The sequence below is a fragment of the Microcebus murinus genome, chromosome 20 (genome assembly GCF_040939455.1).
Source record: "Microcebus murinus isolate Inina chromosome 20, M.murinus_Inina_mat1.0, whole genome shotgun sequence".
Classification (NCBI taxonomy): Eukaryota; Metazoa; Chordata; class Mammalia; order Primates; family Cheirogaleidae; genus Microcebus; species Microcebus murinus.
Genome location: NC_134123.1, coordinates 9,917,592 through 10,021,475, shown reverse-complemented (window position 1 = coordinate 10,021,475; position 103,884 = coordinate 9,917,592). Strand labels below are relative to the sequence as shown.

Genomic DNA, 103,884 nt, shown 5'->3' with positions numbered 1-103,884 from the left:
TTCATAAACTCTTTGCCCAGGCCGATGTCTAGGAGAGTGTTTCCAACTTTTTCCTCTAGAGTTCTAATAGTTTCATATCTTAGGTTTAAGTCTGTTATCCAGTGTGAGTTGGTTTTTGTGAGAGGTGAAAGGTGTGGGTCCTGTTTTAGCCTTCTACAGGTGGCTATCCAGTTTTCCCAGCACCATTTATTGAAGAGAGATTCTTTTCCCCAGCGTATGTTTTTGTCTGCTTTATCAAAGATGAGATGGCTATATGAGGATGGTTTTATATCAGGATTCTCACATCTGTTCCACTGGTCAATATTCCTGTTTTTGTGCCAATACCATATTGTTTTAATTACTACAGCTTTGTAGTGTAGTTTGATATCTGGCATATTAATGCCTCCCATTTTGTTTTTGTTGCCTAGAATTGCTCTTGATATTCGGGGTCTTCTTTGGTTCCATACGAAGCGTAAAATTATTTTTTCTATATCTGTGAAGAATGCTGATGGGATTTTAATAGGTATTGCATTGAATCTGTAGATCAGTTTGGGTAGTATAGACATTTTGATGATATTGAGTCTGCCGATCCACGAGCATGGTATGGATTTCCATCTGTTTACATCCTCTGCTATTTCCTTCCTCAGTGTTTCATAGTTCTCCCTGTAGAGGTCTTTTACCTCTTTGGTTAAATATATTCCTAGGTACTTTAATTTCTTTGTTGCTATTGTGAAGGGAATTGAGTCTTTGATTTGGTTCTCAATCAGATTGTTGTTGGCGTATATGAATGCCTCTGATTTCTGTGTATTGATTTTGTATCCTGAGACTTTACTAAATTCATTGATCAGTTCCGGGAGTTTCTTGGTTGAATCCTTGGGGTTTTCTAGATACAATATCATATCATCAGCAAACAGTGAAAGTTTGATCTCTTCTGCCCCTATTTGGATACCTTTGATTCCATTTTCCTGCCTGATTGCTGTAGCCAAGACTTCCAGCACTATGTTGAACAGAAGTGGAGATAGTGGACAGCCTTGTCTGGTTCCAGTTCTAAGTGGGAATGATTTCAATCTTTCCCCATTCAGTATGATGTTGGCTATGGGTCTGTCATATATGGCTTGTATCATTTTTAGGTATGTCCCTTGTATGCCTATTTTCTTAAGTGTTCGTATCATGAAAGGGTGTTGAATTTTGTCAAAAGCTTTTTCTGCATCTATTGAAAGAATCATGTGGTCTTTGTTTTTGCTTCTGTTTATGTGGTGAATTGCATTTATAGATTTACGTATGTTGAACCATCCCTGCATCCCTGGGATGAAGCCCACTTGGTCGTGGTGGATTATTTTTTTGATAAGTGTCTGGATTCGGTTAGCTAAGATTTTGTTGAAAATTTTTGCATCTATATTCATTAGGGATATTGGTCTGTAGTTTTCTTTTTTTGTTGCATCCTTTCCTGGTTTTGGTATCAGAGTAATATTCGCTTCATAAAAGGTGTCGGGGAGGTTTCCGTTCTTCTCGATGTTGTGGAATAGTTTCTGCAAGATAGGTACTAGTTCTTCTTTGTAAGTATGGTAAAATTCAGGTGTGAAGCCATCTGGACCGGGACTTTTCTTTTTAGGGAGATTTTTAATTGCTGTTTCTATTTCAGCTGCTGAGATTGGTCTGTTCAGGGAATCTATTTCTTCCTGGTTGAGCCTAGGGAGGCTGTGTGTTTCTAGAAATTTGTCCATTTCCTCCACATTTTCCAGTTTGTGTGCATAAAGATTTTTGTAGTATTCATAAATTGTATCTTGTATCTCTTTGGGATCAGTTGTGATATCTCCTTTTTTATTCCTGATGGAGCTTATTAGAGATTTCTCTTTTCTGCTTTTCGTTAGCTTAGCCAATGGTGTGTCAATTTTGTTTATTTTTTCAAAGAACCAACTTTTTGTTTTATTAATCTCCTGAATAGCTTTCCTGTTTTCAATTTCGTTTAGTTCTGATTTGATCTTGTTGATTTCACTTCTTCTGCTGGGTTTGGGGTTGGTCTGTTCTTCTTTTTCCAGCTCTTTGAGTCGTTTCATTAGATTGTCTATTTGTGATCTTCTTGTCTTTTGGTTATAGGCATTTATGGAGATAAACTTTCCTCTCAGAACTGCTTTAGCTGTGTCCCAGAGGAGTTGATAACTTGTCTCTCCATTGTCATTTTCTTCATAGAACTTTTTTATTTCCGTCTTGATTTCTTCATTTACGAAGTAATCATTTAGTAGGAGGTTGTTTAATTTCCACGTTTTTGTGTAGAAATGTGAGTTTCTGTTAGGGTTGATTTCTAGTTTTATTCCACTGTGATCTGAGAAGGTACATGGTATGATTTCTATTTTTTTAAATTTCTTGAGATTTTCTTTGTGTCCTAGGATATGGTCAATCTTAGAGAATGTCCCGTGAGCTGATGAGAAGAACGTATATTCAGTGGATTTTGGGTAGAATGTTCTGTAGATGTCTGTCAGACCCAATTGTTCTAGAGTTTTGTTTAAGTCCATTATTTCTTTATTAATTTTCTGTTTGGAGGATCTGTCTCGTGCCGTCAGTGGGGTGTTGAAATCTCCCGCGATTATGGAGTTGCTATTAATCCATTTGCTTAGCTCCAGTAAGGTTTGCTTTATGAATCTGGGTGCACCTAAGTTGGGTGCATATATATTTAAAATTGTTATCTCTTCTTGTTGGACTGTGCCCTTCACCATTATATAATGACCCTCTTTGCCTTTTACTACTTTTGTTGGTTTAAAAACTAAATCGTCTGAAATTAGAACTGCCACACCAGCCTTCTTTTGGCTTCTATTTGCTTGGAATATTGATCTCCACCCTTTTATTTTTAGTCTATATGCATCCTTGCAGGTTAGATGTGTTTCCTGAAGACAGCATATACTTGGCCTATATTTTCTTATCCATTCAGCCAGCCTATATCTCTTGAGTGGAGAGTTTAAGCCATTCACATTTATTGAGAGAACTGATAGGTAAGGTAGATTACTGATCATTCTGTTGGGTTGGATGTTGTTGCTATGACTTCTGTCTTGAGCCATTGTAATATCTGGCCTTTAATATCTTTGGGTTTTGGTTGTTTTTATATTCGTGGGTTATTATTATGATGTTCCGTGCATAACGCTGTTTTAAGTACTTCTTGTAGGGCTGGTCTTGTCTTGGTGAATTCTCTGAGCCTTTGCTTGTCTGAGAATGTTTTTATTTCTCCTTCATATACAAAGCTTAGTTTTGCAGGGAATAATATTCTAGGCTGGGCATTGTTTTGTTTCAAAAGAGTGAGAATGGGGCCCCAGTCTCTCCTTGCTTGTAAAGTCTCATTAGAGAAGTCTGATGTTATTCGAATTGGCTTTCCCTTGTATGTTACTTGCTTCTTTTGTCTTACAGCTCTTAGAAGGGCCTCTTTAGTTGATACTTTGGTTAGTCTGATGACTGCATGTCGTGATGTCTTCCTGTTTGCGTTGAATCTCCCAGGGGTCCTCTGAGCTTCTTGAACTTGTATATCAAGATTTTGAGCAAGGCCTGGGAAATTTTCCTCTATTATATCTTCAAACAGCTTGTCCAACCCTTGAGTGTTGTCTTCTTCCCCTTCTTGTAACCCTATGACCCTCACATTAGGTTTCTTCACATAATCCCACAGCTCTTGTAGGCTTTGCTCTTTTCTCTTGTTTCTCTGCTCTATTTCTGTGACTGATTTATTTAATTGGAGGGTGTTATCTTCAAGCTCTTAGATTCTTTCTTCTGTTTCATCTACCCTGTTCTTGAGACTTTCCACTGTATTTTGTAGTTCCTTGATTTGATTCTTCATTTCCAGGAGTTCGGTTACACTTTTCTTCAATGTGTCTATTTCTTTTCTCATATCCTGGAGACTTTTTGTGGTTTCTTGGTGTTGGTTATTGAGTTGTTGTTGCAGCTGGGTGAGTGTTCTTATGTTCCACATACGAAATTCCTCTTCTGTCATATTGGTTGCCTGATTTTGGTCACTGTCCGTTTCTAGGGGGCTGATGCTCCTCTTTGGGGGTGTGTTTTCCGTTTGGTTCTTCATATTTCCTGAGTTCTTTCGCTGATTTCTTCCCATGTCGATCAGTTGTTGTTTCTTTCCTTAGGTTATTGTTTGGGTATTCACACACCTTGTTTAGTTTCTGAGGCGTTAGGTGGTGCCTGTGGGTGAAATTGGACCACTCCCTGTATATTGAGTCAGTGGGTGCCGTGGAAAGGCTGTGCAAGATGCCGTCCCTTGTCAGTAGGTGGCGTTTGCTTGGAGGAACAGGCTATGGTGTTGATTTTGAGTCCCGTTATCAGCTCTCGTTCTGGGCGGAGCTGGGTTGGGTAAGCCTGCCCTCAGGCCATTAGCAGGGGTCAAAGTTCTGTTCTCTGCTTCCAGGGAGAGCTGTCAGGGCGGGGCTGGAGTGGTCCCGCTCAGCCAGAAAGTCTGGGTGTGGGGGTGGGGCTGTCTGAGACCCGCAGTCTGCAGCAGGCCTCGCTTCTTTCCACCCTCCCCAACTCCGCAGCTACTCCTGGGCCTCTGCCAGCAGGCCAGACCACAAGCCACCAGGCCTCCCCGGACTGTGATGCCGGCGGGGAGGTTCCCTGCACAGGAACGCCACCTGGGTTGGGCGCACGGCCTCCTCCTGGGAGGAGGGTTGCCCTCTAGGACGCCGATCCGCCCCTGGAGGCACACAGACCTCAGTAGGCTGTTCACGTATAACCCTTCTGTGCCCCGGGCAATGCTAGCCCTCGGTGCAGGGGATCTGGTCTGCAGGTCCGACCTCTGGGTCCCAGAGTTCAAACTGTATTCCCACCAGGGAGAGGATTTCCGGTCCTAATTCACCCACAGGGAGCCCAAGCTGGGTCTATGTCTCTCAGCCTCTGAGTCGGCACCGTTTTCCTGGGAACACGGTGCCAGCAGCACCTGGGAGGGCGGGCGGGGTCCCAAACGGGAAGGTCCCGTTCCCTGGAGGTGCCTCCGGCTGGTGACTGTATTGTCTCTCTGGGCAGCTGCGGGTAGGGTCGGCGGAGGGGAGGAGGAGGCAATATGGCGCCTGCCGCGCGGCTCGGGTCCGTGCACACGGAGGTGCCCGGAGGAAGTTGGGAGCCTGGTGCCACGTCTGCTACAAGCTCACCGTTGGCAGGCGGCGGCAGTCTCTGGGCTGGTGTCCGCAGGTCTCTCCACCCGCTGGGGAGCCCACCAGCAGTCCCGAATGCAGGGGAGGGGAAATGGCAAATCTACCTACCCTTGCCGCTGGTCTCCGGGCTGCTCCGGTGGTCTCAGCCTCCAGTTCTCCTCCGCAGCCTCCTCCCGTGGAGTCTCCCGGGGTCTCAGGTACCCCTCCTTCCGGCCCTTGTCCACTGTATGCTCGTCTTCTTGCTTCTTTCCTCTAGTTTCTGCTAGAATCTGTCTTTTCTGCAGAGACCCTCTGTCTGGCAGTGTTATTCGTCCGCCATCTTGCTCCTCATTGTGGTTTTGATTTGCATTTCCCTGATGATTAGAGATGTTGAGCATTTTTTCATATGTTTCTTGGCCATTCTTCTGTCTTCTTTAGAAAAGTTTCTCTTGAAGTCCTTTGCTCACTTTTTAATAGGGTTATTTGATTTTTTCTTGCTGATTTTCGTGAGTTCTAAATATATTCTAGTTATCAGCCCTTTATCAGATGTGTAGGATGCAAAAATTTTCTCCCATAGAATAGACATTTTAATAATGTAGATTTTGACAACTCATGAGCATCGGTAGGGTTTTCCATCTGTTTACATCCTCTGCAATTTCTTTTCTCAGTGTTTTGTAGTTCTCACTATGTAGATCTCTCTTAATTAAATATATTTCTAAATATTTGATTTTCTTTGATGCTGTTGTGAAAGGTAGTGCATCTTAGATTTGATTCTCACCTTCAGTGTTATTGGCATATATGAAAGCTACTGATTTGTGTGCTTTGATTTTGTATCCTGAGACTTTGATGAATTCATTTATTAATTCCAGAAGTCTGTTGGTTGAATCTTTGGGTTTTCTAGATTGTAATATCATATCATCAACAAAGACTAAAAGTTTGTCCTTGTCTTCTCCCCTTTGAATAACTCTTGTCCGATTGATCTGCCGAGGACCGCCAGCACTGTGTTGAATAAAAGTGATGAAAGTGGGCATCCTTGTTTTGTTCCAATTTTTAGGGGGAATCTTTCAACTTTTATCCATTATAGTAGGCATTTGGCTGTGGGTTTGCCATATATGGCCTTTATTATTTTGAGGAATGATCCTGCTAGAACTACTTTGTTAAAGGTTTTTGCATGAAGGGACGCTTAATTTTATTGAATGCTTTTTCTGTGTTCATGGGGATAATCAAATGATTTTTTTGGTCCTTAACTCTGTTTGTGTGTTGTATTACATTTATTTATTGTGTATGTTGAACCAGTCTGGTATCTAGGTATAAACCCCACTGGAACATGGTATATTTTCATTTTGATGTGCTGTTAGATTCAATTTGCTCGTATTTTGTTGAGGATTTTTGCATCTATATACACCAGGGATATTGGTTTGTGGTTTTGTTTTTTTCTTGTGTCCTTGTCTGGTTTTGGTATCGCGGTAATACCGGCCTTGCAGAAGGAGTTGGGAAGAATTCTCTCCCCCTCAATTTTTTGAAACAGTTTCAGGAGAATTAGTATCAGTTGTTTATATGTTTGATAGAATTTTTCTGTGAATGCATCTGGTCATGGAATTCCTTTGTTGTTTTGGGGAGATTTTTTTATTACTGATTCAATCTTGGTACTGGTATTTTGGTTCGTTCAGAAGTTCTAATTCTTCCTATTTCAATATCAGGAGGTAGAATGTTTCCAGGAATGTATCCATTTCATCTAGGTTTTCAAATTTGTGAGAATATAGTTGTTTATAATAGTCTGTGATGATCTTTTGTATTCTCTGGTATCATATGATTAGCCCGAACTAATAATTTATGGCATAAATTGTGTTTAAGATAATCCACAAATAAAGTTAAATTCTATCTAAGCTGTAAAATGCTCCAGCTAAAATAAAAATAACCCACGAAAGTGACTTTAATATTTCTGAAACCACAGAAGCCATGTCCCCTTTTTTATTTCTGATTGTGTTTATTTGGAACTTTAGTATTTTTCTTAATTTCACTAATTGTTGATGAATTTTGTTTATCCTTTTAAAGACCAGAATTTTCACTTTGTTAATTTTTGTTTTTTGTGTATTCTATTTTATTTAGTTCTGCTCTGATTTTTATTATTTCTTTTCTTCGGGTAAATTTGGGTTGAGTTTGTTCTTTTTTCCCAGTTTCTTGAGGTGCAACATTAAATGATTAGGTTACGTTCTTGCTATTCTTTTGATGTAGCCATTTAATGCTATAAACTTACCTATTAGCATTGCTTTTGCTGTACCCCACAGGTTTTGGTGTGTTTTGTTTAATCTTCATTCATTTCAAGAAAGTTTTTAATTTCTGTCTTAATTTCTTCAGTGAGCCTGTTTTCATTAAGGAGAATAATGTTTACTTTTCATGTATTTACATAGTTTCATATCATTTTCTAGTCTTATTCCACTGTGGTCTGAGATGATACCTGCTATCATTTGAATTTTTACAAAATTGTTAAGACTTGTTTTCTGGCCTAGCATGTAGTCTATGTTGGATAATGTTCCATGTGCTAGTGATTAGAATGTATATTTTGTATCTGTTGGGTACTATGTTTTATAAATTTTTGCCAATCCCATTAGCTCTAAAGTGTAATGTAACTTTAATGTTTCTTTTTGATTTTCTGTCTCAATTATCTTTATGTAATAGTTCTGTAAGTGGAGTGTTGAAATCTCCCACTGTTGCTGTCTCTATCTTTAGGCCGAGTAATATTTGAATTGTGAGCCTTGGTGTTTTGATGTTGGGTGCCATATATCTTTACCATTGTAATATGCTCTTGCTGGACTATCCCTTTATATTTATATGATAGCCTTCTTTGATTTTTTTCACTATTTTTAATTGAAACTGTTTTATCTGATATATGTATAACTCCTTCTTGCTTTGTTTTCCACTTGTATAGAATACCTTTTTTATACCACTTTACTTTCGGTGTATGTGTGTCTTTATGGGTTAGGTGTGTTTCTTGCAAGCAGCATATATTTGGATCATTTATTTTTATCTATGAGCCAATGTACATATTTTAATAACCAATTTATGTTCCAAGTTAGTATCTATATGTGAGGCTTTATTCCTATCATATTGTTAATCATTTTTGAGTTCATAAATTGTTTGTTTCTTTCTTTTTCCCTGTCTGTCTTTATCATTTGAAGAATTTTTGTCTGTTGCCATTTGATTTTTTCTCTTCCTCCTTTATGTGATTGTTTTATAAGACCTCTGAGTTTTATAGTTTTGTTTGTTGTTGTGATGGTGAATAATGACCTTTTATTTTCATGTCTAAAACCACTTTGAGCACTTTCTTTTGGGCCATTCCAGTGGTCATGATTTCCCTCAGCATTTCCTTGTCTGGTAAAGATTTTATTTCTCCTTCATTTATGAAGCTTTTTCTGGCAAAATATAAAATTTTGTCGGGTAGCTTTTTTCTTTCAGCATTTTGAAAATGCCATTCCATTCTCTTCAGACTTGTTATGTTTCTACTGAGAAGTCTGCTGTTAATCTCCTGGGGTTTTCCTTCTAGGTGAGTAGAAAATTTTTTCTTGGTAATTTTAAAATTCTTTTTTTCTCCCAGGAGGTTCTCCTGGCTCTCAGGCAGTCCCTGGCCATCAAAGCTGCTTTAAATCCTCTCCTTACTTACTTTTGGTGCTTCCCATCACTTCTCTGGTGAATCCTCACATTTTCTCCTAGACAATCTGTTCAAAATTTGAGTATCTACTTACTATTCTGGTTCCTCTCTGTGGAGGAATCACATCATACCCGTATATAGTAAGCCCTCTGATCCCTCCCCCGATATAAGTTCCTAAAGCCTGGTACAAACATTTAAGTTTTTAAACCGAATATAACATATATACAACAAAGTATATACATATACACACACATAAAATATTATATCTTGATGAATTGTTACTAATTGATCACACTTGTATAATCATCATCTAGATCTAGAAACAATATTATCAGCACCCTATAGCCATCTTGAGCTAAATTCTAGGCCCTGCCCACTGCCCCCTCATCGCACATCTACCCACAATGGTAACTAGCTTTACTTCTAGCATATATCAGTTGTTCCAGGTTTTATGCTTTTTCTAAATAGAATTATGTACTCTTGCATCTGGCTATTTTCTCAATATTGTGTTTATGAGATTCATCTGTATTGTTGCATATAGTTGTAGTGTTCATTGTCATTGCTGTGTGGTCATTCATTGTGTGAATATTCCATAATTTCAACATTCTACTATTGATGGGAATTTGGATAGTGTATTACTCTGCTTAGGCTGCCATAACAAAATACCCTAGACTGAGTGGCTTAAAACAACCAGAAATTTATTTTTGCATGGTTTGGAGGCTATAAGTTCTAGATCCATGTGCCATTCAATTAAGTTCCTAGTAAGGGCTCTCTTCTTGGCTTATAGTAAATAGCCTTCTCATTGTGTTCTTCATGGCCTTTCTTCAGTGCACAGAGAGAGAAAAGTCTGATATTTCTTCTTATGAGGACACCAGTTGTACTGGACTAACATCTTACCTTTATGATCTATTTCAACTTAAATACCTCCATAAAGACCCTATCTCCAAGTACAGTACCATTTATGGTTGGGGCTTCAACATAGGAATTTTTGGGGAACATATAATTCAGTCCATAGTAGACAGTCTTTGGTTTTAGATTATTATAGTATAAAGTTGATTATTATAGAATATATATTTTAATGGCCACATGCATGTGTGAATTTTTCTAGGATTTATACCTAAGGGTGGTTTGATGGGCTGTAGGTTTTGTAGGTGTGCATTTTGGTAGACACTCCCCAAAGTTTTCCAAAATAATTACCAGTTTGGCCTCCTACCACCAGAGTAAGAGTTGCTCCAGATCATTGTGAATGAGTGGTGTGATGGTTGATGTTAGGTGTCAACTTGACTGGGTAGATGGTGTCTGGTGAATTGTCGTTTCTGGGTGTGTCTATGAAGGTGTTTCCAGAGGGGAGTGGCATGTGAGTCAGTGCACTGGTCCAGGAAGACCTGCCTCAGTGTGGTTGACACCATTCAATTGGTTGGGGGCCCAGTGGGGACAAAGACGTTGAGGGTCAGCGGTTATTCTCTCCACTCTCTCTCTCTCTCCCTTTTCCAATGGGATGCCTTTTTGTCTGCCTCCTTTTGGACATCAGACTCCAGATTCTTTGGCTTATGGATGCTGAGGGTTGCACCAGAATATTCCCAGGGGATCTCAGGCCTTCAGCCTCACACTGGGTGCTATACCATCAGCTCCCTTAGTTCTGAGATTCCTGGACATGGACTGAGCCACGTCATTGCTTTCTATGGTCTTCCAGCTTGCAGACGTCCTGTCATGGGACTTCTCTGTCTCTATGATTGTGTGAGTCAATTCCCTAAGAAATCTCCTGTCAGACATACATTCCATTATTTCTGTTTCTCCAGAGAAACCTGAATAATATACTTTGTATTTTTAGAAGGATTGATCCACTTACTCTTCTTTTTTTACTATATAATTTCTTGATTAATTTTACTGTATGCCACAATAGATTTACAGAGGTATATTTATGAAAACAAGTTCCTCAATGAGAAAAATGGACCACTGATGTTCAGTTAGTAATATGAGGGCAGGGACAACCCTGTCCATCATCATGACCCCTAGTTGGTGGCCAGGCCTTGGCTTCATCAAGAGGCATTTTTACTGCAGCCATTTCCTGAGCTTCAGGGACCTTCTCCATTTTTACACTCAGATATTTGGACAGAAATCACATTATGTTGACTTCTGATGCAGTCCTTCTGATCTTCTCTTGTAATTAATTAGGGAGCCAGAGTCCTTGGGGTCAGTCGATTACTAGTTCCGGGAAAGGCAGACAGCCTGTGAGACACTTGACCTTGGAGTGGATCTCAAAGTGGAGAGCTGCCCCCTCCATGGGCATAAGTGGGGGATATCTGCACCCTCACCTTCCCAGGTACCTAAATCAGAGAGTCTTCTGTCTCCATTCTGCATTCATATTTGCTTGGGGGTGTCTCCTCTTTGTTTGTTAACTTCCACATTCCCTGCTCTAAAAGCAGTTCTCTTTGCTCTGTCAAATTTCTAGCTTCCAAAATGTTGTTTTCTCCTCTCCCACTGTACATCCATGTGGGTTTGTATCTTTCACAACTTTATTTTACTGTCCTTTGCAAGAATTTGAGAAGGAACTGAAAATGGCCTGATTCCTTGTCTTTCACAGGAAGTGGCGAACTGCTTCTTTATAAAAAACATTTAACAAAAATATATCTCTATATTTTTGACAGTTACATTGCATCCTATGTTATGAATACTTAACAAATCATATAACCATTTACTATTTTTGTTTATTCAAATTTATAATTATTATTGTCAAGTTCACTGAGGTGAGCATCTAATACATTTATCTTTGTGCTCATTCAGAACTATTTCTAGAGAATGTGTTTTCAAATATAGCTTGTATCATTATTTAGCTATGGCATGGACGACAGATCAGGAGATGACTGCCAATGGCCAAGCTTTGTGAGCTCCAGCTTTCTGGGGAAGCTTATGCGCTTTATTCTTGCTGAGTCTTGTGTGAACCCAAAAGGCCTTGTTTTCACACACAGAGAACTTACCCATCTTTGGAAAGGGGAGGTCACCTTCCATCCTCCCAAAGAGTGTTTAGGAGGTTTCCCTTCAGACTAACTCTGATGGTCCTCCAAATGGCTTGTCTGCTGCTGCCAGATTCGACTTTCTGAAACGTCCTTGTCATCTGTCATTTCCAGGGTTAAAGCCTTTCAATGCTCCCCATTGTCCAGAGATGAAGTCTCTTCCTTTAGTTTGCAATCACGATCTCTGTCCTCTATTCACACCCAGTACCATTGGCCTCCCCAAGCAGCCCCTAAACCTACCTTGCTCCACTGCCAATGTCTCCTCTGCTTCTCCAAATCCTGCCCATCTCTTAATGCCCAGTCCCATCAGGAGATGCCACAGACAGTTCTGGGCGTTCATGCATATGAACACCGATAATTCTCAGGGCAGGAAAACACAAAACACCTCGCTATACTGAGGCCACTGTATTCACTGAGGAGTTTATAATATAATCTATAATTTGAATTTTTTGAGCCTTGTATAGGTTATAATTGAAATTTAGCTTTCCTGGTTCTACATTTTTATGTTTTTCAAAATCACCCTTTTTCCTTTTTTATTCTTAAACTCGTAACAGAAGACATTGTAGAGTAATCCTAGCAAACAGGGAATGAATTTACAAGTAGGCTCCTGAGATGTGAATCAAAGAAATAACAAAGCTCAATGTTTATCAAAGTGTAGTGCACTTTATTCCTGGAGTTAAGCAAGATCATTTTAGATGGCACACAAACTTTAAAGCATTTATATAAAGATTATGTATTTACTTTGCTGCTTATTAGAAAAAAAATTCCCAATACATATTGATTATTTAATGGATAATGGTTATTTATGGCAGAGATTTCTGGAAGTCTGATAAAAATCTGTCCCATCCTCATTGTTTCTAAACCGGACTACATTTCCTAGCTTTCATTGCAATCACAGTGATCATGTGACTAAGTTTTCTGGAATGGACCCTGGGTGGGAATGAGGAGAGCAACCTCCAGGCCTGGCCCATGGCCCATGGAAACTGCCATGGCCCCTCCTCCACACTCCTCCCCCATCCTGCTGATTGCAATCAACACCCATGGCGACTTTAGAAACCATGACTTAAGGAGGGCAAAGCCATCGTCGTCTAGATCAGGGATCAGCAAACCACAGCTCAAGGGCCAAATCTGACCCATAGTTCTTGTACAAATAAAGTTTTACTTAAACACAGCCATGCCCATTTGCTTATGTATTATCTGTGGCTGCCACCACTACAACAGGGTAGAGTAGTTGCCACTAAGACCGTATGGTCTGCAAAGTCTAAATATTTACCACATGGCCCTTTATAGAACAAATTTGCCAACACCCTAGCCTAGACCCCTGAATGATCATATGGAAGACAGCCACGTTGTTGACGTGAACAACACTCTTTTTCTTTACATAAACAAAAAATAAGCCATTGACATTATGGCCCCATTGGCTACTATAATTTTCTCTTACTCATGTATTTTTACTCAGCAATCCCAGAGTGATTGGCTAATGTAGATAGCCTGAATAACAGTTGTTTGTGCATTGAAGATGACCATTCTGCCCTCTGAGACCCACCTCCAGGCCAAAATTTCACCCAGATACTCTGACCCTTTCATGCTGGGACTGAATTGACCCTAAGGCGTCTGATCACCTAATTACTACACAACATCAAGGACCTTAGGAAGTGTCAACATGAGGCAACTTCTGCCCAGAGATCTGAATTCTGAAATCAAGAAGTCCCTGAAACCCAAGGAAAGGGCCACAGTGACAGTGACCTTTGGGTCACAACCTGTGCCTTGGGTGATAGCCGGTGCCTTATCACCCAACTGGTGGTCATGATGGTGGTGAAGATTCTAACTGTCTTTATATCACCAGGTGACCATCAATATTTCACTTTTCTGTTTAAGTGACTTTTTTTTGATTATCACTTTTGTAAACCGGATGTTATATTACTTAAATTTCCTTATATACTTTATTTTTACTATCATTTTAATTTAAAAAAATACAATGGCACATTTTTTATGATTACCTTTATTTATGGCAAGTTCTACAGGTCTTCCACTTATGGAAATGATAAAAAATCTTCTTTTTTGATGAGTATGTAAAAGTAAAAAGAGTAAATTCATTTATAGAACATTGCTAATAGTAGTACAGTTGGGAAGCTGATATGGCAAAACATGTGAAGTCAATATGAGAATAACTGAAGTTCCAGAAACAGTGCTTATGTCTGGGGTACATTGGAAAGTGTCGTAGAATTCCAGATTCATAGAGTGGGGTCCATGGTGAATGGGGCAGGAGAGAGCACCTCACCCAGAGCCACCCCTCCCTCCTAACCCGTCTCTTTCCAGAAATGATCCCCAAATGTCTCCCAATGGGTTCCCAAACTGCTGGTCTCCCAGTGCAGCTTCTCTACCACAAAGTGTACACCTGACTAACGCCATGATGACTAGCCAAAGCTGAGTGACGGGCCCAGGTGGACATGGGCTTGCTCTGCCCCGTGCCTGCTCTAGTATGTGATCCGCACGTATCTGCTTAGTAAATTGATGGAGGTGGAGATGTTTTTGAGGGTCAATTTGGAGCCCCAGATGTGCCACTATCCCAAGTCCTACCCAACTGCTTAGGATTTAAGGCCAGTTCCCAGGGTTTTACTCTCCACATCATTCACTTCCACATGGGACACTTTAGTGAAACGCAATAGCCCCAGGCGACAGCCACTTAAACAAGAGATGCACTGCTGACAGCTAAAGTGACACAGGGAAATAATACACTTTTCAAATTGAGATCTCACATAAGGCTTGATATACACAAGCTTCAACCATCACATCTGCAGAGTCATCCTGAGCCAGCAATGGACTTTGGAGGGTTCCGCCAGGGTCAAGGTCTAGGAGTGGCTGCTTGTGTTTGCAGAAGTTATTGCTTTCACAGGTGGGGGTGTGATTAAACAGTGGATTATGTGAATAATTCCTCGTTATCTTTGATATTTTGCTAACACAGCCCTGTCTGATCTTCATAGCCAAGAGCAGAGCGTGTTTTGCAGGTCGCAAAGGCCAGTGGCGAGGGCACAAGGCAGATGGTTAACAGATGTCTGTGTGCATTGTGCTAAGTGACTAGAAACAGCCTTGGTGTCTAATGAGGAGGACCATCCAGAGTGTCCCGTGTGGATAAAGATAGCGGTGCTACTTATTAGCATGCTCCTTATGACCTGTGTTTTTTTTTCAATAAAACTAATGAAGGAAGGAACTCTAGCCCAGGTCAGTTACCTCTGGAGACTGATTCTAATGCTGTCACCAAGTCCCCACCTCCACTACAGAGCTCCCTCACCAGCCTGCCACATGGCTAGATTGAGTGCTATTGAGTATCCTTTTTTGGATGTGGGTTTCCAGAAACTTCATTTCAGCTACAACCTACGGCCTTGGGCAAGAACCCATGGACATCTCTGGGATTGGCATGTGCTTTATGGCTGCTGGTTGCCCAATCCTTCCTGATATCAGTATTGGTCTGCCCAAGCTTGCCAAATGACAGTGGAAACAGAACACAGCTCTCCAGGCACCCGCCTCCTCCTCTGGCCTTTTCTAACCCCTCCACCCTACCACCCTCATCCTGGACCAATGAACTAACTGGCTATGCCACTGTGGACAAGATCAAGGTGTTTTGCCCTATGATAAAGTTGGCAGTTAGAACACTGCCCCAGTGTGTCGAAGCAAGAGAAATGGCTGCCGTCCATTTCATCCACGACATGGCAGAAGTCAAAGCCTCCTTTCTGGTCCTGACTTTGCCATCGAGTTGCTATGTGAGCTGAGGCAGCCCTTCCCAGCTCTGGGCCTTGGTTTCCTCTGGACATGAAGGAAGGAAATGGGTTAGGACTACAGATTAGTTGGCTCAGGCTGCCAGAGTGAAATGTCACAGAATGGGTGATTTAAACAACAGATACTAGTTTTCTCATAGTCTGGAGGCTGGGAGTACAAGTTCAAGGTGATGGCAGGGTTGGGCTCCTCTGAGCCCTTCCTCCCTGGCTTGCAGGAGGCCACCTTCTTGCTGAAGGCCACCTTCTTCACATGGTCACCCCTCTGTGCACACGTGTCCCTGGCATCTCTCTGGGTACAAATTTCCTCTTCATGTTAGGACACCAGTCAGACTGGTTTAGGGTCCACTCTAGTGATCTTATTTTAGTGTGATCACCTCTTTAAAGTCCGTCTCCAAATGTAGTCACATTCTGAGTTACTGAGGGTTAGGGCTTCCCCATATGAATATTGGCTGGACCCAGTTCAACCCATAACAGACCACATGGGTCATTTGGCTACAGGGCTCAGGACCCTTTGTCTTTCCCTAGAAGCAAACCTGAGACAGGGATATAAGCACAGTAGGAGACAGTGGCAGGAGAGGGAAGGTGAGGACAGGAAGGGAAAATAGCCAGTCAAGGGTCCGTTATGAAGTCCGATCCCACTGTGGGTTCCTGGAGCTTAATCCTAAGAGGAGACTGTGGGAACAGAATACACGGAGGTATTTATCTCCCAAGAACCCTAGTGCTCCCATTTCCAACCGTCTACCGCCCTCTGGCCCTCTGAGTACCTCCAGGCTGCAGGCAGCTCCCCACCCTTCCTGGCAGCCTGGAGGACCCAGAGGGATCAACAGGAAGGCAGGGGCACTATGCAGGGGGGAGGTGGAGGGAGGAGAAGCCATAAGGGAGAGGCTGCAGGAGATCCCCGCAGCCCATCAAGCCTGTGCTTGGGCAACAACAAAAGGTGGTTTGTCATGAGCGGACACCAAAGCAGAGGGCTTAAGCGTGTGGGCTATGCAGCCACGCAGCCTGTGTGCAGTGCTCAGCGCCTCCTACTGGATGTGCGACCTCACACCAGGTCCTTAACCACAATGAGCTTCAGGAGATCTTAGGATCAATTTCACAGGGGTGTTTTGAGAACGGAGATCCTGTAGACAAAACTCCCAGTATTTGCCCGCCAGGGAGCACTCAATAAATATTTGTTAAGTGAATGTATGGATAATAAAAATGGAAAGTACAGATAAGTAAAAATACAATATTACCACCAGAGTTCTTATAATACTAATTAGATGTCTAATCTTACAGAATTTTCCTATGTAAGTAAAGATGTATATTGCTAGTAGATATATATTGCTTTAGTATATTCATAAGGTTGTGCAAACATCCCCATCATCTAATCCCAGAATATTTTTACTGCCCCAAAAAGAAACCCGATGCCCATTAGCAGTCACTCTGCGTCCCCCTCATTTCCCTCTTCCCAGCACCCGGCAACCACTGATCTACTTTCCGTCCCCACGGACTTGTCCATTCTGGAAATTTCATATAAAAATAATCATACAGTATGCTGTCTTTTGTGCCTAGCTTCTTTCACTGAGCATAGTGTTTTCAAGTTTTGTCTATCTTGTAGCATGTTGTTTTCATAGGTGAGTGATATTTCCCTATGCGGTTAGACCTCAATGTATTTATGCATTCATCAGTTAATGGGCATTTGGGTTGTTTTCACTTTTTGGCTATTATTTAACTACAAGTTTTGTATGAACACATTTTCAATTTTCTTGAATCTACCTTAGAGTGGAACTGCTGGGTCACATGGTAACTCTGAGCTTAACTTTTCCTGGACCTGCCAAACCATTTCCCAAAGCAGGCACAATAGTTTTATCACCTGTTTTTGCTCCTTTCACGCCAGATTGTGACTGTCTTTCCCTGTCTATATATAAATACGTGCATCACTACTTTGAGTGCGAACATAATATTAATATTTCCTTAACCAGCTGTACCAGGGTGTATGTAAAAAATTCCATATTGTTGAATATTTCATGATCCTATGAAAGAGGCCTTTGAGCATCTTCCTTGTGTCCCCAGCAGCTTGTAAATGACGCTTTCCCAGGTGTACCCAGAGCATTTAGTACCCCCCAATTTGGTGCTTTCACAAGCATTGCAAGCCCCCCCCACACATCTGTCTTACTACTAATGGTGAGCTCCTTGATAGGATGAACCCTGTCCTGAGTTTGCCTTTGTATCCATAACACCCACCCAAGTGTCGGGCATTTCGGGAAATGTTCAAAGAATGAATGGATACACGGATGGGTGGTTATAGCAAGGGACTATGGAGAAATAAAGTTCATTTTCACCATCTGTCCAAAATACCAGCTTTGAAAGCTGTGAGTTTCCTGACCCTGGAGTTGTGTGACAGGAAGCTGGGCCAGGTGGGAAGAACATTGTAAAGTAACTTTAGGTATCAGAAGGGGACTAGATGGGATTTAAGATCATTTCCAAATATAAGAGCCCTGAACTCTATGAAATACAAGCCCAGGGAAGCTAAGAGATGTGCCCTCAGTTGCCCAGCTGAGCCCTTGTATGGCTGTCTGTTGCTGTAAAAATTGTTAAGCTCCTTGTGCAGACTGAAGCTCTCCCTTGCCTGAAAGCACCTGCCTCCTTGTGGCTGCCTTTGAAAAGCTCCCAGTGCCCTAAGGTCAGAGTCCCACAACTGGCAAACCCTTATGTAACAAGCTGTTTGGCAAGTCTGTGGCTGTCTGTAAAGGACTTAAGTAAAAGAGAGTAAAGTGTAGATGGGAGTGGCTTTGCAGTCCCAACAGACCTCCAGGGCGGTCATTGACAGTGGAGAGAGCTTTTCTGTTGTCCCCGACTGGATCACTGGGCTGTGGGGGTGAGAGCCCAGTGGCAGGCACTTGGGCTGTGGTATATAGGAAGGCACAGCCATCAGCACAGCACTTAGACCCGGACAGCTCACAGACCCTGGGAGCTGCTGTCCTTCGCGATGTGGCTCTGTGCTCTGTTCCTGGCCACTGTAACCACTTCCTGCGTTTGGGGTGAGTTCCTCTGAAATACAAATATCAGGGGAGCATAGATATTCCTTGTGCTGGGCTGAGGTGGGCACAGAAACGTACAGGCAAAAGGCACTACAGGTCCGGTTCCGCAGAGGTGCCCTTCTCTGGACTTGGATCGGCTGAGCAGCCAGCCCTGGCCAGCCCTGAGGCGCAGGGAGGAGAAACAACACTCCTAGACCACAGCTGCAGGTGCCACAGGCAGGAGGGTGCCGGGCAAACCTCATGCCTCACACAGGAGGAATGTGGGGAGCTCAGCTTAATTTCCCCGTGACTATTGGTCCAGATATAGCCAATTACTATAGGATAGCACAGGAGAATATGAAAGCAAGGACTCTGGTGCCTGGGTTTGAATCCTGCCTGGGAACTTCCTAGCTGTGTGACTCTAGACAAGATAGTTAACATGTCTGTGCTTCAGTTACCCCGTCTATAACATGGGGACACTGACAGTACCTACCTCATTGGGCTGCTGTGGGGATGACATGGATGTTTCACTTAGGACAGTGCCTAGTACAGAGAAAGTGCAGGAAAAGGATGGGTAAATGAAGGAGTGTTGTTATATGTGTACTGATAGAAAATTCAAGCATGATCAGAGCAATGTATGAGGAGCCAATTGCCATTGAAAAGATAGTTTGTTACTCACAGTCTCAGGAGCAGGGCACAAACTGGAGTGGAGTTGGCCACAAGGGGAAACTGCAGATCAGTGGGGGTGGAGTGGGCAAAGACTTTTTTGGAACTCTATTAGAACAGGCAAGGCAGGTGGATCAGGATTAGTACTGGGTACTGTGAGTAATTTCGGGGGGCCTTTGAGGCACAGGGGCTGTCCCTAGATCTCTGTTGAGAATGGAGATCTCAATGGAGAGATCACCTGAGTCACTCCAGTACTTGCTCTGGGGTGACTAGGGCAGGTGGATGGTGGCCCAGGGCGTGGGAACCTATCAAGGAGGTGGTTGGCGTGTGGGCTCTGGATGGTTGGACCTGGGGAGGGACAGTGCCTCTAGAACCAGCAAGGCCTCGGTGGCAACGCTGAGAGTACAGACAGTGACAGACGTGGGAAATGCAGGGGGCAGTGAGGGACCTCGAGCTACATCTGTGCCATTTTATAGCCGGAGACACTGAGACTCCAAAAGCAGAATGCACTTGCCCAAGGTCACCTGGGCAACCACGCCCTGGTCTATGTCTGGCTCCTGTGTCCAGAGCCAGGGGTTCCCCATCAGCCCTGACAGCCCAGGCCCTGTCTGGGTTCTGTCTTTATAACAGGGAGACTCTGTGAGAGACAGGCCTGGAACTGCATGTAAAGGCAGAGTAAGAAAGGAACCAAACGTGGACTGGAATATTCCTTTACCTCTGGTTACCCCTGGCAACGCCATCCATTTCCATCTTAGCAAGTCCTTGCAGGCTGCTGCTTCTTCCTCAGTTTCCTCATCTGTAAAATGGGCATGTTGATGCCTACCTAGCAAGGCTTTTCTAGGATTAATTTATGAGACTGCCACACTGCCAGCTATGCTAATAGGGTGATGAGGATTAATTTAAATGAATTGGAATGTATGTCTGGCATGTAGCAAATGCCCACTGTGTACACACTACATAAAACATAGTGGTAGCTGCGGTTGTTCCCTTTCTTGATTGAGCCTCCTGCCCCTCCAGCTGCTTTTCTACCGTTGGCATTCTGACTTCTGACCTCCTCTTCCCTTTGAAGGTTATCACCGAGCTGACAAAGGCCAGGCCTAGTACATTCTTCTCTGACTTTACCCTCCTCCTCTCTCCTGGGCTTCTGTGATGCCCTGATGTTTTCCTGCCAGGACTCTGATGAATGGTCTCAATGTCGGCTGTAGCTGTCCCTGTTTTATTGTTAGTTCTTTCTCTTCTTTCTTATACTGGCCTATTCGATGAAGTCCCCAGAGCTATGGTGTACACCTCACCCTCTGGTGGATAGTCCTACCCTGCCCCTCACCCGACCTCCTTCCAGTCTTAAAGTGCCCACGTCCTGTGGGATCCTCTTGCCAGGATGTCTCCCTGGCACCTACACTGACCCTGTCTGAATTGGGACCAGCCTCACAAGCAGCTCTTGCATTTCCCCCATCTTACACATCTGCTCAGGGACCGAGTTGTTCAAAATTCCTTATAGACGTCACCATATTTCTCCATAAAATTTGTCTTATAATTATGAAACAGCATCTATGTTCATTGCATTAAACTTGGAAGTCCCAAAGAAAACAAGTCATTTCCAATGCCACCCCCATTGCCACGTCAATGAACAACTTTCCAAGGAAGTTCATCTCAGTGTCATTTGTCTTAATTGGCAATGACAAAAATAGAAAACAACCTAAATATCCATAGTATAGGATTGGCCATTGTAACATGAGACCAGGGTACCATTTTGTAACTGGGTTTTGCATAAGGAGTTTCTAATGTCATTGGATAATGTCCTATGAGACCAAATATGGATTATTATTTTCTGTTCTGGCCACACACACTGAAAGACATGTTGGATGTTTGTCTGTATCCAAAGCAGCTCAACGGGGAGGACAAGAGGTTGGAAACAATTTCCGGGAAGAATGCTCAGAGAAATCAGGGTCACTGAGGTCAGGCAGGACTCAGGGTGGGGTGGCACGATCAAGTGTCTGAAAGGCCACCTGCCACAGAAGATCACATTAGGTCAGCTTGGTCCTCTGGCAGGTGGAACCAGGACTGACATGGAAGCTGCAGGGACCAGGACATCAGTTCGGCATCTGGGGTGGGGGAGGAAGAATTGTCTTCTCTGTTGAGTGGAGCAGCCGGGACTCTGCCCCCGTCTCTCCCATCCACGTGCCAGTCAGATGGCCTTGCCCTTCTTCTACCTCCTGAAGTACCTGACAGGTACCTCTCCCAGGCCACCACCACTTTCTTCCCAGATTTAGGCTCAAGTGTGTCTGTGGCTTATTCTCCCTGCGAGGTTCGGTGGTCCTGGGAACAGGGGCCACCTCCTGTTCACCTGTCACCCTGCATGCGGCTCAGTGCAAGATGTAATAGATGAATGTTCCAGAGGCTTCTCCGAGGGAGATCTTCTTTTTGCATTTATTTTTCACTGGGTGCCTTTCCACCTCCTGTTCCAGTTTGCTCCTTAAAACAGCTCTATGAGTTAAGAAGGACAGTGACCCTCACCCCTTTTCACATAAAGAGAAACCGAGGCCCAGAAGGCTTAGGTGACTTATTCAATGTTACACGCCTAGAAAGTGGCAAAACTCAGGTCAAGCCTTGCAGCTGCGACGTGTCCTCATTTCCTCTCACTGTCCAGCAGGTCGCCCGTCCTCACCGCCTGTGGTGGCCACCGTGCATGGCAAAGTCCGGGGGAAGCACGTCCACCTGGAAGGATTCGCACAGCCTGTGGCCGTGTTCCTGGGAGTGCCCTTTGCCAAGCCCCCGCTCGGATCCCTGAGGTTTGCTCCGCCGCAGCCTGCAGAGCCGTGGCACTTTGTGAAGAACACCACCTCCTACCCGCCCATGTAAGCCCGTGGGGTTGGCGTTGGCACCTTTCAGTGGGGAGGTTTGCCCCAAAGTGATGCAGGGCGGAGTCCCGCAACCCCCTGATCGGCTTGTACTTTGTTCTGGAATCCCTAAGAACACTGTAGAACCTAGAGAATATTCCAGAACTCTCACAACATTCTTGAGCCTTTTATTCAACACATATTAATTAAGCACCTACTGGGTGCCAGGCATGTTTCAGGTCTTCGGATCCATTGTTGAACAAAGCAAAGATCCCATACTTCCCCTGGCTTCCTGGAGCTTGAGTTGTAGCAAAGGGAGGCAGACAATGAATAATATGCAAATTAGTAAATGAATAATGTGATATGTTGAAGGTGATAAGTGCTCTGGAAAAAAAAGCAGTTGAGCAGATGATCAAAAGTAATAATGCTATTAATTCTTCTGATTTGCACTTTGACACAGATGGGGGATGCATGGATGGGGAATGAACCGGGGTGTGGACTTGGCAACCTCTCAGCTCCAAGTGTGTCTAGTTACTTATTCCCGAGCAGAGCAATGGTTGGTTGCCCTGCTTGCCTGGCTAGGCTGGGAAAACAGCCCCAAGGTTGCAGTTGGCCTCACAGCCCCCCTGCCCAGGACACCTTGAACACCTGCATTCCTCTACCCAGGCACCATTCACCTCCTCACCAAGACATTTCTCAGGATCTCCTGGACCCACCTCTGGCTGCCTCCTTTCCTTCCCTTTCTTTTCCTTTTATTAAAAATAATATTCCCTGTTTTCATATTCTGTTCCCAAATGTAATACATACTTATTACAGAAAATGTAGGAAATAGAGGGAAGGAAAACCAAGAAAATTAAAATCAAGGTCAATTCCACCACTCAGAATTTCTGTTAATGTTTTTGATCATTTTCTCAGCCTTGTGTCTGTTGCATATTTTCTTTCTTGAAAAATGACATCATATGTATGGATAGTTTGGATGCCTGCTTTCTCATTGCATAACCTGGCATTTAATAGCTCCATTACTTTAGGTATTGAACCATAATTAATTTACCCAATTTCTTATTTAGGATCATTAAGTTACCTTTGACATTATAAATAGCACTGTGATGAACAGTCTGTATTAAATCTCTATGCACATTCAAGACTATTTTAGAAGTTTCAAGAAATGACATTGCAGAGTCAAACGTCTGCAATTCTTGTTAAATTTCCGTCCACAAATGTTCTGACTAGAATCCTTCTATTAATGTATGAAAATCTCTATTTAGCCAACTCTTGCCAATGTTTAGAGTTATTAAAATAATCTTTTGGCTATTGAATTGCAAAATGATAGTGATAAACGTTATTTTGCTTTTTATTTACATTTATCTGAGTACTAGTGAAGTTGAACTATTTTTCCCATTTTTGACATTTGAATTTCATTTTTGCTGAATATTCTGCCCTGGCTCTTGGTGATCTCGGGACAAATCTCCCTGAATGGAAATCAGGAAGTCACTTTGCTGACTCTGATTCTGCTACTTGACAGCTGTGTCGTCCTGGCCCCTGAGTCCCTCCGTCCTCACGTGCACAGTGGGGCTGCGATGCCGCCTCCTGTGTACATTGAGATCTGCGAACAAGGCTTATAATGTGCTCGCAAATGTACTCACATAGCGTGGATCTTCCTGGCCATGTGGCTTTGGGCAGGTTCTCTGACCTCTCTGTTCCTCAGATTTTTCATCTGTAAAATAGGAATAATAATAGGACTTATGTGATGGGGTGGATCTGAGACTTAAAGATGTTAGTCAATAAAAAGTACTTCAAACAGTGCCTGGCACACTTGGAAGAGTCAATGAATGTTACCATTTTCATCTATGTTGGATATTTGAGATCTTTCATCAGGGCAACCAACAGAGCTTTCTGAGGATGAGTTGATGATAGAACCCTGGCGTGTCAGAGCTGCAAGACCCTTCTAGAAATCACTCCCCTCACTAACACAGGGCTGATTGGGACGCAGAGCAAGAAAGGAATTCACCCAACGTTACTCAGGAAATGAGTGGGTGAGGCAGGACTAGAATGCAGATGTTGTCCCATAAAGATTTCACCACTGATCTGTTGGAGACCCTGAATCTTTGTCTGCCATGAATGACTTTTCATGGTGTATGGAAGTCTCCATGGACTGGAACATGTTTACCTGGTGGAGGAACAAGGTCACCCTGCAGCCACCATCTAGAGCCCCACAGACAGTGGGAAATGTTACCTCCCAGGGAAGGTCAGCATCTGTACAGGCTCCTCTCCTTGAGCCAGGGCATCCCAAAGCCCCAGGAAAGGGAGAGGTGCCAAGGCCATCTCACTCTGGTTGGCCTTGAGAGGACTTGGTGAGTCCCAGGGCCTCACCTGGAACCCTCAGATTCCTCCTGTCCCTTCCAGCCCCTTGAGTCTGGCAGCAGCAAGTCCAATTACAGGCTGAAACCTCCCAGATCCAGGCCCGGCCCAGACCCAGGAGATACCTTGTTCAGGTTTGGTTTAACCTCAGAGGTTCTTCTTTCTCCCCTCCCCAGGTGTCCCCAAGACGCAGTAGGAGGACAGCTGCTCTCCGACCTCTTTACCAACAGAAAGGAGAACATTACTATCAAGTTGTCCGAAGACTGTCTTTATCTGAATATTTACACTCCTGCTGACTTGAGGAAGAACAGCAGGCTGCCGGTAAGCCGTGGGAACCCCTGGCCCAGACGTGCTGGTTCCACTACCACGGGGTCGTCGGGGTCTTCTGGTGCAGATGGGTGAAGCACAGGCCAGGACTGCTCAGGGGACACAGGGCTCACACAGGAAACACAAGTTTCCACATGTCAGTTCCCCTAGTGACATGGAACCACTGAAGGAGTTTGCTGGACATCTGTAACGCACGTCTTCTTTCCCAAGATCTCTCATGCTACCTGAAGGGTGGCAGTGGTTGCTCTTAGTTTGTAGTTTAAGAATCTGATACTCAGAGCAGTTTGGACATGATTTTCAATAGTGTTAGAGCTGAAAGGGGTCTTAAAGAAAAGCCAATAACCTAGCTCTTCCATTACACATAGAGAAACTGAGGCCCCGATTTGAGAATGTGGAGGTTGTGCAGTAGGGCTGGCTGGACCAGAGCTGAGGTCTTTTGATCTTCAAACCAGTGTTCCTCGGCATGGAATAGGACACTGAGCATGTGTGTGGCCTTTCCCCAGCACACCAAGGTCCACCTGTGACAACTTTCACTGTCTTATTACCAAGGTGTTGGGTGGAGGGTATCTTTGTCCAATTCTCTTGGATTATATTGTAGCTGATTTTCCTCCCTAATAATCTTTGGCACAGGCTGGTGACTCAGTGAGTCAGCATTTCCCAAATAAGTGAAGGGCCAGAGATGGGCAGGCTGCCAGCTGCAGGCTAGATGGTGGGGGAGGGGAGGTTTTGCTGGAAAAGGAGGCTGCCTAGGGTGGACAGGGGAGGGTGTCAGCACCCTGCCAGAGTCCCAGGAGCACCCTGGCACGGTGCCGGGAGTGGGGGAGGAGGTCTGTGAACTTGGGACTAGATGTTGGCCCCACATGTGCTTTGTAAGGCTCAAGGAAGTGGAAACAAAGGTTCACTTACTCCCTCATTCATTCATTTTTCTAGTTTGTACTCAGTGCCCCCTACCCAAGGTTAGACTTGGGGGATGGGGAAGGAGGAACATGAAACCACTTCCACACAGCCCCACCCTCAGAGATCCTGCGCTCGGGCTGCACAGACACAGGCTGACTTGAGCATGACTTGAAGCCCAGCCCGTGGGCTCAGCCATCACTCAAAGATGACAGTAACCTCAGCCCCCCCCTCCGCCCCCCGCCAGGAGGGAGGCAGGGAACATACAAACAGGGGCTCTGGGAGTTGCAGACAGAAGAACCTCTAGTACGAACACGGGTTCCAGAACTGCAGGGTCTGGGTTTGAATCCTGCTTCTGCTTTGACTAGCTGAGAGATGTGAACGATTTCTTAACTTCTCTAATCCTCTGTTTCCTGGAAATGGGAGGCATCAGGTGTGAGTGCTCCGTGCTCACTGCCCAGCTTTTTCTCCGCCCCTGGCTAACCATGAAAAGCAAGGGCTTGTTAAACCTCAGAGTGGAAGGTTGATCTTACCCCACCTGACAGCAGACGTGCCTCGCTGTGACCACTGGCTGCAGTGTGCTGGGCAGCTCAGCACCTGGACATGGAACCAACTGCGGGGGTCCCAGTCCTGCTTCTACCACTGGGCTGTGTGACCTTGGGCAGGTTAGGTGCCTCAGTTTTCCAATCTGTCAAACAGTACAATGTTGGTATCTACCTCATGGATGGTTTATTTTAAAGTGCTTAGAACTTGGTGCACAGTACATATTATAAGTTCTTTCTCTTTTTTATTACCAATGTTATTACAGTGTAATCATTTTAGCCCCTCCCGCTGCCTCCCTGTTACATGAGCTCTTTAAATGTGAAACCATGAATTGTGAATCATGTCCACTCTTGTCCTGAGTTCCTATCACAGTCCCCAGCACATAGTAGGTGCCCAGGTAATGTTGGTCAAGTGATCGAAGGCTTCCTGGAGTGGGTGAATTAAAGGCTGGGCTTTGCAGGCTGGGTGGATTTGGGGAGGCAGAGGAGGCAGGAAGGAGGCATATAAGGAAGAGATACCATCATGGCATGTGTGCTTTTTGAGACAGTCACTTGTGCACAGGGAAGTGTAATTCACAACCAAACACATAACTGGGAGGCAGCTGCAATGCGAGCGCTGCTATGTGTCCACGCAGAGCTGGCACAAGGTCCAGCATGAGGGTGACTGGAGTGTCGGGGAGAACAGGGCACCCTTAGCCTTTGCTATTATTCCCATGGTGACGTGCTCCATTTCAATAGCCTCAGGGGGTGGGAGGTGGCACTGGGGCTGGGGAGAAAGGCAGGGGCAGCCAGGGTACATCAGGTGGGGTAGTGGCCTGGGGCGTAGCTCAGAGGGTCAGGGAGCAGAGACACTGCCTTTGGAAGCTTGCTGGGCACTGGCAGACTTAGAATAATGGCCTGCTTGACTCATGGTCATTTCCAAGAGGCAGGTGATGAAACCAGGCAACCACTGAGTCCTTCCCAGCTCTGCTTCCTATAACCAGTGTGGCTGTCCCTCCCTGTCCAGGTGATGGTGTGGATCCATGGAGGTGGTCTCATGGTGGGCGGGGCCTCAACCTATGATGGCCTGGCCCTCTCTGCCCATGAGAACGTGGTGGTGGTGACCATTCAGTACCGTCTGGGCATCTGGGGATTCTTCAGGTGAGTTTCTGGGCTCTCCTCCCTGTGCTCAGGTCCCGAAGCGAGGGTACTAGGACCCAGGTCCGGTCGTGTCAGCCCTCAGGAGACCTTTGCTAAGTCCCTTATAAAAGGCATCCCAGTCTCTTCATAACTGGACCCCCTTACCTTCTCATAACCCAGCCACACTTGTTCACTTGCTCCTGAGCTTTTGCATGTGCTCTTCCCTCTGCCTGGAATGCCTACTCTACCTGGCAAACTCCTATTCATCCTGCAGGACCCAGCCCACATGTGGCCTCCTCTGAAGTACTCATCTCCTTTTCCCTGTGCTGCCCCCGCACGTTCCACATTCCTCTATGAAGCCATTAGATGCAGCGCAGCGGTGAAAGGTTCACACATCTTCTTCCTTCTCCTGACAGTGAAGAGAGAGACAGACTGGCAGAGGGTGCTCAGCAAATGCTTGTGGGGGAAGGCATGGGTGGCTGGAGACGGGAGGTCGTCAGGGCATCTGAGCCCAGGGAGCCACCCTCCCTGGAGGAGTGTCGGGGTGCACTCACCCCATATCTTGCTAGAAATCTGGCACATGCAGCAGTCAAGACTAGAGACTTCTTGTGGGGATAGGAAGCAGGTTTCCTTCCGGGCACATAACCGTGAGCCTTTTCTCAGTGCACCTGACCCAGAACATCTGACGGGTGGGTGGGGAGGACCCGCTCACTCCTGGGAAGAACCAGGGAGCAGGAGGACAGGCTCTGTCGGGCCTGCCAGAGGGTGTCCCGGGCCAGTCACTGAGGTTTCGCCTTCCTCGAGACTCCACATCCCTGTCACCCACGGCCCTCGTCCCTGCTGCCCGTTACTGGAAAACTGCTCCGTGTCCTGTCTGTGTTCCCCTCCCCCTGTCTGTCCTCTACTCACGCCAGCCAGTTTCCCCTGACCACGCCGCCAGGCTGTTCCCGTCATGGTCACCCATGACCTCACCTGTCCTCGGCCCAGCCTTCCCTGAGCTCTCAGCCCCAGCTACACAGGGCCACTGACACCTCCGTGACAGGCTCCCTGCCCTTAGTGCCTCATCCCACCCCACAAGCTGCTCCTTCTCAGCCCGCAGGTGGGTCCCTCCACGCACCTGTCCTTGGGACTCTGTGTGTCTCCCTCCCTCCCTCTCCAGTAGTTCCCAGTGATCCCCAGGGCACTGAGAGCCCGTGGTTTGGCCTCCTGTCCTTTAATCCCAGACGCCATCACTCGCTGCCTCCTCTGTCCCCCGGGCTGCCTGAGGCCCCTCGCTCTTCTCATGGACACACTGAGCCACGACTCCCACGCCCTCCCCAAGCAGAGACACCCTCTTGTCCCAGCGCCCCCGCTCAGCTGCCAGAGGCTCCGTCCTCCCAGTTGCCCGGGACACAGGCCTCGAGGGCAGCCTGGACCCTTCTCTCTCCCCACACCCTGCGCGCAGGCGGCTGCCGATGCTCCCGCCTCCACCTATGAGATGTGCTCAGAGTCCCGCTGCTTCTCACCCTCCCCTGCTTCACCCTGGTCAGCCTGCCTGGCTCTGGCCTGGATTGTCATCATGGCCACTCACTGTGTCACTCTGCGACTTCTGTGCTGCAGCTGATCCACATGCAGCCAGAGAGATCAGATAAGGCAGAGAGTGAGTCACGTCATTCCTCTGCACAGACCTGCACTGGCTACCACGTCACCTGGGATGACATGCAACACGCTTCCCCAGGCCACAGAGCCCTCCACTGCTGCCCCTGCTACGTGCACACTGTGCTCGCTGGGCCCCAGGGCCTTTGCACTTGCTGTTTCTTCTCCTGGAATCATCTTCTTTGGATATTGGCAAGGCTCACGTGATCATTTAATTCAGGCTCCTCCTCAAATGTCACAGCATCCGAGAGGCCTTCCCTGCTTATGTGATCTGAAGTAGCACCCATTGCCCACCCCTGCCTTTCCCCTCAACCCATTTTATGTTTCCTCAAAGCGCTTTCACTGCCTGGTATTTTATTCTCTGTTTATCTGTTTGTTTGTGGTCTGTACTATGAGTTCAGTGTGAAAAAATTTCCCTGATTTGTTCTCAGATGTGCTCTAGATCCTAGGACAGAATTGGGCACATAGTAGATGCTCAGTAAATTGTGTCGAGATGAGTGAATGTGGAGCCCTACAACGGCACATGCTGGCAATGGCAGGCAGGGGAAGACCCTGTGTCAGGGGTGTGGAAGCCCAGCCTATTCTGGAAGGATCATTGAGAGCCCCAGCCCTGTCTCTAGTCACAAGACCCCTGCCATGGCATCTGTACTGACCACCTCAACTTGTTGTCTTACAGCACAGGGGACGAACACAGCCGGGGGAACTGGGGTCACTTGGACCAGGTGGCCGCTCTGCGCTGGGTCCAGGACAACATCGCCAACTTTGGAGGGAACCCAGGCTCTGTGACCATCTTTGGAGAGTCAGCAGGAAGCGAAAGTGTCTCTGTCCTTGTAAGTGTTCTTGGCATCAGGCCCCACCCCCAGGCTGATGTGGCCACTGATGGGAACTCTTGGAGACCAGCCCACCCAGCCCCAGGCGCCTTTGCTTACATGGCTGGATTGGGGACAGACCCTCCTCCTTGCCCAGCATCAGGCAGTGGAGAGCTAATGTACAAACTCTCCTTGGCTCCCAGGAAGCTCAGAGCTCAGCTTTATGTCCTGGGCCACTAGAATCTCTGGCCCCAGCCTGCACTGGCCACAGTCCTCCTCTGGCAGCTATGCTGAGCTCGCTCTCTCCTTCCTCCTTATTTTAACACCAGGATTCAGCTCACCTCCCCTCTGCAGTAGGGGTGGGTATAAATTACACACATGTGGAGACAAGCACACGAGTTGAACAGAAGTCATTGTTTGGCTTGAAGCCAGATCTGCGTGTCCAGGGGACATGAGCACTGAGATCAGGCAAGAACCTCCTCTGAGGTGGTCTGATGGCCCCCCACACCCAAGAGGGAGGCAGCCATGTCTAGATGAGGGACCAGGTGGCCCGGGGGAGGACACGAGGACACTAGGAGGATGGAGCACAGGACAGGGAGGGAGGGGACAGGGGATGTGGGGCACAGACACAGCCTGGGGGTGTGAGATGTCCTGCCTACATGAGGAATGGGGCTGGAGTGGTACTGAGGGCAGCTGGGATGGGAAACCCGGTTGGAAGGTGCTGGGAGCTGTGAGGAACCTCCAGTTGCCTCGGAGTTGAGCGGAGGGTCATCCCATTACTGTGTTTTTCAATCATGTGTTGATTTCCTACTTGAACAGAGAGAAGATATTGCTTGTATTTTTTTTTTTTTTAATTAGAGATAAAGGAAAAGTACAGATCAGCCCTGTAGACAAAAAATGTATCTGCAGTCTGCCTCCCCAGGGTCCTCACTGTGGACTTTTGTATTTTTCTAGTCTTTTTTTCATGACTCACTCTGTCTCTCTCATATCATGTTTTTCTTCTACCAATAAACTTTTCTTAATTAACATAAGGGATGGTAATTAACATAAATGGAAGTATAATACAGTATAACATTATAATATCTTTTATAATTGGATAGTATTCCATGGTAGGAATTAAAAATTGTTTATTTACCCAATCTCATGATATTGGAACCTTGGGTTCTGCCTAATTTTTGCTATTATAACCAGCATGGGCACCCTAAGAAGTCTTTGTGTGCCTCCCTGGTCACTTTTCTTCTGAGTAGTAGAAAAGCTGAACCAGGCTGGGCAGCAGGGCATTGCCAAGCTGTCTTTCTGGTGCTTTGACTGCTGTGATCTGTGCAGGCCACACTCTCCTGTTCCATCCCTGGCTCTGTGCTCTGGCTCCATCCATCCCGCTGAGATTCTCTGGGGGAGGCAGGGCCCAGGGTGAGGCTGGGAAATAGGCCAAACCAGGTCAGGAGCCCTCCTGCCCTTTGAGGCCCACGGTCTGGGAACCTGGCCAGGATAGAGCTGTGGGTGGACCCTAGCCTGAGCATGAACTCTCCTCCTGTCCTTTCCCCTCCCAGGTTTTATCTCCTCTGGCCAAGAACCTCTTCCACCGGGCCATTTCTCAGAGTTGTGTGGCCATCAGTCATGCTCTGGTCCTCAAGGGTGACGCCAAGCCCCTGGCAGAGGTAAGTGTCTCACAGGACGCTCCCACACCCTTGGCTCTGCACTCTTGGCGTCCTCAAGGGTCGTTCCTGCTATGGGATTCAGTGGACAATCTCCAAGAATCCCTGAAGTGAGACTGGCTGAGCAGGAAAGTCAGGGAGACACCTTGCAAAACCTCCCAAGTATACAGCCAAGCACACTGGGACAGAATGTGGAGGCGACATGCTAAGGTCCACATGGATTCAGTGCAAAGCTCCGACTTGAAGCTTGTGACTTGGACTGCCAGTGTAGGCACCGCCCATGGCCACACACCTCAGAGGTTATCAGGAAAGGCTTCTTTAAGAAGAGATCAATAAGCAGTGTCAGAAAGCTGAGCAATAGTTTACTTGCCGAGCAATGAGTATTCCAGGGAGAGGACGCAGCATGTGCGAATGTCCTGTGGCTGGAGAAGCATCTTGAGAGTGAGAGAAGGCTGGTGTGGCCAGAGCAGAGAGCAGGGGGAGCTTGGGGTGCGCTGAGGGTGGGGACCTTGGCAGGGGCCTTGCTACTCAGGACCCTGGGGAGGATTTGTATTTATCTGAAGAGCTGGGAAGAGGAGAAGGCATGACCACACAGTGGCGGTACTGAGCAGGGCCTACTGAAGCCAGAGGGATGCAGGGTCTGGGTGGGGCTGTGGCAGCTGGTTTGGGGCAGCTCAGACTTCAGGGGCTGATTAGGAGGTGGGGAGGAAATGGAGAGCCAAGCATTTGTTTTAGAATTTTTGAGAATTTTTTCAGAATCCATTGGTTATAAGTAACAGGTGGCACAGGATTGAGTTAAGAAGGGGAATATATTTTCAAGGAAGCAGAGGCGGCAGGGGTGAGGCTGGGCTTTGTGAACAAACAGGAGCTAGAAATTGCAAAGTGAAAGGAGTCCAGGTCTCTCCGACTCTTGGTTTTCTCTCCCCGTCTCCCTCCCTCTTCACCCCTTGTCCCTCCTCCTGTTGGTTTATTCATCAAGTGAGTTCTGAGCAGGGACTCTGCAGCAGACACTGTCCAGGCTCTGGGACCCTGCGCACTCCCCGCGGCCCTGCCACCATGGCGCCTGTCTTGGGTCCATCTGTGCCTTCCTCTCTGGCCGAGCTTTGCTGTCAGTTCCTGTGACCAGCCCCCCTGGCCCTGGGCTTGGGGACTTCCCTGAAGTTCTAGAAAGGTTTTTCCCTGTTTTGGAAAATGCTCATGTCTATACTCACAGCTCTCCACCCATCCCAGGACATTTAGGAGAGAAGCTCAGGGCCCTGGCTTTGCTAAGATGCCCCCTTTGGTGCATCAAACGCAGCCTCTCAGAAAAGCCCAGGTGCAGGTGTGCGAGGCAGACCTTCCCCGGTGCCCAAGACAGGCTCAGGGGTCCTCTCCTCCAGGAGGGTTTTCTTCATATTTTTATTAAGATGAGAAGGGGTTCTAGGTTGGGGTCAGCCTTCTCCATGCATTAATCGGTACTTATCAATGGCTTGCCTTAGTACAAGGGAGGACAAATATGGGCCTATGTTTGTATGGCCCTTTTGCTAAGAATGATTTTGTTTTCATTTTTAAGCAATTGAAAAAAAAGAAAAGTATAATATTTCATGACCTGTAAAAAATGGTATGAAATTCACATTCAAGTGTCCATAGATAAAATTCTGTTGCAACACAGCAATGCCCATTTATTTCACTACAGCAGAGTTTAGAAATTGCAACACAGAACACATGGCCCACAAAAGCGCAAATATGTACTGTTTGTCCCTTTGCTGACAATGTCTGCCCCCTGGACTGGACATTCACGTGTGGTTGTTGCTTAGGACTCTAGCACGTGACTGCACAGGTGGAAACTCTTAGCTGTGCCGTAGACGCCTCACTCGCTGAGAAGCTCCATCCACGCCTCAGGACAGACACGCGCTGTTTTCCTTTAGGGCTCCTGTTTCACTCACATTCCATACTTCCTGAAGTTCTTTGATGTGAATCACCTTATCTGGGCCTCCTGCAATTCTGCATGTGTTTTGTGTGTGGGAGATATGGTAGCCTCCTATGTTCTTCCCATACATTAGCTCATGAGCTCAGTGCGATCATTATGCCCACCTAAGGGTGGAGAAACCGAGACACAAGAACTCAAGTGGTTTTCTGAGGCCAGATGGCCACTATGTGCAGGAACTGGGCTTGGAAACCAGACAGTGGAATTGAGGCTGCATGCTCTTACACCCCCCTCCACACTACCAGCTCTCTTGAGACATCCAGCTTTGAGGTCATTATGCCCATTTTAACAGAGGGAGTATGTGCTTACCACTCACGTCACAGTTCAGATTAGGCACAGAGGCAGCACTCTGTGGGCCCCAGAACCCACACGTCTGGTCTAGAGTACTTTCTGCTCCCCCTGCTGCCTCAGAAACAGGGCTGGGGACAGAACACCTCTTTCTACCTTGATGGAGGGAAGGGACATTGCTCTTGAGCTCTTGCTACCTGTGATCTTTGCAGAAAGTTGCTGTCGCTGCTGGGTGTAAAACCACCACCTCAGCTGTCATGGTTCACTGCCTGCGCCAGAAGACAGAGGAGGAGCTCTTCGATTTGACACTGAAAATGGTACGTGCTCGTGGGTCCATTCTAATGCCCCCAGCCTGTAGTTATGGACCCAGGCTTCATCATTTTAGCTGTCCTCTTGCGCTAGAAAAACTCCCTGGGACAATTTCTAACCTCTCTGGAAACCTCTGGGTCTCAATGGAGAATTTCATTTTTCCTTTTTTATTGTAATCAATGTCAAAAGAAACCAAAAATAATATGATAAAAAATGGTGTAATAATCCTCCAGCATTATCAGAACTTAATGTTTGGCCATTCTTGTTTTCAGCCATATTTATAAGACACTAAACATTACCTATTCCCAGGGGTAGCCACCAGCCTGAATTTGGGGGATGGGGACATTAAGCACAAAGATTTCAGAAAGATGTCACAACTTATCTTAGTTGATTTAGAAACTCTCTAAACTATAGCCCAGTGATGTACCAATTTTCTAGATTATCTGAAACTCTGCCCCAATTGTGAATCTAGGATAGCCATCCATCCACCCATTCATTCATCTACCATCTTATTATCCATCTATTCACCCACTAATCCATCCATTTTACTGATATCCTTTTATCAGTGTAATATCAACCCATCCATGACTATTCACTCATCTATTTCCAACTCATCCGTCACCTATGCATCATCCAGCCACATTATATCCTCAGTCCATCATCCATTCCTCCAAAATCAATGGTCAATCCATCACTTACCTCGCATTACCATCCATCCACCCACCCATCCATCCATGTATCTATGCAATTCATCCATACTCCATGTATTGACCAACCCGTTCATCCATCCATCCATTCGTCCATCTGTCCATCCACCCATCTGTCCATCTGACCGTCGATCCACCCATCTGTGTGAACATCTATACATCCATCCATCCATCCATTCATGCTAAGTGTATGGAGTGGGGTGTCAGGGGAGGTGATGGAGACAAGAATTGGACATTGTCTTTCCTCACAAGGAACTACCCAAGGAGAAACACACACCTGTTTGTAGGGGGTTGAATATGGTGAGAGTACAGAGACAGGAAATATTCCTTATAGTCCTCAGGGATGCTTTACAGAGAAGGTGACATATGAGGATTGAAGAATGGCTGTGGCAGTCTGTCATCACAGGCAAGCCCAGTAGACAAACACCCGGGGAATACAGCATCTAGAGCCAATGGGAAATATTTCCTTTGTGGGAGAAGGATGTGAATTGTGAGCTTAGAGAGTCTGAGGCCTGGACTCCCTACCTGGACCCTGGCACCTGAGGATACTCCTGGACCCCCAGGGCATGTCTCTAGCACAGGGCTCTGCCTGCATTGCCATGGGTTGAGTCCACTGTGGCCTTGGGACTTGTGTCCTGGTTCATCTGGCTGTGCTGAGGTGATCCAAGTGTTCAAAGAATTAAAACACAGCCGTTTCATAATGCCTGAAAAGAGGCCAATATTTCAGCAATTCTCCAGTTGCACAAGAGGATCCAGCTTATAAGGGAAGAGTTGATATGTAGGAAAACCCAGACCAAAGAAACTAGGACATGCTTCTGATATTTTCTGAGACCTTATGGAAGTGTTTCTGTGATTATCCACAGCCTCTAATACACAGTCTGACAAACACACACACACACACACACACACACACACATTCTTGGATGTTAATAATGGAGGAACCCTTACTGGCCACTTCCTGCTCTATTGGTTAGCTATAGGGCAGCATTACAATCACTGCAAAGAGAAGCATCGACTAGGATGAGTTTTGGGGAGCTTGTTTGAGTCAGGACTTTCCAGTGCAAGATGAGAAAACTCATCTCAAGTTGCCTTGAGCAGAAAAAGAAATCTGTGCTGTGTCAGAATCTTCAGGTAATGCAAAAGTCCAGCATTAGATGGCTTCAGGTATGGCTGGATCCAGATATTCATAGGATATTACTGGGAATCTACCTGTCTCTATCCCTCCGTTGTGTGCTCCACTATGTTGGCTTCACTCTCAGGCAGATTGTCCCCTGGGAAGGCCAGAGACAACAGCACTCTGACCTTTTATCTTATCTGCGTAGAAACCCTCTTTCCCAATAATTCTAGCAAAAGTTTTGAGGTACACTCTGTTGGAATGATATGGAGTGCCCATCCCTGAAATAATATCAGTGTTTAGGATGATGAAACTCCCTGGGTTGCATATAGATACCTGAATTTATGGAGTGAGTGAGGGGAAGAGGGAGGTGCCCCAAAGGGAAATTGGGAGCAAGAAGGGGAAATGGGTGGTGGACAGGGCAGGCACCAACAGCAGATGGCCTCTCCAGAGCTCCAGCCACCCTGGCCAGGGTCCCAGGGGCCTGTCCTTCCCTTGCTGGTGCCCAACCCTCCCCCACTGACACTTAAACCCTGTGCTCATGCCTGTGGAGCCGGTGTCCTGCCCACTTCCTCTCCCGCCTGCCAGGGTGGCACCAGGAGGGAGAACCTGACACCTCTGCTGCGCAGCCACAGAGATCAGCTTTCTCCCGGGAAGCTTCTCACCACATCTCTGCCTTTGTCTTCACAGAACTTTTTTGTGATTGATTTAGTTGGAGACCCCAGAGAGGTAAGGACCTTTGGTTTCTTGATTATACGTTTTGAGTCTTAACATCTTTAAGCTCCATTTAACTCTGAATGAACAAATTCTCCCTTGTGGAAACCCCGTAACTCCTCATTTGTATGGTACTGAGGCCCAGAGAGGGGCAGTGACTTGCCTGGGGTAACACAGCTAGAGGACCAGAGGGGGGACTGGAACCCACTACCCAGACTCATAGTCCAGTGCCCCCAGGAATCAAGTCAGAGTCCCTGGGCTCACCGCCCCCCCATTTGTATTCACATTTCCTCTGCCCAACATGGCCCTGAGAGGAGGCTTAACCGGAGTCTCCCACTGTGAGGGTCAGAGGTCACAAGAGCCTTCCCTGAGGGGTGCAGATCCCCTGGGAGGCCACAGGTTCATCTATACAGGGGGAGCCTGGAATCTCTGGCCAGAGGATCCCTCTCCTCCAGCACCTGGGACACCCCCATAATATCCTCCAAATCTTCTCCTGCTGTCCCCCCAACAAGTTACCAGAGTCTGGTGACATCACCTGTGCAGCATCTTACAATCCTGCCTTCTCTGTACCCGCTCCACCCCCGGAGACCACAGCATTTTCCCCTTCACAAGTCTTGTGAGGACTGAATGAGAGTCACGCAGCCAGTCAGCTCAGGCTTTACAAGCACTGTCCATGTGCCAGGACCTGACTGGAGAGCTGGAGACATAGCAGTGAAACACACAAGGTTCCTGCCCATTAGAGTTGTCCATTCTAGTGGGAGGGTGTACAAAATAGGTAGTGAGTTGAAGATGGGCGGTGTTCACCAGTGGTTGGAACTCACGTGGCAGGGTCAGGGAAGGGCTGAATGAGAAGGTGGCATCTGACCAGGCTCAGAGGAGGGGAAGGCAGCTGTCAGGGAAAGTGGAGGAGCCGTCCAGGCAAAGGGACGGCTGCTGTGCTGGTCCTCGCTGAGGCAGGAGGTGGGTCTGCAGGGCTGGAGAGGAAGGAGTCAGGGCACAGACGGGCTGGGGGCTAAAGAGATCATGGGAGGTGGGGGGTAGGGGCGGGGGTGGGCACTTGAAGGACTTGGATTTGGAGTGAGATGGGAAGGCTTTGGAGGGTTTTGAACACAGGAGAGACATGATCTTGGGTTTTACAAAGGTCCCTGTCTGCTGTGTTGAAAATAGACTGTCTGGAAGGTCCTGGAAGGTGCAGAGAGACCAGCTGTGAGGCCGTTGTGCTGGACTATCCAGACCAGGGGTCCTGGTGGCTGAGACGAGGCCACAGCAGTGGGGTGGGGGGCTACTGAGGTCTGGACAACAGGAAGGACTGGCTGACAGGAGGTGCTAACGGACAGCACGTGGGGGGCGAGAAAGATGGGAGTGAAGGATGCCCCGAGCTCCCTACCCAAGCAAGGTCATACACGTGGCCCACACAGGTCACCACGTGCAGCCACTGACAGGACAGTGGCAATTACTGTCACGGTGACTGCTGCTGATGTCTGTCTTCCCCCTGTGGGTGCTGCACCTCTCGGGACTTCGTTGTCTCTCTCCTGGACTTCATTGTCTTCTACCCCAACTTTCCTTCCAGTAGGAAGTCCCATGGTGTTGCCAGACTTACCCTCCTAAAAACACTAGCACGTGTCTCCCGTACTTCTTAAAAGCCTGACCTTCCTGATGAGAGCTGCCCTCCTACCCCATGGAGTTAGTCCTTCGACCGAGGAAGGACTAAGGAACAGGAAACCGAGCTGAGAGCCTGCTGTGTGCTGCACATAGTGCAGAAAGTGAGCTCCGCCATCTGACCCTCTCTCTGGTCCCTGCTCTGCAGCCATCCCTGCAAGCCCAGGACTCACTGCAGTTCCTGGTATTTGCCCTGCACAGTGACACCTCTGTCCCTTTTCTTTCTTTCCCTTAACTCATGGACTTGCCACTGTTTGGAGATTCTCACCCTTGCCCTCACCTCTCATTCTCATTCATTGCCCAAAGCCCACCGCAGGTGGTGAGTGCCTCCTCCAGTGTGGCCTGCTTTGTTCCGTCCTTCCAGACACGGTGCTCCCTTGCCAGCTTCCCACTGCAGGGAACTGCACAGTCTTTCCAGGCAGCCATAGTCACACCCGATCCTGTTCTCTATAATCAAACATACTGGATTAGGATTTTGCCTTGTCCTGCTTGGTTGAGTTCTCCATACAGACCCCACTTGTCACCAGCCACAACTGGCTGCCACTCTTTGCTTTGTGCAGAACAGACACAGGCCCTGGAAACCACAGTGTCTCAAATGGATCTAATGAGCCAACACTCTGTCTTCTTGTATTTCCTCTAATACGACCAAGTGTCCTTTTCACAGTCCATTTAGTGCCGTCTTGTTTGCATTTTGTGCTCTGTGTTGGTTAGAGATCTCACTGTTTCAGTGTCCCCAAGGGAACGGCCGCAGCGCTGTCCGTGTTCCTAAGCTCAGGGACGCTGTGATGTGCATGACGGGGAAATGCACGTGTCAGCCGAGCTTTGCTGAGCAGCGAGTCGTAGTGCTGTGGCCGTGAGTTCAGATCGATGAATGAACAGCACAGCACGCCAGGAAAGAGGGGAGGAAAGCTGCCCGTCCACACCTGACGCCAGTGTGGAAAGCGGTAGCGTCTGTGGGGCCCGAGGAGCTGCGGCAAGGATGGAAACGCAGCTAAGTTTGCGGACTGAGGAGTCGATGAGCGGTTTTGTAGAAAGCCCCGCGGACGGCACCGCTGCGGGGCTGAAACCAAAAACATCTACAGCCGCGTCATGCGGGGTCAGGAAAACGTGAAGGCCTCCCTGGACGGTGTTTATTCCAGATAAACACTGCATTTTACAGTTATTTAAAGAAATGGCTACTCCATGAAATGTCTTTAAACAGAAACTCACGCATAAAATAAGGTTGGTGAATATACTGTGACCAGAGGCTCCCAGGACCTAGCCCTGTATTTCCGCTTCCGGTGGCGACGCAGAGTTTGCGCATGTGCATCCTGTGTTCAGGGACCTGTGTAACAACGTGGCTGCCGGGAATGAGGAGGATTCCCTGCAGATAAACTTATGGAGACACAGATGCTTCAATGAAACATATAACATTGATACACAGTCTACAATACGTGTATTTCGATTTGAGTCAAGATTTGCCACCCTCCCACTGCCAGCCCCTGGCAGAGTCCTACCCTCTGGGTACACACAGACTTTGCCCCCTTGGTCGGGACCCCAAGCTTCTATGGCCACTGCCCGGGGCCACTCAGGTCCATGTGCTGCCCTCGCCCTCAGACAGGCAGAGGGAGATGGGGGTGTTCTATGGGGAGGGAGGGCTCACACGCTGTCCTGCTCTCTTCCCCAGCGTCGCCCCTTCCTGCCCACCGTGGTGGATGGAGTCGTGCTGCCCAAATCCCCTGAAGAAATTCTGGCTGAGAAGAGTTTCAACACTATCCCCTACATTGTCGGCTTCAACAAGCAAGAGTTTAGCTGGATCCTTCCATTGGTGAGCATGTGCCGCCTCTTAGGCAGATTCTGCGCTCTCCTGAGTCAGCCTTCCCAGCTCTGGCCGCAGACGCCCTTCCTTCTCCAAGCCTGCATCTGATATCCTTCTGAAGGGAGAAGTGCAGAACTCTCAGCACATAATGACTCTGTCCAAACCTCTGTATCCAGAGACTCCCTCGAGACCTAGCAGGTCTCCTAGCAGCTTAAGGTCAATGGCCCCTACAGTGGCCCCAGCCCCCTTACAATGCCTGCCTGAGAAAGCTCAACCTGCCAGGAGAACTTACTCTTTGCTGCAGCCAAAACCTTATGGCAGGCAGAGGCCCCTGAGCCCTTCCCAGAGCAGTTCCTTCAGAAAGCTTGAAATTATGAGGCCTTTCTCTGCCTTTCGGGATACAAATCTACCGCCCAAAGACCAAAGCTGTGATGGCAGTGTTTGGAACTTCCTATGTCATCTGCAACAGGTGTGGTATTTGAGAGGTCTGTGTCACCTACCCCAGACCTCTTGACTTCAACACTAGCCTGGTTACAGCTTCCCTCTGTGCCTCCCTGACCGTTGTGGGGATACTAGCCTGATGCACACACGCACACCACATCCCTGGACCCCCCAACACACATACACGCCCACATATGCTGCAAAAAATGACATCCTCTTTGCAATCCTTAAATTTCTGGATGTAAATCCATTTGATTCATTGATTTTCCCAATTCCTTAATGACCCATGCTTTTCAAGGTCCAAGAAAATTAGAGGACCTTCAGTCTGTGTTTGGTTTGTTGGTGAGTTTGGCTCTTATCAATTCCTGATGATTCACAAATTCTTAACCATTTTTTTAATAGCTGATGGGCTATCCACTTCCTGAAGACAAACTGGACCAGGAGACGGCCACATCACTATTTTGGAAGTCCTATCCTTTTACTGTAAGAGTCTAGGAATCCTGGGAATTGGCTGAGACCAAAGAGGGTCGGGGACTTGTCCCATATTGCAGATAAACTAAATTATAGAAGGGAGACTGGAGTTTGGGGGTCATGTCCCCATTTTTCTACCTTCTTCACTTGATCATCCTGCGGGTGGGTGGGGGGAGCTGCCCAGGGCGGGAGAGGTTCTCCATCAGTGCCAGCCTCGCCCACGGGCCACAGAAGCTGCACTGCTCACCAGGGGCACATGGGCACTGTCTTGGTCTATTTCAGGGCATCCCTGAGGAGCTGACTTCAGTAGCCATTGAGGAATATTTAGGAGGAACAGACGACCCTGTCAAAAAGAGAGACAGGTTCCTGGACTTGATGGGAGATGTCCTACTTGGTGTCCCATCTGTGATTGTGGCCCGACACCACAGAGGTGAGTCCCAGAGGCTAGACAGGAGAGGAACACTGACTCCAACTGTCCAGTGTCTGACCTGCCCACCTCCCAGTGTAGACAGATGTGGACACTGCTGAGGGTCAGGCCTCACAGGCAGGTTCCATATGGCTTGGGGTGTAATGTCCTATTTGGGTATTTGCCTGTAGCTGACTCTCAGAAAATGGTCCAAATGTGTGTAGTTTGTCAGGTGATCCCAGGAAGCAGCAGCAGGGAGGTGGGGGAGTGTCAGATGGAAGAGGTGGAAGACAACCGTGATGGATTGCCAAGCACGTGCCCGCTGTGCACAGCAGGAGCTAAGAGCTCTGGGAAACAAGCAGAGGACACAACTCAGTGTTGTCCTTCTCAGCAGTGGGAGCTGGGGTATTCATCCACTGGCTCTCAGTTGTCATTGGTTCAAGGCTGTTCTGTTGAGTTGTTAATTCCCTGGTACTGTGACCTGCTGCACACATGGGCAGAGTCGTCTCTGGTGCCCCAACAAAGGCCTCAGGCAAAGAGCTGGATGCTGGTGGTGGACGTCAGGCTGGCAGGCCCAGAACTAGGGCATGTGGGTGCTATGGGTGAGGCACCAACAGCATCTGCTACCAGGGCTTCCTTCTTGCAATGATGCTGGGATGTGGGGACAAATACTGGAAGACGAGTCTCAGACGGTTTCCAGGTCAGAGCTGGCTTCACTGGTTTCTGAACTAGTGGAGCTGGGGGATGAGTGGGAGAGAAGAACAGGATCAAGACGATTGTCCAGGACCAAAAAGGCCAAATTGAGGGACAGTAGCAGGTGTGGGTGGTCTGGAGAATGTCAGTGTCTGTGTCCTTGGGCTTTCTATCCTGGTGTGTGCTGGAATGGGTAAGCAGAGGGCCAGGGTGGGGTCCCCTCTGCACTTTCTGACACGGACCTGAGGCAGTGTGTGTTTGCTGTGAAGTTAGGGAGGCCCGAGCTCACCTGGAGAGGAGGGTTATCCCTGTGGAGCAGGGATTGGTGGCACCAGTGAGCCAATCAGTAGGAAGACTGACATCTCCTTGGGGCTTGGACAAGTGGGTTTGGTGGTGAGAGGAAAACAGAGCAGAGGAGAGGTCAGGAGAGAGGAAGGTCACCCTTCCACGGCCCCTTCTCATCTCCACCACCTTAGCAGGCTTAAAGCCTTAACACTCCCCAGGCAGAGCAGGAAGCAAGATATATGAGGAGACAGTGAAATATGAAGTGCTGAGTTTTGTGGTTTCCTGAGAAACAAGAGACACATTGTTCTGTCTGTGCCTATGTTTGTATTCAAATATCCTTATTTTCAGACAAGCAATTTGGATTTGCATCACTCTTCTCATAAATGGTGAAAAAAACACTGAAAATGATTAAAACTAGGATGAATAGAGGACACCTGTCAGGGTGTATATCTTCCCCAAGTGAATGAACAGTAGTCTGTGTGTTCTTAGTGAAATAGAATAAACTGCATGTATATAGATTTTCAAGTGTGTTTTTGAATCAGGGTGAAAACGGACCTAGTCCCCTACATTGAGTAATTTTAAATTGGTCAAACCAGGGTTTTAACATTAATTTATTCAGTATTCATTCATTCATTCGTTCACTCATTCAACAACTACTCTGCTCAAATCTCTATTGCATTGTAATTAGTTATACAGCCCTAAGCGAGTACACTGAGCTTTCCTGAAACTGTTTCTCTACTGTGCTGATCACCAGGCATTTCCTGCAGGGCCGGGGACCTTGACACCATGCAGGGGTGTGTCTGGTAACATGAACTGTGCATGAATCCATGTCTTCTCAGATTCCGGAGCCCCCACCTACATGTATGAGTTTCAGTATCGCCCGAGCTTCTCATCAGTCATGAAACCCAAGACGGTGAGAGGGGACCACGGGGATGAGCTCTTCTCTGTCTTCGGAGCTCCATTTTTAAAAGGTAAGGGATCTTTGCTGGCTGTGAGCCTGGAGTTAGGAGATGTGTGCTCCATCTTGGTTTGGAGGCCTTGAGCAAGTTTCTCTTTCTCTCCTGGTCTTAGTTTCCCGATTCACTCTAACAGGGATGAATGACATTGTGCAGTCCCCACCCTTCCTTCTGCTCTAACACGCATGAAGGAGGATGCGCACTCATGTGCCCTCAGCCAGGGTCACTCTCAGAACCCAGGCCTGTGCCATCAATAAGGCAGGTGGTGGGTCACCTGCAGGGCCCTGCTCCAGGGCCAGAATGTCACTACTCCATTTCCCTCTCACAAGAGCATATCAGAATGTGAGTGAAGTTCAGGTTAGAATTGGTGTTAACACTGAATTGGGTCTAATGTGTGATTGTCTGTTTTTATATCTGTCTCTTTATGAAGAACATACATCATTAACTTTAAAATATTTAATAACATGATATTTTAAAGAAAACCTTTCACCAATACCTTAACTCTCAGCAGAAACTATTGGCTGTGACCCACATGTTGGCTGTTCATGACATGCCTCTGGGCATATCTCGGTGGGGTGATACCTTAGGACCTTTGCAGCTCTGCTATTTTATGTAATATGAAAATGTGCTGTCGTAGGAGATTGAGAAAAGTCCCAAGAGCAGCAACCCTGGGAGGTGGGGTTGCTGGAGAGCAAAGCCTGGTGTGAGGCATTGTGACCCTGAGTGGCGAGGAGGCAGGTGGGGGCCACAGAGGACAAAGGCAGCCAGCCCATGGGTTGGCTGCAAGCCCATTACTGAGTTCTAGATCAGTCATTCCCCATCTTACAGTGCACAGGGATTAGCCAGGATCTTGTTGAAATGCAGACTGTGACTCTGGGTGTGTGGAGTATTCACCAAGACTCTGTTTGTAACAAGCTCCCAAGTGACGCTAACGCTGCTGAACCATGAATCAAGTTTGAGTAGCAAAAATTTTTTTCTTGTTCCCACAGAGGGTGCTTCAGACGAGGAGATCCAACTTAGCAAGACGGTGATGAAATTCTGGGCCAACTTTGCTCGGAATGGGTGAGGCTGGTGGCAAAGGTGGGGCAGGGCCGGTGGGGGCAGGTGGCTCTATGCGGAAGGACAGCTTCTACAGTTTGAGTGATCAAACTCCCCACCCTGTGAGCACAGTGCTCTGACAATGAGAGTTCTCTGAAAACAGACAGGCTGCCCCAGGATGGTGAGCTCCCCGTGCCTGGAGGAGTACAAGCCTCTTGTAAGACATGAGTCAGTAGATTCCTGCAAATCTCAGAGGGTTGCTGGGACCACACGGCAGCTTTAAGCAGTTTCTATTTGATTCTGTTCACAGGAACCCCAATGGGGAGGGACTGCCCCATTGGCCAGCATACGACCAGAAGGAAGGGTACCTGCAGATTGATGTCCCCATCCAGGCAGCCCAGAAGCCGAAGGAGAAGGAAGTGGCTTTCTGGACTAAGGTCCTGGCCAAGGAGAAGCCACCACAGACAGAACACACTGAGCTTTGAATGGGAGGCCCCGGCAGCCTCTGGAGCCTGGAGGAGCCAAGACAGGGCTATTCTACGGAAGGTGATCATGGGTCAGAGAGCATCTCATTGTGAGGGTTGGAGAATTGTCTTCTCTGGGTGGACACAGGGCAAGGAAGAGCAGTTTTTGCACTTGTAACTTCAACTGTTGTAATAAATGTTTTTGGAGCCTAAACCACTGTTTGTGTCTCTAGCTAGAGATTCGTGCTTCCTCCTCAGAGAGAGAGGATGGAGAGGGAGGCATCAACAGTAGGAAGGTGCCCCTGCTGGGGATGGCTTGGCCTCTAGACAAGCGGCACCCAGCAGGCTGGGCCCTGGGAGGTGCTAAGCAGACTCTGGACACGCCCCATGTCCCAGAGCCCCCACCAACTTCCAGTGGTAGGATTTGGGATGGCCAGAGTGCAGCATCCCTCCCTCGATTTGAAGGAACCTGGATGAGGGAAAGAGGGAGAGGTCTGTGGTGACCTGTGGCAGTGTTGTGTGGCCTATACTGACCCCTCCCCAGGTCTGTAGTACCTTCCTCCACGCACACAGCAGCCTCCCAAGTCCTGTGTGTGGCTGTCTCTCCCAGTGACTGGTCTGAAGCCCGTCTGCAGTCTGGACCCCTTCAAGTCCAGGCAGTGACCACCTTGAAATAAGACCCCGAAGTGCCATTCTAACGCTGTCTCTTTATGAATCTCTTGGGCGATTTCTGGATCCTTCTGGGATATAGAAAGCTCTAAGGAGTGTCACTCCTACCCTAATGGAAAGAAAAGCTGGATTTCCCATAAAATAGTAAGTATTCCTGCACCAAAACACTGAAATTGCAAGGCTAATGATTACCCTGGAATCTAAGGGAAGACAAGCACTTTGGAGGAGAGGTGAAATGCAGACACTGGCTCCCCTTCTGCCTAAAGACCAAAGATAGGGTCACTGTAATGCATAGAATTTCTCTAAAAATGTTAATCAAGTGCTAAAGGCAAGTGTGAACTAGTAGGAGAGTATGAAATCCCTGGGACCATCATAGACCCAACAGGGAGTTTACCCCATCACAGACTCTTCTCCAGGGTAGTGTGTCAGGTGCTCATGAGAAAGGTCGGGGGCAGGTAGTAAAACTGGGGAAAGCCTGCCTCCAGGGGTGCAGGCAGGAGCCCTGCTCAGATCCTTTTCCCTCAAGGAACAAAATCCTTCCACCCTTGGAAAAAGACCCCAAAACCTTGGCTCCCTCATGGCACTGGTGAAAACCTATTGTGACTCGGAAATAGGCAAAATTTAATACCCCCTGGTAGAGGGACAGGAAACCAACCTGGGTCCAGATCATTGGTCTTTTACTGCTAGGCAGGGACAAGGTTACTGAGAACGCCCCATCTCCACGACTGAGGAACTCAGGGCCTCCCTAAGCTTGAGAAGCCCAGACCAAAATAAGAGAAACAACCCCTGGTTGTCACCAGAATTAGAATGTCCCAAGCAGCTCCCTCTCTACCGCTGGGGGAGGGAGAAAGTATGGAGATGCTCTCTGAAGAACAGGTGCTCAGGGCAGGCCTAAAGTTGAAGGTGAAACAAGACATTAAGAAAACCCTTCAGAAAACCGACCCTTACCCAGTAACACTAGAGCAAGCACAAACTCAAGGTAACCCTAGAAGAATTCGAAGTGGATGGCACACTGAAGATATACCATAGCAACATCAAAACCCAAGCCCTCCTCGCTTCCTCACTATATTGACTCAACTACACCTGCACACACACACACACACGCACACACACACAAGTGCACTATTAGTCTAGTGGAAGAAAAGGCATGTCCACTCCCAGTCATAAATACTATTACTTCAGTTTCTAGTCTCCTACCCATGATGTTAAGGATTGAGTGCAAAATGTCAAACATACAAAAAGCAAGAAAAAACCCATTAACATGAGACAAAGCAATTAACAGGACCAGATTCTGAGATAACCTAGGTGTTACAACTAACAGACTGGGAATTTAAAATAAACATGAACATATGGGTAATTTCAGCAGAGAGTTAGAAACTATAAAAAAGAAGCAAACGGAAAGGTTGGAAACGAAAAAAAAAGTAACAGAAATGAAGAATGCCTCTAATGGATTCAGCAGTGCACCTGACACAGCTGAAGAAGGAATGAGTGAACATGAAAATAAGTCAGTGTCAATTATCCAACTTAAATAAAAAGAGGAAAAGAAGTGAGGAAAAACACCAAACAGGACATAGCATTCAAGAGCTGGGATAGTATCTAATGGTTCAACATAGGTAGAATATGCTGAATAGCAGAAGGGAAAGAGAAAAATAACAGGCAGAAAAAAATATTTGATACGATAATGGCTGAGAATTTTCCAAAAATAACGAAAGACGTCACAGTATAGATCTGAGAATCTCACAGAACCCCATATAAGATTAAACAACAGCAATCAACATACATGTTTAGACAGATAAGGAGAAAAAATTGAAGGCAACCAGAGGGAAAAGACATTACATACAGAGAAAAAAAAGAAAAGAATTACAGCAAATTTCTTATTGTAAACTCTGCAAGCCAATAAATAAATATGTAAATCAATCAATCAATCAATAAGTAAATAAATATTTAAAGGGGAGGCATCTTTAAAGTGCCAAAAGAAAAAATTTCCAATTCAGACTGCTTTATCTAGAAAAAATATTTGTCAAAAATAGAGAAAAAGAACAACTTATTTATTATTAGCATCCCTGTGCTACAAGAAATATGAGAGGAAGTTCTTCATGCAAAAGGTATCTGATACAAGAAAAAATCTGTATCTATGCCAAAGATGTGAACTCTACAGAAATCTTTGAAATAAAGGTAAGATATTTCTTTTGTGTATTAAATCATTGTCTGTGACAAAAATGTACCAAAGAACTGTGAGTTCAGAGCAGGTATCCTCAAACTACGGCCTGTGGGCCACATGTCGGCCTCCTAGGACATTTATCTGGCCAGCCAGGTGTTTTTTCCACAGCTGCCTGTCCTGCTTAGCAGCCGACTCGTCCCAGGCCCATGGTGCACATTCTCCAACGGTCTGAAGGACAGTGAACTGGCCCCCTGTTTAAAAATTTGAGGAGCCCTGGTTTAGAGTGTATGTAAGAGCAAAATAATGACAGAAATAGCACAAAAGATGGAAAGTAGGAATTTAAAGTACACTGTTGTAAGGTCGTTATACTTTGTGTGGATGGCATTATATTACTTGAAGGCATAGTGTGATTCATCACAGATGTGTATTGTATATCCAGGACAACCTCTAAAGACTTTGAAAAACTTGCTGTTGCTCTAATACAGAAGCTCACTCTTGAATTCTTTCTCATGTGAAGCCAAGATCCCACTTGGCCTTCAGGCCTGCCCCCAGGTTTGGGTCAACTTTCTTGGATCAATAATGGTAACTAAAAGGTACTGAACACTTACTAGGTGTTTTCAGTATAAACTACTCTCCATATTAACTCAAATAACCTTCAGAGAAACCCTAGGAAGTGAATACTTATTATCAACTCCAGGAAAGTCCACACAAGACCCAAGAAAACTCAGCTAATAAGTGACACACAGGACCAGCTACACAATTTCCTATGCAAAATAACATTTGGGACGCCTAGTTTAAAAATTATAAAGAGTTTCAAGACAGCAATGGCACAGCATTAAAACAACATGTGACTACACAGGTCTCACACCCATGAAGACAGCCCTGGTGATAGAGCCGGGATATGAATCCGAGCAGTCTAGATCAAGAGCCTGAGTCCTTACATGCAAAGTGATCCTGCTTTGCTACCCAGGACATTCTTTAAAAGTCCTTATCTGGGTCTGCCCTGATCTCTAATTCAGTGACCTGAGTCTGGCCAAGGGCACCCACTTGGCTGATGGTTCTCTGCTGCCCCCTTGTGGGTGGTGCCCATACAGCCACCCCTGCTTCAGGAGCAGAGCCTGGACCACAACCCAGGACAAGGCTCCCAGCCAAGGTCCCCAGTAGTGGTGACTGTACGGTGCTGACACATCTAGGGACAGCGTGAAGGCTGGTGTGTTGGCTCTCTCAACCTCTAGAGTCCTAATCAGATGGGAGCCATATGGGAGGAGCCTTCTCAAATCTTATTCCTCCTTCCAACTGAGGTTAAATGCCTTCTAGCCCAGGCGGCCTCCCCAGCCTCCAAGACAAAACTAACCCAGTTCCTGGTCCCTCAGAAGTGCTCAGGAAATGCAAGGTACATGGCATTTCTCTGCAACGGGTCTAGCTTTTGCCTCTAGCCTGGGCTAATCTAAGATTCCCGAATAAAAAACAAACACAAAACTGTTTTCCCCCCTCTATGCTCACACTCACCTCAATACCTCACTTCTGCCACCAGACGTGGGAGTTTGTCCCCACACATCATGTCTCCACTGGACACCAAGTGAGTGTCCTGCACGCCCATTCCCTTCTGACACTATCTCCCTGCAGGTAGCATCAGATCCTACACGTTAAGGGTTCAGTCCCACAAGACTGCCCCCATGGCAGATGCCAGTGACAAGTCCCAGGTTGCAACTGTGAAGCCGGCTCACTGTGCACTGGTCAGTGAGTCTGGTGGGACAGAACAGCCCCCCACACAAGCTACATGAAGTGGGTTTGTGACTTACATAATAAATAGCAAGGGACAAATGAAGCCTACAATTCTCTGGAAGCTGGACCCCAACGCTCGGGAAAGCTGCCAGGGGTGGGGAAGTCTTATCTGCACATTTTCCGCTTTCACCACAGCTGAGGGACCCTGGAAAGCAGCCTGCCTGGGGTTTTATACCTTGGGGACTAAAGTGTTGAAGGGCATCCTGTTTCTAGTGGTGGGGGACAGAGATAGAGCCTGGACTGCAACAACCAGTCCCCCAATCTCAACATGTTGCATTCCCAGAGTATTCTATGTATGTTTTGGAGAACTGCAAGTGAGAACACAGGGAGAGCTGGCCTGCAGGAACCTGCACTTCTGACCAACAGGGTGTAAACTGAGGGTTCCTGTGATCACATTAAGTGTGTGATTTTTTGTTAGAATAGCTCACAAAACTCAGGGAAATACTTATGCTTTTAGGTTTATTTTAAAGACTATCCCAAAGGGCAGAGATGAACAGTCAGATAGAAACTATGCACAGGGCAAGGTATGGGGGATGGGGCCTTCTCTGGGGTGGACTGTGCTCCCAGCACCCTCATGTGTTCGGTAACCTGGTAACCCCAAACGCTGTCTTTAGGCGTTGCTATGAAAGTATCCTTACATAGGCATGATTGATTGAGTCATTGGTGGTAGGTAATCATGCAAGTACAGATATCTTTTTTATATATTGATTTATTTTCCTTTGGGTAGAAACCCAGTGGTGGGATCACGGAGCATATGGTACTTCTCTTTTCAGTTCTTTGAGAAATCTCCATACTTTTTTCCAGAGAGGCTGCACTAATTTATGGTCCCACCAGCAGTAAGAGAGTTCCCATTTTTCTGGCATCCTTGCCAACATTTTTTATTTTTTTGTCTTTTTAATAATAGCAATTCTGATTGGTATAAGATGCTATCTCATTGTGGTTTTACTTTGCGTTTATCTGATGATTAGTGATGTTAACCTTCGAGGAAGAAGCCATTGTCTTTGGAGCCAGCTCAGCTCCCTCTTGCTGTCCAGAGGCCGGCTGCGGGTCTTTCTTGCCAGCCAAGCCAAAAAGCTTCTTGAGGGAAGAAGCCATTGTCTTCGAGCCACCTCAGCTCCCACTCGATGGTCACCGCCTCCCCTCCACACTTTTCAGCAACTCCAGAGCGCAGCAGCAGAAAGCCAACCCGGTCTGCCTGCTGCTCCAACTAGTAAACTCTTCCTCCTGGGATCTCAGACCACCTAAGGCCAAGGAAGCCGTCGAGCATGATGTGCGCATGCGCCCTTGAGCCTGGCATCCCCAGGCATGCGCAAACACACTGAGGGTAGCAGGTCTCAGAAATTCTTGTGGGCGCTCCCAGCGTGCAGGTGAGGGCACTAGCTTGGGTTCCCGCGCTGCTGGTGGGGTTCTCCCTGGAGTTCCTCAGGCTTTCTGACAGGGCCGCCCGCCCGGCCTGAGGACTTGGCTGACAGCACTGGCCGACACCGACCTCTGTGTCGCGCACAGAGCGCAGTGGCTGCCAGTGCAGAGGCTCAGTGGCCAGCGGGGATGGGGCTGAGTCCCTGACTGGATCCTGTCCTGCCGCTGCCAGGGCGTCTCTGCGGCCGGCGGGCTGGGGGCGAGGTGAGGGCCGCGTGCGGGCGGCCGGCGGGGCGGGGCGTGGGGCTGGCGGGCTGACCCTGGCCGCCTGCAGGTTCCCCCGCGCCGCCGCACGTCCCAGCGCGCCCCGGACAGCACCGGCGCGGGGCGGGAAGGGGCCGCCCGCGCGGGTCCCTCAGCGGCCACGGAGACGGGCTGAGGGGCCGTTCCCGCCCTGCGCCGCCGCCGCTGCGGGCGCGCTCAGGGGCTGCGGGGGCCGCGCTGCCCGCCTGTCGCCTGCCGGGTCCTCGCCCGCAGCCGGAGCAGGAAAAGCACCTGCCAGAGCCGACAGCAGAGGCCGCCCTGGACCCCTGCTTCACGCACTTCTGCGGGTGGTGACCCAAGAAAGAGAGTTTCCCAAGGGAGAGGGCGGGGAGGAAAGGAAGTACAGGGAGTGGTGGTTAGTGAGAACATGAAGCTGGGACAGAAAGTGGCAATTCCCATAAAGCTGCTTCCCCAGTTCTCCTTTGTGCGGACACTTTGAGGTCTGCCTGGCCTCACCTTTCATTTCAAAGGTTTCCGTAGAGTTAATTGTATCTTTCAGGCATTCGCTAATTTTTTTCCCTTCTCGATGAACATATGAAGAGAAGCCAATTACAAGTGCAAATAATATGGTAGTCTTTTGAAACTCTAGGGTTTCATTGTTCTGTAGTGTTAAAGCATGGTGTCCTGTTGCTTGATACTGAGTACACATTTGAGAGAAAAAAGAAAAAGGAAACTCTCCAAATATCCTTCTCCCTCAGTTTACTTCCTTTCCCCATTCTCTGGTCCCAGACATTCTCCATGGGAATGTATCGGATGCAAGAACCAAAGGCCGTTTTCATGATTTCAGAGATTGTGCCATCAAGTGCAAACTTATGAGAAACCAGTGCCTCGTCTCCAGGATAAATGAAACCGCATTTCTGTACGCCTGCTTCCCTCCCCTTTGACCAGCGATAGGTATATCTTTTCCTTACTTTTATTTTTTACTATTTTTCTCCTGGATTAAAACTTTAATCAATGGATGATTAATTTTAAAGCATGAGAAACATTTAAAAAATTTTTTTAAATGGCTAATCACTTTCCCAAACAATCCATCTTTCCTCAGTAAGTTAAAATGTTATTTTATCTTACCATAAATGCTTAGGTAAGTATTTTTTGGTTTCTTTCTGGTTTTTCATTCTGTTTCCTTGAATGGTTTGCTTCTCGACTCCTTATACCACTATGTTGAGTTCTTTAATTATGAAACCTATTTTTAATATAGATTAAAATTCCAAAGTTCCCCTCCTTATTCTTTCCTTTCATATTCCTTTGCAATGTTCACCTCTATATTAGGTGAATTTTTAATCAATATGCTAAGTTAAAAGGAATTCTTAGTGAGATTTTCATAGTAATTAGGTTAAGAGAATTTATTTTAACTGAGACTCAATCTCTTGAATCAGTCTATCCAGATAAATATTATGCGTCTCAATTTAAGTCTTTTTTAAATGTCCCTCAACAGCTTTTCATAGGTTTTTTTACATTGCGTAAATCCTAAAGACTTCTTGATTTATTTCTCTCTTCACTTTTGTAATTTTTTGTTGTGATAATGTTTTTCCAATATAATTTGTACTACATTATTTTAATATCTATGTATTCCTTTAACAATCAGTGAATAATTTTTTAAGCTATAATTTTGTAAGAGGAGGAAGAGTTGACAATCACTAGCAAGTACATACATATAGCACAAATTGGACAGTGGAGATTTCACCAGAAATGTTTAATATTGAAGAATGGTATGATGCAGATTAAAAACAAAATGAAGTAAAAATCCTGACAAGATGTGCTGCTTTTTATTCAAGCATAAGATAAGTGCTATAAATGTATGAATATGTAAACATGGTTATTTTCTCCTACAATCTTATTAGACAAATTTTTCAATAATTACCAAGTGTTGCCTATGTACTTAAACCTGATATGAAAGCTCTGAAACATGGGGCTCAGTAAGCTTCCTGGTTGGTGAAAACATTAATGTACTGAGAGTAATATGCCTGGAGCAGACCTGGAAGCTTCACCACTAACTGGCCAGACGTTTGATTTCCTATGTGTCTTTTCACCTAGTTGCTCATTTGCATCTTTATAACAAACCAGTAATGATAAGGGTAGCACTTTCCAGCATTTTGAGTCATTCTAACAAGTTTCTTGAGATCCTTAACTACCTCATATAGTGACCTTGTTTCCACATAAGGTCCCATTCACAGGTTCAAGGAGTGAGGACAAAGATATGTCATTTGGGGGGACACCTTTCAATCTACTACATAATGCTGTAGCACATATAAATGGTTCATTCCTTGTTATGGCTGAATAATATTCCATTTTATGGCTATGCCATGTATTGTTTATCCATTTCTCAGTTGCTAGATATTTAAGCTGTTTCCACCTTTTGGCTATTATGAATAATGCTGCAGTGAACATTTGTGTGGACATGTTTTCATTTCTCTTCAGTATATAACTAGAAATGGATCCACCATCTTTTTGGCACATTCCCTCCCTATCTTTCAAATTCCCCCCACCAGATATTTTTCCAAGGTCATGAACAGTGAAGTTTTTAGCAATTGGGCCACCACTTTGCCAGGGTGGTGCCCCATCTGACCCTCATAACAATGTTGTTTGCTTGTCAGCTGTGAGTAATGCAGTCCCAAAATCTGTTTTCTCAAACCACTTCTGGCTCCACTTGCCTTAGTTGAGTCCCCAGATAAGGAGAAGGCTGGATAGGACAAGATGTGCAAGAGATTTATTGGGGGAAATACCTATGGAGGCAGAAGGGGAGTGTGATAGGCAGAATAATGGTCCCCTGGAATATGGACACCCTGATTCCTGGAACCTGTGAATATGTTGTGTTCTCAGGGTACGAAGGTATTTTAGCTATTAAGGTAGCTAAAATGAGGACATTGTCCTGGATAATGCAGGTGGGTCCAGTGTACTGACAAGGGACCTTTAAATGTGGAAGGGGCAGGCGGAAGTGAGAAAAACTCGGCAGGCCATTTCTGGGTTTGAACATGGAAGGCGACAACAGACGGCGCTCAGGGGGTCTCTAGAAGACAAGGAAATTGATTGTTCCATAGAGGCCCTGGAAAGGAACTTGTCTTTCACAGGAAGTAGTAAACTGCTTCTTTACAAAAAAACATTTAACAAAAATATTTCTCTATATTTCTGATGGTTACATTGCATCCTATGTTATGACTACTCAACAAATCATATAACCAGTTACTAGTTTTGGTTTTTCAAATTATTATAATTTTTATTATTGTCAAGTTCACTGAGGTTAGCATCTAATACATTTATCTTTGTGCTCGTTCAGAATTATTTCTAGAGAATGTGTTTTCAAATATAGCTTGTATTATTATTTAGCTATGGCAAGGACGACAGATCAGGAGATGACTGCCAATGGCCAAGCTTTGTGCCCTCCAGATTTTTAGAGAACTTATGTGCTTTATTCTTGTTGAGTCCTCTGTGAACCCAAAAGGCCAAGCTTTCACACGCAGACAACTTAACCATCTTTGGAAAGGGGAGCTCACCCTCCATCCTCCTACACAGTGTTTAGGAGGTTTCCCTTCAGACTAACCCTGCTGATCCTCCAAATGGCTTGTCTGCTTCTGCCAGATTCTACTTTCTGAAATGTCCTTGTCATTTGTCATTTCCAGGGTTAAAGCCTTTCAATGCTCCCCATTGTCCAGGGATGAAGTCTCTTCCTTTAGTTTGCAATCACGATCTCTGTCCACTATTCACACGCCCAGTACCATTGGCCTCCCCAAGCAGCCCCTAAACCTACCTTGTTCCACTGCCAATGTCTCCTCTGCTTCTCCAAATCCTGCCCATCTCTTAATGCCCAGTCCCATCAGGAGATACCACAGACAGTTCTGGGCATTCATGCATATGAACACCGATAATTCTCAGGGCAGGAAAACACAAAACACCTCGCTATACTGGGGTCACTTTATTCACCAAGGCATTTATAATATAACCTATAGTTTGAATTGTTTAAGCCTTTTATACATTGTAATTGAAATTTAGCTTTCCTGGTTCTAAATTTTTATATATTTTTCGGAATCACCCTTGTTCTTTTTTTTATTCTTCAGTGCACAGCAGAAGACATTGTAGAGTAATGCATTTATAGGGAATGCATTTGCAAGTAGGCTCTTGAGATTTGAATCAAAGAAATAGCAAAGCTCAATGTTAATCAAAGTATAGTGCACTTATTGCTGGAGTTAATAAGTAACATCATTTTAGATGGTGTACAACTTTAAAGCATGCTCCTTATTAGCTGTGTTTTTTTTTTTCATTAAACTAATGGAGGGAAGGAACTCTAGACCAGGCCAGTTACCTCTGGAGACTGATTCTAATGCTGTCACCAAGTCCCCACCTCCACCACAGAGCTCCCTCACCAGCCTGCCACATGGCTAGATTGAGTGCTAATGAGTATCCCTTTTTGAATGTGAGTTTCCAGAAACTTCTTTTCAGCTACAACCTACGGCCTTGGGCAAGAACCCATGGACATCTCTGGGATTGGCATGTGCATTATGGCTGCTGGTTGCCCAATCCTTCCTGATATCAGTATTGGTCTGCCCAAGCTTGCCAAATGACAGTGGAAACAGAACACAGCTCTCCAGGCACCCGCCTCCTCCTCTGGCCTTTTCTAACCCCTCCACCCTACCACCCTCACCCTGGACCAGTGAACTGGCTATGCCACTGTGGACAAGATCAAGGTGTTTTGCCCCGTGATAAGGTTGGCAGTTAGAACACTGCCCCAGTGTGTCGAAGCAAGAGAAATGGCTGCCGTCCATTTCATCCATGACATGGCAGAAGTCAAAGCCTCCTTTCTGGTCCTGACTTTGCCATCAAGTTGCTGTGTGAGCTGAGGCAGCCCTTCCCAGCTCTGGGCCTTAGTCTCCTCTGGACATGAAGAAAGGAATGGAGTTGGGACTACGGATTAGTTGGCTCAGGCTGCCAGAGTGAAATGTCACAGAATGGGTGATTTAAACAACAGATATTAGTTTTCTCATAGTCTGGAGGCTGGGAGTACAAGTTCAAGGTGATGGCAGGGTTGGGCTCCTCTGAGCCCTTCCTCCCTGGCTTTCAGGAGGCCACCTTCTTGCTGAGTGTTCACATGGTCACCCCTCTGTGCACACGTGTCCCTGGCATCTCTCTGGGTACAAATTTCCTCTTCATGTTAGGACACCAGTCAGACTGGTTTAGGGTTCACTCTAGTGATCTTATTTTAGTGTGATCACCTCTTTAAAGTCCCTGTATCCAAATGTAGTCACATTCTGAGTTACTGAGGTTTAGGGCTTCCCCATATGAATATTGGCTGGACCCAGTTCAACCCATAACAGACCACGTGGGTCATTTGGCTACAGGGCTAAGGACCCTTTGTCTTTCCCCAGAAGCAAACTGAGTCAGGGATTGAAGCACAAGCAGGAGACAGGAATGGGAGAGGGAAGGTGAGGTGGGGAAGGGAAAACAGCCAGTCAAGGGTCCGATATGAAGTCCGATCCCACTGTGGGTGCCTGGAGCTTAATCCTAAGAATAGACTGTGGGAACAGAATACACGGAGGTATTTATCTCCCAAGAACCCTAGTGCTCCCATCTCCAACCGTCTACCGCCCTCTGGCCCTCTGCGTAGCTCCAGGCTGCAGGCAGCTCGCTACCCTTCCTGGCAACCTGGAGGACCCAGAGGGATCAGCAGGGAGGCAGGGTTACTGTGCAGGGGGGAGGTGGAGGGAGGAGAAGCCAGAAGGGAGAGGCTGCAGGAGATTCCCGCAGGCCATCAAGCTTGTGCTTGGGCAACAACAAAGGTGGTTTGTCATGAATGGACACCAAAGCAGAGGGCTTAAGCATGTGGGCTGTGCAGCCACGCAGCCTGTGTGCAGTGCTTAGCGCCTCCTACTGGATGTGTGACCTCCCAGCAGGTCCTTAACCACACTGAGCTTCAGGAGATCCTAGGACCAATTTCACAGGGGTGTTTTGAGAACGGAGATCCTGTACACAAAACTCCCAGTATTTGCCCGCCAGGGAGCACTCAATAAATATTTGTTAAGTGAATGTATGAATAATAAAAATGGAAAGTACAGATAAGTAAAAATACAATATTACCACTACAGTTCTTATAATACTAATTAGATGTCTAATCTTACAGAATTTTCCTATGCAAGTAAAGATGTATATTGCTAGTAGATATACATTGCTTTAGTATATTCATAAGGTTGTGCAAACATCCCCATCATCTATCCCAGAATATTTTTACTGCCCCAAAAAGAAACCCGATGCCCATTAGCAGTCACTCTGCGTCCCCCTCATTTCCCTCTTCCCAGCACCCGGCAACCACTGATCTACTTTCCGTCCCCACGGAAATATCCATTCTGGAAATTTCATGTAAAAATAACCGTACAATATGCTGTCTTTTGTGCCTAGCTTCTTTCACTGAGCATAGTGTTTTCAAGTTTCATCTGTCTTATAGCATGTTGTTTTCATAGGTGAGTGATATTTCACTATACAGATAGACCTCATGTTATTCATGCATTCATCAGTTGATGGGCATTTGGGGTGTTTTCACTGTTTTGCTATTATGAATATACTATTATTTGACTACAAGTTTTTTATGAACACATTTTCAATTTTCTTGATAATCTACCTTAGGAGTGGAATTGCTGGGTCACATGGTAACTCTGTGCTTAACTTTTCCAGGACCTGTAAAACCGTTTCCCAAAGCAGGCACAATAGTTTTATCACCTTTTTTGATCCTTTCCCACTAGATTGTAACTGTTTTTCCTTGTCAATATATACGCATGTGTATCACTACTTTGAGTGAGAACATAATATTAATATTTCCTTAACCAGCTGTACCAGGGTGTATTTAAAGATTCCATATTGTTGGACATTTGATGATCCTAGGAAAGAGGCCTTCGAGTGTCTTCCTTGTGTCCCCAGCAGCTTGTAAATGGCACTTTCCCAGGTGTACCCAGAGCACTTTGTACCCCCCAATTTGGTGCTTTCAGAAGCATTGCAAGCCCCCCCTCCCCACACACACATCTGTCTTACTACTAATCATGAGCTCCTTGATAGGATGAACTCTGTCTTGAGTTTGCCTTCGTGTCCATAACACCCGCCCAAGTGTCGGGCATTTTGGGAAATGTTCAAAGAATGAATGGATACACGGATGGGTGGTTATAGCGAGGGACTGTGGAGAAATAACGTTCATTTTTACCTTCTGTCCAAAAATCCTTGCTTTGAGAGTTGTGAGTTCCCTGACCCTGGAGTTGTGTGACAGGAAGCCAGGTCAGGTGGGAAGAACACTGTACAGTAACTTTAGGTATCAGAAGGGGACTAGATGGGATTTAAGATCATTTTGAAACTTAAGAGCCTTGAACTCTGTGAAATATAAGCCCAGGGAAGCTAAGAGATGTGCCCTCAGTTGCCCAGCTGAGCCCTTGTATGGCTGTCAGTTGCTATAAATATTGTTAAGTTCATTGTGTGGACCTAAGCTCCTTCTTGCCTGAAGGCACCTGCCTGCTTGTGCCTGGCCTTCGGGAACCTCCCAGTGCCCTAAGGTCAGAGTCCCACAAAGGGCAAACCCTTATGTAACAAGCTGTTTGGCAAGTCTGTGGCTCTCTGTAAAGGATTTAAATAGAAGAGAGTGAAGTGTAGATGGGAGTGGTTTTGCAGTCCCAACAGACCTCCAGGGCGGTCATTGACAGTGGAGAGAGCTTTTCTGTTGTCCCTGACTGGATCACTGGGCTGTGGGGGTGGGAGCCCAGTGGCAGGCGCTTGGGCTGTGGGGCAGGAAGGCACAGCCATCAGCACAGCACCTAGACCCGGACAGCTCACAGACCCTGGGAGCTGCTGTCCTTCGCGATGTGGCTCTGTGCTCTCTTCCTGGCCACTGTAACCACTTCCTGCATTTGGGGTGAGTTCCTCTGAAATGCATATATCAGGGGCGCATGGAAATCCTTGTGCTGGGCTGAGGTGGGCACAGATACGTACAGGCAAAAGGCACTACAGGTCTGGTTCTGCAGAGGTGCCCAACTCTGGACTTGGATCGGCGGAGCAGCCAGCCTCGGCCATCGCTGAGGCGCAGGGAGGAGAGACAACACTCCTAGACCACAGCTGCGGGTGCCACAGGCAGGAGGGTGCCAGGCAAACCTCATGCCTCACACAGGAGGAACGTGGGGAGCTCAGCTTAATTTCCCCGTGACTATTGGTCCAGATATAGCCAATTACTATAGGATAGCATAGCAGAATATGAAAGCAAGGACTCTGGTGCCTGGGTTTGAATCCTGCCTGGGCACTCCTAGCTGTGTGACTCTAGGCAAGATAGTTAACATGTCTTTGCTTCAGTTACCCCGTCTCTAACATGGGGACGTTGACAGTACCTACCTCATTGGGCTGATGTGGGGATGACATAGGATGTTTCTAAAGCACTTAGGACAGTGCCTGGTACAGAGGAAGTGCAGGAAAAGGATGGGTAAATAAAGGAGTGTTGTTACATGTGCACTGGTAGAAAATTTGAGGTATGGTCAGAGCAATGTATAAGGAGCCAATTGCCATTGAAAAGACAGTTTGTTACTCATAGTCTCAGAGGAGGGGCACAAACTGGGGTGGGGGTGGGGCACAAGGGGAAACTCCAGAGCAGGGGGGTGGGTGGGCAAGAGCTTTTATTAGGATTCTGCTGGAAGAGGCAAGGCGAGGTAGCAGGCTTAGCACTGGCTACTGAGTAATTTCAGGGGGGCTATAGGGGCACAAGGCTGTCCCTAGTTGTCTGGCACTGGCTCTGGAGTGACTAGGGCAGGTGGATGGTGGCCCAGGGCGTAGGAACCTATCAAAGAGGTGGTTGGCGTGTGGGCTCTGGGATGGTTGGACCCGGGAGGGACAGTGCCTCCAGAACCAGCAAGGCCTCAGTGGCAATGCTGAGAATACAGACAGTGGCAGACGTGGGAAATGCAGGGGGCAGCGAGGGACCTCGAGCTACATCTGTGCCATTTTGTAGATGGAGACACTGAGACTCCCAAAGAAGAATGTACTTGCTCAAGGTTACCTGTGTAACCGCGCCCTGTTCTATGTCTGGCTCCTGCATCCAGAGCCAGGGGTCCCCCATTAACCCTGACAGCCCAGGCCCTGTCTGGGTTCTGTCTTTATGACAGGGAGACTCTGTGAGAGACAGCCTGGAACTGCGTGTAAGGGCAGAGTAAGAAAGGAACCAAATATGGACTGGAATATTCCTTCACCTCTGGTTACCCCAGGCAGTGCCATCCATTTCCATCTTTAGCAAGTCCTTGCACGGTGCTACCACTTCCTCAGTTTCCTCATCTGTAAAATGGGCACGTTGATGCCTACCTAGCAGTATTTTTCTAGGGCTAATTTATGAGACTGCCACACTGCTGGCTATGCTAAGAGGGTGATGAGGATTAATTTAAATGAATTGGAATGTATGTCTGGCACGTAGCAAATGCCCACTGTGTACACACTACATATAAACATAGTGGTGACTGCTGTTGTTCTCATTCTTGACTGTGTCTTCCCACCCCTCCCCCTGCCTTTCTACCCTTGGCATTCTGGCTTCTGACCTCCTCTCCCCTTTGAAGGTTATCACCGAGCTGACAAAGGCCAGGCCTAGTATGTTATTCTCTGTACTTTACCCTCCTCCTCTCTCCTGGGCTTCCGTGAGGCCTGGTGTTTTCCTGCTGAGACTCTGATGGATGTTCTCAGTCTCGGTTGTAGCTGTCCCTGTTTTATCGTTAGTTCTTTCTCTTCTCTCTCACTCTGGCCTCTTGAGTGAAGCCACCACATGGATGGCGCTCATCTCACGCTCTGGAAGATGAACCTACTCTGCCCCTCACCCAACCTTCTTCCACTCTTAAGTGCCCACGTCCTGTGGGATCTCTGTCAGGATCTGTCCCTGACACCGACGCTGACCCTGTCTGAATTGGGGCCAGCCTCACAAGCAGCTCTTGCATCTCCTTCCCTCTCACGTCCCCCACATCTGCTCAAGGACTGAGACCTTCAAAAATCCTGTACAGGCATTGCAATATTTCTTCATAAAAATGTCTTCTAATAATAAAAATGAATCTGTGTTTCGGGCAGAAAACTTGGAAATCACAAACGAAACACGTCACCTGCAAGGCCACATCATTGCTACTTCATTGAATAGCCTTCCAAAGAAGTTAATCTCAGTGTTGTCTTAATTGGCAATGACAAAAGTAAATAACAACCTAAATGTCCACAGTATAGGATTAGCTATTAATAACAGGAGGCATAGATACTGTTTTGTAACCATAAGGAGTTTTTGCATAAGGAGTTTCTAATGTCATTGGGTAATCTCCTATGAGACCAAATCTGGATTATTCTTTTCTGTTCTGGCCACACACACTGAAAGACATGTTGGATGTTTGTCTGTATCCAAAGCAGCTCAACAGGGAGGACAAGAGGCTGGAAACAATATCCTGGGAAGGATGCTTAGAGAAATCAAGGTCACTGAGGCCAGACAGGACTGGGAGGGGGGGTGGCATGATCAAGTGTCTGAAAGGCCACCTGCCCCGGAAGGTCACATTAGCTTGGTCCCCTGGCAGGTGGAACCAGGACTGATTCGGAAGCTGCAGGGACATGGACGTCAGCTCAGGGGGAAGAATGGTCTGCTCTGCAGAGAGGAGCAGCCGGGACTCTGCCCCCGTCTCTCTCCTCTGCATGTCCCTCTCTGAGCCATAGCAGAGTCCTCCTCAAGCTTGTGTGCCTTCCTCCAGAACACCTCCCGCTGCTTACTTTTCTGTGAAATAAAACCCCAGCCTTTAGCCTGGCATTCTGGGCCCTCCCTGACCCGCAACTCTGTCACCTCAGGGTCATTTTCCTCTCCCCATAGCCTCCACCTGGTGCCCACGGGCCACTCGCCCTGCCCGGGCAGGCTCTGCATCTTGCTGTCTCTGACACGTTCTCTCCTCTCTGCTTCACACCAGCCCCTGCTTTCATCTCCCCTCATTCAGCCCCTCCTGCTGCAAGTCCCAGCCCCTCCACGTGCCCCCAGTCAGATGGCCTCGCCCCTCTTCTACCTCCTGAAGCCCCTGACAGGTCCCTCTCCCAGGACACCACCACTTTCTTCCCGGATATAGGCTCGAGTGTGTATGTGGCTCATTCTCCCTGTGAGGTTCAGTGGTCCTGGGACCAGGGGCCACCTCCTGTTCACCTGTCACCCTGCATGCGGCCCAGTGCAGGATGTAATAGATGAATGTTCCAGAGGCTTCTCAGAGGGAGACCAAGTGACCTGTTCTTCCCAGCAGCTCTCCTTCTTGCATTTGTTTTTCACTCCATGCTTTTCCACCTCCCATTCCAATTTGCTCCTTAAAACAGCTCTGTGAGTTAGGAAGGACAGTGACCCTCACCCCTTTTTCACATTGGAAGAAACTGAGGCCCTGAGGGCTTAAGTGACTTATTCAAGGTCAGATGCCTATAAAGTGGCAAACGCCCCCTGGAATCCAGGTCAAGCCTTGCAGCTGCGACGTGTCCTCATTTCCTCTCACTGTCCAGCAGGTCGCCCGTCCTCGCCGCCTGTGGTGGCCACCGTGCATGGCAAAGTCCGGGGGAAGCACGTCCACCTGGAAGGATTCTCACAGCCTGTGGCCGTGTTCCTGGGAGTGCCCTTTGCCAAGCCCCCGCTCGGATCCCTGAGGTTTGCTCCGCCGCAGCCTGCAGAGCCGTGGCACTTTGTGAAGAACACCACCTCCTACCCGCCCATGTAAGCCTGTGGGGTTGGCGTTGGCACCTTTCAGTGGGGAGGTTTGCCCCAAAGTGATGCAGGGCGGAGTCCCGCAACCCCCTGATTGGCTTGTACTTTGTTCCGGAATCCTTAAGAATACTGTGGAACGTTAAGTGGCTTGTACTTTGTTCTGGAATCCTTAAGAATACTGTGGAACGTTAAGAACATTCCAGAATTCTCAGATTTATGCTAGAGTCTAATAATCAACACATATTTATCGAGCACCTACTGGGTACCAGGCATGTTCTAGGTTTTTGGGGATCCATTAATGAATAAAAGTAAAATCCCTAGCTTCAGGTAGCTTGTGTTATAGCACAGTGAGACAGACAATAATCATATGCAAATTAGTAAATGAATAATGTGACATGTTAGAATATGACAAATGCATTGGAATAGAACGGAACAGTTGAGCAGGTGAGGGAGGTCAGAAGTAATGGTCCTCTTATTCTCTTGTCTTGCCCATTGGCACAGTTGGGGGTGTGGGTGGGGGTGTGTGTGGGTGGGGAATGTAAAGGCGTGTTGTTTTCACAAGCCCTCAATGCCCAGGCATGTCTAGCTACCTACTGACGAGCAGAGCAATGGTGGATGTGCCCTAACACCCAGGCCAAGCTGGGCAAAACAGCCCACAGGTTACAGTCTTCCTTACAGCTGCCCCCTGGGGCACCTCAGACATCTACATGCATCAATGATTCACCTCCACAGCAAGACATTTCTCAGGATTTCCAGGGCCCACCTCTGGCTGCCTTCTCTCCTTCCCTTCCTTTCCTTTCTCTTAAGAATAATATTCAGTTTTTATTTTCTTATTGCAAATGTACTACATACTTATTACAGAAAATCTAGGAAGCACAGAGAAGGAAAAGTAAGGAAATTAAAGTCATGGTCAATTCCACCAGTCAGAGAGAATTGCTGGTCATATTTTAGATCACGTTTTCCCAGTCTTTTGTCTGTTGCACACTTTAGATAGTTTGGATGCCTGCCTTGCTCATTAATAAGTACATCATGAACATCAACCTATGCCATTAAATAACACAGGCTGACATTGGATATCCCCATTACACTGAGTATTGAATCAGAATTAATTTACTCAATTTGATACTTAGAGTCATTAAGTTGTTTTTGATTTTTTGATAATATGAATAACACTGTGGTGAACATCCTGTATTAAATCTTTATGCACATACAAGAATATTTTAGAAAAAGTTTCAAGAAATGGTATATCTGAGTCAAAAGTATTCTGTGCTTGTTAAATTTCCCTCCAGAAATGTTCCAACTACATTCCTTCCATTGATATAAGAAACCTCCATTCACTGGACTCTTGCCAATATTTAGTGATATTAAAATAATGATTTTTAGGTATTGGATAGGCAAAACAATAATAATAAACAATTATTTTGCTTTTTAGTTTGCATTTATCTGAGTACTAGTGAAGTTGAACACTTTCTTTTTTGACATTTGAATTTTTTTTTCTGAATATTCTGCTCTTATTCTTGCTGATCTGGGGACAAATCTCCTGAATGGAAATCAGGAAGTCACTTTGTTGACTCTGATTTTGCTACCTGACAGCTGTGTTGTCCTGGCCCATGAGTCCCTCCATTCTGACGTGCACAGTGGGGCTGCGATGCAACCTCCTGGGTATATTGAGAGTCTTTTTTTTCTTATTTTAGCGTATTATGGGGTTACAAGTGTTAAGGTTATGTATATTGCCCATTCCCCACTCCCCCCTCCAGTCAGAGCTTCAAGTGTGACCATCCCCCAAACATTGCATACCCCACTCATTGTGTTTGTATATACCCATCCCCTCCTCCTTCCTCCCATCTGCCTGACACCCTAAACGTTATTCCTATATGTCCACTGAGATGTTGATCTGTTAATATCAATTTGCTGGTGAGTACATGTGGTGCTTGTTTTTCCATTCTTGAGATACTTCACTTAGTAGAATGGGTTCCAGCTCTATCCAGGAATATACAAGAGGTGCTATATCACCATTGTTTCTTAGAGCTGAATAGTACTCCATGGTATATACATATACCACATTTTATTAATCCACCCATGAATTGATGGACACTTGGGTTGTTTCCACAACTTTGTGATTGTGAATTGTGCTGCTATAAACATTCGAGTGCAGGTGTCTTTTTTGTAGAGAGTCATTTGATCATTTGGGTAGATGCCCAGTAGTGGAATTGCTGGATCAAATGTTAGATCTACTTGTATTGCTTTAAGGTATCTCCATATTGCTTTCCACAGAGGTTGAACTAGTTTGCAGTCCCACCAGCAGTATAAGAGTGCTCCTGTCTCTCTGCATCCATGCTAACATTTATTGTTTTGGGACTTTTTGATAAAGGCCATTCTCACTGGAGTTAAATGATATCTCATTGTGGTTTTGATTTGCATTTACCTGATGATTAGAGATGTTGAGCATTTTTTCATATGTTTGTTGGCCATTATTCTGTCTTCTTTTGAAAAGTTTCTGCTCATGTCCTTTGCCCATTTTTTTGATAAGGTTGTTTGATTTTTTTCTTGCTTATTTTCCTGAGTTCTAAATAGATTCTAGTTATCAGCCCTTTATTGGATGTGTAGCTTGCAAAAATTTTCTCCCATTCTGTGTGTTGTCTGTTTGCTCTCTTGACAGTTTCTCTGGCTGTGGAGAAGCTTTGTAATTTGATCAGGTCCCATTTATTTATTTTTGTTGCTGCTGTGATTGCCTTTGGGGTCTTCTTCATAAATTCTTTGCCTAGGCCAATGTCTAGAAGAGTATTTCCAATGTTTTCCTCTAGAATTCTAATAGTTTCACACCTAAGGTTCAAGTCTGTTACCCAGCTTGAGTTAATTTTTGTGAGAGACCTCCTGGGTACATTGAGATCTAGGAACATTGCTTATAGTGTGCTCGGAAATGTAGATCCCACATAGTGTGGATCTTCCTGGCTATGTGGCCCTGGGCAGGTTCTCTAACTTCTCTGTGCCTCAGGTTTTTCATCTGTATAATGGGGATAATAATAGAACCTACGTAATGGGACTGACCTGAGGCCTAAAGACATTAGTACATAAAGAGTACTTAAAACAGTGCCTGGCACACTTGGAAGACTCAATGAATATTACCAGTTTTTGTCTACATTGGATCTTTGAGATCTTTCATCAGGGCAACCAATAACCCTTGCCAGGGACGGCTTGATAATGGAACCCTGGCATGTCAGAGCTGCAAGACCATTCTAGAAATCACTCCCCTCACTTACACCAGGCAGATTGGGGCCCAGAGCAGGAAAGGAATTCACCCAATGTTACTCAGCAAATGAGTGGCTGAGGCAGGACTAGAATGGAGATGTTGTCCCACAAAGATTATACCCCTGACCTGTTGGAGACCCTAAATATTTGTCTGCCACTTGAGTGACTTCTCATGGTGTATGGAAGTCTTCTTCCATGCTGGACTTCCATACTTCTTCCAGACTGGAACATGTTTACCTGGTGGAGGAACAGGGTCACCCTGCAGCCACCATCTAGCGCCCCACAGACACTGGGAAATGTCACCTCCCAGGGAAGGTCAGCATCTCTGCAGTCTCCTCTCCTTGAGCCAGGGCATCCCAAAGCCCTGGGAAGGGGAGAGGTGCCAAGCCCATCTCACTCTGCTTGGCCTTGAGAGGCCTTAGTGAGTCCTGGGGCCCCACCTGGACCCCAGATGCCTCTTTTCCATTCCAGAGTCTTTGGTCTGGCAACAGCAAGTCCAATTACAGGCTCCAGGCCCAGCCCTGGGAGACACCTTGCTCAGGTCTGGTTGAATCTGAGGAGTTCCTCTTTCTCCCCTCCCCAGGTGCCCCCAGGACCCAGTAGCAGGGCAGATGGTCTCCAATCTCATTACCAACAGAAAGGAGAACATTCTTCTCACATTTTCCGAAGACTGTCTTTACCTGAATATTTACACTCCTGCTGACTTGAGGAAGAACAGCAGGCTGCCGGTAAGCGGTGGGAACCCCTGGCCCAGACGTGCTGTTTCCACTACCACGGGGTCTTCTGGTGCAGTGAGACAGACAGTAATCATATGCAAATTAGTAAATGAATAATGTGACATGTTAGAATGTGACAAATGCATTGGAATAGAAAGGAACAGTTGAGCAGGTGAGGGAGGTCAGTAGTAATGGTCCTCTTATTCTCATCTTGCCCTTTGTCACAGTTGGGGGGTGGTGGGGAGGGGCGTGTGTGGGGAATGTACCAGCGTGTTGCTTTCACCAGCTCTCAACATCCAGGCGTGTCTGGCTACCTACTGACGAGCAGAGCAATGGTGGATGTGCCCAATCACCCAGGCCCGGCTGGGCAAAACAGCCCAAAGGTTCCAGTTGGCCTCACAGGGAACCTTAGACACCTACATGCATCAGCGATTCACCTCCTCAGCTGGGGTGCAGGTGGAGGCAGCTGGGGAGGGGACAGCATGGCCAGGCCTGCTCAGGGGCTGCAGGCTCACACGGGAAACACAAGTTTCCACATGTCACTTCCCCTAGTGACATGGAACCACTGGAGGACTTTGCTATACATCTGTAAGGCACGTCTTAATTGTCCCAAGTTCTCTCATGCTAACCGAAGGACAAGAGTGATTACTCTGATGCTCAGAGCAGTTGAGATATAATATCCAGTAATGTTAGACCTGAAAGGGGTCTTAAAGAAAAGCCAATGACCCAACTCTACTATTACATATAGAGAAACTGAGGCCCAAATGGGGGAATGTGGAGGTTGTGCAGTGGGGCTGGCAGGACCAGAGCTCAGGCTTTTTGATCTTCAAACCAGTGTTCTTTGGCATGGAGTAGGACATTGAGCATGTGTGTGGCCTTTCCCCAGCACACCAAGGTCCACCTGTGACAACTTTCACCATCCTGTAACAGAGGTGTGGGACAGAGCCTGGGATAGAGAATCCCAGAAGCTCTTTCTTTTGCCTTTGGCAAAGCATCTGTTATTTTATGCAGCTAATTTCCCTCCCTAATAGTTTTTGGCATAGGCTGGTGACTCAGTGAGTCAGCATTGCCCAAATAAGTGAAGGGCCAGAGATGGGCAGGCTGCCAGCTGCAGGCTGGGTCATGGGGGAGGGGAGGTTCTGCTGGAAAAGGAGGTGATGGCAGGGGTGGACAGGGGAGGGTGCCAGCACCCAGCCAGTGTCCCAGGAGCACCCTGGCACGGTACTGGGAGTGGGGGAGGAGGTCTGTGAACTTGGGACTAGGTGTTGGCCCACATGTGCTTTGTAAGGCTCAAGGAAGTGGGGACACAGGCTCACTCCCTCCCTCCCTCCCTCATTCATTCATTCTTCTACTTTGTACTCAGTGTCCCCAATGCAAGGTTAGACTTGGGGTTCGGGGAAGGAGGAACATGAAACCACTTCCAGCAGCCCCACCCTCAGGGATCCTGCCCTCGGGCTGCACAGACACATGCTGACTTCAGCATGTTACCGAAGCCCAGCCCGTGGGCTCAGCTGTCACTCAAAGATGACAGTAACCTCAGCCCGTCCCTAGGAGGGAGGCAGGGATCAGACAAACAGGGGCTCTGGGAGCTGCAGGCAGAAGAACCTCTAGTACGGACATGGGTTCCAGAACTGCAGGGTCTGGGTTTGAATCCTGCTTCTGCTTTGACTAGCTGAGAGATGTCAGCGATTTCTTAACTTCTCTAACCCTCTGTTTCCTGGAAATGGGAGGCAGCAGGTGTGAGTGCTCCATGCTCACTGCCTAGCTTTGTCTCCGCCCCTGGATAAACATGAAAAGCAAGCACTTGTGACACCTCAGAGGGGAAGGGGGTATCCTACCCCACCTGACAGCAGACGTGCTGCGCTGTGGCCACTGGCTGCAGTGTGCTGGGGCAGCTCAGCACCTGGACATGGAACCAACTGTGTGGGTCCCAGTCCTGCTTCTACCACTGGGCTGTGTGACCTTGGGCAGGTTAGGTGCCTCAGTTTTCCAACCTGTCAAACAGTACAACATTGGTATCTACCTCATGGATGGTTTATTTTAAAGTGCTTAGACAGTACTGGGAGCATAGTTTATATTGTAAGTTCATTTTTAAAACTAACTGTTATTATTATTATATTATTAATACAGTATATTAATAATTATTTTAGTCCCTCCCACTGCTTCCCTGTTATGTGAGCTCTTTAAATGTGAGAACCATGAATTGTGAATCGTTGTGTCCACTCTCACCTTCACTTCCTGTCACAGTCCCCAGAACATAGCAGGTTCACAGATAATGTTGGTCAAGTGTTGGAAGAGTTTCTGGAATGGATTCTAGGTGGATTCTAGGCTGGGCTTTGCAGGGTGGGTAGGATTTGGAGAAGGAGAGGAGGCAGAAAGGAGGCATATTAGGAAGAGATACATAGGGACATGTGTGCTTATTGAGACAATCCCCTGTGCACAGGTGTAATTCAGCACAGAAGACTTGACTGGGAGGCAGCTGCAATGCAAGCGCTGCTCTGTGTCTATGCAGAGCTGGCTGCAAGGTCCAGCATGAGGGTGACAGGAGCGTCAGGGAGAACAGGGCATCCTTAGCCTTTGCTATTATTCTCGTGGTGATGTGCTCAGCATGAAGGACCTGGGGTCGGGAGAGGTGACACTGTGGATGGGGAGTGAGGCAGGAGAACCAGGGAGTGTAGAATGGGGTGCCAGCCTAGGCCATGCTTTGAAGGGTCAGGAAGGAAAGATATTGCTTTTTGTAGCACTTCTGGGTGCTGGTGGACTTTGGGCAACGGCCTGCTTGAGTCATGGCCAATAACTAGGACATCAGATGAGACAACCTCTGAGTCCTTCCCAGCTCTGCTTCCTATAACCAGTGTGGCTGTCCCTCCCTGTCCAGGTGATGGTGTGGATCCACGGAGGTGGTCTCGTGGTGGGCGGGGCCTCAACCTATGATGGCCTGGCCCTCTCTGCCCATGAGAACGTGGTGGTGGTGACCATTCAGTACCGTCTGGGCATCTGGGGATTCTTCAGGTGAGTTTCTGGGCTCTCCTCCCTGTGCTCAGGTCCCGAAGCGAGGGTACTAGGACCCAGGTCCGGTCGTGTCAGCCCTCAGGAGACCTTTGCTAAGTCCCTTATAAAAGGCATCCCAGTCTCTTCATAACTGGACCCCCCTTACCTTCTCATAACCCAGCCACACTTGTTCACTTGCTCCTGAGCTTTTGCATGTGCTCTTCCCTCTGCCTGGAATGCCTACTCTACCTGGCAAACTCCTATTCATCCTGCAGGACCCAGCCCACATGTGGCCTCCTCTGAAGTACTCATCTCCTTTTCCCTGTGCTGCCCCCGCACGTTCCACATTCCTCTATGAAGCCATTAGATGCAGCGCAGCGGTGAAAGGTTCACACATCTTCTTCCTTCTCCTGACAGTGAAGAGAGAGACAGACTGGCAGAGGGTGCTCAGCAAATGCTTGTGGGGGAAGGCATGGGTGGCTGGAGACGGGAGGTCGTCAGGGCATCTGAGCCCAGGGAGCCACCCTCCCTGAAGGAGTGTCGGGGCGCACTCACCCCATATCTTGCTAGAAATCTGACACATGCAGCAGTCAAGACTAGAGGCTTCTCTGTGGGGACAGGGAGCAGGATTAGTATCACGGCCACTCACTTTGTCACTCTGCAACTTCTGTGCTACAGCTGATCCACACAGTAGCCAGATGGATCAGATAAGGCATAGATTGAGTCACGTCATTCCTCGGCACAGACCTAAGGTGGCTCCCACATCACCTGGGGTGACATGCAACATGCTTCTGCAGGCCCACAGCGCCCTCCCCTCCTATCTGCACACAGTGCTCGCTGGGCCCCAGGGACTTTGCACTTGCTGTTTCTTCTGCCTGGAATTGTCTTCTTTGGATATTGGCAAGGCTCACATGCTCATTTCATTCAGGATTCTACTCAAACGCTACAGTGTCCAAGAGGCCTTCCCTGCTCATGTGATCTGAAGTAGCACCCACTCCCCACCCCTGCCTTTTCCCTCACCCCAATTTATTTTGCCTCAAAACACTTTCACTGCCTGGTATTTTATTATATATTTATCTGTTTGTTTGTAGTGTGTACTGAGAGCTTACTGTAGTCACAGATTTTCCCTAGTTTGTTCTCAATTGTGCTCTAGCTCCTAGGACCGTGCTGGGCACTGCTGTGCCTACCAATGGGTCATCCTGGGCCAGTCCCTGAGCTATCACCTTCCCTGAGACTCACATGTAGTAGATGCTCAGTAAATCGTGTGGAGATGAGTGAATGTGGAGCCTTACAACGGCACATGCTGGCACTGGCAGGCAGGGGAAGACCCTGTGTCAGGGGTGTGGAAGCCCAGCCTATTCTGGAAGGACCACCGAGAGCCCCCACCCATCTCTAGTCCCGAGACCCCTGCCATGGCGTCTGTGCTGCCCACCCCAGCCTGTTCTCTCACAGCACAGGGGACGAACACAGCCGCGGAAACTGGGGCCACTTGGACCAGGTGGCTGCGCTGCGCTGGGTCCGGGACAACATCGCCAACTTTGGAGGGAACCCAGGCTCTGTGACCATCTTCGGAGAGTCAGCAGGAGGCGAAAGTGTCTCTGTCCTTGTAAGTGTTCCTGGCACCAGGCCCCACCCCCAGGCTGATGTGGCTGCTGATGGGAACTCTTGGAGACCAGCCCACCCAGCCCCGGGCGCCTTTGCTTACACGGCCTGGATTGGGGACAGACCCTCCTCCTTGCCCAGCATCAGGCAGTGGAGAGCTAATGTACAAACTCTCCTTGGCCCCCAGGAAGCTCAGAGCTCAGCTTTATGTCCTGGGCCACTAGAATCTCTGGCCCCAGCCTACACTGGCCGCAGTCCTCCTCTGGCACCTTGGTTGAGCTCTCTCTCTTCTTCTTTCTCATTTTAACACCAGGACTCAGCTCATTCTTTGGGGAGGTGGGTGTGGGTATAAATTATGAACATATGCAGGCAAGGACAAGAGTTGGACAGAGGTCATCATTTGGCTTGAAGCCATAACTGTATGTCGAGGGGACACAAGCCCTGAGATCAGGCAGGAGCCTCAGCTGAGGTGGTCTGATGGCCCCCACGCCCAAGAGGGACGTGGCCATCTGTGGAGCTGAGGGTCCATGTGGGCTGGGCGAGGTGGGGGAGGAAGGAGGGATGGAGCACAGGACGGGGAGGGAGGGGACAGGGGATGTGGGGCACAGACACAGCCTGGGGGTGCGAGATGTCCTCCCAGCGTGAGGAATGGGGCTGGGGTGGTACTGAGGGCAGCTGGGATGGGAAACCCGGTTGGAAGGTGCTGGGAGCTGTGAGGAGCCTCTAGGGGCCTCGGAGTTGAGCCGAGGGTCAGCCCATTGCTGTGTTTTTCAATCATGTGTTGGTTTCCTACTTGAACACTCTGGGGAAAATGCTTTCGTATTTTTAAAGTAAAGAGAAAAGAAAAATACAGATCAGCCCAAAGAAGAAATAAACTATTCACAATCTTCCTCCCCAGGGTCCTCACTGTGGACATTTGACATATATTTTTTCTAGACTATTTTCCTGACAGTGTGTATCTATTTATCATATATCAACTATCTTTTTTTTATAAAACGACATTCCTAAATTAGCATAAGGCACGTTAATTACCATAAATGTTAGTATAACACACTATAACATTTCAGTATAACAAAATTATTTCCCTAAACATTAAGCACTCCCCCACAATATTATCTTTTATAATTGCATAACAGTCTTTATAATTGCATAACAGTTTTTTCAGTAACTGAAATAAATCATTGATTTACCCAATCTCATACTATGGGATCCTCGGGTTATTTCCAATTCCGTAACCAGCACGGGCACCCTCAGAAGTCTTTGTGTGCCTCCCTGGCCACTTTTCTTGTGAGTAACAGAAATGCTGAACCAGACCGTGCGCCCGGGCTTTGCCAGGCTGTCTTTCTGGTGCTTTTGACTGCTGTGATCTGTGCGGGCCACACTCTCCTGTTCCGTCCCCGGGTCTGTGGCTCTGTGCTCCGGCTCCATCCTGCTGAGGTTCTCTGGGGGAGGCAGGGCCCAGGGTGAGGTTTGGAAACAGGCCAGGCCAGGTGAGGAGCCCTCCTGTACTCTGAGCCCCAGGACAGAGCTGTGGGTGGACCCTGCCCTGAGCATGAACTCTCCTCCTGTCTTCTCCCCTCCCAGGTTTTATCTCCTCTGGCCAAGAACCTCTTCCACCGGGCCATTTCTGAGAGTGGTGTGGCCCTCACTTCTGCTCTGGTCCACAAGGGTGACATCAAGCCCCTGGCAGAGGTAGGTCTCTCACAGGACACTCCTGGCATCCTTGGGGATCTTTCTCACTATGAAACGCAGAGGACATTCTCAAAGAGATACTGAGGCTAGATGGGCTAAATGGAAAAGGCAAGGAGACCCCTTGCTCAACTTCCCAATTTTATAGCCAAGCAAACAGCAGAGTGTGGAAGTGACATGTCAAGGTTGACATAGGATCAAAGCAGAGCTGGCATGCAAAGCCGTGACAGTGAACTTCCAGTGTATGCCCTGCCCATGACCACAGGCCTGAGTGTGCCTCAGAGGTTATCGGGAAAGACTTCTTTTAAAAATGATGAATAAATCAGCATGACAGAGCTGAGCAATGATTTAATTGCCGAGCAATGAGTATTCCAGGGAAAGGATGCAGCACGTGCAAATGTCCTGTGGCTAAGAAGCATCTTGAGAGTGAGAGAAGGCTGGTGTGGCCAGAGCGCAGAGCACTGGGAGCTTGGGGTGTGCTGAGGGTGGGGACATTGGCAAGGGCCTCCCTGCACAGGACCCTGGGGAGGATTTTGTGTTTATCTGAAGAGAGCTGGGAAGAGAGGAAGGGGTGACCACAGGGTGGCGCTGCTGAGCAGGGCCTACTGGAACCAGAGGGGTGCAGGGTCTGGGTGGGGCTGTGGCAGCTGGTTTGGGGCAGCCCAGACTTCAGGGGCTGATTAGGAGGTGGGGAGGAAATGGAGACGCCAAGCATCTGTTTTAGAATTTTTGAGAGTTTTTTCAGAATCCATTGGGTATAAGTAACAGGTGGCACAGGCTTGAGTCAAGAAGGGGAATTTATTTTCAAGGAAGCCGAGGTGGCAGGGGTGAGGCTGGGCTTTGTGAACAAACAGGAGCTAGAAATTGCAAAGTGAGAGGAATCCAGGTCTCTCTGACTCTTGCTCTTCTCTCCCCCTCTCTCCCTCTTCTCCCCTTGTCCCTCCTCCTGTTGGTTTATTCACCAAGTGGGTTCTGAGCAGGGACTCTGCAGCAGACACTGTCCAGGCTCTGGGACCCTGCGCACTCCCCACGGCCCTGCCACCACGGAGCCCGTCTTGGGTCCATCTGTGCCTTCCTCTCTGGACGAGCTTTGCTGTCAGTTCCTGTGACCAGCCCACCTGGCCCTAGGCTTGGGGACTGCCCTGTGGTTCCAGAAAGTAGTCAGGTTTTCTTCTGTTTGAGAAATGCTCATTTCTACACTCGGACCCAGATCACTTAGGAGAGAGGCTCACAGCCCTGGCTTTGCTGAGATGCCCCCCTTGGGGCCTCTCAGAAAAACCGGGGTGAAGGTGTGTGGGAGCAGACCACCTGCGGTGTCCAAGAAACCCTCAAGGAAGCCTCTCCCTCCAGGAGGGTTTTCTTCTTACTTTTTTTTAAGACGAGAAGGGGTTCTAGGTTGGGGTCAGGCTTCTTCATGCATTAATCGGTACCTTTCGATGGCTTGCCCTAGGACAAGGGAGGACAAACATGGGCCAGGTTTGTATGGCCCTTGAGTTAAGAATGATTTTGTTTTCATTGTTAAGCAATAGAAAAAAAAAAAGGAAAGTATAATATTTCATGACCTGTAAAAATGGTATGAAATTCACATTCAAGTGTTCATAGATAAAATTCTGTTGCAACACAGCGGCGCCCATTTATTTCACTACAGCAGAGTTTAGAAATTGCAACACAGACCAGACGGCCCACAAAAGCGCAAATATGTACTGTTTGTCCCTTTGGTGACAATGTATGACCCCTGCCTGCACAGTCACGTGTAGTTGTTGCCCAGGACTCCAGCACGTGACTGCACAGGTGGAAACTCTTAGCTGTGCCGCCGAGGCCTCAGTCGCTGAGAAGCTCCATCCACGCCCCAGGACAGACACGCGCTGTTTTCCTTTAGGGCTCCTGTTTAACTCACATTCCATACTTCCTGAAGTTCTTTGATGTGAATCACCTTATCTGGGCCTCCTGCAGTTCTGCATGTGTTTTGTGTGTGGGAGATATGGTAGCCTCCTGTGTTCTTCCCATGTATTAGCTCATGAGCTCAGTGCGATCATTATGCCCACCTAAGGGTGGAGAAACCGAGACACAAGAACTCAAGTGGTTTTCTGAGGCCAGATGGCCACTATGTGCAGGAACTGGGCTTGGAAACCAGACAAGGTGATAGAGGCTCCATGCTCTTACACCCCCCTCCACACTACCTGCTTTCTTGAGACATCCAGCTTTGAGGTCATTATGCTCATTTTAACAGAGCTAAGGTAACACACAGAGGGAGTATGTGCTTACCACTCACGTCACAGTTCAGATTAGGCACAGAGGCAGCACTCTGTGGGCCCCAGAACCCACACGTCTGGTCTAGAGTACTTTCTGCTCCCCCTGCTGCCTCAGAAACTGGGCTGGGGACAGAACACCTCTTTCTACCTTGATGGAGGGAAGGGACATTGCTCTTGAGCTCTTGTTACCTGTGATCTTTGCAGAAAGTTGCTGTCACTGCTGGGTGTAAAACCACCACCTCGGCTGTCATGGTTCACTGCCTGCGCCAGAAGACAGAGGAGGAGCTCTTGGAGGCCACGTTGAAAATGGTACGTGGGTCTGTTCTAGGCCCCCAGCCTGTAGTCATGGCCCCAGGCTTCATCTTTTCAGTTGTCCTTTCGCCCTGAAAAAACTCCCTGGGACAATTTTTTACCTCTCAGGAGCATCTGGGTCTGAATAGAGAATTTCCCTTTTCCTTTTTTATTGTAGCATATCTTAGATATCAGAAGTCCAAAAATAACATGGTGAAAAATTACGTAATAATCCCACAGTTTTATCAAAACCTAAATTTTTTCATTCTTGTTTTCAGATGTGTTTTAAGAAATTAAACATTACATATTCCCAGGGGTAGCCACCATCCTGAATTTGGGCGATGGGGATATTAATCACAGAAATTTCTGAATGATATCACAATTTATCTTGGTTGATTTAGAAACTATGTCAATTATAACCCAATGGTGCCCCAATTTATAGATTTTCTCTGCCTCAATTGTCAATGTAGTATAGCCATTCATCTACTCATGCATTCATCTACCATCTTATGATCCACCTACTCATGCACTAATCCATCTGATTCATTGCCACCCTATAACCAAGCTAATATCAGTCCATCCATGAGTCTTCATTATGTATTTCAACTCATCCATCATCAGTGCATCATCCAGTCACCTTATATCTTCACTTCATCATCCATTCCTCCATAATCAATGATCTATCCTTAACCTACCTGCTACTTATCATCCATCTTTCCATGTATCCATCCAGTTTACCCAAACTGCATGCATTGACCAACTCCATCCATCCATCCATCTATCCATTCATGCTAGGAGTCTGGGGTGGGTGGGGAGAGTGTCAGGGCAAGTGATACAGATATAGTTGGACATAGTCCTTGCTCACAAGAAGCTACCCAAGGAGAAACACACCCATATACCTAGTAGGTTGAATATGGTGGAGTAAAGGGAGGGGAAATATTCCTTATAGTCATCAGACATGCTTCACAGAGAAGGTGACATCTGAGGATTGATGGACGGCTGTGGCATTCGTCTGTCATTATAGGGAAGTTCAGCAGGACAAATGCCCAAGGAATACAGCATGTAGGGTCAATGGGAGCCATTCCTTTGGTGGGAGAAGAGTGTGAGTTGTGAGGGCAGCAGTAGCCTGAGTCTCGGACCCCTTATCTGGACCCTGCACACCTGTGGATACTTCTGGAACCCTAGGGCAGGCCTCTAGCTCTGGACTCTACTTCCATGTCCATATGTTGAATCCATCTGGCTTTAGGATTTGAGTGTTGGTTTATCATACTCTGATGAGGTGGCCAAGTGTTCAAAGAATTAAAACACAACTGTATTATAATTACTGAATAGACCCAAATATTTCAGCAGTTCTCCATGTGGCACAAGAGGACCCAGCTTATAAAGAAAGATTTGAGGCCTTTGGGAAAACCCAGATCTAAGCTATCAGGACATTCTTCAGAGATCTCTGAGATCTTGTGGAAATGCTTGTGATTCTCCACTGACTCCAATAAACTCACACACACACACACACAGACGCACGCACACACACACAAACACACACATATATCTGGTTGGTGGGCTACAGTCCATAATGGAGGAGCCCTCACTCATCACTTCCTGCATAGAGATCAGACCTGGTAACTATACTGCAACATTGCAATCACTGCAATTTTGGTGAAAACCAAAGAGAAGCATGGGGTAGAATGAGTCTCAGGGAGGTTTTGAGTCAGGAATTTCTAATGCAAGAAGAGAAAACTCAAGTTGCAATGAGCAGAAAAAGAAATCTTTGTAAAAAACAATTCAGGTAATGGAAAAGTCCAGCACTAGATGGCTTCAGGCATGGCTGGATCCAGATGTTCATAGGATATTATTTGGAATCTACCTGTCTCTATCCTTTCATTTTGCACTACACTGTGTTGGCTTCACCCTCAGGCAGATTTGTCCTCTGAGGAGGTTAAAGATAGCAGCACTCTAGACTTATATACAACCTGCTTAGAAACCCTCTTTCTCAAAAATTCTAGCAAAAGTTTTGAGGTACACTCTGTTGGACTGACATGGGTAAGTGCCCATCACTGATATACTATCTGTGTTTAGGGAGACGGAACTCCCTGGGTTGCATATAGATACCTGAATTTATGGAGTGAGTGAGGGGAAGAGGGGAGTCCCCCAAAAGGAAATTGGGAACAAGAAGGGGAAATGGGTGGTGGGCAGGGCAGGCACCAACAGCAGATGGCCTCTCCAGAGCTCCAGCCACCCTGGCCAGGGTCCCAGGGGCCTGTCCTTCCCTTGCTGGTGCCCATCCCTCCCCCACTGACACTTAAACCCTGTGCTCATGCCCGTGGAGCCTGTGTCCTGCCCACTTCCTCTCCCGCCTGCCAGGGTGGCACCAGGAGGGAGAACCTGACACCTCTGCTGTGCAGCCACGGAGATCAGCTTTCTCCCGGGAAGCTTCTCACCACATCTCGCCTTTGTCTTCACAGAACTTTTTTGTGATCGATTTAGTTGGAGACCCCAGAGAGGTAAGGACCTTTGGTTTCTTGATTACACGTTTTGAGTCTTAACATCTTTAAGCTCCATTTTAACTCTGAATGAACGAATTCTCCCTTGTGGAACCCCCATAACTCCTCATTTGTATGGTGCTGAGGCCCAGAGAGGGGCAGTGACTTGCCTGGGGTAACACAGCTAGAGGACCAGAGGGGGGACTGGAATCCGTTACCCAGACTCATAGTCCAGTGCCCCCAGGAATCAAGTCAGAGTCCCTGGGCTCCCCCACCCCCCTTCATATTCACGTTTCCTCTGCCCAACATGGTCCTGAGAGCAGGCTGGACCGGAATCTCCCACTGTGAGGGTCAGAGGTCACAGGAGCCTCTCCTGAGGGGTGCAGATCCCCTGGGAGGCCACAGGTTGATCTGTACAGGGGGAGCCTGGAATCTCAGGCCTGAGGACCCCTCTCTTCCTAGTACCCAAGACATCCCAATAGTGTCCTCCCCATCTTCTCCTGTTGTCCACCCAACAAGTTGCCAGGGTGTGCTGACATCACCTGTGCAGCATCTTCCAGTCCTGGCCTCTCTGATCCCCCCGGAGATCACAGCACTTTCCCCTTAACAGGTCTTGTGAGGACTGAATGAGAGTCACGCAGCCAATCAGCTCAAGCTTTGTAAGCACTGCCATGTGCCAGGCCCTGACTCGGGAGCTGGGGACATAGCAGTGAAACACACAAGGTTCCTGCCCCTTACAGTCGTCCAGTCCAATGGGGCATACAGTAAAGACCAAACAAGATACGTAGTGTGTTGGTGATGGGCGGTGGTTAGGGACGGAGTTCACCAGCGGTTGGAACTCACATGGCAGGGTCAGGGAAGGGCTAATGAGAAGGTGGCATGTGACCAGGCTCAGAGGAGGGAAGGCAGCTGTGAGGGAAAGTGGAGGAGCTGTCCGGGCAAAGGGTCGGCTGCTGTGCTGGTCCTCGCTGAGGCAGGAGGCGGGTCTGCAGGGCTGGAGAGGAAGGAGTCAGGGCACAGACGGGCTAGGGGCTCAAGAGGTCGTTGGAGGTGGGGGTGAGGTGGGGGTGGTCACTTGAAGGACTTGGAGTTGGATTTGGAGTGAGAGGGGAGGCTTCGGAGGGTTTTGAACAGAGGAGAGACGTGATCTTGGGTTTTACAAAGGTCTCTGTCTGCTGTGTCGAAAATAGACTGTCGGGAAGGGTCTAGAAGGTGCAGGGAGACCAGCTGGGAGGCTGCTGTGCTGGAACCATCCAGGCCAGGGGTCCTGGCGGCTGAGATGAGGCCACAGCAGTGGGATGGGCATGGCTGGAGTCTGGACAACATGAAGGACTGGCTGATAGGAGCTGCTAACAAATAGCACAAGAGGGGCAAAAAAGACTGGAATGAGGGACGCTTGGAACTTCCTATCTAAGCAAGGTCATACACATGGCCCACACGGGGTCGCCACGTGCAGGCACTGAGTGGATGGTATAATTACTGCCACTGTCACTGCTGCTGATGCCAGTCTTCCCCCTGTGGGTGCCGCCCCACTCAGGCCTTCGTTGTCTCTCTCGGCTCTTTTACTATTTTCTACCTCCACTTTCCTCAACTCTCAATCCCTTTCATTGCCTGAAGCCCATGGGAGATGGTGAGCTCCTCCCCCCCATGGCCTGTCCTCTTGTGGGATTCCCATGACAGAGAACTTCACAGCCTTTCAAGGCAGCCATAGTCACATCCGATCCTGTTCTCTATAATCAAACATACTGGATTAGGATTTGGCCTTGTCCTGCTTGGTTGAGTTCTCCATACAGACCCCACTTGTCACCAGCCACAACTGACTGTCACTCATTGCTTTGTGCAGAGCAGACACAGGCCCTGGAAACCACAGTGTCTCAAACGGATCTAATGAGCCAACACTCAGTCTTCTTGTATTTCCTCTCACACGACCAAGGGTCCTTTTCACAGTCCATTTAGTGCCGTCTTGTTTGCATTTTGTGCTCTGTGTTGGTTAGAGATCTCACTGTTTCAGTGTCCCCAAGGGAACGGCCGCAGCGCTGTCCGTGTTCCTAAGCTCAGGGACGCTGTGATGTGCGTGACGCGGAAATGCACGTGTCAGCCGAGCTTTGCTGAGCAGCCAGTCGTAGTGCTGTGGCCGTGAGTTCAGATCGATGAATGAACAGCACAGCACGCCGGGAAAGAGGGGAGGAAAGCTGCCCGTCCACACCTGACGCCAGTGTGGAAAGCGGTAGCGTCTGCAGGGCCCGAGGAGCTGCGGCAAGGATGGAAACGCAGCTAAGTCCGCGGACTGAGGAGTTGATGAGCGATTTTGTAGAAAGCACCGGGGACGGCACCGCTGCGGGGCTGAAACCAAAAACATCTACAGCCGCGTCATGCGGGGTCAGGAAAACGAGAAGGCCTCCCTGTTCGGTGTTTATTCCAGATAAACACTGCATTTAACAGTTATTTAAAGAAATGGCTATTCCACGAAATGTCTTTAAACAGAAACTCACGCATAAATAAGGTTGGTGAATATACTGTGACCAGAGGCTCCCAGGACCTAGCCCTGTATTTCCGCTTCCGGTGGTGACTCAGCGTGTGTGCATGCGCATCAGGCATTCAGAGACCTGTGTAACCCAACATGGCTGTCGGGAATGACGAGGATCCTCTGCAGATAAACTTGGAGAGACACACACATGCTTCAAATTGAAACATGTAACATTGATACACAGTCTATAATACATGTATTTCGAGTTGAGTCAAGATTTGCCACCTTCTTACTGCCAGCCCCTGGCTGAAGTCCCACCCTCTGGGGACACACACACTTTGCCCCCTTGGTCGGTACCCCGAGCTTCTGTGGCCACTGCCCGGGGCCACGCAGGTCCACGTGCTGCCCTCGCCCTCAGACAGGCAGAGGGGGACGGGGCTGTTCCCTGGAAGCTCACACGCTATCCTGCTCTCTTCCCTAGAGTCACCCCTTCCTGCCCACGGTGGTGGATGGAGTCATGCTGCCCAAATCCCCTGAAGAGATTCTGGCTGAGAAGAGTTTCAACACTGTCCCCTACATTGTTGGCATTAACAAGCAAGAGTGTGGCTGGATCCTTCCAACGGTGAGCACGTGCCGCCTCTTAGGCAGACTCTCTGCTCTCCCCATCAGCCCTCCCAGCTCTGGCCGCAGACGTCCTTTCCTCAGCAAGCATTGCTCTGAGTCCAGGGCAGCTGTCCCCTTCTTCATGGATTGTCATTTCCATGGAAACCTTCTCTGAGATGGCCCAGCTGTGACCTGAGAACCCCTCTCCCCAAGATTCTTTGATCGTCTTCCAATGAAAGAATCCTGCAGTGTCTGTGCTGGGAGGGCTTGCGGAGGTCACAGTTGTGCAGATGGGAAACACAGGAGCCTGGAACAGGGAAGGAGCTCGGGAGTTGAGGCGAGTCAAGCCTGGGCCAGCAGCTTCTCACCTTGGGCCTGGTGTGCAGTTTCCCATAAATCTCCGCACACATGCTCAGTCATATCTCCGGAGAGACTCAGAGCAAGTTGGTTCTCCTTGAGTTAAGATTGACTCTAAACGCACAGAAAGACTTTCCCTCCCATCCAAGGTAGACAAAGCCAACCCCAGTTAGAGCAGTAGGCAGGTTTGATTCAGTAACATTATTGCAATAGGGAATTGTCCAGTGTGGACGGGCCTCAAATCCCTGAAACAAAGGCCAGAGATGTCCTAAAGCCCGGGCTGTGCTGAGGGAAAGCACCGTGGGGTGCGGAGTTGGGTGGTTAGTCAGTGAGGCCAGACCACCTGGGCGTGTGAGTCCACCCTTACCTGGAGGAGAGACAGGAGGCAGTGGTGTAGATGAAGTGAGGCCCTCCCTGAAGTGAGGCTGTAATCTCCACAGGACTGGGAGGGAGACCCAGGGTGACCTCCCTGAAGGTTTGCACCTAATAGAGACGCCTCTCAGGTCCTTGAGGAAAGAGTTTGGGTGTTAGATTTGCATCATGAGGGGCAGAGAAAGGCCTTATAATTGGAAGCTTTCTAAAGGAACTGCTCTGGGAGCCGCCCAGGGCCTCTGCCTGTCCCCATGTTTTGACTGCAGCAAAGAGTAAGTCGAGCCTTCTCAGGTAGGCATTGTAAGGGGGGGCTGGGTCCATTGTAGTTTCATGAGCAAACACACACACATTCACACGTACTCACACTGCACAACTTTCCAGTCTGTTAAATTTTTTTACCCTCTTTGCAATCCTTGAATTTCTATATGTAAGTCCATTTGATTAATTGATTTTCTTAATTCATAAAATCCTCATGGTTTTCAAGGCCTAACAAAATTAGCGGACCTACAGCTCTTGTTGGTGTGGTTGGTTGGTGAGTTTGGCTGTTGTTCATTTCCGATGATTCACAAATGCTTAACCATGTTTTTTTAATAGTTGATGGGCTATCCGCTTTCTGAAGGCAAACTGGATCAGAAGATGGCCACGTCACTCCTGGGGAAGTCCTACACCACTGTCGTAAGAGTCTAGGAATCATGGGAATTAGCTGAGACCAAACAGGGACAGGGACTTGTCCCAAATCACAGATTGATTAAATGGCAGAATGGAGGCTGGGGATTGGGGGTCGTGCCCCCATTTTTCTACCTTCCTCACTTGATCATCCTGCGGGTGGGTGGGGGAAGCTGCCCAGGGCGGGAGAGGTTCTCCATCAGTGCCAGCCTCGCCCACGGGCCAGAGGAGCTGCACTGCTCACCAGGGGCACATGGGCACTGTCTTGGTCTATTTCAGGGCATCCCTGAGGAGCTGACTTCAGTAGCCATTGAGGAATATTTAGGAGGAACAGATGACCTTGTCAAAAAGAAAGACCGGTTCCTGGACTTGATGGGAGATGTCATATTTGGTGTTCCATCTGTGATCGTGGCCCGACACCACAGAGGTGAGTCCCAGAGGCTAGACAGGAGAGGAACACTGACTCCACCAGCTCTGGTATCTGACCTGCCCACCTCCCAGCATAGACAGATGTGGACACTGCCAGGGGTCAGGCCTCACGGGCAGATTCCATATAGCATGGGGTGTGGTGTCCTGTCTTTGTTTCTGCCTATAAAAGACACTGAGAAAATGGTCCAAATGCATGTAGTTTATTGGTCAGGGGATCCCAGGAAGCAGCAGCAGGGAGGTGGGGGAGTGTCAGAGGGAAGGGGTGGAAGACAACCGTGATGCATTGCCAAGCACGTGCCCACTGTGCACAGCTGGAGCTGGGAGCTCTGGGAAACAAGCAGAGGACACAACTCACGGTTGTCCCTTCTGAGCAGGGGGAGCTGGGGTATTCATCCACCGGCTCTCAGTTGTCATTGGTTGAAAGCTGTTCAAGGAGTTAATTCCCTTGTCTGTGACCTGCTGCACACATGGGCAGAGTAGTCTCTGGTGGCCTAACAAAGGCCTCAGGCAAAGAGCTAGGTGCCTGTGGTGGTCATCAGCCTGGCAGGCTGAGAAATAGGGCATGTGGGCACTGTGGGTGAGGCACCAACAGCGTCTGCTACCAGGGCTTCCTACCTGGGGTCATGGTGGGGTGTGGGGCTAGAGGACAAATACTGGAAAACGGGTCTCAGACGGTTTCCAAGGTCAGAGCTGACTGCAAACTAGTTTCTTAACTAGTGGAGCTGGGGAACAGTGGGAGACAAACACAGGATCAAGATGGTTGTCCAGGACCAAGAAGGCCAAATGGAGGGAGCAGTAGCAGGTTGGGTGGTCTGGAGAATGTCAGTATCTGTGGCCTTGGGCTTTTCTCCCTCCTTGTGTGCTGGAATGGACAAGAAGAGGGCCAGGGTGGGGTCTACCCTGGAACTTTCTGACACTGACTGAGGCTGTGTGGATGTGGTGTAACCTAAGGATGCACGAGCTCACCTGGAAAGGGGTCCTCTTCTTGGTGCCATTTGGGGATCCTGCCAGACCTGCCTTTTCCTACCAGCTCTCCTTTGGCTAGTCTGCAAGCCAGCAAAGGGTTCTGTGTCCAGACTACTCTCTTCACCATGATGGAAGCATTTTAAAATACAGGACTTTATAAGCTTGCTAAAAGCTAGCTACAGCTGACCTAGTCTGTGCCCACACACAACACCCTATAGGAAGGTGCAGGTGCTCATCTCCACTTCCCCCTCCTGAGGGTCCTGAGGGGCTGAGTGGGATTCAGTCTGTTCTTTTATGAACTTAGTTTTGCCTCTTGCCCTGTGTCTGATCTGTGGAGTTCTCTTCTCTGTCTTCTGCTGGCTCTGGCTACACTGGACTTGTGTTTTTTATCTGATATTTCTTGTCTTTGAGTTGCTGGGTCTTTTTGCCAGGACTATATAGATTTTATCAACTTTCATTTTTCTGCATTTGTGTCACTCTTTCTGAGAAAAATAGCTTCTGAATATAAAGTTAATGTTTCAATTATAGAATGTTTAGAAAATATGGAAACACATAAAGAAGAAATTAGATAACTATCTTAAGCCCTCCACCTGCAGGTATGTGCTGTAATATTTTTGGCATTTTCTTCTAAAAATTTTTTCATCTCATATTATATAAAAATTAATTTTCTATTATAGTTCTATCCATACAATGCCATGTTATGATGATTTTCTTTTTTTATTCTAATTGTAAATGAGGTAAGGATATCCTTAATATTAATTTAAAAACCTGTGAAAAACATCTATTCTTCCATCAAATGGATATATGAAAATTTAATATTTCTATCAAGTTGGATATTTAGTTTGGCTGCTCATAATTTGGGGCTGTCAGTAACATTAGTATTCTCGGCTTTGTATGCATAAATTTCCAACTACATGTCTAATAATTATCTAAGGTTTTTTTTATGTGAAATTACTAGGCTGGTCCATAGGAACATTTTGAAGCTCCTGATGCATGTTGCAAAATTGCTCTCCAGTATGTAAGAGTGTGGATTTCTTCACTCCCTTTGTCACCTGGGATACTAAGATTGAAAATTAAAAGAATGCTGCCAATTTCATAAGCCCCCTTCCACCAAAAAAAGAACATCATACTACATTTTAATTTGCATGTCTTTGATTACTAGCTTTCTCACTGTCTATACATCACTAGTTCTTCCTACTTGTTATTGCCCAAATCTGTTCCTTACTTTCTTTCAAAGACTTCTGTTGTGATTGTATAAATTTTATAAATCTTAGTGGTTTTAGGCAAAAGGTTTTTTTTAAAAAATGTCTTTTGGGAAGCATGCTGCCTAAAATAAGTTCTCTCCTTCACAAAAGTTCTTCTCTTTATGGCTGAGCTCTGAGTTCCATTGTAAAACATTAAAGTGGCAGAGGCAAGGTCAAACCCTACTTTTAGCAAGTTGTGCTTGACCTTGAAGCAGACATTTAACCAGTGCACTGCAGACCTCAGAAGGATGGCCTGTTCCAAGCAACGATTTTTGTTAGACCAAGGGTGCAGTGATGGAGGCTGAAGGTGATGATTAAATAATTTATTCTTCATTTTCACATTGGGATGACATACATTGGTAAATTTTTTCTGGGTGAATATTTAATGATGTTAAGAGATGATTATAGTATGTTACAAAATAGCATATATGGTATCATTCCAATTTTACAAACACAAAAGGGAGATAGGCTACAATACTAAAATGTCCTATCTCTGAGTGGTGGAATTGTGAGAAATTTTTTGTTCAATTTCTTTTCTGTATTTTCTAAATTTCTTACTGTACCCATAGTGGGAAAAGTTATAAAATTTCTCCACCAACCCAGTTGTGGCCTGACTCTTTCTCTCTTAGGGTCACTCCTCTGTGGACATTATGACCAATGCAAAGTGCTGAGCTACAGGGCTGGATGGCCCATGAGTTATTCTTGAGGCGCAGGGGTTGGTGGCTCCAGTGAGCCAGTCAGTAGAAAGACTGACATCTCCCTGGGGCTTGGACAAGTGGGTTTAGGGGTTAGAGGAAGGCAAAAGAGAGGAGGTGAGATCAGGAGAGAGGACAGTCTCCCTTCCACGGCCCCTTCTCATCTCCACCACATTAACAGCCTTAAAGCCTTAACACTCCCTGGGCCAAGCAGGAAACAAAATATATGAGGAGACAGTGAAATAAAAAGTGCTGAGTTTTGTGGTTTCCTGAGTAATGAGAGACCCCATTGTTCTCTCTTTGCCTATGTTTGTATTTAAATATCCTTGTTTTCAGACAAGCAATTTGAATTTGTGTCACTCTTCTCATAAATGGTTTAAAAAAAAACCACTGGAAATGATCAAAACTAGGCTGAATAGAAGACAAATATCAGGGTGTATATATACCCCAAGTGAATGAACACTAGTCCCTGTCTTATCAATGAATAAAGTAGTATAAACTGGATGTATATAGATTTGCATGTATGAGAATGCATCATGCGGCAAAGGGACCCAGTGTCCCATAATGATAGTTATTTTACATTGGTCAACCCAGGGCTTTAAAATTCATTTATTTAGTATTCACTCATATACTAACTCCTTCACTCGCTCACAAATACCTGGCTCAAATCCCAATTCTACCTCAACCAGCTAAGCAGCCCTCAGGAAGTCACTGAATTTTTCTGAAACTGTTTCTCTACTGTGCTGATCACCAGGAGTTTCCTGCAGGGCCGGGGACCTTGACACCATGCAGGGGTGTGTCTGGTAACATGAACTGTGCATGAATCCATGTCTTCTCAGATTCCGGAGCCCCCACCTACATGTATGAGTTTCAGTATCGCCCGAGCTTCTCATCAGTCGTGAAACCCAAGACAGTGAGAGGGGACCACGGGGATGAGATCTTCTCTGTCTTCGGAGCGCCACTTTTAAAAGGTAAGGGATCTTTGCTGGCTGTGAGCCTGGAGTTAGGAGATGTGTACTCCATCTTGGTTTGGAGGCCTTGAGCAAGTTTCTCTTTCTCTCCTGGTCTTAGTTTCCCGATTCACTCTAACAGGGATTAATGACATTGGGCAGTCCCCACCCTTCCTCCTGCTCTAACACGCATGAAGGAGGATGTGCACTCATGTGCCCTCAGCCAGGGCCACTCTCAGAACCCAGGCCTGTGCCATCAGTAAGGCAGGTGGTGGGTCACCTGCAGGGCCTGCTCCAGGGCCAGAATGTCACTACTACGTTTCCCTCTCACAAGAGCATATCAGAATGTGAGTGAGGTTCAGGTTAGAATTGGTGTTAACACTGAATTGAGTCTGATGTGTGTCTGTCTGTTTATCTGTCTGTCTCTTTATGAAGAACATACATCATTAACTTTAAAATATTTAATAACATAATATTTTAAAGAAAATCGTTCACAAATACCTTCAATACCTTAATGCTCAGCAGTAATGGATGACTGTGACCAACGTCCTGGCTGCTCATGACCCACCAGTGCCTTTGGGCATCTCTCAGTCTGGTGGTTTGTTAGGCCCTTTGCAGCTCTGTTATTTTACAGATGTGAAACTGTGGGTGTGTGTAGGAGATTGAGAAAATTTCTAAGAGAGAGCAACCCTGGGCGGTGGGTTCCTGTAGAGGAAAGCCTTGAGTGTCGCATTGGGACCCTGAGTGGGGAGGAGGCAGGTAGGGGTCACAAAAGACAATGGCAGCCAGCCCATGGATTGTCTGCACGCCCATTGCTGAGTTCTAGATCATTCATCATCATACATATAGTGCAGTCAAATTAACCAAGATCTTCTTGAAATGCAGATTTTAACCCAGTGTCCATGGAGTAAGGGCACAGACTCTGTGTTTGTAACAAGCTCCCAAGTGATGCTAACTCTACTGAACCATGAACCACACTATGCATAGAAAATGTTTTTTTTCTTGTTCCTGCAGATGGTGCTTCAGAAGAAGAGATCCAACTTAGCAAGACGGTGATGAAATTCTGGGCCAACTTTGCTCGAAATGGGTGAGGCTGGTGGCAAAGGTGGGGCAGGGTCGGTGGGGGCAGGTGGATCTGTGGGGAAGGACAGTTTCTACAGTTTGAGTGATCAAACTCCCCACCCTGTGAGCACAGTGCTCTGACAACGAGAGTTCTCTGAAAACAAACAGGCTGCCCCAGGATGGTGAGCTCCCCGTCTCTGGAGGTGCACGAGCCTCTTGTAAGACATGAGTCAGTAGATTCCTGTATATCTTAGAGGGTTGCTGGGACCACACGGCAGCTTTAAGCAGTTTCTATTTGATTCTGTTCCCAGGAACCCCAATGGGGAGGGACTGCCCCATTGGCCAGCATACGACCAGAAGGAAGGGTACCTGCAGATTGATGTCCCCACCCAGGCAGCCCAGAAGCTGAAGGAGAAGGAAGTGGCTTTCTGGACCAAGCTCCTGGCAATGGAGAAGCCACCACAGACAGAACACACTGAGCTCTGAATAGGAGGCCCCACCAGCCTGCAGAGCCTGGAGGAGCCAAGACAGGGCTATTCTACAGAAGGTGATCGGGGGTCAGAGAGCATTGCATTGTGGGGGCTGGAGAATTGTCTGCTGCGGGTGGACACAGGGCAGGGAGGGGCGGTTTTTGCCCTGTCACCTTAATTGTGGGAATAAATCTTCTTTTAGAGGCCAAATCAGTGTTTATGTCTCAGGCTAGTGATTAATGCACTCTCCTCAGAGGAGAGGGAGGTGCCAGCAGTAGGAACGTGCCTCTGTTGGGGATGGCTTGGCCTCTAGACAAGCAGCACCCAGAAGGCTGGGCCCTGGGAGGTGCTAAGGGGACTCTGGACAGGCCCCATGTCTTGAGCCCCCACCAACTTCCATTGATAGGATTTGGGATGGCCAGAATGCAGCATTCCTCCCTCAAGTTGTAGTAATTTTGGAGGTGGAGGTGGCACAGGATGAGTGTGCACCTGGATGAAGGGAAGAGGGAGAGGTGCCATGTGGATCCTGTGGCAGTGTTGCATGGCCTTCACTGACCCTCACACAGGTGTGCAGTGCCTTCCTCAATATACACCCTGGCCTTCCAGGCCCTTCCATGATGCTGTCTCTTCCAACAACTGGTCTGAAGCCCCTCTGTAGTCTGGACCACTTTAAGTCCAGATAGTGACCACTTGGAATAAGTCCCTGAAGTGTCATCCTGTAACTGTCTCTTTTAGAATCTCAGGGTGATTTCTTAATTCTGCTGGGATGTAGAAAGTTCTAGAGTGTCAGTCCTATCCTGACAACAAGAAGCAGCTGGATTATTTTTAAGTCATTACTTTTTGTGCATGAAACTGCTGAAATTGCAAGACAAATGATTACCCTGGAATTTAAGGGAAGACAGGAAATGTGGGATGTGAACACTGGCTTCCCTTCCATCTACAGGCTAAAGACAATGTTGATATAATCAGTAGAATCTTTCAAAAGTATAATCAGGTATGAAAGGCCAAGTGTGGCCTCATATGAGAGCATAAAATCCCTGAGAACCATATACCTAATTGTGAGTTTAAACCCACAGAGACTCTTCTCCTTGGACCTCTCTCAGGTGCTCCAAGAAAGACAGGAGAAAATCTTCCCCCAGGGGTGCAGGCTTGAACCCTGCTCTGACCGTACACCTCCAAGGAAAAAAATCTTTCAGTTATTGGGAAAAGGCCAGCAAACCTTGTCGCCTTCTAGGCACTGAAGCTGAGGATAAGAAAAAATTGAAAAACCCCTGGGCAAGGGACAACATACCATTCTGGGTCCAGTTCATTGGTATTTACTGCTGGGGAGGAGAAAGATTACTGAGAAAGTTCTATCTCCAAAACTGAGGACCACAGGGCCTGCCTAAGACTGAGGCTAGACCAAGACAACAGAATTGTCACCAGAATTATCAAGTATCAGCAGGTACACAGGGAAGGCCTAAGCCTAAGTAGTGAAACAAGGCATCAACAAAATCCTTCAGAAAACCCACCCTAATACAAGCACCCCAGAGTAAGCAATCAAGCACAAGGTAACATTAAAATAATTTGAAGACAATGGTGTATTTAAAATAACCATAGCAACAGCCCCACCCAAGCCCTGCTTATCTCTTTACTATAAAACCTTAAATTCCCCAACACACACAACCACACACACACACACACTGACACACCAACACGCATGCATGCTCCTGTGCAATCAGTCTTGTAGGAGATACGGTGTGCCCATTTCCAGGCATAAATACTGTTTACTTCACTTTGTAGTCTCTCACACATGATGTCAAGCATTGAATTTAAAATTGGACAAACACAAAAAAAGCAAGGAAAAAAACCCATTAACAAGAGACAAAGCAATTGACAGCACCAGATTCAGAGATAACCTAGATGTCAGAACTAACAGGCTGAGAATTTAAAATAACTATAGGGGAAATATACAAGGATAGATGGGAATTTCAGCAGAGAGGTAGTAAGTATAAGAAAGAAGCCATTGGAAATGTTAGAAATGAAAGAAAAACTACTAACAGAAATGAAGAATGCCCCTAATGAATTCATCAGTAGACATGACACAGTTGAGGAAAGAATAAGTGAACTTGAAGACAGGTCAATCAATATAAATTATCCAACTTAAATAAAAAGAGAAAAAATAGTGGAAAAAAACCCAAAAAGGACATAGCTTCCAAGAGTGGTGGTATAATATCTAATGGTCCAACATATGTATAACTACAATACCAGAAAGAGAAGAGAAAAAGAACAAGCAGAAAAAAATATTTATAAATTATTTTTACATGAAAATGTAAAATTTTACAAAAATAATGAAAGACATCAAAGCATGGATCTAAGAATCTCAGGGAACAATATAGGATTAAGCAATAACATCAACATACATATTTAAACATTTAATAAGAAAATATTGAAGGCAGCTAGAGAGAAAAGACATTATATTCAGAGAATCAAAGAAAAGTATTAGAGAAGGTTTCTTATTGGAAACTATGGAAGCAAAAAAATAAAAAGGAACAAGAAGAAGAAGAAGATGCACCTTTCAAGTGCTGAAAGAAAACACATCTCAGAATTCTCTATCCAGCAAAAAATTATTCAAAAAAATATTTCAGAAAAACAACTGAGATTATTTATTATTTTCATACCTGTGCTACAAGAAACATGAAAGGAAGTTCTTTATGTAGAAGGTAGGTGATACAATGAAAAAATTTGGATCTATACAAAGTGAACACTATAGAAATCTTTAAAATAAAAGTTAGATTTTTTTATATTAAGTCACTGTGAAAATAGTACCATTGTACTGTGAGTGTAGAGAACACTTACAAGCAAAATAATGACAAAAATAGCACAAAGATGGGAAATAAGAATATAATGTACACTGAAGTAAGGTCTTATAATTGGTATTATATTGTTTGGAGGTAGATGTATATTGCATACCAAAGACAACCACTAAAGATTTTCAAAGAGATATGAATAATGAACCAATGGTGGAGGTAACTGTTCATTCTTTGTATTCACTAGTTCAGTCCTGTACACAACAGGGCTGGCTGTGACTCTGATCAATGAGTGAATGAGCGAATGAATCCACCCATGATATAGTAATAGCAAAAGCAAATGGATCTTTGCATATATACAAGAACCACTTTGCACTCCCCCAGTTTAGGAGAGTGTTGAGGATTCAAATAGGTTGTGAGAAAGATCTAGAGAATGAACAAACAACCCCCAGTCCTGAGTGCTTCCTGTAGCCTCTGCTTAGCAGCAGGAGTGTGTGTTGGTGCCACCTGGTGGCCACTGTGCACATGTTCTAAACAAGAAATCACCTTGTTCCATTGCTGAGGTGCCCTGTCAGGCCAGGCAAGGGGACAGGGAACCTGGAGTGGGCAGAAACACTCTGCTCAGTGACATATCCACCCTTCATCACAGGGGCCTCTGTGAATGCCAACACCGGCTCTGTGTGTCCACACCCTGAGAGACCTGAGTCCCCACCCATATCTTGAGCCTGTGGCAATAATTCACCTCAGACCACAGGACGTAGAAGCTCTTATCTGTGGCCTCTCAGTCCATAGTGCTTCCACAGAGGATGATGAGATCCAGTGCGAGGAAGCTACAGAGAATGAGACAAATATCAGTTTCCTCCCAATATCCTTCTTATCCTCTTCAAAGAGAACGCTGGTTCTGTTCAGGGCAGCCACGTGCCCAGTTAAAAATTCTTGGCTCTCCACCCTCACTTTAGGTAGGTCTTGAAATGGTACACAGATCTGGGCAGTGGGATGTAGGTAGATGTCTGTGGGGTTGCAGGGAAGGCCCTCTTCTCTGAGTAACAAGAGACAGGTTCATCCCCTTCTGCCTGCCGAAGATTGGGCAAGATGTCTGCTGGTGGATTGGCCATCTCTTCTCTATGAGAATGAAAATCACACACTGGGTGTTGCAACAAGAAGCTAGAAGGCATCAAGTAGCTCCAGAGCCATCTCAGGCTTCTGGACATGTCCAGGCAGTGGCCCTCCTGAACTTCTTCTCCAGGACCAAGGACATTTCTCCCTCTTTTCCCACTGACCACTCTCTCCCTGACCCATCACCTGTTTGTTACAAGAGAAGGAGAAAACCCATTCATTAAGAACCCATAGTTCCATTTTTGTTATATGCAGTCACTTGTCATCCTAATATATATGTGTAATCTTTTTGCTTTTTCATAATGAGCCCGGAGAGAACCTTTACATGGCATAAAGAAATAGAAAGCATGAGATTGGTCGGTTTTTGGAAAAAGCCATATACTTATTTTCCCTGGGAGACAGGAAACCTTTGTTCAAGCTGAACTCTCTCTTACAAGGTGACCTAGCACAAGTCATTTGTTTCCTAGCACATTTCAGGCACTTAACAATATATGTTTATGTATTTTTGGTAAAATATATTATATATGCATATATTAAGATAAATCATATATTTGTGTAAATTACATATATGTGTATAATTTACATGTATATATGTACATGTGTGTTTATTTAGTATGTACTGTGTATTTGGTTTTCCCCCTTATTTTTTATTTCTATATATTCATGTGGTACAAGTACAACTTTGCTACATTGATCTATATTGCAAGGTGGTGAAGTCAGTGACTTCAGTCCATCCATCATTGGAGCAATGCACATTGTACCTATTAAGCACCTCCCATATTTGAATCCCTCCTACTCAACCATCACGGTGAGTCCATCATTCCACCCTCTGTTTCCATGTGTACACATTATTTAGCTCCCACTTATAAGTGAGAACATGCTGTATTTGTCTTTCTGTGTCTGAGTTGTTTCAGTTAAGATAATGGCCCCAGTTACAGCCATGTTGCTGCAAAAGACATGATTTCATTCTTTTTCGTGGGTGAATAATATTCCATTATGTATATATACCACATTTTAAAAAATTCAATCCTCCGTGAGGGACCCTTAGGTTGATTCCATACCTGCTATTGTGAATAGTGATACAACATACATATGAGTGCATATATCTCTTTTTATACATTGATTTCTTTTCTTTTGGGTAAGTGGGATATCTGAATCACATAGTACTTCTATTAGTAGTTCTTTGAGAAATCTCCATATTGTTTTCCACAGAGGTCTGCTATTAGTAGTATACTAATTTACATTCCTACCAACAGTGAATAAATGTTCCCATTTCTCTGCATCCTTGACAACATCTGTCATTTTTTGTCTTTTTAATAATACCAATTCTGATTGTTATAAGATGATCAGTAATTGTGGTTTTAATTTCCATTTTTCTGAGGATTAATGATGCTAAACTTTTTTCATGTGTTTGTTGGCAATTTCTTTATCTTCTTTTGAAAAATATTTTTTCATGTCCTTAGCGCTCTTTTATAATGGGTCATTAGTGGTTTTTTTATGTTGCATTGTTTGGGTTCCTTGTAAATTCTGAATATTACTCCTCCCATCAGATGTATAGTGTGTACCTATTTTCTTCCATTCTGCAGGTTGTTCACTCTGGCGATTATTTCTTTTGCTACACAAAAATTTTGTGATTTAATTAAGTCCCATTTATGTATTTTTGGTTTTGTTGCTCTGCTTTTGAAGTTTTTGTCATAAATTCTTTGCCTAGACCAATTTCCAGAAGAGTTTTCCCAAAATTTCCTTCTATCATTTTAAAAGTTTCAAGTCTTATGTTCAAGTCTTTAATCCATTTTGAGTTGATTTCTATATGGTGAGAAATAGGGCTCCAGTTTCATTCTTCTGCATACAGCAATCCATTTTTCCCAGCACCAGTTATTGAAAAGGGCATCCTTTCTCAGTGTATGGTCTTGTTGACTTTGTCAAAGAACAGTTAATATGCTGCTTTATTTCTGGTTTCTCTATTCTGTTCCATTCATCCATGTGTCTATTTTTAAACCAGTACCATGCTGTTTGCATTACCATAGCCTTGTAGTATAATTTGAAGTCAGATAATATGGTGCCTCCAGCTTTGTTCTTTTTGATCAGATTGATTTGGCCTTTCAGATTCTTTTTTGGTTTCGTATGAATTTTAGAAATATTTTTCTAATTCTGTGAAAAATAACATTGGCATTTTGATAGCAATTGCATTGAATCTGTAGAATTCTTTTGGCAATATGGTCATTTTAGCTATATTCTTATCCATAAGTATGAGATATTTTTCTATTTGTTTCATATACAATTTCTTTCATCAATGTTTTGGAGGTTTTCTTGTAGAGATCTTTCACTTCCTTGATTAAATATATTCCTGTGTATTTGATTATAGCTTTTTTAGCTATGATAAACAAGATCACCTTCTTGATTTGGTTCTCGGCTAGATCATTATTGACCTATAGAAATGCTAATGATTTTTGTACATTGATTTTATATCCTGAAACATACTGAATTCATTTATCAAATCTAAGAGTTTTTGAAGGAGTCTTTAGTGTTTTTTAGGTATAAGATCATATTATCAGTGAACAAGGATAATTTGACTTCCAATTTTCCAAAGTGGATGACTTTTTTTCCCCCTTGCCTGGTTATTCTTGCAAGGACTTCCAGTACTATGTTGAATAAGAGTGATGAATGTGGGCATCCTTTCTTGTTCCTGTTCTTAGGGGAAATGCTTTCAACTTTTATCCAATAAGTAGGCAGTTGGCTATGGGTTGGTCATATATAGCCTTTATTATTTTGAGGTATGATCCTGTTAGGCCTACTTTGTTGACTTTTTTTTTTTTATCATGAAGGGATGCTGAATTTTATTGAATGCTTCTTCTGTGTCTATTGAGGTAATCATATGATTTTTTACCCTTAATTCTGCTTATGTGATTTATAAATCACATTTATTTATGTATGTTGAACCATCTTTGCATCCCATATATAAATCCTCTTGAATATGGTTTACTGTCTCTTTGATGTGCTATGTATTCAATTCACTAGTACTACGGTAAGAATTTTTGCATCTAAGTTCATCAGGGATATTATTCTGTAGTTTTTTTATTGTTGTTGCTGTTGTTGTTGTTGTGTCCTTGTCTGGTTTGGGTATCACAGTCATATTGGCCTAGTAGTAGAAATAGTTGGGGAGAATTCACTCCTCCTTGAGTTTTTGGAATAGTTTCAGGAAAATTGGTATCAGTTCTTTATACATTTGATAGAAATTGTCTGTGAATCCCTCTGGTCCAGTTTTATTTGTTGTTGTTGTTTTGGGGGGATTGTTTATTAATGATCCAATCTTGCTACTCATTCTGGTTTGTTTAGGAGTTATAATTCTTTCTGATTCAATCTCAGGAGATTGAATATTCCCAGGAATTTATACATTTTCTCTGGGTTTTCTAGTTTGTGAGAGTGTAGTTGTTTATAGCAGTCTCTGACAATCTTTTGTATTTCTATGGTATCAGTTGTAATGTCTCTTTTTTCATTTCTGATTGTGGTTTATTTTTTTGGAACTTCTCTCTTCTTTTCTTGGTTAAGTTCATTAGTGGCTTGTGAATTTTGTTTATCTTTTCAAAGACCTACATTTGTATTTTGTTGATACTTTGTATTGTTTTTTGTTCTCTGTTTCATTTAGTTCAACTCTGTTTTTTGTTATTTCTTCTGCTAATTTTGGATTTGGTTTGTTCTTTTTTTGTTGGCATTCCTTGAGGCATATTAATTGAATAATTTTTGATCTTTCTACTTTTTTGATGTAGGCATTCTTTTGGTTTAGTAGTATTTGTATTGTGAACCTTGGTGTTCTGATGTTGGGTGCATATATATTTAAGATTGTAAAATCCTTTTACTGAATTGATACTTTTATCATTATATGATGAACTTCTTTGCCTTTTATTTTAGTTTTTGATTAAAAGTCTGTTTTATCTGACATGTGTATTAACTGCTATGGCTTGCTGTCGGTTTTCATTTGTGTGGAATATCTTTTTCCAATCCCCTTTCAGTTTATCAGTGGGTGATTTTCTTGTAAGCAGCATATATTCAGATCATGTTTTTCATCCATTGTACCAATGTATATATTTTAAGTGGTGCAATTATTCCATGTATGTTCAAGATTAATATCAACATGTGAGGCTTTATTCCTGTCATATTGTTCATTATTTGCTAGTTGGTTCATAAATTTTTTTGTTTCTTTGTTTTTCTCTGTCTTTGTCTTTGTGATTTTATGAAATTCTATCATATAGCCATTTAATTTCTCTCACTTGCTCCTTTGCATGATTGTTTTATAAGACCTGTCAGTTTTTATATTTTCACATGTTTTTGTGGTGGATCTCCATTTCATTGTCATGTTTAAGTCCCCTTTGAACATTTCCTATAGGGCCAGTCTGGTGGTCATGAATTCCCTGAGTTTTTGTTCATTTGGGAAAGATTTTATTTATCCTTTATTTATGAAGCTTATTCTGGCAAGATATAAAATTCTTGGCTGACAAACTTTTTTTCTTTCAGCTCTTTGAATATACCATCAATACCATCATGTTCTCTCAGGACCTATAGGGTTTCCATTGAGAAGTCTGCTGTTAGTCTCATGGTGTTTCCCTTAGAGGTGACTAGACACTTTTCTTGTGCTAATTTTAAAATTCCTTCTTTTAATTTGACTTTAGACTTTCTGAATATAATACACTATGGTGAAATGATTCTTGCCTTGTATTTGCCTTGGGATCTCTGGGCTTCCTGTGTCTGGATGTCTAGATGTGGGAAATTTTTATCAATTATTTCCTTAAATAGTTTTATAAACTTTTTGATCTCTTTTTCCCTTGGAGAATACTGATAATTCATAAGTTCAGGTGCTTTATGTAGTTCCAAATGCTTCAAAGTCTTTCTTCATTCTCTTTTATTCATTTTTCCTTATTTTTATCTTACTGGAAAATTTCAGTAGTTGTGTCTTCAAGTTCTGAGATTCTTTCTTTGCTTAGTCTATTCTTGAAGCTCTTGAATGAACATTGTATTTCCTTTAATTAATTTTTCAGTTTCAGAATTTTTAAAGTAACTATTTCCTTGGTAAATTTCTCATTTATATCCTGAATTGATTTTCTTATTTGTTTGTATTGGTTTTTAGGTTTCTCTTCCATTTCATTGAGCTTCTTCAAAATCAATATTTTGAAACTTTATCTAATATTTTGAAGAGTTCTTTTTGATTGAGCTCTGTTGATGGACAATTTGATAGTGTTATAGTTCCTTGCTTTTTCATACTTCCTGTATTTTCCATTCATATCTATGCATTCACTTCATTCAGTTTTTTTAAATTGCTTTTAAAGGGAAGAATTTTTTCCGAAGAGGTATATATCTGGAGTAGGGTACTTTGACTTTTCTTTTGGGTGCCTGTGGTAATGTGGTCTTTATATGATTATTTCAGCAATATATAGGGTCAGTGGTATTTGTGATTTCCTCAGTGGATTGGGATACAGTTATTAGTTGAGGCTGTGGTGCTATTTTGCTGGGGACTTGGATGCCTTTGGAGCCAGTCTTAAGGCCCTGGGGTGGCAGCATTGGGCTGAGGGGACCTAATTTTAGACCTCAGAGCAGCTTATGTGGGTTATTTTTTTTGTTTGACCTGAACAGCTGAATATTGGGCTTCCATGTGGCTCTCTCAGAAGCCAGCAGTGGGATAGGTGTGTGGATAGGTTCTCAGGCCACTGGGCAGTTGGTGTGAGGTGAGTGATAGCAGCAGCAGAGGTAGAGCAATTCAGTGGGGCCCAACTGGAATGTGCTGGTGTTGCTGGTGGCTGTGATGTGTCAGGTAGGCTAGTCTTCAGTCCCACTGCCACCTGGAGCAAGGCTTAGGGTGTTATCCTAGCTATGTGTTTGACAGCCTGGTTTTCGTGTCCCTCCCTGCTTGGACAATGAGTGCAACCACATTATCCTGAACTGGGGCAAAGGGTAGACATAGCCCAGTGTTCAAGTCTTTAAATGGTGCCTTGGTCCTGTGAACAGAGTGGGTGGGGCCCCTTCCAGACAAACAGTGAGAGCAAGAAACTCTGGGGAGTGCAGTCCACTCACATCCTCAGTCTCAAATAGCAGCATGTAGGAAGGTGTTGGGGACATTCCCAAGGGTACATGAGAGACTCCATCTCCCTTCTCCCTTCTCAAAGCACAGCAGTGGCAGGAGCAACACCTGTAGCTCCCCAATATCTAAGCTCTCAGAATGCCATCCAGCTCAAGCTGCCTGTGGGATTCTGTGTAGGTTCTGGTTCTGGAGCAACAACACTTTTGTGCAATCTGTAGGCAACACCCTTTGTTAGGCCTGGCACCTACATGGGCTGAGAAGGTCTCTTGTAGCCAAGATTGTAAGAACTCATTGCAGAATGTAGGGGCTTGAGGGTTTCTGTCTTATGTCTCCCCACATCCAGGGGCTGCTCCCAACTCTCAGCCAGTCCCTGGCCCACCAAGCCACCTTCATTCTTCTCTTTACTTACTTTTGATGCTTCCCATCACTTCTCTGGTGAATCCTACCATTCTCCTCTAGGCAGTATGTTCAAAATTTGAGTATCTACTTCCTATTCTGGCTCCTTTCTGTGGAGAAAGCACATTACATGATACCTGCATCTGGTTGGCTGTCTTGATCCCTCCCCTAGATACAAATTTTTAAGTCCAGGTACAAACAAGTTTCTTAACTGAATATAGCATATACACAACAAAGCATATATATGTATGTATACATACATATATACATGTATGCAAATATATATTATGTCTATACATTTCACTAACTGATCACACTTGTGTCATCAGCACCCAGATCAAGAAATAATATTACAGCACCCAGACCTGCCTACTACCCCCTCACTGCCTGTCTTCATACATGACAACCACTAGCTTGGGTTGTCTAGATTTTGTATTTTTTCCAAACAGAATCATGTACTCTTGCAATTGATTTCCTTTTCTCACCATTATATTTGTATGATTCATATGGATTGTTGTATGTGGTTGTAGTTTGTGCATCCATTGTGGGAATATTCCATAATTTATCCATTCTACTGTTGTTGTGCATTTGGATAGTGCAATACTCTTCTCAGGGTGAGATAACAAAATACCCTAGACTGGGTGGCTTAAACAACAGAAATGTATTTTTGCATGCTTTTGGAGGCTAGAATTTCAAAATCAAGGTTTCAATTTGATTCCTGTTGAGGGCTCTCTTCCTGGCATGTAGCCAGTGACCTTCTCACTGTGCCCTACATGGCCTTTCGTCAGTGCACAGAGAAAGCTCTAATATTTCTTCTTCTTATAAAGATACCAATTCTACTTGACTTTCACTCTATACTTATGACCTATTTAACATTAATTACCTCTGTAGTGGCCCTATCTCCAAATAAAGTTGCTTTAGGGGTTAAGGCTTCAACACAGGAATTTTTGGAGAGGATATGATTCAGCCCATTATAGTTTTTAGTTTTAGATTATTATAAATGTTCTTACCTTGACTATTCTAGAACATATTTTCTAATGATACATGCATGCATCCATGCATTTCTTTTGAATATATTTCTAAGGGGGTGCTGGGCCATAGGGGCTACAGGTGTGTACTCTAGTAGACACTCCCAAAACTTTTCCAAAGTAATTATATGCACCTGCACTCCTATGAGCAGGAAGTGCTGCTCCATATCATTGTCATTGTTTGGTGTGACGGTTAATCTTAGGTGTCAACGTGACTGGATAGAGAAATGCCTATCCAGTGTTGTTTTGGCGAAATGTTGTTTCTGGATGTGTCTGTGAGGGTATTTCCAGAGGGAATTGGCATGTGAGTCATTGGACTGGGAGAGGAAGACATGCTTTAATGTGGTTGGCACCATCCAATTGGCTGGAGGGCCAGTTGAGAGAAACAGGTAGAAGATGGGGGATTCATTCTCTCTGCTTTCCCTCTCTCCCTTCTTAAGTGGGATGCCTTTTTTTCCTCCCACTTTAACATTGGACTCTAGGTTCTTTGGCTTATGGACTCTGGGACTTACACCAGCAGCCTCCCAGGCACTCTCAGGCCTTTGGCCTCAGACTGGGTGCTGCACAGTTAGCTTCCTTAGTTATGAAGTTTCTGGACTTGGAATGAGCCATACCATTGACTTCTCTAGTCCTCTTGCTTACAGACGTTGTGTCGTGGGACTTCTCTGTCCCAGTGATCATGTGAGCCAGTTCCCCTTATAAATCCACTCACATATATCCCATTGTTTCTGTCTCTTCAGAGAACACTGACTAATACATTTGTATATTTAAAAGGACTGATTATCAAAAGTGGCAGATTAGGGATGACCTCCTGGCTATCTGCTCTCAGAGTGGGAGGTGAAGAAAGCAGTATAAATCACACAAGTGGATAGTACTCCCACGGGATTGGCTTCTAGGAATTGCAGGGAAACAATGAGTATCAAGCAGTAATGGGGAAAGGAGGAAAGTGACTCAGTGGATTTGCCCAATAGTTCCAAACATGCGAGTTGTACAGCAGGGATTGGAGTGCAGATCGGCTGCCCTCATTGGCCAGCTGGCCGGTACAGTATGATCTGTCCCATAGGGGGTTGTCTCCTCTTTCACTGACCCCCACACCCATGCAGGCAGGGAAGTGCCTGAAGTCAGCACGAAGAGGTAACATGGGTGGTCAGGTGAATTGGAGAGGCCACAGGAGTGGAAAGCAGTTTGAACTCTCCAGTGCACTGTGCGGGGACACTTCGGATGGGGGGGGTCTGTACATGCCAGTGGCTCATGCTTTGCTTGAAGGGGAAGAAAAGTGAGAGAGATTGCTCTCGTGACTGAGTTGTCTGGTAGTCTTGGGTGGCTCAAGCTTCCTTTGTGAAAGGGTGGAAAAGGGAGAGAAGGAGCTCCTCAGTGGAGCCTCCTGGTGAACTCAGGTGGCTCAAGATCCACCTGTGAGGGGGCGGAAGAGGGAGAGAGATTGCTCTCCAGGTGGTGCCTCCCGGTGAAGTTGGGCAGTCTCCCATCCACCCAGGTGCCTGTGTTTTGCGCCAAAAGAACAGACCCTGCCCTAGCAGGGTGGAGTGGGAAAGGAGACCGATTTTCCAACTGTGACCTGGGATAACAGTACCACCTGCCGTTTCCTGTGTTTTGGGCTGAGTGCTTCTCTCCAAAGCTACAGACTCCACCCCTGGGCGGAGTTGTGAAAGAAGCCATTTTTTCAAGCTGAAACCAGAGGCTGGACTGCTACCTCCTCTTGCTTATTATCCACTGCTGGCCCATTTCTCATCAAAGGGCCAGATCCCTCCACTGAAAGGGTTTAGTAACAGCTTTTCTAGACTGCTACCCAAGCTGAGATCCGTGGTCATCTCCTTGACGTGACTTGGTAGACAGGGACTCCAGCCAAAGGATCAGTCCCCAGTCTTGGAAGCGCAGAGTGGTGAGGGAGAACACTTTTGGGGCTAAGACCTGCCTGGGTTGTGGAGGGTCTTTGTCTGCAATCAGGCCACTGGTATTTCATAGGAAAGGGCCTGACCCCTCCTATGTAGGAGCAGAGTAGCCAGGCAGGTCGCTCTCTGGTCTGTGTCCCTCGGCGGCCTTGGGCAGGGCCTCTTCAATAGCCCTGAGGCTTTTACTTCATACTGACTAGATAAACCCCATCCATGAAGGGGCAGAGTAACAAGGATTAACGTCCTGCTACAATGTGTTGGTTTGGATCATTTGACAAAAGCAGGATACAAGGGCTTGCCTTTGGTACCCAGGCAGTTGCCAAATTAGGGGCTTTTGTTCTGGGAAGGAAAATCTCAACCAGAATCCCTAGAAATTGCACCAAAAGACACCTCCCAGCCGGGCGCGGTGGCTCACGCCTGTAATCCTAGCACTCTGGGAGGCTGAGGCGGGCGGATTGCTCGAGGTCGGGAGTTCGAAACCAGCCTGAGCGAGACCCCGTCTCTACTAAAAATAGAAAGAAATTAATTGACCAACTAAAAGTATATATACAAAAAAATTAGCCGGGCATGGTGGTGCGTGCCTGTAGTCCCAGCTACTTGGGAGGCTGAGGCAGGAGGATCACTTGAGCCCAGGAGTTTGAGGTTGCTGTGAGCTAGGCTGATGCCACGGCACTCACTCTAGCCTGGGCAACAAAAGTGAGACTCTGTCTCAAAAAAAAAAAAAATAATAATAATAATAAAAGACACCTCCCACCAGGAGTTGCCCCACAAAAGCAGCAAAAGATCTCTGAATAACTTTTTAGCATCTCCCTGTTAGCTACAGATCAAGCGACCTTTGAAGTATACTCTCTTAGGCTTGCCAATACCTGTTACTTATCTCACCCCATCTAAATAGGTAACAGGGCTCAAGGAACCCCTGGGAGTGGCATGACACTCCCCCAAGACTGAGATTCCTGATTATCACATTTAGGGGTTTAAAGCTCATTACAAAGGTATTGGAATAGCTTGATAACCAACTCCCCTTCCCCACGAAAACCATAAGCAACAAAAAGAGAGAGTAACCTCATAGCTCATCACAGTGCCTCCCACCTCATACTAGTAGTTGTTAGTGGAGTCACGAACATAAGAATGATCCAACTCCTGGAAGTCTAAGCAAGGGACCCATACTCACTAATCTCTGTTAAAAGATGGTGAAGACATCAGGTCAAAGATAACCCAACAGGCTCAAACTCCTCTAAGACAATACAGGACCAGAGCACACATTCCCAGCTCTGCCAAGGATCATTCTTTTGGAATCTCATAATTTAGATCATAATCCAGTCCCTGCACCTCTGGTCCTTGATAAAGCACCCATATGAGGAAGAACTAGTGAAAGATCACAGGAAACATGAAAGAGCAGAGAGAAAAGTCACCTCCAAAAGAAAATACTTGATCTCCATCAATTGACATACATGATATGAATAAACTGATGGAGTTAGAATTCTGAATATGGATTGTTAGAAAACTCAATGGAATTGAAGAGAAAACTCAATGGAATTGAAGAGAAAATAGAATCCCAATATAGAGAAACCACAAGAACAATTCAGGAAATGAATGAAAAATTCTTCAAAGAAATTGAAATAATACAAAAAACCAAACAAATCCTGGCAATGAAGGAAACATTCAAGGAACTCCATAATACAGTGGAAAGCCCCAAGAACAGGATGGATCATGCAGAGGAAAGAATGTCAGAACTTGAAGATTATGCTTATGCATTAGACAAATCAGAGGAAGAAAGGGAACACAGAAACAAGAGATAAGACCAAAGCTTATAAGAACTGTGGGATTATGTAAAAAAGCCAAATCTCAGATTGATCGGTATTCTGGAAGGAGAAGAGAAACATTCACAAAGGCTGGAAATTTTATTTCACAGAATACTGGAGGAAAATATGCTGGGCCTGGCTATAAATCTTAATATCCAAATACAAGAAGCACACAAAATTCCTGGGAGACTCAATATGAAAAGGCAATCAACTCATCACGTGGTTATTAGGCTGACCAAAGTAAACGTGAAAAAAACAAGCCTCTGTGCAGCAAGATGAAAGCAATAAATAACCTATAAAGGAAAGCCTATCAGACTAACAGCAGACTTCTCATCTGAAACCTTATAAGCCAGCAGGTAATGGATGCCTATCCTTAATCTTCTAAAACAGAGTAAAGCCCCACCTAGAATTCTTTATCTGGCAAAATTAAGTTTCATATACAAAGGATAAATAAAGTCCTTCTCAGACAAGCAGTCACTGAAGGAATTTTCAAAGACCAGACCAGCCCTAAAGGAAGTTCTCAGACCTGCCTTCCACACTGAACAGGGCAGTAGAC

At 46.3% G+C, this 103,884-nt stretch overlaps 2 protein-coding genes across 5 annotated transcripts; both read left to right on the top strand.

Moving 5' to 3' along the window:
* The first annotated feature begins 18,302 nt into the window (after nucleotides 1–18,302).
* Nucleotides 18,303–44,899, top strand: LOC105871709 (liver carboxylesterase 1-like). Of its 2 annotated transcripts, none has more exons than XM_020282851.2 (14): nucleotides 18,303–18,555; nucleotides 21,848–22,055; nucleotides 24,572–24,716; nucleotides 27,165–27,298; nucleotides 29,589–29,742; nucleotides 31,272–31,379; nucleotides 33,843–33,947; nucleotides 36,451–36,489; nucleotides 39,800–39,940; nucleotides 40,775–40,855; nucleotides 41,126–41,273; nucleotides 43,067–43,198; nucleotides 44,173–44,245; nucleotides 44,532–44,899. In XM_020282851.2, exons 1-14 carry the CDS (start codon nucleotides 18,504–18,506, stop codon nucleotides 44,704–44,706), a joined length of 1,695 nt encoding a protein of 564 aa, XP_020138440.2. In that variant the 5' UTR covers nucleotides 18,303–18,503; the 3' UTR covers nucleotides 44,707–44,899. The 2 variants fall into 2 exon arrangements, with proteins under 2 accessions (XP_020138440.2, XP_020138441.2); XM_020282852.2 differs by having other exon boundaries at nucleotides 18,304–18,555; nucleotides 21,851–22,055.
* A 13,698-nt stretch (nucleotides 44,900–58,597) lies between these two features.
* Nucleotides 58,598–88,427, top strand: LOC105866547 (liver carboxylesterase 1-like). 3 transcript variants are annotated; one of them, XM_012755947.3, is made up of 14 exons: nucleotides 58,598–58,859; nucleotides 62,468–62,675; nucleotides 66,499–66,643; nucleotides 69,510–69,643; nucleotides 71,075–71,228; nucleotides 72,809–72,916; nucleotides 75,370–75,474; nucleotides 77,919–77,957; nucleotides 80,885–81,025; nucleotides 82,330–82,410; nucleotides 82,681–82,828; nucleotides 86,575–86,706; nucleotides 87,700–87,772; nucleotides 88,059–88,427. In XM_012755947.3, exons 1-14 carry the CDS (start codon nucleotides 58,808–58,810, stop codon nucleotides 88,231–88,233), a joined length of 1,695 nt encoding a protein of 564 aa, XP_012611401.2. In that variant the 5' UTR covers nucleotides 58,598–58,807; the 3' UTR covers nucleotides 88,234–88,427. The 3 variants fall into 3 exon arrangements, with proteins under 3 accessions (XP_012611401.2, XP_012611402.2, XP_075851765.1); XM_012755948.3 differs by having other exon boundaries at nucleotides 58,599–58,859; nucleotides 62,471–62,675; XM_075995650.1 differs by lacking the exon at nucleotides 62,468–62,675 and having other exon boundaries at nucleotides 58,599–58,859.
* The last annotated feature ends 15,457 nt before the right edge of the window (nucleotides 88,428–103,884 follow it).

Excerpts from the sequence above, each read along its gene's own strand:
- LOC105871709 (XM_020282851.2), top strand. The coding sequence starts at position 18,504 with ATGTGGCTCTGTGCTCTGTTCCTGGCCACTGTAACCACTTCCTGCGTT. Across the intron at positions 36,490-39,799 it reads TAGTTGGAGACCCCAGAGAG|CGTCGCCCCTTCCTGCCCAC; the intron begins GTAAGGACCTTT and ends TCTCTTCCCCAG. Across the intron at positions 44,246-44,531 it reads GCCAACTTTGCTCGGAATGG|GAACCCCAATGGGGAGGGAC; the intron begins GTGAGGCTGGTG and ends TTCTGTTCACAG.
- LOC105866547 (XM_012755947.3), top strand. The coding sequence starts at position 58,808 with ATGTGGCTCTGTGCTCTCTTCCTGGCCACTGTAACCACTTCCTGCATT. Across the intron at positions 72,917-75,369 it reads ACATCAAGCCCCTGGCAGAG|AAAGTTGCTGTCACTGCTGG; the intron begins GTAGGTCTCTCA and ends TGATCTTTGCAG. Across the intron at positions 81,026-82,329 it reads GTGGCTGGATCCTTCCAACG|TTGATGGGCTATCCGCTTTC; the intron begins GTGAGCACGTGC and ends TTTTTTTAATAG.